Source organism: Hydra vulgaris, chromosome 11, assembly GCF_038396675.1.
Source record: "Hydra vulgaris chromosome 11, alternate assembly HydraT2T_AEP".
NCBI classification, from domain to species: Eukaryota; Metazoa; Cnidaria; class Hydrozoa; order Anthoathecata; family Hydridae; genus Hydra; species Hydra vulgaris.
In genome coordinates, this window is record NC_088930.1 from 39,651,853 (window position 1) to 39,796,031 (window position 144,179).

General features: G+C 27.9%; 6 protein-coding genes across 8 annotated transcripts in view; 3 read left to right on the forward strand and 3 right to left on the reverse strand.

Annotated features, from left to right (window-relative positions):
• Positions 1 to 1,507, forward strand: part of LOC100206823 (sorting nexin-13) — a 52,875-nt gene extending 51,368 nt beyond the window's left edge. Inside the window, exons 28-30 of the mRNA XM_065811048.1 lie at positions 827 to 939; positions 1,013 to 1,064; positions 1,195 to 1,507. Coding sequence (XP_065667120.1) covers positions 827 to 939; positions 1,013 to 1,064; positions 1,195 to 1,336 — 307 coding nt within the window. The 3' untranslated portion in view covers positions 1,337 to 1,507. The remainder of the gene's footprint in view (positions 1 to 826; positions 940 to 1,012; positions 1,065 to 1,194) is intronic.
• A 9,528-nt stretch (positions 1,508 to 11,035) lies between these two features.
• Positions 11,036 to 35,603, reverse strand: LOC100206348 (tripartite motif-containing protein 2). The gene is made up of 12 exons (XM_065811049.1): positions 35,534 to 35,603; positions 35,054 to 35,399; positions 17,091 to 17,300; positions 16,888 to 16,982; positions 13,772 to 14,166; positions 13,414 to 13,687; positions 13,155 to 13,239; positions 13,016 to 13,081; positions 12,128 to 12,877; positions 11,824 to 11,965; positions 11,598 to 11,719; positions 11,036 to 11,475 (listed from the first exon to the last, which is right to left on the reverse strand). The coding sequence occupies exons 2-12, from the start codon at positions 35,378 to 35,380 to the stop codon at positions 11,176 to 11,178; spliced, it is 2,766 nt and encodes a 921-aa protein (XP_065667121.1). The 5' UTR covers positions 35,381 to 35,399; positions 35,534 to 35,603; the 3' UTR covers positions 11,036 to 11,175.
• A 21,964-nt stretch (positions 35,604 to 57,567) lies between these two features.
• On the forward strand, positions 57,568 to 63,217 carry LOC100197388 (CDGSH iron-sulfur domain-containing protein 3, mitochondrial). Its single transcript, XM_065811050.1, has 3 exons — positions 57,568 to 57,653; positions 57,742 to 57,882; positions 62,989 to 63,217. Exons 1-3 carry the CDS (start codon positions 57,600 to 57,602, stop codon positions 63,163 to 63,165), a joined length of 372 nt encoding a protein of 123 aa, XP_065667122.1. The 5' UTR covers positions 57,568 to 57,599; the 3' UTR covers positions 63,166 to 63,217.
• A 14,560-nt stretch (positions 63,218 to 77,777) lies between these two features.
• On the reverse strand, positions 77,778 to 85,108 carry LOC100205793 (uncharacterized). The gene is made up of 7 exons (XM_065811051.1): positions 84,761 to 85,108; positions 83,544 to 84,439; positions 79,933 to 79,997; positions 79,714 to 79,798; positions 79,317 to 79,420; positions 78,792 to 79,103; positions 77,778 to 78,626 (listed from the first exon to the last, which is right to left on the reverse strand). The coding sequence occupies exons 1-7, from the start codon at positions 84,790 to 84,792 to the stop codon at positions 78,297 to 78,299; spliced, it is 1,824 nt and encodes a 607-aa protein (XP_065667123.1). The 5' UTR covers positions 84,793 to 85,108; the 3' UTR covers positions 77,778 to 78,296.
• Positions 85,109 to 90,502: 5,394 nt separating this feature from the next.
• Positions 90,503 to 111,284, reverse strand: LOC100201399 (ADP-ribosyl cyclase/cyclic ADP-ribose hydrolase). 3 transcript variants are annotated; one of them, XM_065811053.1, is made up of 9 exons: positions 111,009 to 111,284; positions 110,587 to 110,663; positions 109,233 to 109,669; positions 107,077 to 107,171; positions 103,995 to 104,112; positions 100,675 to 100,772; positions 94,784 to 94,879; positions 91,557 to 91,643; positions 90,503 to 90,787 (listed from the first exon to the last, which is right to left on the reverse strand). In XM_065811053.1, exons 2-9 carry the CDS (start codon positions 110,627 to 110,629, stop codon positions 90,709 to 90,711), a joined length of 1,053 nt encoding a protein of 350 aa, XP_065667125.1. In that variant the 5' UTR covers positions 110,630 to 110,663; positions 111,009 to 111,284; the 3' UTR covers positions 90,503 to 90,708. The 3 variants fall into 3 exon arrangements, with proteins under 3 accessions (XP_065667125.1, XP_065667124.1, XP_065667126.1); XM_065811052.1 differs by having other exon boundaries at positions 110,889 to 111,280; XM_065811054.1 differs by lacking the exon at positions 91,557 to 91,643 and having other exon boundaries at positions 110,889 to 111,157.
• A 26,553-nt stretch (positions 111,285 to 137,837) lies between these two features.
• On the forward strand, positions 137,838 to 139,001 carry LOC136087022 (uncharacterized). The gene has a single exon (XM_065809527.1). It carries the CDS (start codon positions 137,838 to 137,840, stop codon positions 138,999 to 139,001), a length of 1,164 nt encoding a protein of 387 aa, XP_065665599.1.
• The last annotated feature ends 5,178 nt before the right edge of the window (positions 139,002 to 144,179 follow it).

Below are 144,179 nucleotides of genomic sequence, written 5' to 3' on the forward strand. Positions count from 1 at the left end.
TATTTCTCAACAATTTTCCTGATGCCGCTTGCAGTAGAACCAAGAATTGTTGCAATTTTACTATAATTTTCACCATTTTCTGCCATGAAAACAGCACGGAGGCGCTCTTCCTGGGACAAGCGACGATATTTTTCTACAACAAAAAATACTGATATTAGATCATTAAATTAAACTAAAACAGACAAAAAAATATTAATACTGATAGTGAAGCTGTCAAAATGGAAGCAGATGCTAATAAAACACAAAAAAGTTGGCTAAAGTAAAAAAACTTGGTGGAGAATACCTTAAAACTCAATAGTTACCCTTGACTGCTGGTTCTCAGTAACCATATCGGGCTTTAGATGACCTTAAATGACCTTAAATGACCTTAAATGGTATATACTGACTCAATATGTGATTGGTAATACAATGAACACATATTTTCTACCAATTAATAATGATGACATTAATATCACAATGAAGGCACATCACTTACCTCTACTGTCTTGTTTCCTATGCTTAAAATATGATAAACAACTTTCCAATATGTTATATTAATTTATCTAAAAAAACATGTGCTTGCTGCTAAGGTAAACAGGAAGTGCAACGGTATTGACGTGTCAACACAACAGAGATCAATAAATGTAGCTATGACGCTTTCATCTGGTAATTATTTGGACAAAATTTGCAGTTGATTTAATTTTTGCTGTATTTGTCCTTACTTCGTGCCGCCACTGTATATATATATTATTATTATTATTATTAATATTATTATTATTGTTTCTTGGTATTACCTTTTTTTTTTTCTTAATTTTTTTTTTAATGTAAATCAATTTACATAATTTAGGGATGCTTACTGGCCAGGTGGCGTACTTGCCGAGGCTACGCCGGAAAGAGACATAGATACAAGGAGAAAAATGAGAATGGTAACAAAAGCTAAGATGCTTGGTAGCATACCAGGTGCGATATTTTATTAGAGTTTCGAGTTTTTTCAATATGAGTTATTTAAAATAATTATACATTTGCTTTTAAGATGAGCTCCGTAGATTTTTGGGATCTGAAGCAGTTCGTGAAGGTACCAGCAGGTGAAATCTTTTGTTTACAATTGCTTGTTTGATTTTTTGTCTGTTTTTATTCATTTATCTTATTTTTATTAAAGTAAAATTTTCATTCAGTTGTTTGACTGTTTAAGTATTCGAAATATTTCTATTTTAGAGTGTTCGAAATGTTTCAACATAGCAATCTAAATAAACGCTTATTTTACGTCTGCTTTGAAGCTTTGGTTGAAGAGATATTTGTTGATAACAAGTTCGGTGAAATCTTCAAAAGAATTCATAAAAAGAAAACAACCGAATAAATTCGATTTTTTTTAATACAAATCTTTAAAAAAAAACAACTGAACAAGTAAAACTTTTTATATGGATTCATGAAAAGAAAATTGCCAAATCATAGTCAACATTTTAAAAAACTATTTATTTTTTCAATTAATTTATTTTTTTATGTTAAATGTACATAATTATTTGTGTTAGACATTTTATTTTATGTTAAATTAGCCCAAAAACAATCCAGTTAAAACAAAGAATAAAACAAGCATAAAAAAATAAAGTATAAGACTACGAAATACGAGGTAGTAATCATATTGGTTATTTATTGAAGCCTTTTTTTTTTGAGAGGGCATATCCATAAAGTACTAGGGTGTTCTAAAAAAAACAGCATATCTAAAAGTCTTTATGTTTTCTCGTAACAACATTGTAACTCTTTAGTAACAATTTCCGTATGAGTCGTCACAAAATCACTGACCCCTTTCCCCCTCCTAAAGCGTGACGTAATTTATGAACCCCTAAGCAGTTTTTTGTATTAGTTACCACCTTTGTCACTCATTACAACATTAGAAAGTGTCGTGATTTCTGCAGGTGCATCATTAATGAGGCTTCCCCAAGAATCCCTAATTTAGGCAAAAACCATGCATTCTAGTCTCATCATTTTTAAACTACTGATACTAAGCATCTTTGATTATAAGCTCAGATACAGAGTCGCTTTTTGACTTTTTTCTTCCGATTCCCATATTTTACTTGCTAAAAAACATTCTTGGTTTGTGCTATTTTAGTTCCTGTAGGGTCATTATCTTTATCTACCAAAATACACTTAAAAGCTTTCACTTAGTGTAGTGCGGTGCCCTTAAAACTAGAACAACAACCTCATATTTTCTTATCCTTTTTTCCTCCGAATAAAAAGCAGCAAGATCAGGTTTTATAAAGTTTCACAATCTTAAAAACAGGCAAAATAAATGATAATAAAACCGATCTCAGCAACTTTACTTTTATTTATTCCAGTATGGAGCATAAGAAAGAGAAGATAAGGGAGCATAAGAAAGAGAAAGTAAGAAGCATAAGAAAGAGAAAACTGATCTCAATAACTTTACTTTTATTCGAGTCTGTATAAGTAAGCCCAAGTTGAAAGAACTAATCTGAAAAAAGTTTAGATATTTTTGAAAACAAACTAAATGTAAATGGCTTAGTTATTGAAAAACTATAAAATAAAACCGGAAATACTAGAAAATAAAACTCGATGAATTGCTATGAAACATCTGAACAATAAATATAAAGTAAAAATAATTAGTATTTTTATGTTATCTTTATTGTTATTTTTATACATGTTGAGTTTTTATTAATGAGGATTTTTCTCTTGACACCTTAATCATTTAAAAAAAAAATGAAAATTCATGACTGTTTATGATAAATTATTCCAAAAAGAGTTTAGAAAAATTACATAATAGCATTTAAAGATTATTTTATGTTTTAAATTATTGTTTGTTTTTTTTGTCGTTAATGTTAAAATAACGACTTAAAAATTGAGTAAAAAAAAAATAATGTTTTTGATGTGTGAACACACTGAATCTAATAGATGACGCTGATACAAAATTAACTTTTTTTGAAGACGTTTCTTTAGAAAAACAGTGCTTCAAAGTTTACGAGGTTACAAATTTTTTTAATTCTTTATCATCTTTTTCGTGGTTGTTGTTAAATTTATGTATCAGACGCATGAACAAAATCTTTGAAATTTAAAAATTTACCGTAAATAGTTTAAATGCGCTCGAACCACTGCGGCTGCACAGTGGGCCAGAATGCACTTTTACTGGACAAAATTCATAACTAATTTAATATTAGAGCTATATTCACTAAAATTAGTATGAGTACTAATATGATGTCTGCGCTTTTTATGAAGGTAACATTTTTTTATTTCGTTGCTATGGATACCTTTATTTTGCTTAGCAACAACCTACTTTTGTTATCTGCAGATATTTTATAAGTGCTATATTCACTAAATTTGGCATGAGTACCAATATGAGATCACACTTCTTACAAAAATGATAATTTTTTAAATTTAGTTGTTATGGATACTTATATTGCTTAGTTACCGGATACTTTCCTTAGTTACAAAGTGGTAAATTGATATTTGAATATCTTATCGGATTTTTGACCCACCTATATTGAATAAAAATTGAGTATTTAGGTAAATAATGTTTTAGGAATAATAAAAGCAAAAAATAGTGCAAGAAAACGTTATCAATTTTAAATTACATCAAAAAATTATAAAACAATAATATCGTTTGAAGATTGTTTAAGTAATTGTAAAACATCTGAAGGAAATGCTTTATGATTTGTTTGGTGTGATGTTGATTTACGCAATGATGAAATAACAGGATCACTGGAAACTAGGAGTCTATTGATAAGATCAGTATTTGTTGCTTTTCTGGATGTTTTTCGGCTGAAATTTTCGCGATAAGATTTAAAGTCTTTATTTCTAGCCTCTTGAGCTTCCTCTGACATAAGTCCGATGGGTAATGTAAGGCTTTTAATTATGTCATGTCCATGTATCAATACTTTGTGAACTGATTGAGCCATGTAATACCATGGATAAAGGGACACATATAGTCTAAAAGTGTCAAAACAATAATCCTTGAACTTTAGGCAGTCTATTTCATATCCTGAAGAGAGCGTTACCAAGATAATGTAAAATCTGAATATAAGGTTTTGGTCAATACGCAGAATTTCAGCTGTTTGTTCATATGCTGCAAAAGCACGCCTTGAGGTATTGCCATCATTACTTGTTCCAGAACCAGCACTTTTAGGGAAATCAACAACAAGTCCCATTTTGTTCATAAAATCAGTCTGAATCTTTTGTTTAGCTACAGATGCCTTTTCTTTGTGTTCTTTAGATCTTGCTTGCCACTTTCTTGTTTCTTTTTTATATGCAATGTGCAATAACATCTCAAAAAATCGAATCCATGCATGAAGACTGGAAAGACCATATTTGAACTCTCTGTTAGTATAATCTATATTAAGGATATCAAGGCTATTCATATTTTTTGGAGAGACACCACACACTGAACAGCATTGGTATGAGTTATTTTTTTCAGATAATATTGTTTGAACCTTCCCATCAATCATTGTAAGTTCAATAATACAATTCACTTCAATAGAAGATCCGCAAACCTCTAATAAAATCATACCCAAGCTTTCTATCTCACTTTTAATGTACTGATCTTCTTCAATCACAGATTCCTTGGATTCCATTTTGTATGCAAATCTTATGGGTCTACAATAGGCTGTGGAGGACGACTTTTGATTTCTCCAAATAGGCACCTTTTCGTTGCTGTTGTTAAATCCAGTCAAATCCAATGGGACAAGACAAGTAATAAATAATGATTCTTCACGCTTTAAATCTCTGTTAATGTCGGGTTCTGATAAAACTTGTTTATAAATGCTTTGGCCAGTAGCACCATCAAAACCAGCCTTACACGTTAGTGTCATTGTTTTTATTGCTTTGTCGTTCAATATCAAGTGCCTTAGCACAGGTTCCTGAACTGCACAGATTCTTTGCAAAGTATGAGTCATTAAATCTTTTAAAGGAACTGAAGCTGAATAGTCCTCCACTGTTATGTTTGCAGGATAACATTTCAATTTTGCATCTCTGACATCATTGTAAGCGGGGTAGATGTTATATTCTTTCTCCAAGGCTCCGCTTCTAATCAATTGATAGGAAGCTTTTGTCAGACTTGCATCAATTATTAAAGCCAGTGCTTCGTCTGCTGAATATTTAGTTGCTTTATCTGTATTTGATATATTTAAAACATTCTTGGCAGCAATAACAACAGATTCATCTCTAAATTTTTTATTAGCAGCAAAAAATAATTCATTGGGTGAATGAGATTCAATTAAACAAGATACACGCCGTTTTTTAGTTTTATTAGAACTATCATCAAATGCAACTGGTTTTCGACCACGTCTACTTGCAGTTGGTTCATTGTCTTTTTTTCTGACAATTAAATATTCATTAAGCCAGTTCACAAACTTCTTTTCAAAATTTTTCACAGTATTGTTTGCAGATTTCCAATTTTTTTTATACAAGTAAACAAATCGTTGAACAGCATGTCTAAAATCAACGTCTTTGAAATCAGCAAATTTTGGCTGAATAAATTTTAATATATCTTCAGTAATATTTTGTTTTGAAATACTAAGATTGTTTTTTTGGAAAAAATTATGAATGTCTAAGTTTAACAAAACCATATCTAAATAATTATTGTAACAAGTATTTTGTATTTAAAAGTAAAATGTTATAATATATATGCCGCCTGGACTACTAATACTTGTTAGTAATTAAGTTACTACAAGTGTTAGTAATTAAAATTAAAAGTAATTAAATTACTGTCAGTGTTAGTAATTAAATTACTAACAACTACCGAAAATATGTTGTTGCTATGTTATGCAAAGTAAGGCATCCATAGTAACCAAAAAAAGTTAACCTCATAAGAATTCTGAATCTCATTTTAATACATACCCCCAATATTGTGTATTTAGCGCAAGTAAAATACTGTTAAAACAACGTTAATGTAAAAATGAGTTGTTGCTATGCAAAATTTAGTACCATAGCAACCAAGTTAAAACATACATAAAATCTGAACGGGGATTTAAGGGGACGAGCAATCAATTAAAACTCGATTGAAGCATCATATAGCTCAAATAAATATAAGACAACACATGGCAAATTGTGGTAATTATTAGTTATTGTGCGGCAAAAAATAAGTTTCTTAAGAATTTTTTTTTTTTAATCTGTGATTTTCAAAGTATAACTGAGATAACATGCTATGACAAATTTATTTCACACATTGGTTTTTCTTATCTCTAATTACTCTAGAATAACATGTACTAATTTTTTGTTTCAAAAACGTAGATGTAATTGAAATATAACACAACGTTGATGTCACCGTTAATTACTTATTTATAATTTTTTTATTTTTTTATTTTATCTCAATATTCAAATGCTTAGAGTCCTGGTAACTAAGGGATTTAATATAAATAAATTATCAATAGATTTCTCCTAATATATGTAGATACTAAAATTAAATAGGTTTTCAAGATTAGACAACTAAAATTTTTCCCATTTTGTCCACCTACTGGCCCACTGTGGGCTGTAGCGCAGTGGTTAGAACGCTTGCTAAATAAGCAGGAGATCGAGGTTCGAAACGAGCTCTGAACAAATTTTCGCGCCGCGGTAAGGAAGGAGGCGTGAACTCCTGGTTAAATGTACTTCCGCGGTGTTCTGTGACGAGACCGTAAGGACCTCTTGGAGCACCTAAAAAAAAATAAAAATAAACAAGTTTAGTATAGTCTAACAAAAATTTAATGGCATAGGGACACGATAAGTTCAAATTTTTAGTTATCAGGGTACCTATATGGTTTTTTGGCGGCGTTACCGCCAAAAAAAAGGAAAATGAAAGTTTCGTGAATATTTAGTGTTCTTCTAAAGTTCTGGTTGTAGGGTATAGTTTTAGTTTAAGAAGAATGGTGTGCAATCATAATTGGGGATTGTAGGGCAATTTTCTTTCAAAAAAAACCTGGTAAAAGTTATAAATAATTATTGGCATTAAATTACCTTTATTGTCAACGCTTGTAAAATTTTTATAATTCTATAGAGAGTTTAGTTGTTGAAAATAATCCGTCTGCGGTTGATTGCATGTTTTCATAATTGGAAAAATGTCTGAAAAGTTCTTTTCTGAAAAAAGGCTAAAATGTATCAAGAATTATGAAGAACAAAAAATTTAAGTTTTTTTTGTGAACTGTTTTGTAAATATTTTGAGTAACAATTTTAATTTATACGTCACGTCAAAATTTAACTTTATAAAACTCAAATATCATATATTTTCTTAAATTTATGTAACTGCTTGCATTTGCACGTGCACATTTATGCATGACATAATTGTTTTTGTAGGATTTGCGAATGACATTTCGCACGTGCACATTTTTGAACGAAATAATTTTTTTTTTCGGTAGAATTTGTCTTCATAAGCCTTTTTTTTTCTTTCTATATTTGCATTACAATCTAGCACCTAATAATTCTGACGAGCAAACATCTAAATAATAAAAAAAAATTTGACCAACAACAAAGTTCTAAAAACAGAAACCTTTTGCTCTCTCATTTGCCGTGGTTGTTTAGACTCTTGTCTGGTATTTGCAAATGGCAACGTCATAGTTATCATGCAACAGAAGTTTCAATTTTTTTAAAGCTGCAAAAGCTACACATTTGCTATTCAATTGAAAAGGAGTCATCTGAACATCATCCAAGTAACTCCCTTTCGATTATAAAGAAAATGCATACGTTAAAAGTATTCTCTTCACATTTATTGAACGATGGTAAAGTGTTTCAAATCTAACTATATTAAGATTATGGCTATGATCACCATCACAAATGATGTGATCACCATCATAAATGATGTGATCACCATCACAAATAGTATAATCACCATTATAAGTATATGTTTACCATCACAAAAAGTGTTTTTGTCATACAACAAGCAAAAGGTTTCTCTCTTTGTAAAATTTGTAGTTACCTGAAAAGGTGTAGATGTGATTTTTAAAAATTTTCAAGTGATTGATGATTTCTTTAAAAAAAAGTTTTAAAACAGTATCATTTTTTATACTTCATTGACTGTTTCAGCCAGTGAATGAATAATTGACTAAAAGAGATTTGCTGCTTGTCTCACTGAGTTTGTATGATATCTTATTTAGATGCAGTTGTGCTGCTTTTGCAGCTTGGAAAAAAGTTCAAACTTCTGCTGCATGTTAACAATAACATTTCCATTTGGAAATTGTAAAAAAACAAGATGATATACGTCATAATCTGTCATACAATACTGATACATTTGCAAACAGTATAAAAGCACATATAAATAATCAAGATGTGTGGTATCATCATTTTAAAAGTTTTCTTTAAAGAGACTTTTGAGAAGAAAAAACTAATCCTTTTTCAATTCCATTTCTGATAATATTTTTGATGCAATTCTTAAAAAAAAAAAAAGAATTGTTTTTACATTTATACACTAAAAATAAAAACAATTCTTTATTATTTTCAGTATTTTCCAAAATTTTTAGGTTAGTCTCAAAATATTTGGCTGCTCTCCGGTAAATGAATTGACATTCAAACCATCTCTAACTGTTGGCGGAATACATCAGGCGGGAAAGTAGTAATTTTATCTACCTTGTTGCTTTTATGACATTAATAAAAAAATGTCTAGAGATCATACATTTTGTAAAAATTCAACTTTCTGTAGCTAAACCATGTGGGTAGGTAAGTTGACGATTCGTTGCAAAAATAACTTTTTTCAAAATCGCTCTTAGCTTTTCAGAAAAAAGAGCTTTTTACTAAACAGATTAATATGGTTTTTAAAATTTTTTTTAATATGGTTAATATAATATAATATATATATCTACGACAGATTAATAGATTAATATAGTTCTTAAAATCAAAACTAACAACTGCAATCTGAAAAACATCTTTTGTCATCTGGGTCATAAATTCTTGGCGAGTCCTTCAACTTTTTAACTCATGCGTTTTTTTGCTAGGAATTGAGAAAAGTGTCAATTGATTATGATAATAGTCCATTTTCTATTTTTGAATAATAAATAATCGTTGTACTGAAATATTTTTATAATTGAATTTGTCTACTTGATGTATGTTTACACAATATTTCATTCTTACCAAAATTACCAGATCTACAAACTGTTTCAAATCGTAAAAATTTAACAAATTTTACAAGAGCAGTAGCTTATTGGTTAAATTTTTTACCCATTTAAATCAAACCAAATCAAATCATATCAAATCAATATATATTTTCACTTTAATAATAACTGTATACATATACAATCGTGCGGGACATTTACAAACAGTTAATAAACTGATGACGTTTAAAGACCTATGATTGTATAAATTATAGCCTAATAATAATAATGATAATAATAATAAGTAATAATTATAACAATAATAGTAATAAATAGTAATAATAATATTAAATACAGTAATATAAAAAAGTACAATCTGTATATATATTTTACTATATAGATATATATTTTACTATATATTTATCTATATATATAATAGTGATAGTCATTAATAATAATGCAAAATAAAAAATATAAAAATTATAATAATATCAATAACAAAAAATATAACAGGTAAAAAAAAGGAAAGAAAATTGAAAGAAGTTTAACGACTTGGAAGGAAAAGTCAAAGAAGGAGAAGTCCGAGGAGAGTTTTGTTATGTACCAGAATTTTTTAAGCATAGTATTTTATAAGGAAATAGAATTATTGAATATGCATTAAAGTATAATAAAAAGAATTAAAAAAAAAATTGTTATAAAGAATTAAGCAAGGCGATTGCATAGAAAATAGTTTATTGTTTATTTATTACATGTTACATGGTTTAGTAACAATGCCACAAATTTTAGAGCCATATAAACTTTACAGGATGATAAAAATAAGGGTATTTGGTTGTGAATAGCTTGGGGGTGATTGCATAACTGATAGTTCATTGATCATTTTTATTGAGGATAAACTTTTTTACGTGGGTTATGAAGGCATTTCTATTTGTCATTTTGGAGAAGATTTTTTTAGTTTCAACAGAAAGAGAGTTCCAACAGTGAATTGATTGATACTTGATTGACTTTATGCCATACTTATGTGTTTGTTTTAAAGGCATAGAGAGACTACAATAAGATACAGACCTAAGTTTATAACTATGAATATCATTTGTGAATTCAAAGTAGCTAGTGAAGCAGCTGGGAGTACTATTGTGGACAATGTCCTATATTCTCCAGACCTATAAAACATTCTCCAGACCTACAAAACGTTACCATACAAGAAAATTTTAATATTAGAGATTTACCCTTGCTTGAAACTCCACTAAGGTTCGTACACTAAGGTTCGTACACTAAGGTTCGTACACTAAGGTTTGTGGCTAAACTACTTTTACAATTATTTTACCAATTGTTAGATACACCTTTTTTTTTTTACAATTATTTTACCAATTGTTAGATACACCTTTTAAAATTTCTTTTGACAAAACTTTGGAAAACAAGACTCTGATAAGCACCAGTGACAGTGTGCTTATTTCTAAAAAAGATTGTTACATTTTTATTAGAATTAAGAAAACAATATTATTTTTACGGGGCATGGTGGTAACTCAAAACCTTTGTATATTTGTACTACAGTCAAAACAATGTTTGTACCTCTGTCAAATAAATATTTTTAGCGCTGTCAAATAAAGATTGGGCAACATCTCCATGATCCACATCTCTATGATCAAGATATTAATTAAAAAAATTCTGCTAAATTAAAAAAAACTTGTAAAAATTACACGTAATAAAACAAATGAAGACTATTTTGACTATTTAAAATGTAACAATTTATCAATTGTTTATATAGATATATTATAAATATTGATATAAATATTTTTAAAAACATAAATATAAAAGGTTAGAAAAAGCTTGTAAAGACTAAAGCATGTCATTTTATATAATGCTTTGATAAGTTTATCAATGTCAAAATGTTATAGTTACAGATCGAAATGTTATAATTACAGATCGAAATGCCATAGTTACAGATCGAAACGTTGTAACTACAGATCGAAATGTCATAGTTACAGATCGAAATGTTATAATTACAGATCAAAATGAAACTTTAAATGAAACTTTAAAAAAAAACTATTGTTGTAACATTCTTTTTGTAGTTTTTTCAAATATTGATGCAGCTTTTTATCGTAATGGTAACATTTTTAAAAGACTAATTTTCGTGTGTTTGTGTGCGTATGCGCGTGGGTGTGCAAATGTGTTTTGATTAAATCTATTTTATAAAATTTTTTTAATCAAGAAAAAATATTTGCAGTTTGTTGTTCTTTAAATCAGCGGCAGCAACACTACCGTCGGATAGAACGCAGATACCGTGAATATCATTTAAATCTCCGTCGTTTCCACCATTTGATTCAAAAGATGAGTGAACTTCAGAGTCATTCTGGATTACCTGTATTCTATGATTGTCTCTATCTGCTACAATCAGTCTACTTTTTATATCCACGGCAATACCTGTTGGATGTAAAAACTCGCCTTCTTTTTTCCCTTTTGAACCAATGCTATTCAGAAATATTCCTTCTGAGTCATATTTCTAAAATTTAATACTTTTTAAATATTTTTAAAATTTAATTTAATAAAATAAAAGTATTCATGCTTCACTAATCTTTTCAATTTTATTTTTTTTGAATTTAAAAATGTTTTTTTTTTTCTAACCTGTATTTTGTTGCTGTTCATATCCGATACATAAATATTTCCTTTTACATCAGTGGTGACGTAGCAAGGGTATTGCAACTCTCCATCGTTTTGGCCAAATTGTCCAAACCTTGACCATCGTTCTTTTTAAATAACAGTATATGTAAAATAAATTAGTTTTGTATTTAACATAACATACAGTGAGAATTTATTTTTAAAATTCAAATGTTTAAAACTAAGCAGCTACCTAATATAGGATCTAAAACAAATATGCAACAATTAGTGTAGTCAGCAATTATGATGCGCCCTGAAATGTCGACGCACAGAGTTGACGCTTTCATTTCATTGAGTATAAAACGTCTTTGAAATACGCCTTCTTTAGTAAACACCTATTGTAAAAAATTTTAATTCCTTTAAAATGTTTTGTAAAAAATATTTTATAGGAAACGTGTGTTATTATATTTATAAAAAAAGTATTTCACTCAATAAAATACAACTTTGTAAAAATTATAACATTGTATTAGAAACTAAATTTTAAACATTTTGTATACCTGTATTTTATCTTTAAGTCTTTCGCAAACTACAATCTCACTGTTTGGACCAATACCAACACCGGTTGGGTTTAAAAATTCTCCATCTTCAGAACCTTTTTTTCCAAATGTAAACAAAAAGTTTAATTCTTCATCAAAAACTTGAACGCGGTGATTATGACAGTCGGTTGCTATAACTCTTTTGCTTGCATGATCACTGGCCACACCAAATAGTCCATGAAACTCTCCATTTAGCTTTCCCCGGCTACCGGTAGAATGAATAAGTTCGCCAATTTTTTTCTTTTTTATTTGGAAGTCATCTAAAGAACTTTGCGTGATAATAATTTTGTTTGATTCATAATTGTATCTTTTCTCCTCGTTGTCGCGTGCGATTGAATTTTCAGTTATGTTATATTCCATTGCTCTTTTTTCGCTCCTAACAAAGTGTGCCTTGCCATTAGTTTGTGAGTTTTGAGGTACTGTTAATATAGCAGGATTAACAGCAGGATTAGCAGGATTAACAGTAGGATTAGCAGAATTACCGTTTAATAATTTGTTTTGATAGTTGTTTTGTAAACTCGGGAAATATGTTTCTTCGTCAATATCTGACCTATTAAAGTTTAGTGATGAGTTATTAGTTGCAGAATATTCGTGAAACGACTCTTTGTTTAATATATCCGAAGCTGGATCATTTTTGCTGACAATCTTGTTGATACTTTGAATAGAAAATGGGCTACCTGAGACGTGCTTTTTTAAAAGCTTAATTGTGAGCTAAAATAAATTGTGAACTAATATTAAAATAACACTTTTTATAAGATATTTCCTTATGAAAGCCGAAATTGTAAATTTGACGTTTAAGCTTGTTTTAAGTTAAAATTAATTGACTTTTTGTATAAAATATTTATTTACCTTATGAAGGCCAACGTTGTAAGTTCGAAACGAAAGCAAAAATGAGCTTTTTGCTTTTTCACGAAGCTGAAAATAAAGTAAACTGTTTTATTTTCAGTTAATATAATCCGTCATTTTATAGATCAATAATGTTTTTCACCTCTGGTAAAATAACGCCAAGTGGACTTTGTAATTCACATTCAATATCATCTATCTTACAAGTGGTTTCAATGTCAAACTGATTTCTAAATGAAAAGTAACTATAACTTGTTCTAATTAACTTTAAGATAATTATATAATTATTTAATTATATAATTATTTTGTTTGATTCCATGCTTATATAATACTTTTTAATTTAAAAAAAAATGACGTAATAACAATAAACCGAGATAGAATAACAATACTTTATCAAAACATACTTAATCAGTAACGTTAGTTGTACAACTTGTCCTTTGATGACCGTGGATATGTCTCCAATGACAACACACTTCAAAAGTTCCTTTTCTTCAATTGAAAAATGTCCAAAATCATTTATTGCTGAAATAATAGCGTCGATATTGGTATCGCACTGGATTTTCTCACTTACATCAGAAAGAAGCGGGTATTGAAATTTAGCTAACTCGTCAAGTTTTTTGCATATATCTGACTTTAAAGAGAGTATCTCAGGATTCGTTCCTCTATTTAAAACGTGTTCTTCACAAAAAAGTTAAAAATATCTTATTAAAATATTTCAAATAATTATAATAATTTTTCTCTCGCAGAAACTATAAAATTTACCTGTAAAACTATGTGTGCTTTCTACTCGTTTTAATTCATTGTTTAATTGCTGCAATTCTTTGTCTAAAACGTTTTTTTTCTCTCTCACGATTTCCGATAATTCTTGAAACATTTGCATTTCTTTTTCCTTAATGGCTTTAATAATCTTTGGAATGACGGCATCTATTTCCGTTAAAATACTCTCTGATCTTGACTCCAAAAGTCTCTTTACTTCATTAAGGTTGCGCGTTTTCTCTTTTAAAACAGGAAGCTTTTTTTCAACTGTTTCTTTTAATATTATAATATCTTTTTTTTGCAATTCAATTGTTTGGTCGATAATTGTGAAGTCATGTTGGTGATGCGAAGATACGATGCATTCGCGACAAATAGTCTGCTGACACGTAATACAAAAATATCTGAAATATAAGAAACAAAGAATTTCATCCAACATAATTTTGTGATTAATTTAAAAAAAAAGCGTAACACCTATAATTTACATTTTTCATGATGTTTGACTTTGATCAAATTTGATAAATTTATTATTGTATCGTTGCCCCACGCCAAATTAATCGGCATTTTAAATAAGAATACAATTCCATCTATCGTGATTTTGTAATAAATAAAAAAACAGTGAGCTAAAACATACTTTAACTATGTTACATTTTTGAACTTGACTATGTTTTTAACCGCAAAATAAAGTAGTTTTAAAACTACTCAAAATAAAGTAGTTTTAAATTTTGCGGTTAAAAACATAGTCAAGTTCAAAAATATAACATAGTTAAAGTATGTTTTAGCTCACAGTTTTTTTATTTATTACAAAATCACGGTAGATGGAATTGTATTGTTATTTAAAATGTCTTTTTAAGTGGCGTGGGGCAACGATACAATAATAATTTAAGCAAGCAATAAATGAATTGGGTAGATTATGTATAATGAATTGGAATAATTTAAAAAATAATTTTGAAAAATTAGAATATTTTAAAAAATAATTTTGCTGGATTTAAAAGTTTTGCAAATAAAATTTTATTGGGGATTACTAATTGTGATATTTGTGATCCACTTAAGTTTTTTGAGCACCCAAAATTAAAAAAAACAAAAAAAAACACCATGGTTTTAAAAAAAAAACGTAGCGAAAGTGAAAATCCCAGATCACTTGATAATTTGAGCACTTTAATTTAGCCCAAAAAAAAACATTAAGTAAAGAAGCACCCAACTAACAATAATAACTAATTTGTGGAATATAATGATTCGTTATTAACAAAACTAATCATTAAATGATCACATTTTAGGGAAGTTTATATTGAAACAGTTTTACACAAAACAAACTCGTTGTTAATTCAATTTTATCAACTCTTTTAAACAAAACAAAACAAAACAAAAAAATACAAATTTTTTGAAATTGAATTACAGAAAGATAGCGCAAAGCTCAACGATAAACTTATGATCGATAAACATGTTCAACTTAACCAATTAGGAGTCACGTATATTAGTACAAAAATGCACAGATATAACTTTGATACAACTTTTTTTTTTCTTTATTATAAATTTGCCGTTTAAAATAATTACAACTCTTGTATTGGTAAAATATACACATGGCGGGGGCATGAAGAAAACAAAATAGTCTTATCGCCAAGCTCCTAATAATCCGTAAATAATATAGCCATCAAATCTTGTCATTAAAAATGTTACCAAATATAAAAAGAAAAAAAAAATATTTATTTTTATTTTTTATTTTTTAAATAAAGATAATAAATTCTAAAATTTATTTTCAAATATAATTGAACACAAAGCAAAAATAAAAAAATAAAAAACGAAAAAAAAAGTTTAAAACTATATATGACAGTTTTTAATTATTGCGATTAAGAATTCCTAATTAGGAATTATAATGAAAAGAATTTAAAATTTTAAGTTTTTCATAAAAAGAAAATAAAAAACAAAGAATAAGTTTTTAAAGAACTAAATTTTTAAACCTTTGCAAATAAAATGAAAATATACTATACAATATTTTAAAGGCCAACAATTAAATATAGCTCTAGAAGAAGTCCTTCATGTTTTGATTAAAATTATTTTATTTAGTTTTGATTTAAAAATATTTATGTTTGCAAGCGTTTTGATGCATTTCTAATTACAATACTCCGTAGTAGGGGGCATCTAGCTGTAATAGAAAACTTAGTGGCTTCAAAGTGAGTTTTAGCTTGAATATAATTATTGTTTGCATGTCGAGTAAGATATTTTAACTGTATTTTTTAAAATAGCGTTTTAACCTTATGAAATTAGAAATCATGAATAAGAAACCAGAAACAATCGTCTTGATAAAGCTACCAAAAGTCAAATTAAGATTTACAAGATATAAAGATGTTTAATATTCTTCCCATCAATATTTGAAAAGAAGTAAACTTGGTCAAGTTTAAATGTTTATTAAAATACCATCTTGGTTAAAACTCAATTTGATTTTATAAGGTGTATTTTGTTATATATTATTATCATTCAACATAAATTATTTATTTGTTTTTCAAACAAGACAAACATCGGTAGGAGCATTATTTTGCTTTTTCTATATTTTGTATAAATAAGTTTTAATCGGTAAATAAACATGTTTTTAGGCACTGTTGCAGCGCGTTTCTTTTTATTATTGATAAGTGAGTTTGTGACTCAATTTCTAATTGTTAAATTTTATTTACCTTATCACAATAATAAAAAAAAGAAGAAAAAATAAAAGCAACCTAATTTTATTTATTTAGATTAGTAAATATTATCTAGACAGCGCGCTGTCTAAATAAGTTAACATTATTTATCTTATTAAGTATTAGCTACTTGTAACTTAAAAGGTAAAAGAGGGATCTATATAGATCTTTATATCAACGTCTAGGCCTTAGTCCTATTTTTAAACTTTATTCTTATGCTTTGGTCTTAATTTTGTCTTTTTAAAAAAAAGGATTGTCTTTGTCTTGGTCTCGATTGTTTATTTCTGTTGTTTAGCCTTGGTTTTGTATCTTGGTTATATCGCTGAATTTTGGAGTTATAGTTACCGTTTGCCTTGTTTCAGTAATTTATGATGCAATTTGTATATTATTTTGTATATAGTTATCCGTTACCTAAGAGACATTATGTTATTGCACTAAATATTAAAAACTTACGTCACTTTTTCCCCAGTATGTATGCGGCAAAATACAGGACGATGAAGCAAAGATGAAATGTTTTCTGATCGTTTAAGCTGCTCTAATGTCATGATCTAAAGTTTTATGTGCAAATTGGCAAATGCTCAATAAAATAAAAAAAATAAAAAATTACAAGATATATTGTTGGCGAGTATTTATTTAGGCGAGTATTTATTTCTTACTTGATGATCTTTGGTGACTTTCACTCTGCTGTGGGCATTATGACATGCTGCGCAAAGAAAATCCATACAGTCTAAACATCGTGAAATGGCTGGCTGTTTTTCACTGCAGCTAATACAGACTACTGGAGTTATAGAACTGTTTCGTACAGCTTCAACATCGAGTAAGTTGTTAACGACAAAATTTGCGAAAAAGTTTGGCACCTCGTCTATCTAAGATAATTGAGAGAAATAAAAAGTTTGGCCATTAAGTTCTCTTATAAGCAACAAGGTTTGAATTATTAATAATAATAATAAAAATAATAAAACCACTTTTGTAAAGGTACAAATTTGCACCTTTACGAAATGTACCTTTTGTTAAAGTACAAATTTACAATCAAGTAAATAATAGTCAAAGTATTTTATTGAATAACTATTATAATAATATAATATTAACTTAACTATTGAAAATTTTTAATTTTTAAATCATAAAAATTTAAAATTTTGATTAGGAGCCTGGTTCGAGAGTGCAGTTTATTTTAACACAAACGTATAAGATCTATTTTAGTGCTTAAAAAACAGAAAATACATTTACTTAAGAGGTAGTGCTTTTTTTGAGTATTTATAGTAAACAAGACAGTTCTCAAAAGCTTAAGCTTTTGAGAACTGTCTTGTTTACTATAATCCAAAAAACAAAGCTTAAAAAACAGTATTTAAGAACAATGCATTCATTGATATTAACGTTACAAGTTGTAACGTTGATTTCAATGAATACTTTGTTTTTTGGATTTTTTCTTTCTTTGGATCTTTCTTGGATTCTTACTTTCTTTGGACCTTTGTTCCATGGATACTTGAAGAATTGCTAACTTATTTGTAATTTACAACTAAGTTAGTAATTCTTATTAAGTATCCATAGATCTAAACATTTTAATCTACAAATTTCTCTAAAAGCTGAAGGTATGCAAACTTCTATAACTTTTTTATCAGGAATTCAGAAAAATAAATACTTCAAAGTTTTTGTTATAGTTTTGACGATTTCTGAAATCTATTTTGAAAACAACTGCTGGGAGGCTAATACTAAAATTTTGTCTTTATTCTGAATTCGCTATAAAAACTGATATGCAATGCGAGTCAAATGGTTATGGATGTCTAAGTTGTATGATTTTATTTTTAAAATCAGGATAAAATCTTGAATAAGAAGCGCAGAGAGTTTTTAAAATGGTGACGGTATCAGTTTCTATGAAACTATTACTCTAATTCCAAACCTACTGTGTTCAAAAACACTTATAATATTTTGAAACTGAGTATACTCACTGCAATTATATATATAATATATAATTATAATATATATATATATATATACATATATTTATATACATATATATATATATATATATATATATATATGATATATATATATATATATATATATATATATATATATATATATATATATATATATATATATATATATCATATATCCACCGTTACAAAATGTAGAAAAAAATTCTACCCGCTTTTCCCAAAAAAACCCTTTAGGGGGATGAAAGTACTGTACCGGATTCCAAAAATGTAAAAACTGAAATCAACGAATTACGTCCAAGAAAAAATATTGCGATTGAAATTTTATTCTATAAGCGCATGACATAGAAATGACAGCACATATTTTTTTTGCATTTTTACAGCACATTTAATTTGAAAAACTCTATAAAAATAAAGAAGTAATGCTAAATCTTCTGATTTGACTAATAACTTATTCTGAAAACGTATTAAAGTAAATGAATTCTAGTCTTCGTTGGTTTTACATGTGTTTGCTATTGTAGTCCACAATGCACGTCTTCAATTTGCTACCATAGTTACGATTACATGCGTCTCTTTTGTATCTTTTCCAGTGTTCAGCAAACGAGTGGTGAAGAGCTTCTGTTGACTGCTCACTGTAAGGTCCAAGTGCAGTGTGCTTCATTTCAATGAATTCTTTGATATGAAAGAAGACCACATGTACCTTGGGCGTCACTGAAACATTTGACAAAGCTAGATATGAGGTTCGAAATGCATCAATTTTCACTGCATAGTGTGAATCAAGCTCTTGTCCCATGCAGGCAGTCACAACTGCTCCAAATTTTCGAAGGGCAATAATGATACCAATAGCTTGGAATGCACAGTCAGTTTCTGCTAGTTTTTGAAGACGATCAATATTCTTCAAAAGCTTGTGGCATTCATTGCCAGAAAATTGACACCCATGATGGTTGAATATTTATGAGTCTTGGCCAATCATCAGCTTTGGGCCAAATGTCTCCTAAGGCCTTAACAAGTGATTAACAACCCCAAGTATCAGGTGTTGCTCCATGGGAGGTATGAGATCAAAAACAAGCTTTTGGTCAGGAAGATTAGTCAAAGGCATATGAATGACATTTTTGTAAAACTTTGCCTTTTTTAAGTCCAATCCCGCAGATTCAAAGTTTCCAAACTCTTTTTCTGTTAGAGCCAAAAGTCCTAAGCTGCCCAGGAAATGAAAGATGTTGACAAACAGCCGTACACCATGTGCAGGCGTGAGTGCGAGACTTTCAGGAAGCCACCTCTACCATTTAATTTAATGTTATGTATTTGCCAGTTAGTAAAAAAATTTTACAATCGTAATTAATAAAAGAAAATTTACATGACTGGGGCTAGAAGAAGACAAAATTAGTCTTATCATTAAGCCATCTATTCCAAGCTTGACAATGTTGTCAGAGAACGATTGTCGAGACTGTTGAACTTCATTCAAAAGTGTTTTCAAGTCATTGCAATGAACAACAGTTTTTGACTTTTTGGTGTTTGAAGCTTTTTCAGTTGACACATCAATGCCAGTTTGTGTGAAATGATCTGATAAATGTCTTTCAAAGGCATCAAACTTTGCATGAAAATTCAATAACTTTTGTTCTGCTGACTTGATTGATTGTTGATGGAAGTTTTTTAACACCAGAGTTTGACAAATTAGTATTCACCTGAACAGTGACAAGGTCTTTCACTGTCATGATTGGAGGATTGTCAAAAAGTTTTTTGACACTGGAAGATCCTAAAATACAGAACAATTAGTTGAATAGTGTAACAAAGCTTAATAAGATCTAAATTTCACTAAACCAATTTGACAATAAATTTTAAATGATGTGGGGTTCTATTATTTTTATAGTAAATTTTATATCTTATAAAATTAAAATAATACTAACAATTTACCTTTTGTGATGGGAAGAGATCTTCCACTATGTTGTGCAACTCTGATTGTTCCATGTGGAGATGCATCTTTTGAAGAAATCACTGAAATGTAATCTGTTGTGCCAATGTTTAGTCTTTTTCACAAGGACTTGCATATTTTTTATAAATGTTGCCTGATTGCACTCATGGGGAAGACCTCTGCCTACAAGAGCAAGACACTCTGAGCATCTTCTGTCAGTTTTTGCTGCTAATGATGGCATCGCATTAGTACTGAGTGGATGCTTTTCATTCAATTTTAGCCTTCCAACTTTGCAAGTAAGACACAGTTTTGTTCTCGCGTCTCTGATCTGACTTGACTTTTTTTTCTCGCGTCTCTGATCTGACTTGACATTCAAGTCAGATCAGAGACGCGAGAACAAAACTTGTCACAGTTTTGTTCTCGCGTCTCTGATCTGACTTGAATGCTCTTGTTGTTGAAGATGACAAGAGGACAGGTTGGCCAGAATCCTTTTTCCTCAGTTTCACTCTGCAATTCTCACATATTCCCTTTGGGACTCAAGTATCAAAGAAATCAATTGGTTTATCAAGTAGAGAATAAAGTTTTTCAATGATGAATGTCTATCACACTTTTGAAAGCACAAGAAGCAGACAACTTTCCTGTTGTCTTCATGTGATCTTGCAGAATTTTGGCATTTTTAAAAATGTAAGTCTTTTTAAAATTACCCAAACTAAGTTTTTGAGCACTTTAACTTGAAGTAGCACTTTTCCAGAATTTTAGTTGGAGCACATTGTATGGTTGTGCTGTTAGTATTTGAGTCAAATACGTTTATGGTTTTAGATAGATATAATAAGTGAATTCGTTTACTTAATTTTTAACAGAAAAACATGCAAACTGGTTTTCCTAATATACTGTAAAATTATTGCCTATATTTTGTTATAATCAATTTGATGCAATGCTTTGCAATCTAATTAAGTGCTGTAATTAATTTAAAATTCATCTTTTAGTTTTAATAATACTGTAAAAATGCAAAAATATAGTTCTCCGTCATTTCAGTAAGATGTGCTAATAGAGCATATTTCAATCGCAAGTTTTTTTCTCGGACGTAATTTGTTGATTTCAGTTTTTACATTTTTGGAATCAGGAATGTGTGTACTTTCATCCCTCCAAAGGGTATTTTCGGGAAAAGCGGGTTGAATTTTTTTCTAAATTTTGTAACGGTGATATCATACGGTAGTGGTGTGGTGGTAGAGCGCTTGCCTCATAAGCGAGAAGTTCTGAGTTTGATCCTCACAACGTCCCTGGTAGTACCGCGCTTAACTTGTTTCTCTGCGCAGCGGCCTTGTTAGTCGAGGTTCATATATATGTTATTCTCGTTCATATATATATATATATATATATATATATATATATATATATATATATATATATATATATATATATATATATATATATATACATATATATATATATATATATATATATATATATATATATATATATATATATATATATATATATATATATATATATATATATATATATATATATATATGTATGTATATATATATGCATATATATATAAATATATATATATATGTATGTATATATATATATGCATATATATAAGGGTTGTTAGCAAAAATGGGCACACAAATTTTTTTTATTTTATTTGCAATTTCTTATAGCGGCCAAAAGTTGCCTTTTGTAATCATGAAAGAGTTTTAAACATTCATTGCTATACTACAACGTTTTGAGGTGCCGCAAAGAGTCTGAAAAATTGAAATTTATAAAAGTTAAATAAAAATTCAAAACTTGGTTGTTTATACTTTTTTGATATTTTGTACAAATACGCACCTCCTGTGAAATAATATAATCAGTAATAATACATGTTTAATATATATAAAAAAAAACGTTTCTCACCAAAAACAGTTTTTAGGGAATATTTTTGTATTTTTCACACTTTTTACCAATACATTATACTTTGTTATCACATGTTACAGGAATTTAAATTAAATAAAACGAATCATCGTAATTAATAAATATTTTATTATCTCGTTCATGTAAACTAAAAATTCATTTTAATGAGATCCATAAATTTCAAACACTTAAAATACTTGACAAAATTAAAAAATTCCCAACATTTGTAAATATTTATTTTTCACTGTATTGGCACATTTTTTTGAATCAAATTTTGGCATATTTTTCTGAGAATTTTTTGATTTAATAAAACCTTCTCTTGAAAATGGTCCACAGACAGGCAAAGATGACTCAGTAACTAGTTTTACAACTCTTTCCACTGCTTGTGTGTGACATGGAAATCAAGGAAAATCAATTAATGGGTTCTCCACAACAGTTAACTCTGATATTTCCCTAATGAATTGATTAAGGGAATCATTGGAAATATGCTTTATCATTGGGGGCATCTGTGAGTTTAATGTCGTACCATACAATCAAATAAATGTAATCATTAGCGTCAAAGTTTATTTTTGAAATGATAAATTTTCTAATACCACTTCTACTCTCTGCTCTTGCTTTTAGAAAGCTATGCAAACCAAGCTCTCTTATGTGTTTGCGGTCATCACATAGCATTGGTTAAAAAATATTTTCCGGAATATCCAAGTATCCGTTTCTTTGAATATCTGTACTTTTTTTTTTTTTTTAGATCAGTAATTAGATAAGGTGAGTAAGAAACAAGGCTATAGAGATGTTTAGAACCATTTGAACATGAAGGTTTCAACTTAATATTAAAACAGACAGATGCATAAACTTTTACAATAAACTCATCCAGAATTTCAATATTGTTAGTAGGATTTTCAGTTGCCGCAGTTACAATCGAAGTATTCGATTTGCTAATGTCAACCATCTAGAGTTAGATAGTTTTCCAGAGGTTTTCAATGACAAATCTAAACAATAGTTTCCATTAGATACAGCTATACAAATTTCCATTAAGCACTTCTGATCTGTATTTAAATCATTTTTTTAATAATTTTCTAATAAAGGAAGATTATTTTTAATTGGTAAAGAGGGAACTACAGGCAATTTATGACAGTTTTGCAGTTTTTTAACTTAATTCTCCTGTAAACTCATTATGACCCATAGTTATCCCATCTAAAGAATAAAAAAGGTGGCATAAAAGTAGTTCGTTACCATGGAATCAGCAAACTAACCATTGCAGTGATCTTCCTATTTTGTTTTCCTGCAACGAAATCACACCATTACTGACTCCAGCATTTACAACGATCCCATCACACCCTATCGCGGTCAAAGCGACAAGTTATTCTTCGTGATCTTGTAAAAATCAATTATGCTCTCTGCAATTTGTTTACCAGTACCAGATAATGGTGTTAGGTGGCCTAAAAACTTTGAGTTTGGTTCTTATATTAGCAAAATGTGCTCTTCTGTAGTAATAATTTTGTAAAACTTAGTTCCTTTCTAATTTCAGTAATTAGATCATGACTGTCTTGAATGAATTTTTTCCCGGTTCTTTGACTTTGCTTGTCTATTTTATTGTCTATTGTTTGCTTGTCTATTCTATTGTCTATTGTTTGCTTGTCTATTCTATTGTCTATTGTTTGCTTGTCTATTCTATTGTCTTTTGTTTGCTTGTCTATTCTATTGTCTATTGTTTGCTTTTTTATTCGGTCAATTACTTTACTTTTGTTATTTTTATTTATTAAACCCAAATCCTGCAACGCAGCGCATGCAATTGCTACAGCAGCTCTATCGGATACTCCTGTGCGATCACAGACGGAGGCAACTGATGGCAGTTTAATGCACATTTGAGTAATTTTTTTATCTTCTTATAATGCTGAAGAACCTGCTAAATTTCTCTCTTTTTGTCCTTTTTCCCTAGCAGTGAAGTTTTCTTTTACTTTCTCTTGTTCTTTGATGCTATCTTCACTATCAGCAAACGTTGATAACATTGTGATATTTATTGAATTTTTTTGAATAAATCTAAATTTTCTATGAGTTTCTTAATGTTTTCTGGCATCTTTCAATAACAAAGCGTTTGTTGTAGCTCTATTAACGTTACTCATAACCATTTTTCTGGACGAATGTTGATCATTTAAAAACTCTAAAAAAGTGACTTTCCTTTCTTTTGTAAAACTACATTGTTGAAAGTATAAACATTTACAGGCAGCAATATCAAATACGCATTTAGCATATTTTTTAAATGTAACAAGGTTGGAGGTATGTTTTTCCGATCCTTTTCTGCTCATAGATCTTAACGAAATTCTATACTTGTCATGATCACTTTTATCATTAGTAATATTTGGGTATTAGAAATATATTTTCCATTTTCTGAGCCAAAATATCAGATACTTTACTTACAGTTGGCTCCTTTGATAATGTATCTGGTTTGAGGTTATGCCTTATAAGAAAATAGTATTTCATCACAACTTTATATGTTAGCAACACTACTGCACTTAAATCATTAAAACTTCCAGATAAAGGGCAATCGACCATTTGTCTAGTCAAAGCTACATAAACTTAAACGATATCTATATCACTTAAGTTGACTCTGAGTTCAGTAAACAGCATTCTAGGACTGATTCGTGTCCTGACATGAAATCTACCTCTGCTTCCCTCTAACCTCACCATTAAACTCCCCTCCCGCCACGTTTATATATATATATAATATATATATATATATATATATATATATATATATATATATATATATATATATATGTATATATATATAAATATATAAATATATATATATAAATATATATATATATATATATATATATATACGTATATATTTATATATATATATATTTATATATATATATTTATATTTATATATATATATAAATATATATATATATATATATATATATATATATATATATATTTATATATATATATATATATATATATATATATATATATATATATATATATATATATATATATATATATATATATATATATATATAGAAGTATGGTATGTATGTATATATAAAAAAATATATATATATAATATATATATATATATATATATATATATATATATATTATATATATATATATATACATATATATACATGTATGGTATGTATGTATATATAAAAAAAATATATATATATATAATATATATATATATATATATATATATATATATATATATATATATATATTATAGTTAACGCACCGATTCTACGCTACATTATCATAAAAAAAATTGAACTCACCAGAACATAAAGAAGTCATTAAAAAATTGTATTGAACTCGTTTGTATGTAAGATGATTTTTTTTTTTAATTAACTTGTATTTTTCTTTTATGTCTCTTTGTTTTGTAGTTTATTTCGAGCCACTTTTAAGCTTAAAAAATCGTTCAAAAATTTAATATTTAAAGTTATAATATTAGATAAAATATATGTATCAGTTTGCATGAGAGCGATTGCGGGATTTTTTCTAAAATCGTTTGTACTCGTATTATTTAAAGCAATTTAAACGTTACTTATTATTTTCTTAGTTTCTAACAAGATTAAAAAGAGGTTTATCATAATTTTAGTTAAATTACATTACAACGTTTTCAATTATTTACTTCAGTGATGTCTCTACGAAACGGAAATTGACTGGTGCAGAAGGATAACGTCTTAAGCGACCATAGGAAATATTAGGAGTAGATTCAAATTGCACTATTACTTATTTCTATACAAAAATTGTTGTCTCATCAACTTTTCTCAGCACTACCTCTACTCTTAAAAATATATCTTTTGCTAGTACCGCAACTACCGCTACTACTGCATTTTTATTAGATACTATTGTAAGAGATGTACTTTCTAATAAAAATGATCAACTTAAGATCAATTTGTAGTGGTTTTGACTGAATTTTAACAAACTGCTAATCCTGTCACAAATGCTACTATTTTTTTTTCTGTTATTATCATTTAGGTGCCCCAAGAAGTCCTTACGGTCTTATCACAGAGCACCGCGGATGAGCGGTTCACGCCTCCTTCTTAACCAATGCAGCAAAACTTGCCCAGAGGTGGGGTTTGAACCATGGATCCCTTTACTATATCTTCTTCTGTTGGCTCTGTATCTAATGTTACTTTGGCAACATCTTAAAGGTCTCATGCTATATAAAACTTGTTTTTCAAAACCAAACCTTGTTTACCGTTTCTAATTTTTTTAAACTTTCCGCATCACATGTGCATTTGAAAATATTTATTTGAAGACTGTATTTTACTTCATACCGTAAAAAATATTAATTAATAAATTACAACAAAAACCATTCGTGAAATTACAAAAAATTATGTGAAAAATTGTAATTGGTACTGCAATTTACCGTAATTATAATATTTAAGCGATTTGCATCCCGTGTACAACGTACCCGTACATGGGGATATAGATACACAGATCTTAAATAAACCTATGAATTAAGATTAAATAATTAATACTTAATAATTTAATACTAAAACAATTTTCATTAAGCATCAAAGTTAGATCAACTACACATTCGGACAAAAATTGGTATCAAGGATCAGCTCCACGGAATTACGTTTTTATATATATTTTTTTATCGCCATCATTGTGGATAACTTTTTTTATTTTGCTTTTAAATAAGCTTTTTTTGTAGTAAAAATAGGTTAAACAGTATAGTTGCTTGTTGAATTTTTACTTGAGCATTTTTATTTAAATATTTTTCTAACAACTGTAGACAGAAAATCTTTTTTCTATATTCAAATGTTTCTACATCAAAATATTGTTTATAACATTTAAATATATAAGATAGCTTTTCCTAAAATAATCTCCTTAAATGATAATTATTACAAAACATTTTCATTACTTCATTACTTTCACAATGGTAGCATTTCTAACACATCTTTAATGAAGAGTTGGAGCACTTTTTATGTCTTTCAGCAAAGTAAATCCTAAAACTTTTTAATAAAACAGTAAGTTTTTCCGGTTCCACCCATCTAACCCAAAGTGAAAACTGTTCCTCATTAGATATAACTGTATAATCAGCCATCAGAGTATAAAACTTACTTTTAAAGATTTTAACACATCTTACTGTAATGTAGAAGTGTATTTCTTATAAATTTTTAGCTGGAATGAAATTTGATTTTTCAATAACTCTCAGCTTTTTTTCCACATAGTAGGAGTAGTTGTGTTAAGTAAGCATTGCTTAATTCACCTTGAATTCAAATTTTTATAATATGCGAACCTTACTTTTCTCCTCGAATTATTATTTTCATCCTTGCCCGTAGAATTCTATGACTTCATAGGATATGACAAATTAATGCGCTGGCGAGGTTTACCTCAGTCGCACTTAAGAAAATGATGCGCACGGAAGTCGACATTTTAAGTGCAAACACCAAGATATTCAACGAAAGACTAGAAAAAGTTGAACAAAAAGTTAATGATAATTTTAACGAAGTAAAGTTATTAGTTAATGATGTAGAAGATGTTAAGGTGAGCTTAAATTTCCACGAGAAGCCGTTCGATAAAAAAAATTGCCAGTATCAACGAACGAGAAAACGAAAAATCAAGAAAAGAAACACCATTTAGTGAAAATATCAAGGAAAAACAAAGAATATCTGAAGATAGATCCAGAAGAAAAAAATCTGAGAATTGATTGGTTGTTGAAAACTGAAAAAGAAAGCTGGAATGAAACAGAAGAAAAAATACAATCGCTTTTTGCAAATAAATTAGGGTTAACTGGAATAGATGTAGAGCGGGCTCATCGAACAGGATTAAAAAGAAATGGACGCTCCAGAACAATTGTTATTAATTTGTTGAGGTATAAATACAAGATAAAAATTCTGAAAGAATCATATAAGCCTAAAGAAACTAACTTGTATGTGAACGAAGACTTTTCCCGTGAAACTGTGGATATAAGAAAAAAGTTATTGGCGGCAGTAAAGAAAAGACGATCCAATGGTGAAAATGTTTATCTTAGGTATGATAAAGTTATTACTTCAAAAAACTCTTTATTTAAATTTAGTAATAATAAATCAAATCAAAATTAAAAAGTTAATTATATTTTAAATGAATATTTAAAGGTAACATATATATATATATATATATATATTTTTAAATGGCGGAAAATAATATTTTGAATGTTTGTGATATATCTGCCAGAGAAAACACGATCCTTTTAACAAATGACTTTGACCCTGGCGTGAATTATTTTAATAACTTTTCAATAGATACTATTAATTTAATATAATATTTTTAATAGTTTATTTTTATATAAATGATGCCTCAAGTTATTTAAACTCTTCATTACCCAATTTTTGATTATTAAATTTGAAAATCAGGAGTATGAATAAAAATTTTGAATCCCTAAAAATAACTTTAAAAAACTTAAACTACAATTTTAGTGTAATCTGTCTAACAGAAACTTGGTGTCAAAATGGCGATAAGTTAAATTCTAATTTTTTTCTACCAGGTTATAATTCAATACACCAATCCAGGAAAAACGGCATTGGTGGGGGTATATGTATTTTTATTCTTAATTCTTTTACTTTTAGAAAATTACTAAACCTCAGTGTCAATGACGCAAATTGTGAGTCGTTAAAAATTGAAATTCTTAATCAAAAAACCAAATATATTTTTATAACTTCTCTTTACAGACCACCTAATGGTAATTTTGAAGACCAGACCACCTAATTGTAATTTTGATGCGTTTGAAAGACACTTAAAAAATATATTGCCAAAAGTGATTAAAAAACATATTTACTTAATTGGTGATTTTAACATAGATATTCAAAAATGAATAATGATTCCTACGCTAAACGGTTTGTAAATACTCTAATTCAGAACAGTTTAATACCTGTAATTAACAAACCAACGCGCGTAACACGCAATACTTCTTCAATTATTGATAACATTATCACTAATACTGCCATGACTTGCCATATCAAAAGTGGAATATTAAAAAATTGATATCAGCGATCATTTTCCAAATTTTCTTATAAATTACTCTTTAATTGCTGAATCTAAAAATTTATTCGCAACATATCTAAGACAAATAAACAACTAATCTATTATAAAATTTCGAGAATTATTAACAGAAATTGTTTGGAATCTTTTAACTGAGTGCAATGATGCTAATGATGCATACAACTTATTTTTACGGTTGTTTTCTAAACAATACGAAAGATCCTTTCCAAAAATTAAAAAAACAACTAATTCCAAAAACTTTAATAATCCGTGGATGACAAATGGTCTTAGAAAATCATCCAGAAAAAAACAAAGGTTGTATGAAAACTTTTTAAAAAATAAAACTTATAACAATGAAATTATATACAAAAAGTACAAAAATTGTTTCGAAAGAATAAAAAAGCAAATAAAAAAAAATTACTATTCTAACCTCTTAGAACATTTAATTGGAAATAGTAAAAAGACATGGGAAGTAATTGAAGAAGTTACAGGGAAAACAATTACAAAAAACACCACTATTCCAAACAGATTAAAGCTAACCTTGAACAAACAAATATTTGCTAAGAAAGAAGTAGCTGAAAACTTCAACAAATTTTTTATAAACAAAGGAAAAAAATTAGCAGCAGATATAACTCCTGGAAATAAAACATTCCAATCCTATTTAAAAAAAACACACTATGTAATGGATGAGTACTGTCTCTAAATGAACTTCAGGCATCCTTTAATGCGCTTAAAATAAATAAAAGTGCCGGGTTTGATGATATTAATGTTAATGTTCTAAAAGCTGTTTTGATGTTATTAAATTACCTCTTTTGTTTATTTTCAATCTTTCAATAACAACTGGTATTTTTCCTTGTCAATTAAAAATAGAAAGAGTAGTCTCTGTATACAAAAATGCCGACAATTCTATACCATCTAACTACAGACCTATATCTATCCTTTCTTGTTTTTCAAAGTTGCTTGAGCATATTATGTATAACAGATTGTATAGTTATCTTGAAAAACATAATATCTTATACAGCAAACAGTTTGGTTTCCGAAAAGGGTATTCAACACATCATGCAGTAACTGATTTAGCCAGCCAAATTCTGGATGGGTTTGCTAAAAAAAGTTATACTCTCGGCTTGTTCATCGACTTGTCAAAAGCCTTTGACACTGTTGATCATAAAATTCTCTTGTACAAACTAGAAACATATGGAGTAATAAATAGCAACTTAAAATGGCTGCAAAGTTACCTTAAAAATAGAAAACAAGGAGAATCTTATGATTCAACGTGTACAAAGTTAGAAATAATAAGCTGCGGAGTTCCTCAAGGCTCTATTCTTTGACCCTTACTATTTCTGGTTTACGTAAATGATATTTACCTATCTTCAAACATGCTTAATTTTGTTCTTTTTGCTGATGACACTATTCTTTTTTATACCCATTCTAATATAAAAACAATTTTCTTTACAGTAAATCGTGAGCTGGAAAACCTAAATGACTGATTTAAATCAAACAAACTCATTTGAATATCAGTAAAACTAAGTACATTTTATTTCATCATTAATCTAAATCCGACAACTTGCCTTTGCAACTTCATCAGCTAATAATAAATAACAATATAGTAAATAGAGTTTCATCACTTAAAATTTTAGGAATAATATTTGATGAGCATCTTAATTGGAAAAATCATATTATGCTAGTTGAAAACAAAATTTCTAAAACTATAGGCCTACTAAGTAAAAAATGTTTAATAGATTTATACAACTGTTTTATCCATAGCTACATAAGCTATTGTAATATTACTTGGACAAGTACTTGCCGTTCAGCATTAAAAAATATATATATTAAGCAAAAACAAGCCAGTAGAATTATATGTAGTGTGCATAAATACGCCCACTCCAAGCCGTTACACCGGGAAATAAAAGCTCTTAATGTCTATGAGTTAAACGGGTTCCAAAACTTGTTATTCATCTTTAAATATCAAAATGACATGCTTCCAAAATCCTTTAATAACCGACTTCTAAAAATTAATTATAAATACTTAACGAGTTGCTCTATCCACAATTTTAATTTACCTAAGTCAATTCTTAAAACATCTGATAGCTCAATTTCATACAGAGGGCTTCTTCTGTGGAACATAGTTCTTAATGAAAATATGAAAAGTATAACTTCAATGAGTTCTTTTAAAAATATAGTTTAACAGTATTTGCTTGAATTAACAGACACAAACATATTTTTGAATTTTCAAATGGAAAAAAAAATCTTGTAATATTTCTTACTGTATGTATTTGTTTAAATTTTGCAATTTATCGCATTCTTGTTGAAATTATGTTTTAATTTGTTTTATATAACAAGTATTTGTAAATTTATATAATGAAAACTTTGTAAAAAATATTTTACGCTTACTATTGGGGCTTGGTGACAAGACTTCTGTCTTCTACTTGCTCCTGTCGTTAAAATTTTTTTATTTTATTTAAATTTTATTGATAAAATTTGTGCAACAAGATCGTTGTAAAATGTTTATAAATGACGAAATAAATGTTTCTATTGTAACTTATTTGTATATTTATTTGTATTTTTGTTAAATAAACGTTTTAGTACGTGATAAGGTCTTAAATGTTAGTATTTAATTACGTCTATTGTCTGGACAGTCATTTAAATAGACGGTATTTTGTAAGGTTGGAAAGTCAGATGAGAAAACTTTGTATTCCTCGCTTATATTTTTTTCTTCACTTTTCTTTGATCTTAAAAAAAACCAATGAAATATCGGACAATTTTAAAAGGTTTGTATTTATTGCTTAGTTATTTGAGAAAACTAAACACAGTTTAAGTCAAAATTTTATACTTCGCTGTTGTCATAAAAAAATGGTTTTATATTTATTTTCCAATAACTTTGTAGCTTTTTATATTCGAGTGTTTTGTAGCTTTGTAGATTCCATTGTTTCTCTGATAATTTAGAATTTGTAGCTCACGAGTGTATCAGGGTGTCAAAAACAACAAAGAATAATTCTTCTTTATGAAAAATTTGATGTTTGAGTTACCTTCTGTTGTCTATGTACAAAAAAAAGTTATTGTCGTCTACCGGCTGTTTTTAAAAAACAATTGCAGTAGTCTATCGGCTATTCATAAGTAACTGTCTCTACAGCTTTGTATAAAACCATTAATATTGATAAAGATTCTAAACTTTGATTTAATGTCATTAAAAATATTTGAAAGTCTCTTTACTAAACTTAAAGTTCAGTAGTTGAATTCTTTATCAATTGAAAATAACCATAAAATTGACGTAACCTAATAATATATAAAGTTGGATATTTTATTTAATTACTGAACAGCGCAAAAAGCGCTATTAAGTATTCATACAAATACACAAAACAGTTAAATTAACAACAAAATGTTCTGTTCTCTTACTTGCCTTACAGAGACTGTACGCAAATTAGCAGAGCAGGTTTTGGACTAGAACACCAATCAGATTTGATGAACAATTACTGGAGACTATTTTACTGATAAAGGTTATTAATTTTAATTAGCTACAACTTCTAAACGCTAAAACAGTTTCTAAAGAATTCTTAAATTTATTGTTAAATTTAATTGAAGACAATACAAAAGTATTTCTTAAAATTTATTCTACCACAAGTAAGCATAGGGTGTCTAAATTTTTGGCGTTTATTTGTCCACTGTTATGTGGCTCGTTAAATATTTTAACGCGCCGCATTCTGCACTCTTACAAAAGGAAAATCACGAAACCTTATATTTGTTAACATTGTTAACGCCTCTACGTGTGTAAAAATTTTTTTTAGAAGGCAAAGGAAAGCATTTTTAAAATTGATCAGAATCAAAAAATAGATAAAATAATTTTTATCTATTCCTTTATTCGGGAATAGTTTACTTTACACTTTAAATAAAAATTTACAAACTAATTTTTGTCCGATCCAACTTCTTTTATTATATTCTCTTTTTATTTTTTAGTGTTCCTTTAACAAGCTTTTAACATAACTCAAAACCATATATCAAGTATACATTCACCACTGTACCACAAGCAGAAAATTTTTATTATAGTGTTTTTTTAACTAATTTTTAACATAGCTCAAAACTATATCGTCAGGGATAGTACAAAATCGCGGAACTAGCATTGGATAATATTAACGTATCCGCATTACAGATTTTTTACTGGAGAACGTTAAAACTTTATATTTTTTTTATTTCAACAGATTTTGGGGTCATTTTAGTATAAAGAATATTACTCATGTTTTTTGTAATGTCTGCATTATTAATATCCAATTACATTAGCCAGTGCTAGTTACGCGGTTACTATCCCCGACGATATATCAAGAGCACATTCACCACTATACCACAAACAATATTTTTCAACTTTTTAATATAAAAAAGCATAATAACACTTTACATCTTCAAGTTTCTTAAGCACTAATCTAAGATTTGGACATTTTTCATGAAAATAATTGGCAATGGGTATTATAAATTGTTTTGAAACTACGCTATACTTTTAGTATTAATAAATACCAGTTTTTTTTTGTTTCAAAAACATTCATAACAATTTTAAGACAGCCTTCCCCACTCTTTAAAAAACCTCTAACAAAACCTACACATGGTTTATATCTAATTCTTTAGTAGTAAGCATTAACAAATTGGAGGGATTTTAATAAATACTAAATCTTTAAATTTTTAACTTCATTCTTAAAAAAAACAAGTTTAACTCATTATTTATATAGTTGTTCTTTAAAATTATTTAACTTTAAAAATATATAAATATTTTTTCTATTTAATCCTATTCTAATTAAAAAAGATTTATTTTTTTTTATCGCTGAAACTTTATTCCATGATTGTTTAAAGAGCCGTTTACTACTTTTATTACACATATTGATATCTATACCTTAATCTGGTATGTTTTTTAACTTTCAACTATAAAAACGGCATGCAAATCTATTGGTGTTTTTATTTGTTTTAAAATATTTTTCTTTGGTGGGGACACAATTTTCACTCCCAACTACAACACTGATTTATCTTGTAATCTATATTTTAAAATATATATTTTATATTAATTTATTTGTTTTAATAAAGATATAAAAATGTATAGGGTTTAAACATTGTTAGAATGTGTGCAAGCATTACCTCCACAATACTTCTCTTATTGTAGATAATTTAAGAAAAACAACAAAAACGCCAAAGAAAAAAATGTTTAGAAAGAGAAGACGGTTGTAACTTTAACTCTGGCTCGTAGATTATACTAAAGTCAAAAAAATCATACTACAATTTTATTTATAAACATTTTAAAACGTTTAAGGTAAGTTGAGCGAGGGTGGTGGTGCGTGCCTCAATTCCTGAGTCAATGAGTTCACAACTGATACACTTTATAATCTAGTAAATTATAGATTTTTTTTTTAATAATAGTATTTCATTTTAACAAAGACACAAATACTTATAAAGTTGAATTTTTTGGATTATGCGATGTGTGTTACAATTGCCAACACATCCGCCGCGACGATTATAATAACATTTTCAACTTTAAAACTATAAGATGATTCACCTTTAAAGTTATAATATTTTTATCATAGTCGTCACATAGAGGGAGAAAATATCTTTTATTTGGGTAATAATTTCTGTTAGCGACTTATACCTGGCGCTTTTTTCTAGTAAACAAAAATTAAAATAGTGTTGTCACTATTTTAATTTTCGCTTAACTGCAACAATCCCTATAACAATCAATCTTAACTGCAACAATCCCTATAACAATCAATCTTAACTGCAACAATCCTAATTACAATCGATCTTAACTGCAACAATCCTAATTACAATCAATCTTAACCAGAATATTATTATATTTTGTGCTCATGAGACTTTTCAGAAATATAATGTATAATTATTTCCAATGTTAAAAAGTGTATATCAAACTTACTTTTAAAGGTGTTTCTTTTCTACAAAGGTGACAAGTCAAGGTTGTTGATCGTGGATTTATAGTATACTCAATACATCTTCTACAAAATGAATGTAAACATGGTAAAATTCTAGGGTCATTAAATATTTCTCCACACAATGAGCAAGTTATATCTTCTTCGGGTATGTTCTGAATGCGGAGTTTGTCAGAACTTTCTTTCCGCGTTGTGTTTGCTTGATCGACGTGAAATTCGCTAGAGACCCCCAGGCTTTGTTTGTGTTGATCAGCTACTTGTGTTGTTTGGCTGCGTATGACATTGGGAACATTTCTGAACCAATCCATATGCATGAATTTGTTCAAAGTGTAACTAAACCAATATAAAAAGTATTCAATGTTGCATTAAAAAAACTTAGAATTCAATATATTTATTTAACGCATCTTCTAGTTAATATATAGTTCTAGTAATTACGTCTATAGTTTTTCAGATTCAAACAATACAACCTTTAGATCAAATAAACGACCTAAAGTTTAGACTGCTTTAGATTCTTATTTAAAAGTATTTTTAAATTATTTATGGGTGAATTACACATTGTTATTATTTTTTTAATCTATATATATTTGTGTTTAACCATCTGCTTTTTCTTTGACTTAAAAAAACTATTTGTTGTTAATTATGCAAAGAAAAGTCTGGCAGAAAGAAGTTTTCGTTGTTAATTATGCAAGAATGTTGATTAACTTTGCGTCTTTGTTAAAATTTCAAAGCCATTTATATATTTTTTTCTTTTCTATTTTATTACTTGCAATATGAAAGTTAGGCCGCATAAAAAAATAACGATGAATATAGCGTGCCTTAAAACTAAAAACTAAAAAAAATATATTTTTTTAAATTTAACAAAGATCTCATTTTTGCGCTAAATTTAAAAAAAATGTATATAAGATTAATATCAACAATGATCACAACATAAATTATAAATAATAATTAGTATAATTTATTAAGAAATATTTACTTTAATAATTACTTCATATAGACGCAATATTTTAATAATAAATTTTAATAATAAATTATATATTTTAATTTTAAATTTTAAATATTACTTTACACAGACGTTATAACGACCGTAACAAGCCTTTTTTAGTAATATAAAATTTCTATGCGTAAAATAAACTCTAACTTGCTGCACTCCAATTCTATGATTATATTATAATTTTTATTTAACTATACTACATTTTATAATAAAGTTATTTATAATAAAATCTTAAACAAAGTTGTTTTTCAATAATTGAGGAACAACAGGAAGAGAGAGAGAGAGAGAGAGAGAGAGAGAGAGAGAGAGAGAGAGAGAGAGAGAGAGAGAGAGAGAGAGAGAGAGAGAGTTTCTCAATAAGTGAGAAACAACTTTATTTAAGATTTTATTACAAATGCAGAATTTTGAAACAATCAAAATAAATTTCTAACTAATTTATATTTAAACCAAATATAAGTGGGTTGGTAGCTGGTGAATCTGAAGCCCCCCTGAAACCTGTATTTAAAAATGTATTAAATTATTTTCCACTAGTCATTATTAAAAAAAAAGGCTCCCTAAATTTCAGAAAGGGCCCCTAAATTTAAAATGGTCCCCTAAATTCCCTGCCTCTACCCCAATTAGGGGTAAAAAGTAGCCTAGCCCCAGCTCTGTTCATTGATTTAGTTTGCTTTATGCCCATATTTGTTAAAACTTTAAGTTTTCCACTTCATTATAAAACTATAAACAGATTTTAAAAAAAGGACTTAAAAATTGATTATTAGTATGGAACAATTTAAGCAGCAATGGTCGTTAGAATATATATATATATATATATATATATATATATATATATATATATATATATATATATATATATATATATATATATATATATATATATATATATATATATATATATATATATATATATATATATATATATATATATATATATATATATATATATGTATATATATATATATTATATTTAATTTAGCAATTGATTGCATATATGGTTTTTATGAGAGGCCAATAGTGAAAGATAATTCAAGAAGGCGTAAAGTAGAGTATTCAATGAGAGGGTAGCCATTCATCAATATAGGAATGTTGAAAGTATTGCAATTGTTGTTTGCAGTAAATAACTGAGTTTTGTTGAAGTCAAAATTTGCGAACCACTCCGAGCCCAAAACTGTTACAGAAGTGAGATCAGATGCAAAATCTAAGCAATCAAAAAGAGAAACATTAATGTCAAGGCAGGAGTATGAAGTTGAGTCATCAGCAAATAGAAAATAGTTATATGTAAGGTTGTCAGGAAGATTAATAATGTAGATAAAAACAAAACAGGACTATAAATAGAAAATTGAAGTAACACCAGAAGTTACTCGAAATGAAAAAGATTGTTGACGTTTGAGGATGAATTTAATAAAGCTGTTAGAAAGAAATAATTTGATTATCTCAAAAACTTTCCCAGATACACCATAAGAAACAAGCTAATGGAGAAGACCAGCATGCCAAACTTTGTCAAAAGCTTTATAAATGTCAAGAGCAATAGCTCTAGACATTTCAGTCACAGCAGTTAGGGGTTGTCCATAAAGTACAAAGGCTTTTATTTCAAACCTCCCCCCTCCCATCGCATTTTGCTTTACGCTTTTTTGAGTACCTTCTACCTTCCTAAAAGTACCTACGCTTTTAACATGACCATCCAACATTTTATGATTTACTTTTTTTAATTTAGTGTTCACTTTTTTTTATAATTGACTCACTGCTCTCCCACTCATATACGCCATTTGCAGACCCCCTCTTCCCCTCTGAACATGCGTAATTTATGGACAATCCCTTAGCAAGTCAACAGTAAAGCAAGAAAACCGTATTGATTATCCGACAGTAAAGTAATTGGACTCAAGATAGGGTGTTAAAAATTTGTTGATCAAAGACTCAAAGATCTGGCTAATAATATATAGAAGACTGATAGGACGATGGTTGGATGGATCAGAATGTTCTTCAGAGTTTTGAGAAATTGGAACCCCAGATGCCATTTTATAGCAGGTAGGAAAACAAGAATCAGTCAAGCAATTATTAAATAGTTTAAAGACAATTGAAGAGAGTTCTGGAGAACAACTTTGTAAGACTATGACAGCAATGTTGCCTGAACCACAAGCAGTAGAAGAGTTTAATCGAGATATGAGTTTAGCAACGGAAGCTGGAATAATTTAAATGTCTAATAATGGGTTAACTTGTTTAATTGAAATGAAAGAAAGAGTGTAGACATAATATTCAAGAGTTGAATAAAAAGAAAAGTTTTATGCAAATAGTTCTGTCTTACCCTTGGGAGTGGTAATAAAATCAGTCCCATGAATTTCCATGAGAAAATGTTAGACCTACCTTTGTTAATGATGCTGTTGAAGATTTTCCAAAAGTCTCTTGAGTCTAACTTCTGAAATAAAGATTTAGTGAAATGAGAATAATGGAGCTAAACATCAGACAGCATCTTTTTACATCAACTTTTTTGTAATATTAAATAGTCGTTTGTTCTCAAGAGAGTTGTCCTTTTAAAAAAGTTGAAAAAATGATTACAATTAGATAGCAGTTGCACAAAAAGGTGAAAACCATAGAGTAAAATGAGATTTGACTTGGTAATAATTAGAAAGAAAAAAGCTTATTTCCTGCCTGGATCCAGGAGGTTATGTAGAAGACGCATTTATTAGCGGAGAGAGAAAAATATCAGCACAAGGATCGTCACAAAGAAATTCACTGAAAGAATCCCAGTCAGCTTTAGGGTAGTAGTAAGTAGTGCGATGATAGGTTGAGTCTAAAGAAGAAGTACAAGATGAAAGATTTATATAGATTATTGAATGGCCGGAGCCACCTAAATGAAAAAAAGGAGAGACGAGGGTTAGGGACAAGACAAAAATCAAGAAGTGAAGGTAAGTGATAATGATTTTCTGAAAAAAGAGTCACAAACTTAACTATCTGAGTAAGTGATAAAGAAATGCAGAGGTTATAAGCTTTAGTTCCAGAAGAGTCATTGTTGTTTGAGCCGAGCCATTCAGTGTGATGAGCAAAAAAATTAAAAATAATAACAATATTGGAAAAGGGGTTAAGAGAAAGAGCATGGTCAACTCGATCAGAAATTTCATCTAAGAAAAAAAGTGATTAAAAACAAAGAGAAAGGTTACAGAGTAAAGAGGTGCTAAGCTGAAGCACACAAAATAATGGTCAAAGGATTCTAACCTAAGTTCTCAACAAATAGGTGAATTAATACGTAAGTTTACCCTTAAGCGAAGCATGAGACTATTATAGTCTTTGTGAATCAAAGGATAGTACTATCCTTTTATTCGCAAAGACTATAATAGTCTCATATCGGGTGATGCGGAAGTTATCGGACAAATCCTATTTTCATTATTTGAACATAATAATTAGTTTTGTGTGGTTTTATGCGTACGCATAAACGTTCTATAAAATATAAACTTTATTATTTGAAACACATTTATTTAAAATGAGGTTAAATGCAGCTGAACGAGAATCTTTTCGAAAGCGACTAAAAATGTTTTTTGTAAATAAACCTAATATATAAATAAAAAAAAATCGTAAATCATTTTGAAAAGGAAGGATTTGCTCGAAATACAATATATGATAACCTAAAAAGACTTGAAACTGTTCAATCGTTTTCTGATAGAAAGCACCCTGGACGTCCGACATCCTGGACTAGAGAAAAGAAAGCTGAATTAACGAGACTTGTCAATAATCGAAAAGGGGTCAGTCAGAGAAAAATAGGTATTAAATTCGGTGTAAATCAATCGACAATTGGTCGTCAGTTAAAAAAAATGAATTTTAAATATGAAAACGTGAAAAGACTCCAAAATACACTATAGAACAACAAATAAAGGCATAGAAAAGAAGCAGGAAACTAGTTAACCAACTCTATAACACAAAATCGCTTCTAGTCATCAATGACGAAAAATACTTTTGTTTTGCAGGGGACAACATGCCTGAAAATTCTGGATACAACACAAACAACAAAAAGACATGCCCAGAAAGTGTTCGTTTTATAGGAAAAGAGAAATTTCCAAAAAAATTATTAATGTGGATAGCCATATCTGACCATGTCCGATCCATGGTTTCGCACTTCCAAGGCTGTAGCGATCAATTCATCAATCTATTTTAATGAATGTTTAGAAAAACGACTTCTTCCATTTATTCAAAAGTGTCATGGAGACTTTAACTATTTATTTTGGCCAGATTTAGCCAGTTCTTATTATTCTAAAGATTCTCTAAATTGGATGGACCAATATGTCTATTACGTTGATAAAGAATCCAATCCCCCAAATGTGCCTCAAGCACAACCAATTGAAAATTTTTGGTGACATTTGGCACAGAAGGTTTACGAGGGAGATTGGCAAGCTTCAACAGAGCAAGTTTTGATTGATCGCATTAAACTAAAACTACAAGTAATTGATTTAAACTTTTTACAATCGCATATGTAAGGCGTCAGAGCAAAATTGAGATCAATTGCAGATGGTGGTGTTTTTTCATATAAAAAATAATATATTTTTATTAAATGATAAATGCTTTATTTAAAAAAAATATAATAGTAGTTTCTGTTTTTATAAAAAAGAAACTACTATTATATTTATTTTTAAATAATTATAATATATATTTTTAAATAAATATAATAAATATTATATTTTCACAAGTGTGAAACTACTATTATATTTTTTAAAAAAAAATATAATAGTAGTTTCACACTTGTGAAAGATATTTTGAAACAGTTAGGTTACTTTGGGCATGAATAAAGTTTAAAGAGAACTTGAATCATTCATAGATAGAGCACAGCATCTCAAGCAATTGAGATTTTAAGCCGAAGTTTGTTTCTCCTTGTCTTTGTTTTAAAAAAGAAAAGCCTACAAGGCAGCAAGGCATGTAGCAGATAGTGCCAGGTTATATGATACCAGTAGCAGGGTGATTGTGATGATCCTGAACATGACCTGACCTGGAGTAGTTAAAAGAAGTTACTTCCTATAAGTAGTACACTGAAACATTAATGAAAATTTTTTTTAAATTCATTTGCAAAAACATTACATTTAACAGAATACTAGAGATTAAAGTGAGCGTAGGTTTTTTAGTTGCAGTCACTAGTTGGTTACGGAGCTCACACTGCATCAAAAGTTTAAACAAAATACAAACATTCATAAAGTAACTTGCGGTTGAGTGAACATTGCGCTAGAAGTTCAAACAGAACACAACCACACATATAGCAATTTACGGGTAAACCAACACCGCGCCAGAATTTTAGACAAAGCACAAATATACATATAGTACCTTACGGGTGAATAAACGCCGCGTCGTATATATTATAAAATGGTCATTACGCGACAAAAAAAATCAACGTATAACATTAATTATTTAAAAAAATCCTTAAAAAGAAAATGCCGCTCTGCAAAGCTGGGTATGTTTAATACTGATGGAAATTTTTTTTTAAGCAAAACAGAACTTATCATATTAAAATAAGTTATGCGTAGCTGGAACATAATTGTTCAACAAAACTATACAGTAATAAAAACAACATCAACAAAATAATATTTATAAAAATCTGTAGTGAGCGTAAAATACGTACTTGTACTGGAAAACTCGAACGGCAGTAAAAGAACCGGTAACAATTTTTTCAAAATTGTTAAAGCATCCAAGGTATTTAGTTACTTAGTCTTTAAGGAATAACATAACTTTTGAATAATCATCAATTTCAGAACAATATCAACTTTTAATTAAAATTTGCTATTGTCAAAAGATTCTTGAGTAAGATCAGGGACGGCGCAAGCGCCATGCAAAGTATGCATAGGGCGCCAGAATTGCTGGGGCGCCGCAATGGCATAGCCAACGTTTTTTTTTCTTTCTTGTTTTTTTAAATCATAAAAAAAATAAACTTGAATATATTTTTTGGCGTCCATAATGTGTATAAGTACTAAGTTGTTTATATATTAGGGGCGCCAAATTTTATATGTTACACAACTGATTTTGTACATTTTTGTTCAGCACTTAAATAAAAAAATAGTTAGATCAAAGCGTTGTAGTGAGTTAATTGTTAAGAGAATAAGTTTGTAAGTTAATTGTTTATTCAAATCATTTTTTTTTTTGCATGTAAAATATTTATTGTAATCGTAAATATACATTTAGGGACGCCATAGTTTATTTTTTAAACTATTGGTTTTGTATGCATTTGCTCTGCACTTTAATGAAATCTTTGGGTTTTTTTTTTTAATTGAAAACACAAATCAGATATGGAAAGTGAAGTCAAAAAACAAGTAAAGACATTGAATAAATTGGTCCATAAGACATGTGCCAGAAAAAATCTGCGCGTGTTCTGATGTGGTGTTTACGGAAACCGTGCATCATTTTAAATAGCTAATTGTTTTAAAATGTCATGTATTTGTGTTGTTCAAAATTTAAACAACTCTGTTATCAAAACAATTAGTTTTAATTGAAATGTCATCAAGTCAAGATAAGAAGAGAGAAAAATTTTTGCATTTTCTCGTTGAAAGTCCTGGTGTATCAAACAAAACAATTTCTAAAGAGTTGCAGATCGTTTTGAGAACAGTGCATAGCGTTGTGAAACAGTTTAAGGACACTGGTACAATCAAAAGGAAATCAGAAAGTGGAAGAAAAAAATGTTTTGTTAGACGAGATCTTGGTAAAAAAGTGAAAGATGCCTTAGATAGAAAACCGGATATTTGTGTTCGAACTTTAGCGAATAAATTTAAGACAAGTTCTTCCACTATAGAGTAAAGATAAATTGTGGCTTTAAATCTTATAAAAAAAAAATAAAGAAAATGTTGCAATTTGTTTTTCACAGCTGCTCTATAAAAAATTATGTGCCAAAAAATCTTGTTTGATTATTGACGATGAAACTTATTGTGCTGCATATTTCCAATCTCTTCCAGGACACTCAGCAATTATTCAGCAATTAATCTCAAGAAACTGAATTCCAGTTATAATTGCATGGGAATGCAAAAAAGGGACTTGCTAAAAAGTTCTTAGTTTGGCAAGCAATTTGTGAATGTGGTGAAAAAAGCTCTTGTTTTGTGACTACGGGAACAATTAACACCAAAATATAAATAAAAGAATGCCTCAAGAAACGTCTTTTGCCGTTTTTAAGAACACACACGGGTAATCTGTTATTTTGGCTTGATTTAGCATCGTGTCACTACTATGGGACAACTTTAAATTGGCTTAGAGAGCATAAAGTAGATTTCGTTGAAAAACACTGCAACTCATCAAATTGTCCTAAACTACGTTTTATCGAAAGATATTGGGCTCTTCAAGCCAAAAACATTAAAGATATTGGGCTCTTCAAGCCAAAAACATTATAGACTTGAAAAATTAATAGATTAGAGCCACGAAAAAAGTCCTGCCGAAGACTGTGCAAAAGCTGATGTCGAGTGTAAAACGCAAAAAGCGTGCGTTCTCACGTACAAAACTTCACAAACTTGCTTATGTGAAGTTTAAGAATATTAATATAAGTACTTTCAAAATATATATAACATTCAATATCGAAATACAATAGTTAATCAAATACCCTTTAAAATGTCCGCGCAGATTTTTTCTGGTACATGTATTAAAAAAATCAGTATTAATTGCAGGTAAGATTTGATATAGGAGTGCATTTATTACTATCAAGTGAGTTAATAACCACAAAATAATAATAATTTAAAGAGCTAATAGATTACCGTTATTTATGCCTTAAAAACTATTGCGCTCTATTTTTATAATATATACTTTTATAGGTTGGATGTTGGGTTTATATTTAATCATTTTTATAAATCATTACAAACCAAAACTATAACAACTTGCACTCTAGGAGCAGAAGACGTCATGAGAAAATTTACAGTCTCAAGATTTAAAAGGCATTCCTGATGAAGCAGCTGGAGCTGAATCTTTTTCTGTATAAGAGAAAATCATTTACAAGTCAAGTTTACTATTTTTATTTAAGGTTTAGCCTTTCCTTGAAAAAAAAATTGTAATATACAGTACAAAGTCTTGTTTTAAAACAAAAACTTTTGCATTAAATCCTCTCTTTTTATTGTGCGATTCCTTGGTACTCAAGGACGATTCCTTGGTACTCAAGGATGAGCTTTTTGTGGAACAAGTGCAATAGTTTACAAAGAGAACAATGGAAACATTTAAAAAATTTTTAAAGACATTTAAAAATTTGACACTGTTCTTTTAAACATCTTCATCTCGTAACTGCTAAAGAAACTCATTACAATATTGGACGAAAAAATCAAAATAAGTTTATTAGTCTTTGTTCTTGTAAAGTTACTGAGTTTAACTTGTGTGACCTGCAGTAAGCTTTGTGTTATTCTATAATTCTTGACTGCACTGCTAAGGTAAGTTGTTAAGAATAATTATACTTGTTGTTCTGTTTGTTTATGCAGTTCCGAAGTAAACGTGAGGGAACATTTTCTTAGATTTTTTCACGTCTTAGATACATCTGGGTGCGGGTTGATAACTTGCTTGTTAGACAAGGTTTCAAAAAAAGAAATATCCTGACTAAATATGCGTGGCAATGTTTATGATAATAGATCAGACATGAAGGGAAAGAATGTGGACAAACATACAAGAACCCTTGACAAAAATCCACGAGCATTACTTGTTCCTATACTAAGCATATTAATCATGTAAAAAATTTGATTCTAAAACCTCTCAGTGAAATCTGTTGGGAGAGCAGGATAGACGCTTTTGAACTTTTGCGATACAATATTGTTTGAGCAGCAGTGACGTAATGGTAGCGCACTTGCCTTAGAAACAAAGGATCAGTGGTTCAAACCCCACTTCTGCGCAAGTTTTGAGATATTGGTTAGGATGGAGGCAAGGACTTCCTGTTAAATGCTTATCCAGGGTGCTATGTGATAAGACCGTTTGGACTTCCTGGGGCACCTAAATTAAATTTAAAAAAAGTTTTGATGTGGTTTATGACGCCTTCTATGAATCCACGTTAGATTTCAAAATTGATGCTTTTGAAAAATATATCGCTATGGGAATGGCTAAAAAAAACTACAGATTTCAAATTCCTCTGCTGTTTGTTCACTTGGTATAATGTCTCGTTCAAGTTTAATTTACTAAGTAAAACACTTCAGATGAAAACTGTTAATCTGCTGAGCGTTTCAAAACTAATTGAAAGTGTCAAGACTTTTTTGGAAAACATGAGGTAGAAAAATGGACTATATAGTGTTATTACAGATGAAATAGAACTGGAGGAAAACTGACCATCATCCAAAGTTTACTAAAGGAGTTAACTAATGAACCTCTAAAGTCGGTAAAAGAGTCTTTCAAAGTAAATTATTTTATACGCTGCAATTAATTCTTTGTCCAGAAAGATTTGAACAGATGGAAAATCAAAGCAAACATTTTGAATTTTTTTATAACATGAAAAAAATTAAAAAGCATGAAACAGATGCATTTGAAAAAAAGTGCAAAAACCTGCATTCTGTTTTGACAGCTAACGGAAAGAGTGACAAATGAGTGACAATGATGAGTTTTTCTAAATTAAATATTATCAAAAATTACGTTTTATTGACCCTTTTTCAGGACCGCCTTTGTGGATGGCTACATCAGCAATTAAACACCAGAATCTGAGTACAATTTCAACCACTTCATTTTTGAAACACTTTGCAAAACTTAAGACAAGAAAAGTTTGTTACTTAATGATTAGTTTTATTTTTTGTCAATAAAAACTGTACAATAAACTGTACGATAAACTGTACGATAAACTGTACGATAAACTGTACGATAAACTGTACGATAAACTGTACGATAAACTGTACAATATATCTCTATAGTCTTTATATGTCTATATATCTCTATAGCTTATATTAGTGATTATATAAATGATATATAATTTAACCTTTTAATTTATGTTATTTATTATACATTTACATAACTATCATTTTTTATCATTTGAAATTTATTTATTATTTGTACATTTATTTCTATTTATTCTTTCCTTTGTGCTTGTTTTAACATTTAATTTGTATATTTATTTTTATTTACTCTTTTCCTTGTGATTATTTTAACATTCTTCTCAAGTATATTGTTTCCATATTATATGGGCTAGTTAGTGTTTTTGTTAGTTGTCAACATCCACTTAATTTCTTCAACACTGTCTACTTAACTTTGTATAACCTACCTGTACTGTGTTATATATACTGTTCTTATGCAAATCCATTTTGCCTCGTAACTACTCTCTCATCATATTCTCATCTTATTCATTATATCCTTAACCATTCTTAAGTTGTTTCATTAGCTTCAATAATAAAACACCATAATAAAATTCTGCCTATCAAGTTATGAAAAATAAAACACTCTCCATCTTTTGTTTTAAAACTGTAACAGATAACCACAAAGCCATCTTCTGTGACTGTTGCAGTTCATGGGTTCATTCTAAGTGCAACCAAATAGATTTGCTCACTTATAATCTTCTCACAGAATGGTATTATTTCAACTGTATATCTAAAAACATGCCATTTGGTCTGCTTACTGATAATGAGCTCTTAACAACATTATCATGCAAAAATCCACAAAATGTATTATCAAATTTTCTTTTATCTTCAATTCACTCAAGAAACATACTTAAAGAACTTAATACAATCTCTGGTTCTGCTATAAATTGTAAATTCTATAATTTTATTGACTTTAATAAAGCTATTAAATCTAGTTCAGATCTATATCTTTACCTTAACATTGCATCACTTCCCTATCACATTGATGACCTGTGAAGTCTTATCAGCGCATTAAATATTATACCTATAGCAAGAGAGATTATTGAATCCAACTTATACCTTAATGATACCAATATTACAGACATAACTATTAATGGATTCAATATTGAGCATTCCCCCACTGAGGCCAAAAATGGTGGTGCTCTTTTATATCTATAGTCTAATTAAAATTATGTAGTTCGTCATGACTTAAGGATTTACTTACCAAAATTACTCAAGTCTGTTTTTGTTGAAACCATTAAGCCACACAAAACAAATGTCCAATTTGGTTGTATATATCGTCATCCATCAATGAATCAAAATGATTTCAATAAAACATTTTTAACTCCACTTTTTAAAAAGTTAAGCAAAGAACAAAATTCATCTTTTTAATGGGTGACTTCAATCGAGATCTACTGAGCTATAATGAATCTAATCCTATTTCCAATTACCTTGATACCTTGTGTTCTTACTCATTTAATCCTTCCATAATCCTATCTACTCTTATAACAGCTAAATCTCAAACACTCATTGATAACATCTTTATGAACTTCTACTCTTCTGATCATCTCTCAGGTAACCTAACTATTTCTCTCGGATCACATGGCACAATTTGTCTGTGTTCCTGGCACGTCCAACCAACCAAATAAAGTTAAAATTTCTTGACGATGTCTAAAAAAAGTTTGACTCTAAAAAATTTATTCTAGAAATTTCTAAAATCAGCTTATGATTAAAAAAGATGACAATATTAATGAATTCATAAGTCAATTTTTAAAATCGTTTAATGCAGTTTTAGACCAATGTGGCCCTTATAAAACTTTGACTAAAAATTAAATCAAACTTCAATCTAAACCCTGAATCTCTAAAGGCTTACTTAAATCTATTTCTGTAAAAAACAAGCTCTATAAAAAATTTGCAAGATGTAAAAACATTAATACTAAAAATGAACTTTTCACAAAATTTAAATTCTATAGAAATAAAATTAGCAACTTATTAAAAAGTAGTAAAAAATCATACTACATAACTTATTTTAATAACAACATGAACAACATAAAAAATACATGGAAATGCATAAAAGATATCATAAATATTAAAGCATCATTACATAAAATACCTACTCAGCTAAATCTGAATGAAAGTATCATCACAGACTATGCCACTGTTTCAAATATATTTAAAAACTACTTTGTCTCTATTTGTGAAAAACTACTCAATAAAATCATTCTTTATTGACCCTGTGAGTGAAGATGAGGTATCTAGTCTTATTAGTAATGCTCTTAAAAGTGATAAAAGTTATGGACCGAACAGCATACCTACATTTTTTTTTTAAACATACTTCTCACATAATCTCCAAACTTCTTAGCGTTATGATAAATTATTCTTTTAAAAGTGGCAAATTTCCTGAAGTTTTTAAAGTAGCTAAAGTCATTCCAATTTATAAAAAAGGCATCGTACTAGACTTTTCTAATTATCGACCCATTTCCCATCTTTCCAACCTCAGCAAGTTTCTAGAAAAATTTAAATTTAAACCAACATCAATATGGATTTCGAAGCAAACATTCCACAACCCTCGCACTTATTAAAATTACTGAGAAGATTAGAAGAGCTCTAGATAATAAACACTTTGCATGTGGGGTGTTTATAGATTTGCAAAAAGCTTTTGATACTGTGGATCACTCCATCCTTCTCACAAAATTGGAATACTATGGAATCAGAGGCATCCCACTAAAATGGTTTACTTCATATCTCCAAAACAGAACACAGTTTTTTTCCATTAATGGCACTAAATCTGATTTACAGAATTGCTCAAATGGTGTCCCACAAGGTTCAGTGTTAGGACCACTTCTTTTTCTTCTTTTTATTAATGACTGAAATACTTCTTTTAAATTTGCAACTGCTTACCATTTTGCTGATGATACTAACATGCTACTGGTTGACAAATCACTTAAAAAAATCAACAAATATATTAATCATTATCTTTTAGACCTTGTTCAGTGGCTTCGCTCTAATAAACTTTCTCTTAATTCTAACAAGACAGAGCTGATCATCTTTAAATCCAATTTGACACCAATTAATAAGCATTTAAATTTCAAACTGAGCGGACAAAAAACTTGATTATAATCTCTCTTTTCAAGGCCATCTGAATGACTTAGCAATGAAACTCAGCGGATCTAATGGAATGCTAGCCAAAGTCCGCCATTATGTAAATCTAGAAACTCTGCTAAATATATATCATGCTATTTTTGGGTCCCATCTAAGATATGCATGTCAAGTATGGGGAAAATACCATAGGAAAATCATTTTAAGGTTGTCCCATCTCCAAAATAAAGCTTTGAAAATAATATATTTTCAGTACAATAACTTTAAAGCTAATGTGCTATACCTAATTTCCAATATATTAAAATTAAGCGACCTTGAGATATTCCTTAACCGCTCCGTAGCTTAAACATAGTTGTTCCAAAACACCACTCTGCTAAATATGGAAATAAATCCATTAAATATCAATCTATTAGCTCATGGAACAAACTACCTCCTGATCTAAAATTTCTTAATTCAATCTCTGAATTCAAAATCAAGCTTTTTAATTATTTGTTAAAAAAATGCAATTAAATATTTCTACAAATATTAAATAATATTGGAATTCTTTATTATGTATATAAATATGTGATCCTTCAGTTTTTTATTTATATTTTTACCATTTTGAAATTTTTTTTTATCTGCTATTTTTAAACTTTTTTCATTCTAATATTATTAATATTAGTACCAATATTTTGGCATTCTTTATTTATCTATTTATTTATTTATCTCTTTTCATTCAACCATTCTCTACTTCATACTAAATGTTTGTTGTCACTGTCATTATTCACTAAATATTTGTTGTGCATTATTCACTAAATATTTCTGCTGTGTCCTTTTTAATGAAGTTCTCCTTTTATTATAATTGTTATCATTTTGTTACTATTATTATTATTATTGTTATTATTATTGTTGTTATTATTATCATTATTATTATAATTAGTCTACTTGTTATCAGTTATTATTACTATTTTCATCATTGACAATAAGGTTATGTTGTATATTCTGGTATTTACTTTATATTAGTACTTGTACTATTGTAAATTTCCTTGAAATGTTATAACTATTTCGAAATATATTTGATTTTTTTTTTTTTTTTTGTACGATATACTGTACGATAAACTGTACGATAAACTGTTCGATAAACTGTACGGTAAACTGTACAATAATTATTTTTTAATTTCTTAGATCAAAATGTATTTTATTACGCTTAAAATTTTAAAGTTAGTTTTTATGTACAGTGGATTAGTATTTAATAGGATATTATGTTTTTATTGTATTTTAAGGGTTATAATAAATATGCGCGATTTACTAAGACACATTATATGATAAGTTTATAATAAAAACACACATTTTTTATGTAGGGGGCGCCAAACCTAAATCTTGCATATGCCAAAAAAAATCCTTGAACCGGCCCTGAGTTAGATGAACTGGTTGAATAAATGATATGCGTGTTGGTAAAAAAAATCGTTTAATAGTTTGTTTTTAAGTAGATAGACATATGTTTATCTACTTAAAAAACAAACTGTTGAACGAATTTGTAGTGCATATGCACAACAAGGTCTGCTATTTAATAAACTTTACACAAATAATGTTGTATTTCCAAATATTTCTTATTTATAGCTTTCGATAAGTTTGTTTATATGTGTTAAATTCTTCTAATAAAAGTATTTAGTTTTTCCAGCTGAATCTTTCGCTTGACTTATTAAGCTTTTTTTTAATATATTGAAGTTAGAAGTTTATTAACTTGGTGAAATATTTTCACTTAAAGCTAGGATCGTTTAGGGGACATCCATATAGTACATTCATAATAAACCACTAATTTCGGACCCCCCTTTCTTTGTATGTTCGTGTATGCTTTTAACAACCCCCTCTGCTTCTGCGAAAGCACCTGTATTTATTACAAAATCACCCCATCCATTTTTCACCAACCTAAAGTTTTTCAAAACATTATAAACGTTAAAACACTTAGTAATTCGACATTTCGAAAACGAAATTAAATTTAAGGAGAGATAGCAAACAAGAGATAGTAAAACTACGTGCATACTCAATGTCTTTGACCCCACCCCCTCCTCCTTTTACGCATTTGCACGTTTTTGGATAACCCCCTCCTCTTATACATTCGTACTCGGTGTAGTTAAGGCAGTTTACAAATTATTCGAATTCTTTTATTTGAAGTTAACGTGATTTTATCAGCGTAATATGTCCAAACAAGAGCTTTAGATGTTATAACTTTTTTAGCTTCAGGTTTTTTTTATATTAAAAGAAACTTTTCTTTTTTATATATAATATTCAATACCTTTTTACTACCTCTAATAGTGAATCTAAAGAACACCATTTTGGAGTCTATAGATCACTTTTTCCCATGGCTTTAACATAAATCTAGTTAAAATCTTTTAAAAAAGTACCTTAACCCACTATAGATCCTAGTTCAAATTGGTTCTGACGTATATTAACTATAAATAGTTGTCAAAATTCAATATTACTATCAATTTTTACAAAAAATACTAGAATTCCGATCAAGAAAGAGCATATAATAAAGAAAAGTTGCTAATAAACAATCAGAACAAATCGTATTATAAAACTATGATGTTCATTTCACCTAAAAAGCGTTTTTATTTAAATCTGATCTTCGGTCTGGGTTTTTTCGTTACAAATATTTAAATTTTATGATATCGCAAAATTTATCGTTTTAATATTTTTTGTCTTTTTATAATTTACAGACCCGATCAATTAACGGATATATGGATGACTTAGCGCAAAACCTATACAACTGAGCTACCCAGTGCCGGATTAACCCTTAGGCAAATAAGGCACATGCCTTAAGTCCAGCAAAAAATCCAGGCCACAAAAAATTTAAACATAAATTTATATTTATGTCTTATCTTTATTGATGAAGTTATTATAATTATTCCAATTATTATACACATTTTGTTCATATATCAAGATGTCAAAAATTGTAACTAATTTATTCTTATAAGTGATAATTTTTTTATTCTAAAATATCGATTTAAAATATTTCGAATAAAATATTCGAAAAATATTGTGTTTTTTTATATTTTTGAAATTTGATAACATTTGTTTTAAACAGTGGAACTCTTTCGTAAACAAAAACAAAGCGTAATAATAAAATTAATGGTTTTAGCAAATGAATATACTTTTAGATATAACTATTGTTATAAAATTGTTCTCCTTTAAATTTATTAGTAGGTTTAAAGAAGAAAAAAGCATCACATTTACTGCAGAAAGAACTGGGTATAGCTTTTTTGTTCAACATGCCATGTTTTAAATGTTTCTATCAAAACATATTTGTCACATATTTTATTTATTTTGATGTTAATATAATAAAGCTCACTAATATAGTATGGATTAGATCCATGTATCTCAACTATACTGAGTGACTTTCATTTTGACTTTCACTATCATACATTATTATCTATATATATATATGTATGATTTTTTATCATATATATATAAATTAATATGTTTAATCATTATTATATCTCATATCCATTTTACATTTTCTAATTAATATTATTTTAATTTATAAATTAGTTCTTGCTATAACATAGAAAACGTATATACACTATACATGTAGAACTTCAGTTCTGTGACCTAGGGGTATAAGAAGCAGATCATTAATAAGTCAAACAATCAATCCTAGTGAGTAATTTGCATGAATTTTTGAATACCATGCTCCTGAAATAAACAAAAATAAAATCCTTCACTTATAGGAATCTATCATTTTTAATGAATTATGTTGACGCTGTCATCATTATTGTTAGATTTCTGTTGTAATTATAATTTTAACTGAACAAAATATAAATTCTGATCTTTCCAATTGAGTCTTTGTCTATTTATTGATGGATTACCTCTCTTTAACAGCACAGTGAAATGTTTTTGGGTTATATATGGGTGCATTCTAGAAATCCCATCATCTGAATTCATTATTGATGTTTATTCTGGTTGTTCAAAACCAAATTCATCAAATGATTTTCTTCTGGTATACTGGTAGTTTGATTTTAAATTGTTATTTCGAATATTAAAATCTATATTATATATAGGTTTTGTATGTTCTTATCATGCAGTTCACAAGAAATCAATTTTTAAAATTTTACATCATTTTATGATATGACTTTATGAATCAATTATTTTTAAATCGAATAATTATGCTATTGAATACATAAAAATACGTTTTTAAAGATCACTTTTACGTTTTACTTTTAGATTAATGTCGATACGTAAAGGTGGTCGGGAGCGAGCGAAGGAGTTAGAGAAGAAAATGCATGATGAAGATAAACTGTTAAAGAAAATACCCAAAATCAATTCATTTTTCACTGCCACGAACAAGGTTGATGCTACTGATAATATTACTCTCAATTCCCCACCATCCTCTCAACATCTCAGGTAGGTATTGATTACAAGGAAGAGGCTGCAAAAATTGCATTTGAACTTGGACATACTGAAAAATTTGAAGATAGAGTTGATACTGGTTCAGGAACCATTCTCAATGATGTTGGGAGTTTTGGTGACATAACAGATCATGTGCGTAACATGTCTGATGCACATGTTACGCACATGATCTGTTATGGAACAATCCATTTTCGAAACTCGGCAGACAGTTATCCAGAAACAAAGCGGGAATACAGTGGAGTGAATCGCTTCCTAAATTCTAGTGTTTTGCCAAATGATGATATCGTTGATTGTGACTGGCTTGTTTATTCTCCAGCCAAGACATGTGTCTCCTGCTTTCCCTGCATTCTGTTTTCAACTGACCGGTCACAGTTGTCTGGCTCAGGATTTAAGGATTGAAAGAATATGACATAATACTTAAAATCCCATAAAATCAGTGCAAAGCACATACAATCAGTTCTCACTTTATGTCAAAGAAGTGTTGCTGCTGGGAGAGTTGACGAGCAATTGGACAACAATATGTTGGAGCAGCGCAATTACTGGAGAAATGTCCTGTCACGCTGTGTTGCAACTATTACTTTTCTTTGTAAGAGAGGTCTCCCTATTCAAGGTTGCAATGAAGTTGTTGGCTCCAGAGAAAATGGGAATTATTTGGGCATCTTGGAGCTGATTGGTCAATTTGATCCATTTTTGTCCCAGCACATCTGTACTCATGGCAATCGCGGACGCGGTCACACATCATATTTATCAAAAACAATCTGTGAAGAATTAATTGCAATAATGGGTGAACAAGTCATGGGTTTCATAAAGGATGAGATTTCAAAGTGACGGTATTTTTCAGTTTCAGTAGATTCCACTCCTGATATTACCCATTGTGACCAGCTGACCATCATTCTTCGTTATACTAATATGGTGGATTACCAGCCTGTGGAGCGTTTTTTGACATTTATCAATATATCCAGTCACACAGGGCAGAATCTTGCTGATACACTGCTTCTGTACTTGTCAGATCAAGACATCGACTACAAAAATTGCCGTGGTCAGACATATGATAATGCCAGCAATATGTCTGGTAAATATATTGGCATGCAACAAATCCTGAAAAACAAAAAAAATTTAGTGGACTACATTCCTTGAGCTGCCCACTCGTTGAACCTAGTTGGCCAGTCACCTGTGGATTGTTGCGTTGAAGCAGTTTCATTTTTTAACATATTGAATCGCCTGTATACTTTCTTTGAAGCATCAACATATCGTTGGGATGTCATGATGACCCATGTTAAATACTAACCAGAATGCCTTGTTCCAAAATACCAATCAGATACCCGGTGGTCTGCTCGAGCTGATGCTGCAAAAGCAGTGTTCAAGGGGTACCACCAATTACAAAGTGCTCTTCAGGAGATCTCAGGGGATTGTAATCAGAATGGTAGCACAAGGAATGAAGCGGGTTCATTGGCCAAACACATGAATACTATTGAAGTTGCCCTATTGCGTGAACTTTGGAATGACATTCTGCTGAGGTTCAACATTAATAGCAAGTTATTGCAAAGTTCTACAATCGAATTAACTCCAGCTATTGGTCTGCTGAAGAGCTTGCATATATTTTTGGATGAATGCCGAGAGAAGTTTGATGATTATAATCAGAAGGCAGGTGATCGCTGTGGCAACAGCACATATGAATCTGAAAGTCGAAGACAACCAAAGCGTGAGACAAATCAATGATGGAGATGCCGCAGATGCTATGGAAGGGATGTCAAGACAGGAAAACTTCAAGGTCAATACTTTCTATGTCATCATCGATCAGCTGAAAAATGCATTAAAGAAACGCATTAAAGCTTACTCAATTGTGCTGCAGAGATTTGGAGTTCTGACTGAGTATGACTCCATGACCGATGAAAATATTGACATTGCTGTTAAAGGAGTACTCGAAAGACCTTTGTTTCGAGTACAGTGTACTCGAAAGACCTTTGTTCTGATTTTCCAACAGAATTTTGACAATTTATGTGCTGGTATAAAGAACATAGAAACTATGAAGAAGGATCAAGTGCACAAAATCAAGTTGATTCAAGTGCTCAGAAGATGTTTAAAATGCTGCACAATTCTGGTGTATATCAAGCATTTCCAAATACTGAAATAGCACCCGGATATACTTATGTCTGATGTCAACCAATTGTTCAGGAGAACGTTCGTTTTCTTAATCGAAAAGAATTAAAGATGCAAAAATATCAACAATGGCTCAACGGCGTCTTTCTGTACTTTTACTTCTGTGCATGTGATTTGCTCAACAAGGTCAACTTCAAAGAACTAATTGACAAATTTGCAGTTATAAAACGCGAAAATTTTAAATTATGTAGTTTTTGCCTAATAAATATTCTTTTTTAAATTTTACTTTTCTTCTTTTTGTGGGAAAGACCGTATTATCTGTATTTTTAGGCCACTTATTAAAATGTGCCTTAGGGCCAACAAAGCCTTAATCCGGCACTGGAGCTACCTAAACAAATTTGTCAATGTTGAAATGATATAATTTGACGCAAAGTTTAAAAGTCTTTAACTAAAGTCACTAAACCAAAAAAATTAAAAGTAATTGCAGTTCAGTGCACTTAAAAATTTTAATTATAGTATTTTGGTGTTTGCAAAAAAACACTACATGAATTATTTTTTAATTTAAAACTAATTTTTTTCAACTATCATACAGACGCTATAATATTTTAAAATGCCTCAACTATCCCGAGTTTGTTTTCTAATCCGAGTTTGTTTTCTAATCCGAGTTAGGTGGACCCGAGCTGGGCTTTGCGTAAAAGCCGTACGCGGTGGAACGCGGCCTAAAGTTTTGAAAATTTAAATGAAATAATAATTTACATTAAAAATGTCAAAAGAAGAGTTAAACACTAGGCAGAATATTCTTAACGATTTAAATCAAAGAAAGCAACAGCTTTTACAGCAAAATATTGCAAATAATCAAGTTTTACCCTCTAGAACGCTTAAATCAGATATACGTGTAGAAGGAAACTACCAATCGCCGTTATCTAGAAGATCTGCTTTAGAATATGCTTCTGCACATTCTGTAGGTTACTATATAGCACAGGACTCTCAATACGGAAATCATATTTTGCCTGTAATTCCAAGAATAGAGGATAATTGATAGACTTTTGTGAACATTTACACTTATATATAAAAATATATATAACTATTATATAACTAAGTTGTATTTTTCCACTGTATTTAAAAAAGAAAATATAAGTTATTTAATTATTCAGTTTCCTTTATTTAATTTTTATGCATTTTGCATTCGTTTGTTTATTTTGCATTTTATTTGTATACTAGGATGCAAAATTTGTGATATAGTTAAAATAAAATGTAAACATTTTACTTTTTAATAGTAAAGAACTAACTTATTTTGAGGTTTCACATCGTCATTTTAAATTATTTATGTAAAGTAAACTTTATTTTGCTAATTGTTTTTTTTTCATAAAACAATACTACATAGAGATTTTTATAAATGCAGGTTCAGAATGTAGTTATTTATTTTCAAAATTTTTGCAATTTTATGAAATAGAACTTTGATAATTCAATTCAAGGTATTTTTTTTGTATTACCACACATTTTTCAAGTTTTTTTTTACCAGTTAAATCATATGGAAATTCTTGTATTAAGTTTTTGTTTATCAGTTAATATTTTGTGGGCACTCCGATCAATGATATATTTGATTCAAATGTGCACTAATCTCAAGATAGCTTAACATTTCTTTTCTGTTAGAAACTCACAACATTTACTCTCCTCTCAAAGCTGTTGACTGTAGATCTAATAGCTAGTACATAATTTTATGTAGGACCTAATTTTGATTTTGAATATGAAGCGAGCAACGTTTTTAATTTAATTAACATATTTTGAATATTGTGTTATGAATTTTTTAATGTATCAAATTCATTTAAAATATGACAGATAATTGCTTCATGTAGAGTCTTTAAATCAATATTAATGATTGCATCATATTGTGTCCAAAAGTTGAAAATTATATGGCTACTTAGATTACATATAAGTTTTTCTGTTTTGAAGCATTTGTTAGTAAAGTTTCTAGGGCTAGTTTTTTGAGATTTAAGATTACTATTTAGCTTTCTTTTTTTTTAAATATATAGTATATTTAAAAGTTAAATTGTGTAAAGTTTGAAATTTTCTGCTTTTGAAAAAAAAGTTAATTTGACAAATGATGTTTATGAGTGCTGCAGTGAAAAACACTCAATGGTTGTTTTTTTTTTTTAATGCTCTAACATTTACAAAATATAAATAAATGACATTTTTACGTTTTTTAAGAAAAACAAAACATAAATGCTATTAATTTCAAAACTGAAATGTTTGTTAAAAGGAAAAGAACCAATTATGGTTTGTATTTATCATTTGAATTTATTTTTTTTCATAATTCAAAAAAAAAAATTATTAAAGGATTTTTTTTTATAGATTTTATTTTTAGAAATTATCTTATGTCTATTTAAAAACATCACCATTTACTTGTCAAAGCAAGTCAGTTGTTAGTGCTAAGGAACCTTTCATGATTATGGCAGAACCTGGTAAAAAGTATTCTTGGTGTTCATGCGGTCTTAGCCAGAAGCAGGTAAGTTACAAATACATATATGTGTATATATATGTATATATGTGTATATATACATATATACACATGTGTGTATATATATATATATATATATATATATATATATATATATATATATATATATATATATATATATATATATATAAATTAGTAAAAACACTTATCTAATTTTTGGTTACTTCAACACTCTGTTTCACCATCAGTAGGTTCATCAGGAAGAATCTATATCAGGAATATAAATCAGGAAGAATATATATATATATATATATATATATATATATATATATATATATATATATATATATATATATATATGTATATACGTATGTATATATGTATGTATATATATATTTATAGTAAAGGTCTAAAAATTAATGTTTACGGTAAAAAAAAATAATGGGTCTTCTCGACTTGTGTTTAAAAATGAAAATATCAAGTAAATTTCATCTAAAAATCATTACGCTTAAATGAGGAAACTTATTAATTTTTATCATTTTTAAAAAACCACAAATACACAACTTAATAGACTGGTATGTTTTTTATTTTTATTACATCCTTTGAAAAATAAATGGAACATACCAGGAGTGTACATACACTGACTGACATATAAGTAGAACATGCAAGGTGTGCTGCTACATCAACTGAAACAAAAAGTTAGAACATGCAAAGAATGCACCTACATCGACTGAGGTTAAATTAGCAGTAAAAGACAAACATAAAATATATCTTAAATACATCTATGCAGTCTGCCATACTCATGCAAATCTATGAAATGCACATAAAGTTGCGTGTGAAAATGTTAAAATGATACTCAAAGAACTATTTTATGCATCAAGAACTATTTTATGCATCTAGTCTAACTAAAAACTTAATTCACAGCCTAGAAGCTACAAGTGGTTTATGATATTTTGCTTAACAACTACAAAAAAAGAAGAAATATGCACAACTCTAAATAATTATTTCGTGACAATTCCCAATCACATTAATCTAAAAGAAATGTGAATCCACTGGTAATGCTCCAGTTTTTTGGAAAAAAACCTATAATTATTGGTAAAAGTTACTAATTAAAAAAAAAAGTAATAATTTTAACCATCAAAATACAGACCAATATAATTGACATTCATAGTCTGCAAAGTCACAAGAGTTGTATTATGATATTTTGAGCAACATAAAATCTAATAACCAAAGCTCAACATGGTTTTCCTAAGCAAGGATGTGTCACAAATCTTATCAAAACACTTTTTTTTTTAAAATTTGAGTTTTCATACTATATTTTTCTATACTCTTATAAATACTCTTATATCCAAAGATTATGTTGGCTTAGCATAGGAACAGCCATAAATAGTCATTAAGAATAATCCAAAGTAGCGTCTGTTATTGACCAACATAAACTTTAATGGTTAGTATTGCTTCCTGAATTTTTAATGACTTCAAATATGAGACTTGACATACTAGTTACAAGATATTGGATAGTTTCTATAGATATTTCATTCCGAGCTTCTCTGATACGAGTTTTCAGCTTCAATGCGTATTTATATTGCTTACCATTTTCATAAACCTTTCTAGAAAGTATTACCCATAGTAACCCTCAGAATTAGGGTCAGCATTCGGCATTGCCGACCTAACTGCCGACCTTAAAATATTTGAGACCGACAATTTTTTGCCGACCTCGTTTCTATGTTTTATGGTAAGACCTTTGTATCAAACTTTTTTTGCCGACCTGATAAAAGATTGAGGTTGGCAAACTTGGTCTTGGTTTACGCTTTTCCGAACTGTGTTTAGATCTTCATGTACAATTTATCTCACACGTTAAACAGTTACAGGTAATTGTAAATCAACCCAAATTTGAGATGTAGTCATGTGCTGAGCAGCAGCACGACGTACAATAACTTGTTTAGTACGATTATCAATTTTACTTTTGCCACCACTTTTCTTATAAGCTCCATAATTAACGCTAATCTTGAAGTAATTATTAACCACTTTTGTAGATCTTTTAATTTTCTTTGTAATTTCCCGATTAGATAAGTCTGTATCTTTACATGCTTTGATTACTGCTAATATTTCATTTGTTAAACGCTTACCACACCCCATTTTAAATTCAGGTATCAAAAACCAAGTGTTAAAAACTTTATGAGCCATGATTTCACAGTCTTTGTTTAACTTACAAATAATAATAAAAAACTAAGTCACAAATGCGTATCACCAGATCAAAATATACAAGTAAACCAAAAATAATTATTGATGAGGTTAATTCTATTTGCTACCGCAAATATTAAGTATTATACATTTTAAGGTTTTGTCAAATGTACCGCAATTTAATTGTGTCATTTTATAATCTAAAAAGTTGTTGTTTGTAACAATAATTATATGTGTGGATGCAAAAGATGCACCCCACAAGTTTGCTTAGAGATTTATAAAATATCGGATCAGTACATGATGAGGCTAATTCTATTTTCTCCACTGTAGCTTTATAGAAAACATTATATCTTGCATACATATGCAAACACCTAGAGTTATATTTTTATAGAAAACATTATACTTTGCATACATTTGCTCACACCTCGAGTTTGCAGTCTGGGTTTGACCTCATAACCTTAAAAAATATTGTAATGATTAAGTCCAAAAGCATGTGACTAAGACCATATCAGAGATAAGATATCTACTGTATAAGAAGAGATTGCAATAGCTGAAACTTAAATCTTTTGAGGATGACATTATAAAAGGTGACTTTTAAAAATAGAGTAGCTAAACACTCAAATGCTCTTTCACAGCAAGCAGTTAATTCACCTTCTGCAAATTTCTTTCAAGAGTTTTTATCATAACTTTTTTAACTTACTGCCTTGTTTGCAGTTTACCTGTGTCAAAAGCAAGAGTCTAATGCAGCTCTCCTTCATTAGTTTAAACTATATTTTTACAATTAATTGTTATTTATATTTATTCTTCAATATAAACTTGATCTGCAATGATTATATTATATACACTTGTATTTATACTACTTTTGAAATAAATTAGTAATATTAATGATAATATATGTGTGTATGAAATAAAAATGAAAAAGAGTTACAGTTGTTATTTTTCAGTTTTTTAAAAACAATAAAGTTTAATTGCACAATTCATATAATCATTTAAACATTAATGTGACATTTAAAAGATTGTTTAAAGTTAAATAACAAAGCTGTCATTGTATATATATATATATATATATATATATATATATATATATATATATATATATATATATATATATATATATATATATATATATATATATATATATATATATATATATATATATATATATATTATAAAGTATAAATCATCCCGCCACCTTTTTATAAATTTCTATCTATAACAATGATTAGGTGGGATATTTATAGAATACCATCCCGTTACTATTTTTTCTCCACTTCGAGCACTGTATATATATATGTATATGTTATGTATATATATATATATATATATATATATATATATATATATATATATATATATATATATATATATATATATATATATATATATATATATATATATATATATATGTATATGTATATGTATATGTATATATATTTATATATATATAATAATGATTTTATAAAAAAGTTATTATTTTAGATTAAAACTTTTATACATATATATATATATATATATATATATATATATATATATATATATATATATATATATATATATATATATATATATAATAATTTTATAATAAAGTTATTTTTTTAGATTTTACTGCATAGCAATTAAAAAACTTTTTAACTAAAAATGAAAAAAGTGTATTTTTGTAAGATTTTATGAATAAATTTTTTTTTCAATGTGTTTTTTTGTATATATATATATATATATATATATATATATATATATATATATATATATATATATATATATATATATATATAGATAGATATATATATATAGATATATATATATGTATATATATATATATATATATATATATATATATATATATATATATATATATATATATAGATATATATATATATATATATATATATATATATATATATATATATATATATATATATATATATATATATATATATATATATAGATAGATAGATAGATATAGATATATATTTACAAAAATATATATATTTATATATTTTTTTCATCATATATTATTAATCCTCGCAGTTTGTTTGCATGAGCAGGTGCAATTTATGTGCTTTAATGTAGATTTTTACATGGTAACATTCGTTTTTCAAATGAATAGAAATAATATCTTCAGATACATTTAAATTGTAATATTAAGAGTGTTCTGACACTTTTAGGTATTCCCGAATGCCGTTTCTAATTTCGAAAGCTGAGTGAGATATACTTTAAGAATAATGTTTTAATAACAATGTTTTAACAGTAGTGAATGAGAATCAAATTACATTAGAAGTGACGAGTTAATAGAGGACTGTAATAATCAGTAAAAGTTTTCCTGTATTTGATAAATATTTTATTATTCTGAATAAGGATGTTGGTTGACAATGACTCAGGATAAACTTTTATTAAAAGCAACTTATTTTTTTATTTTAATATTTCTGTCTGAAATAATAAAATAAATAAATAAGTTGCTTTTAAAAAAATTTTCTTTAAACCCTAATAGTTTTTTAATTTTTATTTTTTTTTGTTTGGTGACATATTTTTTGTATATTTTCGTTCATATTAGTGTTTATAAAATAATTTATTGTTTATTATTGTTAGTACTGTTTAGGTGCATTGTCTGTCTTATTCATTTTTAAATATTCCTCTATTAATATTTAATTTTGTCTTGACAACTGTCAAAATATGCTTTGCTCGAAAAACAATTCTCCTCTATTCTAATGTACTTCATTTCTTCCCTTTGGCGTTCACTGCTCGTGTGTGACCATTCGGCGAATTTTATATATGCCAGAATTATATATATGCCAAAGTTTTTAAATAATAAAATTTTCTTTAAGCCCTAGTAGTTTTACTTTTTTTTTCTTTCTAAAAACTAATAGTTTTGTTAGTTAAGTTGCGAATGGAAAACTCAAAAAAAAAATAAATAATAAAGTGATGTGTTTAATTTACAAATTATTATTTTATTTATTTTTCATGTTTTATATGCAGCCACTTTGTGATGGCAGCCACAAGAAAACAGAAATGCGTCCTTATAAAATAACATCAGAGAAGGAATGTGAATTATGGTTTTGTGGTTGTAAACAAACAAGAACTCCTCCTTTCTGTGATGGTTCCCATCTTGAAGAAAGCGTTCAGAAATGTTCGTTGGGCACAAGTATTCCCTAGACAGTTTTGTTTAAATAGTTTTATTTACTTCTAGATTACAATTTGTTTTGTACTTTTATTAAGTTTTTATAATAGTTATATGTGATTTCCGGAATATATTTTCCCTTATTTTCATTTTAGCTAAGTTGTTTTAATTTTTTTTCAAAATTTTCAAATATCTATAATATATATATTAGGGTGGAGTGAATTTTAGTTTTTTTTACAATTCGTTTAGCCTGGGTGTGCAAAAGTTGTCTATTCATTTCAGAAATACTCTGGAAAAATGTCAATGCTCTAGGAAATTATCTTGAGGTTCCTCAAGACCTTTAAAATTTTAATGGGTCCCCAATATTATGTAAAAAAAATTTTTTCAAAAGTATGTCATGTTGGGTCTCAAAAGAAGCAAAATTTTATAAAAATTTCAAAAATAACAATTATTTTTTAAAAAAATTGTTATTTTATAGTTTATTGCAGAAAAAATGACCTTTTAAACTAAAAATGAAAAAAGTTTAAAAGGTCATTTGAAATTATAATAAAAAAAGTATTTTTTTTTATTATAATTTCAAAAAAATCTTAAATAATATTTTTTTTATAAAATGATTGTTATTTTTGAAATTTTTATAAAATTTTGCTTCTTTTGAGACCCAACATGACATACTTTTGAAAAAATTTTTTTTACATAATATTAGGGACCCGTTAAAATTTTAAAGGTCTTGAGACACCTCAAGATAATTTCCTAGAGCATTGATATTTTTCCAGAGTATTTCTGAAATGAATAGACAACTTTTGCACACCCAGGCTAAACGAATTGTAAAAAAAACTAAAATTCACTCCACCCTAATATATATATATATATATATATATATATATATATATATATATATATATATATATATATATATATATATATATATATATATATATATATATATATATATATATATATATATATATATATATATATATATATTAAAGATATTGCCTTTAGTTTACCGAGCAGCTCAACCTCAAACCCCAACGGAGTAAGTTAAGCTACTGTGTGGGACAAGTTGAACAATCAATGGATAAATGAGTATGCATGATATGGTATTGAATAAATAAGTGATGCAATATAACCACAATCTTTTCATAGAACCCTTTAATATAATAATATATTGTCAAAAACTAATAAGAAACCACTAAAATATATCTATTAAAATGAATCTCTAGTATATTAAAAAAGTAAATTATTTTAACTAATAAAAAAGTGTATAAATGTCCCAATAACTATTTTGCGAGTTTAAGTAATCAAAGGATATAGAGATATATATCAAACATATACACAAAAATTTAATAATTTATAAATTTAAAAGTCCCTATGTGCACAAGACGTATTTAGACGTTTAAAATTAGTGTTAATCAGTTTAATACATGTTTTAGACGTCTTGACACACTGTGATAAATATATTATTTGTAAATACGAAGATTAAGAAAGTAAAGTTTAAATTGAAACTTAAATGAGTTTAATGGTTTTAACTAAATTGGCATTAACTTTTTAAAACAAATCATTAACTTAATACCTCGAAATGCTATTGAATATTCCGTATATTTACAAAGATTATCTTTTTCCGGAATTCCGGATATTTTTTTAAACTTTTAGTTTTTCCGGATATACAAAACATTTTCCATAAATACAAGTTTAGGTATATATTTTTGTAATATATTTGTTTTTTTAGCTTTTTCACTCATCAATTATAGAATAATTTTGAAAATTTTGAAAAAAAATTAAAACAACTTAGCTAAAATGAAAATAAGGGAAAATATATTCCGGATATTTTATCCAAGCAGTTTTCCGGATTTTAAAAATATGACCTTGACGATCTATGTATTTATCTAAATTAGCAGTTTAAAAGAAGTTCATTTGTTATTAGGAAAAACTTGCTATTTAAATTTTTGTCAAACTTAAAAGAAAGCTAAGAATAAAAAAAAGTAACTGGAATTAGTTTATTAATATATTTATTCGTTAAAATTTAGTGCTGATAAAATATTAATTTCATATACAGTCATCATTTTCGCATCTCTCATTAAGGGTTTAGTATACTTCCTTTTTTTTCCCGCCGTATATAGTTCCACAAGCATGTTTTTGTAAATTAAGTATTTTTTTAAGTTTTGTTGGTTGCGTACTACCCCATGCAATAGTTAATTGAACAATAGTAATTATTAATAGTAATACATTTAAATAAGTCTTTTTTAGATTACATGACAAATAATGAAAAAAACTAACGAAACCAATAAATTATACAAAAATTTATGGTTTGTAAAATATAAACTTTAATTAAAAAAAAGCATTTGTTATTTCATAGTTCATTTTCTCAGTTTTGATATCACAGTAAGTTGATATCAAAACTGAGAAAAAGAGAAAAAAGAATCCTTTCATTTAATTAAAGTTTAAAAAGCCAATATTTGTAGCTGCTAAAGCATGAGTTAGTTAATAAACGTGCAGCTCATCATCAGTAAAAGATGTACTGTTTGCAGCTGTAGCAAAAAATATTTGTCGATTCTACTCTTAAGTGCATTAACTAACAGAGCTTTTTCTGACGTCAAGTTATTCCAATCATTGACAATACGATTTGTAAAGAAATTATGACGAGCATTATAATATGTGAATTTATGCATTAAGAGGTTGGATGGTGATCTGCAAATTGGTGGATTATGCCAATTGATAATCTCAATATCGTTTTCTAGTTTAAACTCTTGGATCAAGTCACCTGTGAGTTTCCAAAGTGGTAAAATTGAGACGCCGACACATTTCAGCATAAAATAATCCTATTAAATCATGAGGTACTTTTGTTGCTTTGTGCTGAATTTTTTCAGTTTCTTTAATGTCACCTTTTAAGTAAGGATACCGTACCAGAACAGCAAATTCCAGATGCGGCCTAACATACGTAGTGTATAGTTTACTCCAAAGCTTCAAATCTCTTATATAAATGTTTTTTTAAGAAGCCGAGTATCATATCTGCTTTACGTGTTGCGGTCCGTATGTGTTGATTTCATTGTAGATCATTAGATATAAAGATACCCAGATCTCTCAATATCCGTTGACTCTAGAGTAAGTGATGTATTTCCATCATCATTACATATTCATGGTTACTATTTCCATAACTAAGGTACATAATTTTACACTTTGGAACATTCAATTCCATTAGCCATTTCTTTGACCATTCTGTGACAATGTTTAAATTGAATTGAAGAATTAGACAATCAGCATCGTGAAACTCAGGTCTTATTTCTTGTAACAGTTTAGTGTCGTCAGCATAAATTTTATGAACTGATTTTATCTTATCCGTTAAGTCTTTTATATAAATGATAAATAATGTTGGACCAAGTACAGACCCATGAGGAACTCCGCTTAGAACATTGGTCAAGTCGCTAGTGTTCACCTAAAACAGTTTGCTGTTTTCTACTAATTAAAAATGACTCCATATCCATATCCACGAATCAGTGTTGCTGACCGCCAGTTTGTCGCAGTTTAAGTAATTGCCCAGTTGTTTTTTTCTTACTTTATCATATATTTAGACTACTTTTTCATAGATAAGATTACTTCATTAATTAAAAGCATATGGGATTAATGGCAATGTTCTTAAATGAATTGAGTCATTTTTGATTAGTAGAAAACAGCGAACTGTTTTAGGTGAACACTCTAGTGAATGGACCGATGTTCTAAATGGAGCTCCACAACGGTCTTTCTCTTTTCTACGAAAACTATAATGGGCATTGCTCTAATTAGCTAGCATCTCTTGTGCCATCTACTAAAACTCATTCTCGTGTTACTCGTGATTCAATTAAGTCTCATCCTTTTACTGTGACTGTTCCTAAGTGCTCTAAAAACTCTTATTTGTCTAGTTTTTTTCCTCAAACATCAGATATTTGGAATGCGCTTCTTTCATCTTGCTTTCCTGATTCGTATAATCTGCAATCTTTTAAGTCGTCTGTCAATCGTTATCTTGCTCTATAAACTTCACCTTTTCTCTTCCAGTAACTTCAAACTCTAATAGTGGTTGCTTGCAGCCTTGTTGGAAGCTAAGATGTTTGAAAAAATATATATATATATATCTTCCTTATTCATCCACGGCGCATTACGGGTAGTATGGACTTTTTTAACGTGATGAAATGCTTGCTGAGTTTATCAAATTTATTGCAGAAAAGTACATGGACGCAGTAGTGTTCTTTGTTTCAAATAATTGCAGCCAGTTACTTTCCATAATCTTTTAACAAAAATTTATATAGTCACTTTTATTGAAGTCATATTTTTTGTTTGAGAAAGTAGTCTCATTTTTAGAAACGACCACATAATCCTCAATATGCGATGACCTTGCGACGAATCATTACTTATATTACCATTTCTTTCTATAAATAGGAAACAAATTAAAAAACAAGAATGTTTTACACAAGTACCTGGAGTCTATGTAGATGAAAACTTATCTTGGCTTTTCCTGATAAAATACATTCAAAAATTAAAAAAACTAGTGGTATAATGTATAGAGCTAGTCCTTTAATTAATACTCAAAGTCTTAAATTAATATACTTCAGCCTAATTCATAGCTATATTAATAATGGTAACATTGGGTGGGCAAGCACACTACCCTCTAAACTTAAAAGGATATTTAGTGTACAAAAAGATGCTTGCAAAATTATTTACGGAAAAAACAAATTTGAGCATGCAAAGCCATTAATGAGGAAAATGAAGATGATGAATATATACGAGATAAATACATTTCAACCCATGATCTTTTTTTTTTTTTTTTTTTTTTTACAACAATCATTATTATATATTTCAAAAACAAGTAATATTTACATGTCTTCAGTTTATATAAATGTCCACCACAAATATTTACAATGTCTAAAGAGCGTTAACGCATGCGCGCTTGACATTTTAACTTATGCGAGTTAAAATAATAAACTTAAAAATTCGTGGTTTATAATATAAAGTGCTGGCTATTAACCCATGCATTTAAAAAATATACGCAGTCCGTCGCACCACAGGCTACTTGGGACTTGCTTGTCGTTGTCGTTTAAAATATATTTTATTTGTTGAAAATATATATTAACATATATTAGTAGTACCATATAGTTGTAAGGAAACTTGCAGAAGACTAAGAAAAGTCTTTTCATCAAGAACCTTTAAAATACAAAATAAACTAAAAATTTAAAGAGTAAAGACACACATTAATTTTTTGAGGCCTACTGTTCAGTAATATTTTATTACGTATAGTTGCTAAAAAATTTTTTTTTAATTTTTATTTATTTATGTTTTATTTCTTTTTTATTTGTTTTTATAGCTTAAATTGTTCTTTTTATATTTTATTATATTAATTGTTCTTTTATATTTAATACATATCGATAAAATTGGTTTTGTTAATTATGAGATCTTTTAGTTTTTTCTTCAGGGCAATAAGATTATCCAGTTTAGTAACTTCTATATTTCGAGGTATTGTTTTGTTGTATAAATAGGGGCCACGGTATACAATTGAAAATCTCGAAAATTTTGTTTTTTTTATGGGCAATGTAAAGTTTCCGGTTCCTCGTGTGAAATATCTGTTGGCGTTGGTTTGAAAAAAGTTATTAGTAAAATGAGTTGGGACAAGTCCAAGCTTATATTTGAGCATAAATAAAACATTTTGGTAGATGTTAATTTGATAGATATTCAAAGCATTCAAGTTTTTAAGTAAAGGATCGGCATGTGTGAATTTATTTTTATTATAAATCAATCTTGATGCGTGTTTTTGGTGTGTATATAGAGAACTTAATTTAGATTTATTTGTACTTCCCCAGGCAATATTAGCATATGTTAGATAACTTTGTATATAAGAAAAGTAGAGAATTTTCAGATTCTCCTGGGAAAGTATAGTTTTGACTTTGTAAAGTATGCCGATACTTTTTGATATTTTTGTATTTAATGTTTTTATATGGGCTTTCCAAGAAATCGTTTCGTCAATAATTATCCCGAGAAATTTAATAGTTTCAGTTCTTTCGATGTTTATGTTATCAATTTTTAGTAATGGTAGCATGCTTGGTATTTTAGTTTTTTGCTGGTTGGAATGAAACAAGATCTATTTTGTTTTTTCTTGATTTAAAGATAATTTATTTACTTTAAACCAAATGTTTAGACTCTTAAGGTCATCATTTGCAGATTCAAAGAGATTTTCAATTGATGCTGATGAATAAAATAAATTTGTGTCATCAGCAAACATTATTGCATCGAGTTTTTTTTAATGATTGTGGGAGATCGTTAATATAAATTAAAAATAAAAGAGGACCAAGAATGGAACCTTGGGGAACTCCGCATTTTATTTTTAGTAATTTAGAATATTTATTATCGTTTGAAATAACACATTGTTGTCTGTTGCACAGATAACTTTTAAACCGATCTAGGCTAGTATTTTGTATTCCGCATTTTTCCATTTTTTTTAGTAAGATATCATGATTAATTGTGTCAAATGCTTTGGATAGGTCTATAAAAGCTCCTAATACAAATTGCATTTTATTAAAAGAATAACTTATGCTATTAACTAAATCTAAAATTGCATGTTCTGTTAAGTGCTGTGCTTGAAAGCCGAATTGTTTTTTATTTAAGAACTTGTTTTGAATTAGGTATTCATATAATCTATTGTAGACTATTCTTTCAAGTATTTTAGAAAAGGTAGGAAGTATTGAGATTGGTCTGTAATTGTTTATTAGAAATGTTTCACCGGTTTTAAAAATAGGTACAACTTTAGCTACTTTTAATTTATCTGGTACAGTTCCTGTTATAATTGATGATTTAAATATTTCGAAAATAGGTTTGCGTATCTCCAAAAAGACATTGACGACGATATTACTGCAAATGTCATCTATACCTGGAGACTTATTTGTTTTAAGAGAGTTTATTGCATTTTCGAGTTCATCAATTTTTAGTTCTTTAAATATTAATTCGTTGATGACACTAGTTAGATAAGTTTCAAATGAGTTGTTTGGACAATTGACTTTTGAAGCTAGATTTGGGCCTATGTTGACATAAAAACTATTAAATTTTTCTGAAATTGCATTATTATTGTCATACTCTTTATTATCTATGACAATTTGAGCAGGTAATCTATTTATTTTGCAGGTTTTTATCCCAATTATTTCTTTCATGATATCCCAAGTTTTCTTAATATAACCATTTGTGTTTTTTATTTTATTTGAGTAATAGTTTTTCTTTGAATTTTTTTTAATTTTTTCAAACAAGTTTTTATACTGTTTGTAAACATTTAGGTTTGCCTCATTTCTATTTTTTAAGTATTTAATATAAAGTTTTTGTGTTTTTTTTTGAAGATTTTTTAATACCTTTGGTGATCCATGGACATTTTAAGTGTTTTTCTTTTATTAATTTTACTTTAATTGGGAAGTGCATATTATAGTTTTTTAGGAAAATTTTTTCGAAGTTATTATAAGCAGAGTTAGTGTGCCCAAGATTGCATTCATAGTATACCTTATCCCACTCTTCTGCCGACAGTGAGTCTTTAAGTTGTTGAATAGCAAATTTGTTGATTCTTCTTTTATAAGTTTTAATTTTACAACTATTATTAGATTTTATATCTTTTATATTTTTTATTCCTTTATTATTTCTGCCTTTATTATTTCAGCTTTTATTATTCCTGCCTTTAGAGAAGTATCAAATAATGAATTAGTTAATATATTGTCTATTGCAGTGATTAAAGTTGGAGTTACTCGAGTTGGTTTGTTAATAATTGGGAAGATGTAATGTTGAAGCATTTCGTCAAAAAAAGTTTAGTATTGGCATGTTTATCATATTGTAAACAATCTATTTTGAAGTTCGAACTTATTATTGTAATGAAGTTTTTTTCATGATCTTTGAGTAATCTCTCCGTTTGTGCTAGTATACTTTTTTTTGTTCTTCTAGTTTGCTTGTGATAATCTTTTCTATATTTTTAATATTTATTTCCATTTTTATTGTAAATAAAGTTATTCTCAAAAAAAGAATACGTCTTACTCGTATCGTGCCGCAAACGCCTTCTTTCGATATAATCATTTAAAAAATCTCACACCGAAAAACTTTGAAACAAAATTTAAGATAAATTAAAACAATAACTATTCTCTGAGATCAAACGAGAGGCTTACATACACACTACCTCGTAGACTAACTAAATACAAAGAATATAGTATAACATATCGAGGGCCTAAGATATGGAACAGTTTTAAAAATAACCACATCAATATGGTGAAAACAGTAAACTCATTTAAGTTTTATATAAAAAAAGACATTTTGAAATCAAATAACAGCTTTGAAACTTAACATATACACTATCGTTTTTTTAATATACCCTATCGTTTTTTAACCTAATTTTTTGATATATTCAAAGGAATTTATTCCTCTTATTGTCTTTTTTTCATTCTTTATTTTTTTTGTTTACGGAGTTTTGCTATTTTTTTAAAGTTTGAACGGAGTTTTTTTTTTTTATTTTTTTATTTTATTATAAAAACTTTATTTTTTTTTTTGCACTTGTTAAAGCTCAAATCTATGAAAAGATTGTGATGACTCTGGTCATCCATATCTTCTTTGAGTTCCTGTCTCTTTATATAAATATATATATATTTTCTTTTTTTTAAGGAATAATTTTTTATATTATTGTATGGACAGCAAAATATATGAAAAAAAATAAAATAAAATCACCTAACTGCAAAGAGCTAGATAAGTTGATTACTCTAAATTAAAGATTGATTACTCATTATTTATAAGTTGATTACTCTAGTTAAAGAGTCTGTAATAATTAAATCTAAAATGTTTTTTGCTTTTCCATTAGGTGCTTCGAATGTTGAGACATCAACTAATTGTTTTAGGTTATGATTAGCTAAGAAATTTATCAAGAAAAACATTTGCCGTACTATTTTTACCGCTTAGTACTTCGATCCTGTCATCATCGTGCTTTTTGATATCCGTAAAGTTAAAACCACATGCCAGTAAAATACAACTATACGCTTTTCTATCAACAGCTTGCTTAGCCAAAATAATTTTTTATTTACATCATTCATATGCAATAAAAGTGGTCTATAGACACAACCAATTAGAACAATTTCGTTACCGATTTCATATTTGCTCGGAGTTGCTGTTGTTTAAGATCTCTCTTAGATGACTATCAGATACCTCATTCGCGAATAGATCACGCTTGATGACCTGTTCAATTTTTCTTTTTACTAGTGAGTAGTTATTCAATTGAGTAGTAGATATTTTAGTAAACCATGTCTCAGAAATAAAGATTAAATCATGCATGTTTATGTCACAGAGTGCAGATATTTTGTTCATATATCCGGATTAAGAGAAGATGCGTTAGTACGAAAACATTTAAAAAATGATTTTTAGTGTTAGATTAAGCAGATTTTATTTTTGTACTTAATGCATTTAAACAAGTATTTGCTGATAAACATTTTAATTCACTGTGTTTTTACAATTCTTACTGCTTCTGCATTTCTCCATTTGATGAAAGGGTGTTTTTTGCGTCCATTGATTTCAACTTCATGTGAGACATCAATGCATCGTATTTTTTCGCTGCAATAACAAACCTAAAGAGCTTGTCAAGTTTTCTAAGCTTGTCATTAGCTGCTTTTCTTTCTGATTTTAATTTATTGAATTCGCTTTGTTCTGCTGCTTTGCGGTCAGGGCGTATAAATATATCTTTAAAATTGCCCGTTTCCAATTGTTTAGCCGATGCTATAATGTCGTTTCTGATAAATACCGATTCAACTTCAATCATGAGAGGAGGAGCAGGTTTACCAGAATTAAAGTTCTTATTTTTTTTGAAATATTCAACTCTAACTATATTGACTGATTTACCTAAGGATACCATAACTTTCTTGAAATTCGCGGTGTCATCTTTAGCTATCATGCTTGGTTGAGTCCAATAAATTAGTATAGTAATATTTTTATTTGATGCCAAATAAAAAAATTTATGAACATATAGCTATAACTTTAAAATATAACAATAGGAATAATTTTTATTTTGCTTTTTTGGTCAAAAATAGGAAAAGTGCCCACAACACTTTTGTTGCGCAAGGTGTTACTATAAAGTAACAACCAGCGTATAGCTTTTTTTTCGGTCACTATTTTATATCGGTTACATTTACATAAATTTCGTTTGAAAAAAAAATTATAAAGAAATTTCATAATGTAAAAGCAATTCTACAGTTATGGCCGAAAAGGTCTAATTATAAAATATAATTACTTATAAATGCAAACCGTGCGTGCTAAAAACGCTCTAAACAAACGTGCTTGACGAGAATCGTTGCGTAGTTCTTAACCATTAGGAAAGTATCTTATATGCTTTATATACATTAAAACTATGGTAACTCAAATGGCACAAGCCCACTATACTATGTCATAAAAAATGGCACAAGCCCATTTTTTATGAAATAGTATTTAATTACTTAAGAATAAGTAACAAAACCTAAAAAAATTCGTAGTTTGCAAAAACTTGCACGTAATATGTACTGGAAATAAAATGAGAGAACCATTTTAAACATTTGATAAGAGATATAAAAAAATGAATGTATTTAAAATAAACGTTTTCCAGCATTTAGTTTTCATGTATAAATATAATAGTAACCTACCCAGTAAACATGCTATAGCGGGTTTTCAGTGGACCAATATAAGCATTTAGAGCGGACCGCTGTAGTTTTGCTCATGTTTACTTAATGGACCATTAGTGGCAGTCGTCAAATATGGCTAGCCGATGAATAGCCACTACTAAAATGTTGGAAATTTATCGGCTAGCCGTTTATAGCGGCTGTCACCAATGGTTTACTATATAATCAATGAGCAAAACTACAATGAACCGCTAGAAAATGTCTATATAGGTCCAATGCAAATCCACTAAAACAATATTTGCTGGGTAACTCCAGCTAGTTTTGTTTCTAAATTTGACAAAAATATAAATGAAAGGTATTTATTACCTGGTAATAGTGTTGCGAATGGAAAATTTACCGCCTGGTAAATTTTTCTTTACTTATTTTTATTATACTTGAAAAAAATTTTTTTTTAATGAAAATGAACCCTCTTTGAATTAAAATTTACCGGTAAATTTGAATCAAATTTTACTAAAAAATTTAAATCACTACCTGGTAAACACTAAGTCGTATAAAAGATGTCTAAAAGATATCTTTTAAGAGGTTTGAAATGCGCATTCTAGATCATATAGCCAAAATGTCTAGGTCATATAGCCAAAAGATGTCTTTGAAAGATATATTTAAATAACATCTTTTAGACGTTTTTGTATAGCCGGTTTTTATTGAGAGACGTAATATCTCCGGAAACACGCAATTTTTTAAAAATAGATTATCACTTTTTTTTATTTTCAAATACAGTTATAGTAAATTTGAAATTTTCAAAAGAGTTCGACTTAATAAATTAATAAAACTTCTTTTTATTTAAATCGATGTGCTAAAATTTTTTGTTTAACTCGATGTGCTAAAATTTTTTATTTAACTCGATGTGCTAAAATTTTTTAATTTTACGATATTTTCAAGTATTATTGGTACCCTCGTTATCATACATATTAAAATCGTTTAACGAAATTTACTTTTAATATACGATTTTAATTTACTAAAAACTCATTGAATGATTTTTTAATATAAATGATAACGAGGGTTCCAATAAAAAAAGTAAAATTTTTATATAAAATGCAAAATAACTTAATAGAGTCTTTTAAAGTTATTTTTAATAAAAGTTAACGAAGTAAATTAATCACAATAACATGAAGGTTAACTTACAGTCATGCAATGCTATATATATTCAAATTTCAAAGTTATTCATTAAAAGAAAATTTTAAAAATTAATTCAAGAAAACAAAAACCAACAACTACAAAAAAAAAAATCTGCTTTTCGCTTTTCATTTTTATATTTTTTTCAAAGATACTAAACGCTAGAAGAAAATCCATAACACAATTTCTTTTCAAAAGTATTTTATAAATTCAACTTCTTTGTGATACCAGCTCTGGATACTGACGGCAAGCAAATTCCATATTCCTAAGCTACTCCAAATTTTTTACTATTATTTGCATAACAGCTTTTGATGGTGGGGCGGGTCGTGTGTCAACTAGATGGTGATAGTAGCTACGAATGTGCTAAACTTCTGGAACAGTTTTCAAACTGGTCAACTTTTTTTTGGTAATCTATAAGTAGCAGCTGAAACCAGTTGTTTCCTAGATTCTTTTAAACATGGTGGTCTAAAGTTATCTGTCTTCCTCTTTGTTGCTCGCTTTGCACTTATGCGGGACATATTTATGGAAATATACTATAACTAAAATAGAAAATTAGTTAAAGTTATGTTATTTCTACCAACAATAGTAGGTAATTCTGAAGTTATCTACTATTAACTTCAGCTAAATTTAAAAATATCATACAAATTCTCCAATATATCTGATAAGTATTTTGTTTAGTCACAAAAAATTAACTTTTTTTTTGACCTTATAAAATTTTCAACTAAAAAATTATTTTTCATTAAATTGTTCTTAGAACACAATTATTCATGTTATATAAAAGGTTTAATGAGTAAAAGCTTTCATGAGATAATATAAGGTTTCATGAGATAATAAAAAATATCACACTAGTAGTAACTGTAAGTAACTTTTATTCCATAAAGTAATTCAAGTTACTTTATGTAATTTATTACATAAAGTAACTGTTGTAACATTTTTGTTAAATATTAAGTTTATTAATTTATAACTTTTTCATTAACCTGTACTTTAGTTATTGTTATATTTTTTTATATTAATATTTTAATGGATTCTTAAAACTTTTTTTGATAAAATTTTACATATTCTAATAAAAGATAGATATTGCATCGCCTGTCCCGGTTTTTTTTTATCCCGGTCATCTTTGAGTCCTGGTTTGTTTTTGAAATTTTTTATTTATTGATATTCATTACGTGAAACTCATCTGCAACTTTTTGTTGTTGTTTATAAACAACAAAAAACGTTTGAAGACGCCGAAGACAACTGTCTTTATTGTCTTAGGACAAATCTGTTGTTTTGTCAACAGACTTGGTTGACTTGATCCGCTGAATGATATCATGGGCAGTTGTCTGATGGACTGATTTTTGTGAACTGATGCCAAAAGATGGCATCCTCCTAATGTGAATGTTCGAGCTTGCAAAGTTCGTACCCAGTGGGCACGGGATATAAAAAAGACGTCTTTCAATCGTATCAAACGCCTTTTGAACGGTATGGACGTCTTTTGAACGTTCAAAGAATGTCTTTTTTTGGTCCGGTGCCCACTGGGTAGACGTTCTGCCCAGTGGGCACCGGAACTTTATTCTACGATTTATCGTGGTTTTCAACTTTTACAAAAGCTAAAACAGTCAATTTCAAAATTTATTTAGTAATTTCGAAGAACAGTTTGTCTATTTGGTTTAAATTAGAAAGTTTAATATTTTTTTGCACAACGGGGCAACTTGCTACTAAACAAAAATGATCATAACCAATTAAAATCCAAGAAAATGCGGTTAATGCTACGTGTTGTTTTACGTAAGAGTCGTATTGTAAAACGAGTTTCAATTTGTTAGTATTTTATATATTATAATAGTATTACTATGCAAATATGCGATAAACACAAAGAAGAGATCGTAGATCACAGCTAGTAGTAGAAGAGTTGCTCGAGTCCGTTATTGTTTGATAGGTTACTCCAAGAGAGCAAGACATCGATAGACACGTTATTTATACAAATTCCCAAGGGGGGCATTAATAGTTTTATACAATCAGCCAATCCAAACGATTTACGTTTATGACAATTTGATTAGAGCAACACTTTGGACAGCATTAAAACGCTTGTAATTCAGGAAGATCGGGGTTAGTCACAACGTTGTTTTTTATTAGGCCCAATTACAAATATTAAAAAAAAAAAATTTATTGCCTAAATACTACTTACTTAAACATATTATAATAATCACTAATAATGATTGAATTTAGTTATGAACTTTTTAATATATCTTCGATTAGAGAGCTGCTAAAAAGTGTTCCAACAAACCCCGCAATTTTGGTTGGAACAGGCAATCGGGTTAGTTGAAAAGCATAAAATATTGCATCTTTACTTATAACAAACGCACTTTTTACCCAGCAGGTACGGGATGTAAAAAAGATGTCTATTGAACGTCTTTTAAAAGTTTTGAAAACAACCCGCGGAAGAGCATTTTACAAATAAAAACCGCGGAAGAGCATTTTACTAGGAAGTTCACGCCTTCTTTCTTACCAATGTTGCTATGGCCAGAACCATTATTGAACCTCGAACCTCTTGATTCTGAACCAGAACTCAAACAACTTTTTACATTACGTTCCTTTTCTGCTCCTTAACTCAAATCGTTTTGATTTTTCTTTCTCTATCAAATCATGTACCCATATAGTTATTTTATTATGTGAGGCTTCATGTCCAAATTTTTAAAAAATATACTGGAAATATAATCTTTTTGAAATTGTGAAATAGACGGTTTGCAGAGTAAAGAAAAAATATCTTAAATAAACTTCAGTATAAAATACCTTTTAGATTCATTCTCAAATTAAATTTAACAATACGCTGTAAAATTTTTAGGCAAAAGTGTAAAATATACAGATAAACGAAAACAACAGTCTGCTATATAATAAGTTATTTAAAAAATTAAAACTGTTAAAGTCATGCAAGGTTCGTGAGTTTCAATAAAAATTGTTTGTCATAAATAAAAATAATGTACAAAATATTACAATAATTTTTTAAGGAATAAAATTAAAAACCTATCGACTTTTTAAATACAAAAGTCAATTATAAAACAACAACGAAATCGAACAATATTTTATTTAATAAATGTACGCATTTTCGAGTCAAAAACAGGAATAAGATTCTATATGATTTTAGACAAGACAGATTGACCAACATCAAAATAAAGATTGAAACAACATTAAAATAAAGTTACAACAAAAGTTTTAACAAAATGGTTAAAAAGAAAATTGATTTAAAAATAAGTTTCATTAAAAAACTAACCCATTTGTTTTAACTTGATGGCTGGTCTAGTAGGCCATTTTTTTCTAGTTCTAAATTCTGCAAAATCCTATAGGGAATTGTGTCTAAGTTACTTAACTTATTCTTGTTCTGATGTAAACATTTTTAATTTTGATTAATTGCTTATTAAAGAGCCAAATGAATCGTTTTGTGTTGTAAACTGATAAAGCTTCATAACTGGAGAAGGCATTCGATCAGCTTTTGCGACAGTTGACACCTTGTTACGGTTTTTTAGTGTGTTTAATTGTTCATTGTAATTAAGTAACAATGTTTTACTTTCGGTTGTTCTTCCTGGACTTCTGGCTGGAGATGCAGTTGGAGATTTTTCAGACCGTATTGCACTTGCTGGATGTTGTTTGTAAAGATTTGGCGTGTTAGGTATTGATCTAATACTAGATGAACGACTTAAAGAAGGCCGTGTTGGTTTGACAGGACTACCAAGTTGCTGTAATAGTTGTATAAAGAATTAATAAATTATTTAAAAACTTAATTAACAGTTCAATTAAATTTAATTAACAATGGCTCGGCCTAAACGTTTCTCTTTAATAACGTTTAAAACTCATATGGGGCTGTCTGTTAATGAAGTTATAAAGAGTAAATAAAAGTTTACCTTATTAGAATTAACTTTTGCAAAGATATCAGATATAGAATTTCCTGGCGTTAATTTACGACTTGTACGTCTAGTTCGTGATCGGCCTCTTTCAGGTGAAACACTCGACTGTCTACTTGAGACTGCAAAGGATGAGCTATGACTACGAGACGCAGATCGCCCGCGGTTTTGCTTTTTTAATTGAGAATCTTGACGCGCTAACCTTCTTGCAATTTCTTGAAATTCCTCTGGTAAATGAGCATACATTTCAATACCATGAGTATCAGTACGGGGTTCAGCCTTTTGACGGAATGTTAACCTTTCTGTAAAAACCTTAGCCCAACAATACAAAAAATTTATTATAAATATTATATAGATAACTACAAATGTGTGAAGTGTTTTTTGAAAAATATAAACTTTTGTTAGAGATCTGCGAATGTATAAATATGTATTTTACACGTATAGCTGACTTATTAGTGTGACTTTCACAAACTTTTATTTTTTCAGTTATTTTTCATTCAAACCATAATAAACAAATAATCAAACCTTCGATTCACCACCACCTGGCACATAATTTATATTGCTTAACGAATCAACCTTTGGCTTTATCTCGTTCAATTTTGGAGGTTTTTGAGTAGGTTTGCATAAAGCTGTAGAAATATATATATATATATATATATATATATATATATATATATATATATATATATATATATATATATATATATATATATATATATATAATTGTTATTAATTTATTGATATCTGAATTAGTTCACTTTTGATTGTAAGGTAATTTTTAAAATCCAAGAAAGTGCGGTTAATGCTACGTGTAATCATTTAATCGTAATAGTTATAATGTATAACAGCTAACTTATATCAAAATAAATAAATTTCTCATAATCTGAAAAATAAGTCACCAAATATAATTTAAACTAATTACCAGTTTTTATTGAAGGTGGCTTAGCTTGAGTAGGCGATTTTTTTCTTAAAGGGATACCAGGGGATACTGACCTTTCTTCTCGTCTCTGTAAAACAGATACAAATTGCTTATTCACCCATAAAATATTTTTTAAACTAAAAGTACATTTTATGTTTGCTGAGGTTATCAAAATTCGTTATTAAAATGTCTTTTTTAAATATAAATAAGAAAAAAACTTACGTGACACTGCACTTTTGCTTGTATGTGGCTATACTTATTACTGCTTCTTTTTCCAGAGTTCATTTCTAAATAAAATGTTGTTTTTCGATTTAGCAAACCTTAGACTTAGGTTTATTTCATAAATATCTAGGTATGTCTAGAATATATAGATACCTATGCTTTTAGACATCCAGAATATATTCAGGATATTTAGACATCCAGTCATCTAAACACTGACATAGGAACAGGGGAAGGAAGGGGCAATAGGCCCTAACTTTTGAAAAAATTTCTATTTTTTCCATTGAAATTCTGATTCTGGCTGCTTTAGCCTTCCTTAATTTCTATTTCAACCTCCCCCCCCCCCCACCAACTTTGTTGACCTTTCTACACCACTTCCTTTAAATTATACTTTTACTTTAAATACAATATTAATTTTATATGATGATCGTTTAAAAAAAAAGTTACAACATTTTTTTGACTAAAATGTGTTTTAAAAACTAAAATAATTTAAAAATTACTAAATTTATATTATATTTGTAGTAATTTAGAAGTTCATTTAGAAGTTAAGTTAAGGAGAAAAATAATATTTAAAAAAGAAGGCAGCGCACTTTTCTATTGACTTTTTTTTTTGTGCAAAATATGAATACTCGATATTAGTATAATGATATAGTATGAAATTAGAACTTAAAACATATACTTGATAAATAAATTCAGATAATAGTATAAATGCAAACTTTGTTTAAAAAACTGCAATGTAAAGTATTCTGTTGAGGCAAAAGGAAAAAAAAAACTGACACTAGTTACTAATATGGCATATGAATGATGTTTACATGTCAAGAAATCTTTATTAGAAAAAAAATAAATAAAAATAAAATTAAATTAATACAGTGGTATTTGACTTAAGAAAAAGGCTTCCAAAATAGTCAAAAACAATTACTTTACTAATATTTACTTTTTGCATTTCACACACACACACACACACACACACACACACACACACACACACACACACACACACGCGCGCGCGCGCGCGCGCGCGCACACACACAAAACAATAAATTTAGCGGTCTATGACTCGTTGTGTTAGACGCAGGCCAAACGTACTTTTAACTTTCAATACACTCTGTATTAAATATATTTTCTTGAAGAAATTTATAAGATTTTTGTTTGTTTTTTAATTGCAATGAAAATATTTTTCCTAACAAACGGATAGAAAAAAAAATTATTATTTAGAAAAAAAGTATTTTTATAGCTTTTTTTTTATGGAGTAAATGAGTAACTAAAAAAAGGTTTTTTTTAAAAATATAAACTATTAAAATTCAATATTAATTCAATAATAAACCAAAATGCTTTAAAAGTCTATGATATTTATAAAAACTTTGTGTCTAGGGATACATAATACCGATTAAAATTTCCTAATGTTGCTTTGTTATCTTTAATTTTTTGTTTATTTCATAGTAAGCAAAACGTCAACTGTGATTTCAACGGATAATTGTTTGGTAACTATAAATGTCTGCTATATGTTGTTATACATATATACATATTCAACGTGGTAAATTTTATATCATGATATAAATTTTAGCACATTGAATACGCATTAGGACAAATACATAGTGTTGAAACTAAGGTTCGGATTTGAAGTACCACTTATCTAGTGATGACAATTTTTTGGATTTGTTCGAAAAATCTATTGTTTTTGTTTTTATTTTTAAAAATCTAAAATTATTAATCATGTTTTTATGTTTTTTTTTAGTTACAAAATTTGAACGAAAAAAGATTCTTATAATAAACAAAATGTTTTTGTTACTCCAATGAACAAGTTTTAGCAATTTAGAAAATGGTATTAATACTATAGAATGAACGGTTTTTAGGGAATAAGTACTTTTTTAAGTTCCATTAGTATTAGTTTCGAGAGGCATTATTACCTCTTTCTTCTCTAAACCAGTTATAGTCAAACATTTTTTTTTTTTAAATCAAAAAAAGTTACTGCTGAATTTTTTTGTAATATAAAATAACGCAACACCTTCAAATATTCTCACCATGTAAATTTTCGTCGGATAAATCATTTTGATCTAACGTTTCTATGTTGCTACTAAATAATTTGGTATGAAGTAAATCTCTAGGCGTGTAATCAGGTAATCGTTTTTCGTCTTTTATAAATCGATATATACTTCTTTTTGGTCGATCCTTAATTTCAAAAGATCCAAGATAATTATTTAAAAAATCTGGCGAAGAAAAGTATGGATGAGTTTTTTCTTTGTCAACCATCCTGAATTTTATCTATGTTTTTTTTATTTAATATTTGCAACTTTACCGCTCTAAAAACATAGATTTGATTTGCAGTTATTTTTCACAGTATTGCGCATAAGTTTGAACGTTTATCAGCACGTTAGGTTCCAACCGTTTGTTCGATCAAATGGACAGTTTTGAGCGAATAATTGCTTATTTGTATTTTAAAAGGTTGTTTTTTTTGTGCAGCAAATAATTAAATAAGTTTAAAAAGACGAGTATTCTGCTGAAAAAAATTACATTAGTTTCTCTACTAAACTTTAGGTCGAATAGAATATAAGTATTTCTAATGCATATAATGCAAATGCGTTTATTTAATCGTTTTTTTACCATTAAATTTGCAGTTGATAGTTAATTTACGCGGTGATTACTTGCTAAAAATAATTGTTTTATAAATTTTTTTATAAATTGTTAAAAATAACTATTTTTATAAATTGTTAGGCATTTTCAGGTCGAGACAACCTAAAAATCTAAAATCTGACTTATAATAAAATAAATGCTCAATATAATCATGCTGACTTGTTAAAAGGTTTTAAAAACTAAATTTTCATTGTTTCATAAAATAAGTAAAACAAAAGATATTTGTTTCAAATTATGTTAAGGCAACGTTGCCTTGGTAAGCTCTTTGATCAAACTTCTATTCCGACGGTCTCCTTTAAGTCCGCAAACATGAAAAAGGTTAATCTTTCAGTTCAAGACAACCCGCCCAAACCCTCAGTCGATGTACGCACACTCACTGTGCCTATGGTTTTATAAATCAGTTGATGTATGTACACTGCGATGCGCCTATCTATATATATCCTAATTTGACTATGCCCTGAAATTCCCGGTTTTTGGATGTCAAGGATACTCATCGTCGGAATAGAGGTTCGAAAAGAGAGATAACCCGTTGCCTCAGCTTGTACTAATGAAGCAAAACTTTAAAAACTTACTAAACTGTTCTAAAAGGAGTTAGCTTTTTATTCTAAATAAACATGCTTTTAAATAAAACTTAATAGTTTGCTGTTTTAAAATATAAAGCTGAATTCAGAACAACTTTGAATGAACAAGGTTCAAACGTTGGTGTTGAAAAGAATATTTTTCTTTAGCTAAATCTAATATTTATCATTTACATATGCAAGATATTTACATTTTTAATGTATTTTTTGTAATATATATATATATATATATATATATATATATATATATATATATATATATATATATATATATATATATATATATATATATATAATGCATACTCCAAGTTTATCTTTTTGCTTTAAGTGTACCCTTACCACCAAACCTCTCTCAAACCCTCTTTGCATTTAAGTACTTTTTTAATCTGTTAAAACAAAACTTACCGGCAGGCTTTTTAAATGAAGGCATTTTTGGAGATTGCGGTGTTACTATCAGTTCCAGACTATTGTGTCTAGAGCTGTTAGGAGTTTTGAAGGCTGAAAATCTTTCCAGATCCATTCCTCTTTTTTTACTTTCGCTTATCCCATTCTCTCTAGCAAAAAGTTGCTCTGTTACACTTTCAAGTTCTTCGCTTGTCATTGGTTTTGGAGATTCTAAGAAAACATCATCATCATATATTCCTGAATCTTGATATGTCTTTACACTCTCTGATTCAGAGTTGTAACCTTTATTTCTAAAATCGCAATTATATAACAACTCATCTTCGTATAAATGTAACTCACTGTAGTCATCAACTAAGGATGGATCAGGTATCGAATTGCGATGATCAATACCTTTTAATGCGGAATGAAACTCAATTGCTTCTGTAAAGTCTTCTTCAAAAGAATTACAATAAATTCTATCAGATTCTAAATTTTCGGCACATAATACATTATTTCTATTAGAAAACTGTTTTTGGAATATTCCAGTTTCGCTTTTAACCGAAGGTGTGTTAGGAAGAGACTGGGTCGTGTCTAAGCTATCGTCGTACTCAGAAGAAACGGAATTTTCTTGGAGAGATTTATCTGCAACTTTACTAAGACGTTTTTCATCAATTGTATTGGTATTTTCAGGCCCTGGTATATATTGTTTATAGTCAAAGTTGTTAGTATAGGAGGCCGTTGATGTATACACAAAACCAGGTTTTTCGTTTGGATCAAAAAATATACTGGAAGGATCATCAATTAAACTGTCCGGTTCATTTTGTATCTTATGCTCTGAAATATTAGGTAAATATTGGTTTGGATTACTAGGAAACTCTGCATGGATGACAAACGAAGCAAATGGATTTGATCGAAGTCTAAACATATATAAATTTGAACATCTAGTGGAACTTATACAGTCTAGATACAAAATCATGCAAAGAATCGTTTTTTACCACCACCATCCCCCTTCTTCCACACACACACACACACACACACACACACACACACACACACACACACACACACACACACACACACACATACACACACACACACACACACACACACGCACATAAAAGTATATAAAAGTATAAGTAAACTATGCTGCGAGAAAAATAAAGTGGTTTCAAATAATGCCATAAACTATTTAAAACTAACAATCTTGTATTCTTATAAAAACAAACTTATTTTTTTACCTTTTTTGTGGACTAATTGGAAAGCAAAACATAATCTTTAAACACAAAGAATAAAGTTTTCTTTTTCTTTTTCTATTTCTTTTTCTTTCGCTTTTGACGTTTATTTAACAATGCACAAGTTTCATTCATGTAAACGTTGCGTAAAACACTAACGTATAATCTTTTTTTTAAGACTATTTAGTTTAAAAGAAATTAACTTAAAAATAAGACTTTCTATAAGTTTTGACATAAAATCTTTTGGCATAAAAATGTCACTTTAGTTGAACTTCTAAAAAGATTAAAACACTTTCCCGCCGCCTAACGAAACGTTCGGCTTGGTAATCTTTTGACCGAGATTTCTTGTTACTCGCGGGTAAATTTCTTTGCAACGATTTGCAAAAGCCGAATAGGAGTAAACCCATTGATTCGAGGTTGAAAACACATTAGTTAAGTGCGATTTCTCTGCTGGCCCGCAGATCTTTAAAAAGTAAACTGGAAAAGTATTTGTGTTTCAAGGGAGTTATAAGTTAATTAAAGACGGGTAAAAACCATTCCAGTTCGAAATTTCAACATCTTTTATTCTTTTTAGTGAATATATGAAACATTTATAAATACAAATGAATTTTTGGTTGTTTTATTAAATGTAAAAATTGTAATAAGTTTATCTCTAAAACACGTATTAAACACGTATGAAAACGGTATTAAACTTCACACATTTTCTTTTATTTATTGCAAACACATGTTAAAAAAAACTATTTGTAATTGTACTGCGTTATAATGAAGTCGAAAGAAGTCCGAGTTTGATTAGCAAGTAAGAAACTTCCATGTACTATGTTGGAAGTTTTAGAAAAGTATTTAAGTTGGAAGTTACAAGAAAGTAAAATAGAGATAAAATTGTATAAGTCAAGATAAACGTGCAAATGGGAGAGAATTCCAAAGCCTTGATATTTAAGGGAAAAAACGAGACAAAAAAAAACGTCTTTCGCGCACGGAGGATATAGTAAAAAAATTAAACATACTGAATGCATGTAAGATTTTATTTTAGTTTGTGGTACAAAAAATGATAGCTTGCTTGAGTAGCGACGATGGTGTTTGTAAAAAATTAAAAAAAGACGCAACATCACCACGATGAAATAAAAGCTCAAGGCTTTTTTTATAGCTATATTTAAATATAGATTTATTTAAATATGGTTTTATTTACAAGAAAAGATAAAAGATTCATAGATATAAAGAATTAAGTTGGAAGTTCGAAAACAGCAAGCACGATAAAAAAAGCATCCTTAGCATTTGGAAGTATCTTCGGTAATCGAGTGATGATTATGTGATTGTCACTCTATCATTACTTAACTACTCAGTAATAATAGCGTTAATTTGTCATGCATTTTTTGACCTTGTCTAAAACTAAAATAGACTCATTACAAGAACTTAGCGAGATTTGACAACAGTATTCAATATAAGGCCAAATAAGTGATTTATAGGGTAAGAACAAAAAGCAACAGCATTAGCAAATGTTTACTTGGGAATACATCGAATATATGACTTCCATTAAAAGCAGGTAAAGTAGAGTACTCAGTATGAGTATTGTCATTCATCAATGTAAAATGTTGCAATAATTAATAGTAGTGAGTTATATTTGGTTTAAAATATACCAGACACTACGAACTCCAAGCTGTTTTAAGAGACTGCATTCAAGATAATTAATAGAAATAAAACACAGCGCAAGGCTAAGGACGAAACTTTAAGATACCACAGAGTTTACTAGAAACGAAAGAGAATGGTTTCAATTAAGAAGAACTTTAATACTGCAGTTTCAAGTTAGTTAAATTGGGCAAATTTTAACTGCATCCTGCTACTGTCTTGGAAAAGGCCTATTAGACAAAGACTTGAGAGGTAAGTAGAAAGTGTTTGTTAACCAGCCTTGCATTCTTTCTTCATTTGATAGATTGACATAGATATAAATCTGTGTTACATTTTTTTAAGGGTATAAAGTTGCTCCCTGAAGTCTTTACGCTTTTATCACCGAGCACCGTGGAAGATCATTTAACTAGGAAGTTCACGTCTCCTTCCTAAAAAATGTTGCTTATTGGACTACAACCAGCATTTAACCTCGAACCTCTTGGAGCCAAAACTTTAACCAATTAAACAAAAAGGACCTATTAATTGTATTTACCTGTAATTGTACCTACCTGTATTTCTTTAGATGGTTTAAATTATTCTATGAACTTTCTAAATCTTTTAAGGTTTAACTTTTATAATACTTTTTTTTTTTATCAGATTATTACGTTTATCGTAATTTTTATCCTAACTGAGATTACTTTTATGGTTTTACTTTGTATCTGTTGTGTTTCTGTATGTTTCTAGGGCTGATGTCTTTCATCTTTAGGCGGCCGTGGCGCAGTGGTAAGAGCGCTTGCATTAAGCAGGAGATTCAGGTTCGAAACGAACTCTAGACATATTTTCGCGTCACTGTAAGGAAGGAGGCGTGAACTTCCCAGTTAAATGCACTTCCGCGGTGCTCTGTGACAAGACCGTTAGGTCTTCTTGGGGGCACCTAAATAACAAAATTGAAAAAAAAAAAAAAAAATCGGTCTACAAAAATTTTGTCTCCCTTATAATTTCTTGTATTAAGACAGGTGTTAAAATTTTTAATTCTTCATGTCATCTTTTCCACAAGAATGGATTTTAGGTGAATAAATTTTTCTTTATTATTACAAGAAATTGATTCAAAAATGTATTGTCTAGCGCCTAAAGCCTATTATTCGAATTTTATCTTAAATATTAGGTTCTAGAGATTTAATGCGAGAAAATTTTTAATAATGGTATTAAATGGTATTATTATTGATAGTCACATATCAAATATGTGAATATCAAAGTCTTACTGAGTCCACTATTTCACGTTTCTCGGATTATCATTCACTACTGACCTCTCATGAAAACTATATATATAATCTATCGCAATGTTATCATCTGTTCCCTATCTTGATTGATTTTGTCATTATTTTACTCCTGGTTCCACTTTCTATCTCTATAAATTTTTATTTGTCCTGGTATGGAAGACAGTGGTCACATTAGGAATGATTCTTCTAATAAAGTCTTCTTTTTATATATGTTTCTCTATCTCTCTCTCTCTCTCTCTCTCTCTCTCTCTCTCTCTCTCTCTCTCTCTCTGTATATATATATATATATATATATATATATGTATATATATATATATATATATATATATATATATATATATATATATATATATATATATATATATATATATATATATATATATATATATATATATATATATATATATGTATATTAGGGTGGCTCTTAAAACAACATTTTTGAAAAAAACCTGTTCTGACCCCTTTACTTTGTTCTATATAATACTAAAACACTAGGTTTAAAATTTTTTTGAACAAAAAATTATTTTAGGGGTAGCTCAAGACCCTTAAAAATTTGACTGGTCCCTAAAATTTTGAAAATAAAAGTTCTTCTAAAGTATGTCAACCTGGTACTCAAAAGAAGCGAAATTATATAAAAACTTTAAAAATAATAATCAATTTACAAAAAAATAACTTTTTTCTTAAATAAATTCATAAAAACTATTGTTTTTAAGCTGAAAATAAAAAAAGTCATTATTTTCAAGTTTTAAAAAAATAGTTTTTTTAAACATGCTTTTTTTGTAAAGTGATTACTGTTTTTGAAGTTTTTATATAATTTCGCTTCTTTTGAGTACCAGGTTGACATACTTTAGAAGAACTTTTATTTTCAAAATTTTAGGGATCAGTCAAATTTTTAAGGGTCTTGAGCTACCCCTAAAATAATTTTTTGTTCAAAAAAATTTTAAACCCAGTGTTTTAGTATTATATAGAACAAAGTAAAGGGGTCAGAACAGGTTTTTTTTAAAAATGTTGTTTTAAGAGCCACCCTAATGTATATATATATATATATATATATATATATATATATATATATATATATATATATATATATATATATATATATATATATATATATATATATATATATATATATATGTATATATATATCGGGCTATAACGTGAGCATATTTTTGACGTTTTTTCTTTGAATTAATATTACTACGACTAAACTTTGGAATTTTAAAAATATTTTTTATATATTCCTGTAGAGCTCGACGAGTTGAACAAAAAATTTAATTAAAAAAAAAATTGTCTGTGATTTTTATATCACAGACAATTTAGTACAAAACTATTTACAACATATACAAGTACAAGCATATACAAGACCCTTTAAATTATCTATTGATAATTTAAAGGGTCTTCTTAATGAATTTTACCACATTTACAAGACATGGGTAGAATAATTTATGTGGTTTAATGACAAAAAAAATAAGCAACTAGCATATTTTAAGCTCTATAAGCTCTTCTTATCATAAGCTCTTCGTTAAAACTGCTCTTTTAACAACCGTATTAGAATGTTTTCTATTCATACGGTTATTAAAAATGAATTTTGGTATGCCATATTTTTGAGCTGCATGTTTTTCGTTAAATGTTCTTTTTCTCCAATTTTGCTAAAACAGTCTTTTTCTGTTTCCGTCATTTTCGCCAAATTCTGCTAAGGCCGCCATGTTTTGTTCTTTAGTCATATTTCTAGTTTGTAAATTAGACTTTAACACATTGTCTAATAATATATACAATAACATATAGTTAAATATACATACATATGAATATATAGTTAAATATAGATACATATTTAATATATATAAAATCCGAACTTACCATAATTTCGAAAATTTCTGGTTTTAGCTTAGCGGTTAAGATTTAAAAAATATATTTACGTTTGGAATTAAAATATATAAAAAAATAAAATTTACTGTAGCCACTCCTGGCCAGTGACTGATCCAGGAATTTTTGGTAGGGCAAGATGTTGAAATTTTTTTAAATTTTGTATCACCTTTGCGCGTCCTTAAAAAAAAAAAGACCTTATTTTGTAGGACTTTCAGATTCTGGTGGAGTGGAGGTAGATGCATACCCCAACCCTCCCCCTGGATCCGTCACTGTTCCTGTTCACATTTTTGAGTTGAAAAATTTACAAAATTTGTTACAATTATACTTTAAATGCATGCTACTTCAAAAATGATAATAGATCATTTTTTCATATTAAGAAAGGTTATTGTCTTCTTAATATTAAAATAAAAAAATTCTTTTAAAATCTTAAATTTTATTCATGAAATTTGATTTTAGGCATAACAGAAGTTATCTGATAGATTATTGATGCTTATCTGTTAGGTAATATATTGAAATACATATACTTATGTATAAAAAACTTATCAATGGGTTATTTGTAATAAGTTAAAATAAGTTCACCGACTTCATAAGAAATTCATAAGTCCATATTGTTTATTTAATAAAAAAAGCTATAACAAAACTGTTAAAAGAAGCCCATTTGCAAAATGCGCTCCTTTTAACAGTTATTAAAGACTACAGTTTTGTCCGTTAAGTCCGGTTAAATTTAAGTTAAAACAGTTAAGTCCGAGTAAATTGATTTTGAGAAAACGATGAAAAACTGATCTACTCTTAATTGCACATCAACAAAAATTATTATTTTCTTTGTCTCTTTTTAGGACAAAAAGACTTTCAATTGGTCTAATATTTAAATAGATAATAGATTTCAGTAGATAGAATGTGGAAAAAGAGTTAACTCAAAATTTTTGTCATTTAAATAGTTCCAACTGTTTGTATTGTTATTATTGCAACTGTTTAATATTATAATAAAATTCATTTAAAATAAGTTTTACAAATAATATTCAATTTTTTTACATCTTTCAATTTTTTTTTTACATTTTTCATTGTGTTTAAAAATAATTACATTAATAGTTAGTGGAAAAAAACTTTTCCTACAAAAAATAAAAATATATATATATATATGTATATACACGCTTATACGAACACCTATACACACTATATTCAAAAAATTCGCGTAACAGATTGCAACTAGAGTCGAGCTCCATGTGAAATTTGCATACATTCCAGAGACATGGGATCATCTACACACAAGATATGTTTGACAACACTGTAAAAAAGTTTTTACGAATAAAGATTCAGCTTAAAATAAATAAAATTTAATTGACTACATTTTTTTACAAACTTGATCTCACATTATATGAACTAATCATGATGTGAGATTATATGAATTAATCATATGATGTAATCATGAAATTATATGATTACCAAACTAATCATATAATGCGAGATTATAAGGGATACCAGGTTACCAGGGGTCTCAACCTTGTGAATATTGGTTATAGGCAACCAATTAAAAAATAATAATAATAATGTAAATCTATTATCGGGTACTATAAAAAAGAAGAGTGGTGCCCACCACCACCTATAATAGATTTATGTAATTTTAATTATAGATATTTTATTTCGAAATTTTTAAATGTGTTCAAAATTACAAAAATATTTAAAAACCGGTTTTTTATAATCTTTATTGTAGTTGTTTATTATAGATCCAGTTTTTACTTCTTTCAAGTAAATTTTATATTGATTGCTATTAAAATATTTAGGGATTGCAAATCAAATTACACAGAATAATAATTTATGTTTAAGTATATATTTATATATTCTGTTCAGAAATATAGAATGTATGTATTATATATCAGTTCACGATGTAACAATACTTGCATGCGCTATGTATCAGGTCGACGTGTGTATTATAAACCAGTTCATGTATGTTCATGTATTATCATTATATTACATATTCATATGTATTAAATGTGTCTCAAGCACGGAGCTGAGTCAATCTTACATACCGGAATTGAGTCAATCTTTTTACATACCTTGGATCGTCATAACATACAACTGGAATATCTTTCGCTTTTATATCATCTGCAAGCATTTGCACTGTCTTTTGTCCACAACTTTCACTGTTTAAAAGACATTTTGTAAAATAACTAACTTCCTGTCATAAATCGATGAACCTTTGCTCAAGAGTAATGAAAATAGGTTTTATTCTGATTAATTTTCAAAAAAGATCACCCACAACACGAGATTTTTAAAATGATATATAAGTAAATGTTATATAAAATGATATATTTGCAGGCAATAGCATTATAACTTTCTAAAGCCTAGAATTTTCTTGAATCTTATGAAATTTTTTAGAATTTTCTGGATTGTTTTGAATGTTTTGAGAAATCTCTGAAACTTTCTAGAATATTCTGGAGTCTTTTAAAAGTTTATGGCAATTAGTAAGATTTAAACTACATAAGCTGCCTCATAGAGCAACACATAATAATATATGAATTGGTATTCGCTGAATGGCATTCAAATAATATAGAAGTACAATAGCATTTATATTTACTATTATTGATTTTCAGAAATATATTAAAGTATTATCTTCAATCATAATACCCTATAAGAAAAGTGCTTCCACTACTGAATGAAACAAGACAATCTGGATGAAGAATCTTGTATGATTTTACAAGTCACAAAAAAAAACTGTTCTACTAGAAAAATAATTACCGGAAGATAACAGCAAGATACCACTCAAAATCCAAATTGTTGGTCACAATCTGTTTCTGGAAGATTCCATCAAAGGGAGAAGAAAACGCTTAAAGCAAATTGAGAGAGAAGTAAATTTTCCACATTTATCAACTCAAGTCGTACAGGCAAAACTGGATCAATTGCTGAAGACGTATGATAAATGTGTAAATCAAAAAAAATATGATCGATTAAATAAAGTTTTTGACATCACAAAAAAAGATGGTAAATGGGTCTGAAGTGAGGACTAAAAAACTATGTCATCTTCAGATTGAAAGCAAAGAACAGAATGGGTATACAACTGGAATGGCTGCTAGTTCAAAAACTATCCATCCATCCAGAAAAAAAAATGTCCTTAAAGCCTACTTCAACAATTAAATTTAAAGAACTACAGCAAAACCAAAACATGGGATCGACATTCAGATGCCTTCACAGTTAGGATTTCTGAAAAACAGTTGTTTTTAAAAAACAGTTATTTTACTGTTTTAGAATTTTTGAATAAACTGTTAACAGCTGTTTTTTTAAAATTTAAAAAACAGCAAAACAACTGTTAACAGCAAAACAGCTGTTAACAGCTGTTTTGCTGTTTTTTAAATTTTGAATTTTTTTTTATTTATGAGTACTCACAAGTACTAAATACACGGGAGGGGACATTTTTTAGAAATTATCTTTATCAATTGCTTAAGCATTAATATTGTGTTCCAGAGAGTTTTTACAACAAAATGAAGTTTAATTTCTTTTCCAAGTAGAGCCTTGACTTTAGATCAAAAAACTTGATTTTGAATACTTGACAGTTTGATGTATTTTCATTATTATGAAAATGATTCTCTCATGAATATTAACAAAATGTCTTCATCTTCTTAAAGTAGTAACCCCATCGACAGTCATGCTAAACTTTACTGACTACTTTTAATTTTATGGTGTCAATCTTTTTTTTTGCTTTTCAACAAAGTCTTTGTGCAGAAGTTTCAATACAATGCTTTCGTTAGCTGTGAGTTTAAACACATCTCGTGCTATCGACTGGCAAATGCATTCATTTCTGGTTACAACTCGAACCAAAATGCCATCTGTAGACAAAACAGAGACAATATTTTGAAGCTTTTGCGCCAAGAAGTTTCCAATAGTTTTTTGTCTCTTCTCACTGTTAATATAATTAATTTTGTTCCTTGATCAAATTTGGTGACTTTTTGTGGTACTTTATGGTAGTTGTGGAGTTTCCCGAGCATTTTATTATTTTGTTACAACATTGATGTTGTCCTTGCAACTTTTTGTAATTTGATTTTTTTAATTAAAAAAAACTGGCATTTAAAAACAGCTGTTTGCTGTTTTTGATTTTTCTTAAAAAAAAACAGCTGTTTTACTGTTAGTGTTAAACAGTGTTCAGAAACCCTATTCCCAGCCTGATATATTCAGATCAACTATTAAAGAAGATAAACTTAAAGAAATGAAGAAAACACTACATTTAGAAAGCTGATTATTGCGTTTTGATGGTAAAAATATTAGTCACCAAGAATATCATGTGTTAGTGTTAAAGAATAAACAAAGAGTAGTTAAGTTACAAGCATTAGATTTACCAGACAAAAAAAGAGTGTGCTGTTGTTAAAGGTATAAAAGCTATTCTAAATGAATACAATTTATGGAAGAGTATAAAGATGATTGTAGCAGACACTAAAAATGTGAAACACTGGAAGAAAGAATGGAATTGATAGTCCATTACAAAGACTTTTTACTGAAAAGAAACAGGAAGAACCACAATTGATTGGTTATCATTTGAGAATCATGGAGAAAACAACATGTTGCTCAATATCAAATATCCATTTATCCCAAAACTTGTAAAGAACTAAAAACAGCCCAGGAAGAATTTCAAGAATGGTAAAGAATTAATTACTGAAACAGCAGGACGGCATGATGATATGAAATTTCTACTTCATTTAACTTGGGTACTCTGCTTTTTTAATGAATCTGGAGTAATTCCTTAAGTAAAGTTTCAGAAAATTAAATAATGCAAGATGAAATTCCTGAGCAACAGTAAAATTGTTATTTAAGTTTGTAATTTTATATTTATTTGTAACTTGGAAAGTTATGATGTAACAGTAAACTGTTAAATGTTTAAAAAGTACATAATAACTTTCCAATTAAAAAAATTAGAACTAAAAAACAATGATCATAAAATTGTTTGAAATTTTATCCATACGCATGTATGGTAAATTTAATCTTTTAGTTTGTGGGTGACCAATTTTCTTTTAGTTTGTGGGTGACCAAAAAATCGAATTTATGTTTTTTTAATTACTTTTGTACAAATGTTCATCGATTTATGACCCAGGCACAAAAAAGTCACAACTCTAATTTACATATACAATCATATATATTAACCCTAAGAAGACAAACTATGTAAATCAACCTTGGACATATATAAAAAACATATACAAGTTAAATACTTTAGAATCTGTAAAACATAGAAATACGAGTCATAAGACAAAGAAATATGCTAAAAAAATGTATACAGAATTATATATAACAAATTTACATTGGTTTTAAGTGTAGCGTATGCGCAACAATAATCACAACCATGGAAATATTTCTTTTGTTAAACTCTGGAATCATGTAAGGTCCTAAATAATACCTAAAAGATATAATTTTAACAATAAACAATACATAAATATGTAGTTTTTATTACATATTTAAACAATATATATATATATATATATATATATATATATATATATATATATATATATATATATATATATATATATATATATATATATATATATATATATATATATATATATATATATATAGCTAAACTACATTTTGATAAAAGCGTAGAATTGTCCCTGAAAGTAATGATAACTAATTTGATTTAATATAAATAAATAGCTAAAACAATCTTTTTGAATAATTTTATGCAGAATAATAACTACTTAATCTAATTTAAGAGTTAAACTTAGTCTAATTTAAGTTTATGTAGGTTAAATATTTGGTTTGAAATATTCAACTTAAAACAACAGGTTTAATGCAATGTTTTTTTGTGTCCCGTAAATAAATGATTTTGGGATGATTCATAAATATATATTACCATCTAATCTGTTAAAATAAAAAATTTAAATCTAAAAACGTGACATTACAAAAATCAAAATGTTCCGTAAGTAATGATGGAATTGCTAAAATGGAGTGTGCTGATCACATACTCTTGTTAAGAATAAGAAACATTAAAATTTTTTATACTACTTTACTGTATATTATATTTAATTTGTTTTACTATTATTATTAGTATTATATGTATGTATGCACGTATGTATGTATGTATGTATGTATGTATGTATGTATGTATGTATGTATGTATGTATGTATGTATGTATGTATGTATGCATGTATGTATGCACGTATGCATGTATATATGTATTTATGTATGTATACACACATAAATACTTTTTTCTGGGCCTGTGGCTCTAGTGAGCACAGAAAAAAAAGCGGCCTATTTTAAAGCTTGAAAAAAAATCAAGTTATCATGTCCAGTTATTATGTCCAGGTGATAAAATATCTGTATTGTATCAAAACTATCAGTTACCATTAAAAGGTCACTAAACTTAAATTTACAAAAAACTCTTCGCAATATTACAGGTCATGAATGCCTAAGTGGTTTAGCCATGTTTGGCATCTTGAGCCATCATAAGACATAAGTCTTGAGTGCACAACTATGGATGTTGATAATCTCATTAACCAATTTACAGAGAAAAAAAGTTAGACCTAGAACGTTTAATGTTTGACTGGAATGCAATAATATGTAAATACGATCATGTTTACATGACATTAATGATTGAATACAAAAAAAAATCATTTTCACTATAAATATTTAATCTACTTAAAAATTTAATTAAATACTAATTATTTATATGATCACTATAATATCCTAAAATCACTAAAAATTAATTCTAATAAATTTTAGTGGTTTTAGGATATTATAGTGATCTTATAATTTTTTCATATCTTCACTTCCAACAAGGCTGCAAGCAACCACTATTAGAGTTGGAAGTCACTGGAAGAAAAAATTTATAGAACAAGATAACGATTAACAGACAACTTAAAAGATTGCAAATTATATGAATCAAGAAAAAAAGATAAAGGAAGCGAATTCCAAAGAACCGATGTTTGAGGAAAAAAAACTAGACGAATAAGAACTTTTTAAGCACTTAGCAACAGTCACAGTAAAAGAATAGAACTTGATAAATAACACTTGAATGAATTTTAGTAGATAGCATAAGAGACACTAGTTCTTTAGAGCAGTGCCAATTACAGCATTTATAGAATAGAGAAAAAAAACCCACATTACAACAATGTGATAATGGTTGGAGGTTGGCTGCAAGAAAAAGTCCAACTATGTTTACAATGCATTTTTGCATTGTCAACATAGTTGGACCTGTCTAAAAGAGGAAGGGCATCATTTAAAGATCTGCCCCAGATATGGCAACAGTATTCCATACAAGAATGGATTTGAGGTTTATAAAGATAAGAAATAAAATCCTGAGTAAGAAAGTGGCGAGCACGACAAAAAGATGCAATCCTAGCAAATGCTAATTTTGAAATCAATGCAATGGAAGTAAGAGTAAATCCTAGAAGATGAAGGGTAGATGACTCATCCAGTACATTACCATTCATAAATATAGGAAGATCTAGATTATTGCAATAACAATTAGCTGAAATTTTTTTTTATCTGAGCCAAAGTTTACCAGCCACTGAGAGCCACTACATGCTGTAGAAGAAAGCGAAAAAACCCTATTTTTAAAATCTTGCAGAAGGAACCAGAATTTCAAGTTACACCGCTAATAATTTTTTTTTTGTTATTCACCTCCTCAAGACCTAGAAGGCCACTACCGATGAGGAGGCTACTTAATAGTGGTTATAACCCTCTCACAACTCTATAACTCTGAAACACAAACCTTGATGAACAAGGCCGCTGCGCGGAGAAACAATTTGAGCGTGGTACTACCAGGGACATGGTAGTATATATATTTATAAATGTGTATAATGTGACATGGTAGTATACACATTTATAAATATATATATAAATGTACATATATACATATATATATATATTTATAAATGTGTATGTATATATGTACATATGTATATATATATATATATATAATATATATATATATATATAATATATATATATATATATATATATATATATATATATATATTTATAAATGTGTATGTATATATGTACATATGTATATATATATATATATATATATAATATATATATATATATATATATATATATATATATATATATATATATATATATATATATATATATATATATATATATATATATATATATATATATATATATATATATATTAGGTATATGACAAAGGAACTTTTTTCAAAATTTTAATTTTCCTGATGTTGCATTTGATGAACTTTTACCAATAGATCACTGTTTTAAGGTTTATTTCATTGGATCACAAAAGACCTCCCGCACCTAGCACCTCACCACTTTTAACTTTTTCGATTTTTCACTTGATTTTGTTCCCAGTTCTTACTTCCTTATGCTTGACTTTGATTTTTAAAACTGTAAATATATAATATTGTATATTGTATAGTTGTTCATATCATTCAAGCAATTTTTGTTTATTTGCAGTATTAATTTGCAAGATCTGCTGTTTAGTGCTTCTTTTTGAAAATATGTCCTTTAAAAGTAAAAAGTCAAAATCAACAGTGGAAGCAGCTGGTGAAATGTGGACACAAAATTTGAAATCAAGCACGAAGCGTCATCCTAATATACCACAGGTAAAACAGGATATGAGTGACAAATTGTGTAAAATGCCTTCCAACAGAGATATCATTGGAAGATTCTTTGGACTCTTTGATGAATTGAAAGAACGACATGATCGACTAACAAAAATATCCGAGGAATAGATGAATCTTTGGCAGAAGTTTAATTTTCCTGTTCTTTCCAAACAACAAGTGTCTGCTAATGTTGACAAACTTATCACATCATTTGAGAAACACAGAAAGTGACCAAATGCAGTATTTAAAGAAAATCTTGCTCATCTGTTCGATATAACAAAACCAGATGGAAATAGGCTATGTAGTGAGGACAAACAACTGTACAAAGTACAAATTGAATTAGATGGCAGGGTGGGATATACAACTATGAAAGTGGCTCCTATGTCAACAATCCATCCATCAAAAAGGGCCAAAAGCACATCAGAACCCTCGAAAAACCAAGCGGTTATCTCCGTACCACTTTCCTGCGATAGTGGGGATTCTGAGGAAGGAAGCAGCAGTGGTGACTCGGAGGCAGTTCTAGGAGAATCTCCCAGAAAGCATGCAACACGCCAGTCAACTAAGTCTGCTGCCAAACTAGTGTCTAGTCACTCTTTGTCAACCAGAAAAACATCACAGGTGCTTCAAAGTCTAGCTGAGGATGGAGTTTGTGTCCCAACACCATCACAGTCTGGAGTCTGGCGTTAAACAATCAGAGATGCAGAACAAGTTAAGAACAGCCTCATGGAACTGATCTCTGAAGAGAAGCTTTCTTTGCATTTTGATGGTAAGAAAATTGACAAGACTGAGTGCCAAGTTGTGTGCTTGAAAAATAACAAAAGAAACTTGACATTTTGGTTTGTGACAGTGGATCCTTTGCAAACATATATAAAGCACTACAGGACCTACTTGATGATTACAATGCATGGAACAGTATTCAGATGATCATCTCTGACACAACAGCTGTAAATACTGGTGGCAAGAATGAAGTTGTAGCCAAGTTTCAGAAAACATTTCGAGACAAGGGATTCGATGAACCTCAATGCATCGGCTGCCAACACCACATTCTTGATCTTGTTCTACGACATGTGTTGGGTTTCTTTTTTCCTATACAGTCACAATCGCCTAACATTAACTACAAATTTATTGTTGAGATTATGGAGCATTATGATGATTTAAAAAATGCCTACAAGGGCACAGCAGTGGTAGCAGAGTATGAGAACCTTGGCTGGAGAGATGACTTTAAATTTCTTTTTCAGTTTTGTGAAGCATACAAGTTTTACAAAAATGAGGAAATATGGCCTCGTATCAAATGGCACAAGCTGCCATCAGTGCAATACACAGTGCCAGGTGGAACTCAAGAGGCATTTTTGCGCTTATTACATTTTTCATTCTTCCAAACTGGCGAGAACAGCTGAGGATAACTTGCAATTTCTTTGCAACTACATGGTCGCAGGCCTGCTTTTCAAACCAGCACTATGCAGAGGCGGCTTATGAAGACCTGCGTCAGCAATATCCCAACTTGAGTGTTCCAAAGCTGTGAAATGCTTCTCTACCCACTGGAAGAAGGAACCATCAGTGCTTGATGTGCCTCGATCCAACATAGTAGCCGAGAGAGCTGTAAAGTTGATGGAGGACATTCGTTCTTCTTGCAGAACAAACAAATATCTTAACTGTAAATTTATTAATACTTATACGCAAATCTGAAAGATTATTAACATCACTACAGTTTTTTCAAGGTATGGTGAAATCAATGTCATTTCTGTGATTTATAGGCAAAAGTTCATCATTTAGAACCCCAGGCTAATTGATTTAAAATTTATCATATACCTAATATATATATACATATATATATATATATATATATATATATATATATATATAATATATATATATATATATATATATGATCTTATTATAAAGCGGGAGCAGTTGCCCTGTACACATGAAACATGGTTGTAAACGAAATATTTGAGACTTTCAAGCAAGATAAATAACACTTGCTAACCAAGTAACAAGAGTATAAAATCGCGGTCGTCTTAAGTATTTAGAAGAAAACTATTAGTTATTACACTTGATTTTACATTTTATTTTTGTTGAAGACAAAACTTGTTTAATTACACAGTAAAACCCTTATGTTGTTAAAAAATTTTTTTATGTAATCACTACGCACATATTTTTAATCGAATTTGTAAAAATTCCTCAATTAAAAAAATTCTTTTTTTAAAATTAACTTTTGTCTTTCTGTTTAAATTAAAACGTGAGTTTCATTTTGTGCAAACAATGAATAAAAAGTTTTAATGTAATAATGGAGATTTAACGTCAAAACAGCTTGTATTGTATATTGACAATAAAAATATCAAATACTGATTTGCTTTTATAAAATAAATAAAAAATATGCATTCTCATTCTGTTTTCATTATGTTTTTTATTAATGCTCTACCAAAGAATGTATTTTTTTGTTTTTGTGTCTACAAATATTTAAGCCAAACAAAAAACAAAAAATTGTTTTAATTACTTTACATTCTTTACATCTGAATATTTTGAATTCTACAAAATTATTTTACATTCTGATGTTAAAAACTGGTAATGTACAAATAATATCATAACATAAGTATAACAATAAACAAAATTTACCTGTGTTTCATATATGCAGGATATAATTTCTTATCAGTATAATGCTGTCGAGTGCCATTGAGCACAATGTGTATGATTCCAGAAAGTTTTTGAGCAAACTAGAGTTGGAAAAAAAATTAAATGAACAAATTTTATGCTATACACAAAGTAGCGAAAAAAGTAACAGGATGACTCTAAACATCCTGTCTAATCATTGTTAACTTAAGATGAATCTAATATATACTTAATCTATCTATAAATATAATATATAAAGATCACAGGATGATTTATACTACATAAAAAAATGGCAGGACGATATCCCACTTTATTGCATCTCACTTCAAGCATTGGTTATACCTTAAAAAAGTTTTTTTTTTGTAAAAATTTTTTCATAAAACCAAATTTTAAAATGAATTAATTGCAAAAAATGTTGACAAACAACTTGTGTGGCATTATCCCTCTGCTTATTTCACCACCATCAACAACATTTTTTTAATGTTAATTTTAATGTTTAAATGACTAAAAAAAGTTTTATGATCCGTTTAAATTAAAAAAGCAAGTGAAAGAAAGCAAGAAGCAGTTAAATATAACAAACAATGTCAAGGAGGCCACTACAGAAAAAAATATACAACCAATATAACACCAAAGCATATTTACTTAACTTAAAAAATTAATTGAAAATCATGCTTATAAATAATAATTTTTATAATATTATAATTCCATAATAAACTAGGCCACCTTGCCAGTCTGAAGAATATGCATTGTACACTACTGTCAAGAAGGCTACTTTTTTCTCTTTCTCGATTAATACAACAACAGAGAAGACATTTATATATTAGATATATTAGCAAATATTTTGTGTAGATAATTAAAAACTCAACCCTCGGAATTAAGAAAAATGAGGTCGGCAATAATTTGCTGACCTCAATCTTTTTGAGGTCGGTATCAGGTCGGCAATTATTATTTGATACAAAGGTGTAACCATAAAACATAGAAAGGAGGTCGGCAATTATTTGCCGACCTCAAATACTTTCAGGTCGGCAGTTAGGTCGGCATTGCCGAATGCCGACCCTAATTCCGAGGTTTGAAAACTAAATATTCAACAGTTTTATTATATGGTTTTAAGTAAATATTCTAATGAAATAAAACAGTATCAAACCATTTTCTTTTCTTTTTTTCAATAAAAAAATTCAATGTAGGGATATCACAAGAAAAACCACTACTTTGTTGATGTTTTCTGCAAATTTTTATTTTAATAGTGAGATATTTTTAACTTTTAATAACCATTTATCTATACTTTGGTGCTGATTGTATCTTGATAACATTAGCAGTAATGGTATAGTGGTAGAACTTCCTGGTTGAGCGCAGTATTACCATCCCTGTTAATATTGTGCTTAACTAGTTTCTTTGTGCAGCAGCTTTGTTTGTTAAAGACCATGTTTCAAAAGATCATTTTTCTGATTTAAAGAGTTGAGAGTGGGGTGTAACAACATCTACAAAAAATATGTAACCTTGTCTCCCACAGCCTTGGGGAGGTAAATAAAGTAAAAAAAATTCTTAAAAAATTTGCTATTATTCATGTTCAGTAGTATATATATAGAAATAAAGCACCAATAATATATTTAAGAAATATTAAATGTTAATATAATAAGCTTACAACAAATATTTAAAAAATAATATTTTCTCTAAAGGGATGAAAGTGAAACAGTTTGTTGCTATATATGGTCTTTTTGTAAGACTTTACGAGAGAAAAAAAAGTGAATGAAAGTGAAAGCATTGCTACAAATGCATATTAAAGGCTTTTGATGCAAAGATCAAATTTAAAAAATCCTTTTCAGCAAGAAAAACTTCAGAAAGTCTTACGCAAAAGAAATAAAAGAGTTATTTAACTCATTAATAAAGTTTATAGTTAAACTTAAGTGGACACCTGAAATAAGCTCAAGGATGTTAACACATTAAGCATACTACCAGATGTATTATGATACACAAATGGCCTTTATAAAATTTTTTTTGAGAAATATTGTAGGAAACCAAAACAATTATGTCAATTGATAAAGTACAATATTTCTGGAAGAATTTAGCATAAAAAATAACAAATATCATCATTCCATTTAAATTTCACATTCACACTGACCACCAAAGATTGTTCATTATTCTTCAATTTGGTTTTTGGAACCATCAAGAAGCATAAAGTTTAGGTGCTGGCTAAAGGGTTTCAAAAATACTGCAGTTATACAATCAAAAAGACCGTTTTTGATTGTATAAAAAAAAACAAGTTTAGTGTATCAGCAATCCACTTTATGAGACCTGCAAAAATGTACATTTTGAATGTATATTCCTGCAGGTCCACACTGCCTGATGAAGATATCAAAGATCTGTCATATATAATTAATATTGGAGAAAAATAATCCATTCACCAAAAAAAACATCTAATATCAAAAGATTTTTGCTAAAGATTTAAATATATGTAAAAAGTAAAAAAAAAGGACTAAAACCACCTACAACTTACTCTACATGAAGCAACCCATGGAACCTACAGTGGCATACATCTGCTACATATATTATTTCTGCTCATCATTCTATTCATTCCTTCAGTCTTAAAAACACATATATACAAGGATCTTTACATTATTCCAAGCTGAAATTGATAAGCAAGTAGATATACTTTTTGAACTTGAATTTTTTGATTTCATATTCAACTTTTGGAAACTTTATGCTGGTAGGTACAAAACTTGAAACTGTTTAGGCTAACGTAAAGGAATTTCTTGATGATGACATTATAATAGCGGTAAACAGATATAGCAAGCAACTTTTAAAATACTATTACCAAAATTACTTATGTCAACAACTTGTTGACAACAAGTAACCACACGATTATTAAATTTTACAAGACTTTATGACAACCTAGATGAAACAGTGCAAAAACTACAGTACATCCATAAAGTAGTCCAACAGAAGCCTTAAATGCTGAAATATTGACAGTCAGGAACAATACTTGCATCACAGAAAGTAGATCTTGAGATTTCAAAAAAATACTGCTGAAGTTCTAATCATTTGGAATCCCAACCATTTACATTTAATAGAATAATGAATAATTTAGAATAATGAATAACTTTAAAAATCAAAGTGATCTTATTAATATTTATATCATAAATATTTGTAATAAGTTATTAACATTTATATCATAAACGTTTTTAATGTGTTGGAGAACACAAAAATTAGTTTCATAATTTGCTTATCGTTAAATGTGCAACAAAAACAAGCAATAATAATAATATTAAAAAAATAACTAAAAAAACACATTATAAAACATAAATATATATAATATATACATAAATTACCCTTTGATTTGCCAATGACCAATAAGGAGCTTGTATAGAACATTCCCAAGGGCATTGGTTAAAGTTGATACCAGGAGGTTGATCACTTCCACACCATGTTAAACCATTGAGAAGATAACTAACAAATATACAAATAAATAATTCTTATATAATAAATTTTTAAAAATATTTTAAGAAAATTGCTTTGAATTAAAATAGGTAAAGTAAAATATATTTAGTTCTTTTTTTTTTAAACATTACAAGTAACAAAATTTGATAAAAACTTTTCTTTTTTTTTTTGCACAACAGAAAAGTACACAATAAGCATGTCAATATCAAGTTCACTTTATATAATAATAGGTATGAAACATGGAGTCATGATTAGTAACAGAGAAATAGTAAGAAGATTGAAAATTTTAGAGTACTTGATAAGAAATACTCTAAAGTCATTTAAAACATCAGGTGGTATCAAACATCATGCAGCATTTGAAAGGTTAAAAAAAAACTATGGAGCACAAAAACAGTCTTATATTTTGTCAAGTAAGACCCAATCTTAAGATAATAATGAACCAATTCACGCTTAAGATAATTGTGAACTTACTAACACATTAAACGAAAACTTTAAGAAATGTTTTTTTACAGTTTGAAATATCTTACTAAAACATGTTTATGCAGCAGTTAGAAAAGCCATGCTGACAACCAGAGATTGGCTCACAAGAATAAGGTGATGTAAGGGAGAAGCAGGTGGTCTGAAAACTGGAAACAAGTAATTTTTAATAATGAAAATAGTAGTTTGAAGTAATAAATAAAAAAGGCAAACTATTAATTACAAGATTTTATATAAATTTTTCTTAATTTTTCTTTATACATCTTGATCTGAAAAGTATAGTAATCACTTTCTTGTACTAAGGTTACAAGGTGGTAGTAGGAGTGTTGCAAGGTGGTAGTGGGAGTGTTGCAAGGTGGCAGTAGGAGAGTTGGTATTATATTTATATTAAAAAAAATTTTTTTTAACTAAAAATTAATAACTTTTAATTTTATTTGAGCACTTTTTTGTAAGCCTTTTTAGACTTAAAAAGTCAAACTTTTTTTTAAATTTGTGAAATTTTGCTTAAAAATTTTTTAAATAGTTTAAAAACATTCTAACAGGTATTCAATTAAAATCTGTAAAAAGTTTAAAGGTCAAAAAATGATATACCCAAAAGTTTTATTGAATTCAAACCTAATTAGTCACACCACCTTATGGAAAATTACACATCGATCTTACAAAAAATTCTCACTTTGATTCGCTTTCAAAGAAAACCTAAACAAACATAATGAAATAATGCAGCAAGCTGAAAATTATAAAAGAATTAGAGAAGGTGGTACTGGTAATACTTTAAAATTTATAAATGTTTATGCAGCTCCGGTCACAAACCCGGTCCCAGCCCTTGTTAAATTTCAACCCTAATCGTTTCCTATCTGGTAGCTCTAAGAGAAGCTAATTCAACTGTATCAACTGTAAAATACCAGAGTAATAATAGTTCCGAAAGAATGGCCATAGAAAGTGCCTCTGTTAGTGCTATTGGTGTGCATAGTTAAAGCCACATAACGAGCCATTCATTACAACAACAACAAGCTTATTGTTTAGGGTCTCGTGCATTTATCTATGATTGAGTGAAGTTCTAAAACTATTAAAAATATGAATAAGGTACTTTAAAATATTAATTGAAAAAACCCATAATAACAATACCAAAAAATTGTTTCAATCTATTCTTTACAAATATTCATGATCTTCCAAGTAACTCTTCATCTATTGAATCTTATCTTTAGCAAAATTCAAAAGACCTCCTTGCCTTTAGTAAAACTAATTTAAGATGTTTAGCTTTTGCATCTTAGTATCGATGGCTATTATCCTTTGATTTACAAACACTATACGACTACTGCAAGTATAAGGTCAGACCATACTTGGTCTGACCTTATACTTGCAGTAGTCGTATAGTGGTAAAGGACTTGCTTCATATAGGAGAAGATCTATCCCCACCAAGTCTCTGGAAGTACTGTGCTCAACTTGTTTACTCAAGCAGCATTCAAGGTTTATGTTTCAGAGTGGTTTTTAAAACAACTTTTTTTTTTAATGTCTGCTCTCACCCTCTAAATGTATTCTATATAATAGAATAATACTAGAATTAAAAAATTTTCGAAAAAACAAAATTTTAAGGCAATTATAGGGATAATTATAGGGACCTGTTTAGTGTTCAAGGAACTTAACTGGTCCCTATGGTCTCTATAATTATCAAAAAAATAGTTCTTTAAAAGTATATCATAAAAAACATTAAGAAAAAAAATTATAATAAATTTTTTTTAGCAAAAATGGATATTTTTAGTTTAAAAAAGTCATTTTCTAGGCAGTGAAATCTAAAATAATAATCTTTTTATAAAATGATGATTATTTGTGAAGTTTTTGTATAATTTTGCTATGATATACTTTTGAAGAATTTTGCTATGATATACTTTTGAAGAACATGATATACTTTGAAGGTGCCTTGGGGCACCCCTTAAAATTTTTTTAATTCTAGTATTATTTCATTAAATAGAACACATTTTGAGGGTGAGAGCAGACATTTCAAAAAAAAGTAGTTTTAAGGATCATCCTTATATATATATATATATATATATATATATATATATATATATATATATATATATATATATATATATATATATATATATATATATATATATTCATATGCGGTAGTGGTGTAGTGGTAAAGCGCTTGCTTCATAAGCGAGAGGTTCCAAGTTCGAACCCCACCACATCCCTGGTAGTACCACGCTCAACTTGTTTCTCCGCGCAGCAGCCTTGTTCGTCAAGGTTCGTGTTTCGGAGTTATAGAGTTGGGAGAGGGTTATAAATCACTATTAAGTAGCCTCCTCATCTGTAGTGGCCTTCTCGGCCTTGAGGAGGTGAATAACAAAAAAAAAAAAAAAAAAGTTATAAATCAAGCATATAAAAAATTAAAACTGAAAGAACTTTTATTACTTATAACTATTATTTACAAAAACAAATTCATCAAGAATATATTAGGTTTATAATAAACATGCAGTTAAGGAAATGTATTACCCAGCTAAGGTATCTTCTAGCGTTGTAAACCTTTTTGTGTAAAGAAAGTCAGAGTACTTATGTGCTAATTCTCTTGTTCCAGACCAAAGTAAAGCCTAGAATTTAAAAATATTAAATTTTATTTAACATTAAATCATAAAAATAAGTTAACTTTTAAAGTTAATAATTGTGTTTAGTTTGTTTTTCATAAAATCATAACATAAAACAACATTCATAACAAATATTTTTTAAATTTAAAGAAAAAGTACTCTCACTACACTTTACAAATCAGATGTAGACCTAAATTTATATATGATATAAATTTGTGAATCAGATATAAACTTTTAATGAGAAAGTTTGCTAAATCTAAAAAATAAAAAAGCTATCACCGCATGATACCTTACCTTAAAAAACACATCAATGCAATTGAATGTATAAAACGTGTCACAAATATACTTTAAAAATTGAAGCACTTTGACTACAAAAAAAAGATGCTCTAAACATAGGCCTAGGCCTTTTGTGAAGTTAGGCCTATGGCCTAACTTCAAAAAAGTAACAAAAGTAAGCTTTGTGATTTTATCCAAAAGTTCAAATTTGTAAACTAAACTAAAATAGTCAACTGATATATTGACTCAATATATATTTCTCCCACCTATGTTCATTACAAATGCTTACAGGATTTATAGCAACTGTCTAGTTTATTTTTTTTTTAACAATTGGGATGCAAATATTAAAAAAACTTTACAAGATGAGGCTGTCAACACCTCTACTATTAACAGTTTAAAAAAAACAACTAGATCAGCATCTAATATAGGTACCACAGTACATCATTTTTCATGGCTGTATTGCTGAATAATACAAGCCAGTATGTTAGGTTATAATGAGCTAATGGTTCTGTGTAACTTACAATTCACATCTGTTCTATCCAGTGGCCTGACTCTAAAAAGCATATGCAGGAATTTTTTAAAAAGACCTATTTTTGCAGGATTTTACCATATATGTTTGATTTGCCCATAATAAAGGCCCATGAATAAATAAGTGCTATGTTTTATAACGACATTTAACTTAGAGTAAACTAAATAGCATTACAGTGCATTGAAAAAAGAGCTGGCTTTTATCAGATTTCAAACAAAGTTTGAAAAATTAATGGATAATTTTAAACATAGAAAAATTAATGTATAAATTTAAATGTAGAAAAATCCAGGAATTAAAAATAATTTATTGATACTATAATTGATATATACCAAGTTTTATTTAAAAATAAAGCTGATAACTTGTAAAACTAGAAAGTCTTTAAGTGTTAAATTTTTTTTTCGAAAAAAGAGCATGTTACAATTAAATAAATTTCGCTCATACAAAATATTTAAAATTGTATTTGTGTTTATATTAAACATTTAAAAGCATAAATTAGACTAATTTTCTTTTTCTTTCGTTGTTTAAAATAATTTTTTTGCTTTGAAATCATCTTTTTAAATAACTTTTTACGCGTTAACTTGAAATTTTGAAAACAAGACTTTAATTTAATAACAAGAAATTTCTTTTATTTCAAATAGTATAATTTTTTTTAATAATTAATTATTAATAGATTTTTTTTGTTATTACAAAGATAGATTTAGTAATGAAACTTTTTAGATAAGTAAACTTTTTAAATCATATTTTATCCATTGGAAAATATTTTGACCATATAAAAAGGTCAAATAACAAACTTGAGGTTTCAATTTAAGACAATACTTTGATTCTATGGTTACATAGCAATTAAATAATACAATTGTCAACAAAACAAGCAATAATTAAATTTAAAACTAAATAGTTTTAATGATAAAATGTTTTAATTGAAAAAAACTATTTAACTTTATGAGGAATTTTTTTTTAATACTTAAAATTCAGCATAATTTTAGGATCACAAATTCCCGTCTGATTGTTGCAATCTTAATTTAAAAAATGTATAAATTTTTTTCATAAGTCCTTTAGGGTCAATTTTTTTTGCGGCAAGTAACTATTATTTTATTTAGTAGCTGTGTTCATAGGATTTTTGAAAACCTTTAAAATATGATATGTTTTCACTAATTTCAACTATTGAAACCAGTTTTTCAAAATTTTAAATTTTCAATCTAATTTGCCTTAATTTGGTATTCAATTTTTTTCACACTTAAATGAAAGTAATTTTTATTGCTTACTTTGTCTCTAGGTATCCTTTCATCAATGTTATCCAAGAGCTCTTTATAATCTGCGGAAGTAACATCACATGGTTTTTTAAATCCAAATGCTTTAAAAAAAAGTTTCCACAAATTTTCACAGTTCCATTCATTTTCTTCTAAGACACCATTTTTGTATTGATATTCATAACATCTCCCTAAAAAAATCTCTTTTATATGCCGTGTTGTACCATATTTTTGGATTTCACTTATCTTATTTATACTGGCTTGAGTGCCTTTTTGATTAACATCACTTTTAAAAAAGTTAGCATAATTGTTTATTAACCAATCAGAATCTGAGTCTGAGTTTTGAAAATCAGGATCAATATTCCCTTTTGTAGAAATTTGTTTATTCAACTCAGCAGAGAAATACGATTTGAAATTATCAAATAGACTTGGTGGAGCGACCATAACCACATCTAGTAAATAAAATAAAGAACAAGTAAATATCTATTTAGACCTGGGCCTAATTCTATTTTATTTACCATGTACCTATAACTTTTAAGAAATTAAAAAAAAAAAAGTCTTTTAAAATATTATTTATTTATAACAAGTTCACATTAGAATTAATTAATTTAAAAATAAATCGTAATAGGGGTATTTTTTGGATAAAGGAAAAAAATTATTGGGTTAAAAAATTATTATTATCAGTTAAAAAAAATTATTATAAGGCACAAAAATTACAGGTAATTTTAAAAAATTATTAAGCATAAATAACAAAATTATTAAGACAATTTTAAATGAGAATTAATCAATTTTTTACAGTTTGCTTGTTCTAATAGTAAAAACATAAAAATACATCTGGTCCTAATGTTTAAAATACAGAAAGGTTTTAAAATATAAACAATAAAATTATGCAAAAAAAAAAAAGCAGAGGGTTTGGATTCAAGCAGCAATAAGCTCTTTTCCATTATGTTTGTTAATATTTGTTTGTGCTAATGTGTGTGTGTGTGTGTGTGTGTGTGTGTGTGTGTGTGTGTGTGCGCGTGTGTGTAAAAATGACATTTACAATCAAGTTCATTAAAATATCACTTATCTATTTATTATCTTTTTTTGTATTTTTATGCCTTTTGTTACATTTTTAAATGCTTTTTTATTGTATTATTAGTCAATTATATGGTCTTAATCGTTTTTTATAATACCTTTAACGTATTTTGAACAAATTTTATTCATACATTACATATACTTTAACTGAGGATATTGCAGTCAAAGTATATATTGAAAATTTTTAAATTAAATGTTTTGAATAAACTTTAATATACCATATAATATAAAATAAAAATATAAAAACTAAAAACATTGCTTACAAATTTTGTAATCTTTTAATTTGGCCTACCTTTCAACAAAATTCCTTGAAGTAAAAGTATTTGAAAAAACATTTAATTTCAAATTGCGTTCATCCATTTAATCAAACTAAAATAAAATTGATAGTAAAATTACAACCTTACAAAGTATTTAACTATAACCTTTCAAAGCAATAATAAATTAAAATAATTTTGGTACAAATTAATTTATATATAGATAGATAATGGATAGATAGATATCTAATAGATAAATATTAAAAATGTTTTTTGTTTGATTTTTTTCTTTAGTTTTTAAATTTTTTAAAATAATAATTGAGTAATGAAATTATCTTACTTTCTACTTTATTCTATTCAAATCTGTAATTGAATTTGTTTCAAGCCATCGCCTTTCAGCATGCTTTCATGCACCAAATTCAATTAGAGAGCAGTAAATACCGAGCGTTTGTTTGCTAACCTTTGTGTGTAGATGTTAGAATTATGCAACTAGTATTCCTTATAGTTGAATAAGTACGAACATGTTTATCAACTCTGGTCTTATAGAATCTATACTATATATATTTTTTTGGCTAACCAACACATTTAGTAATACTTTTTTAAAAAAAACCTGTTTCAAAAAACGGGATGTTTAAAAAAATTTAATTATTCAGTACATAACTTATATTTGTTATCTATATTTGTATTTTTCATTTATATGTATATCATATTTTTTTATATTCGTATTTTTTCATTTATAAATATCATTTACGTAATACAGATCACGTGGTCGGCCTTTTCGATTGACTTTTTATCACAGTTTAAATCGCGTTTTAGTTTCGACTATTTGATTTTAGGCAATTTTATTTTCAGTCATAGTTATATTTTTCACAAAAACTTAAATTAAATATTTATTATTATAATTTTATTAATCACCCTCTGTAAATATGTTTATAAGATAAAAACAGAAACTAACAAATATAATTTAAAATCAAGCAAGAATAAAGGAAGGTAGAAATTAAATAAAAAAGAATCATTTCCCAGCGGTCACAGGACCTAAAAAAAGACGTTTTTGAACGTTCAAAAGACGTTCAAAACGTTCAAAAGAAGTTTTAAATACGTTTTTTTAACGCCCCGTGCCAACTGGGTCAGAAATATTTTTTTCAAGAGTATTTTTTAAAAATTGTTCGCTGTTGCTTTGCATTCCAACAACGAACTGCTTGTACCGAAATTTGAAGAGTATCTTCAGGGATTACATTTTTTGAATCTCTAATTTTAACTTTCTTCTTAACCAGCATTAAGTTTTTCATATTCAATCTACGAATGTTACATAATTCTTTTATACCATTTATAAAAGGTGTGTTTTACTGAATAATAATTAAGGTGGCTACCCACTATTAAAAATCTGAAAAATACAAAAAAAAATTTCTTTTTATTTATGGAAGGTTTAACCTTTGTAAACAATAAAAAATGTACAACAACGGAATAAAAGTTTTTAAATATGCCTTAATTTCATTTCTTAAATAGGAAAAGTCAGTTTTTTTTTTATGTTATTTATTTGTTTTTGTGTTTTTCTCCGTTTAAAAAAATTCCACCTTCTAACAAAGATATTTTCGGTTTGGTTAATTATTTTTCTTTTACAGAGATAAAAGTTAGTTAGATTAATGTACTAAGTCAATAAATTCTTTACGAAGGTATCCTATTCAAATTAAAACTTACAAAACTTGGGCAATTTTGGCACATTATGCAAGTTCGACATTCCTGAACTTTAAATAGAGAGTGAATATTATTTTTAATATATATATATATATATATATATATATATATATATATATATATATATATATATATATATATATATATATCCACTGAGGTCTATATATATATATTCCACCTCAGTGGAATTCCTCAGTGGATATATATATATCCACTGAGGAATATATATATATATTCCACCTCAGTGGAATATATATATATATATTCCACTGAGGTCTTCATATTTATATATATATATATATATATATATATATATATATATATATATATATATATATATATATATATATATATATATATATATATATATTTATATATTTTATATTTATATATATATATATATATTTATATATATATTCATATTTATATATTTATATATATATAAATATAAAATATATAAATATATATATATATATATATATATATATATATATATATATATATATATATATATATATATATATATATATATATATATATATATAGATACATATATATATATATATATATATATATATATATATATATATACATATATATATATATATATATATATATATATATATATATATATATATATATATATATATATATATATATATATATATAAATATATATATACATTTTATTTTCTTGAATTTATATGCTATATTTTTCCATACAATGTTCTAATATCCGAAGATGTTGTTGGCTTAGCATAGGAACAGCCACAAATAGTCATTAAGACTAATCCAAAGAAGCGTCCGTTATTGACCAACATTTTTGCGTGCCGAAGTACTGCTCAAGCGCTGAGTTGACGGAGGCAAGATTTGGACTCGTATCGTACAACAGTCTGGGTTTAAACTTTTTTTTGTTTGACGCTCTAACCAACTGAGCTATCCAGCCACTAATATTCTAAGACTAAACTGTATTTAACTATATTCCCTCCAAGTTTGTCAAGTATTGATTTATAAAGATTTTATTTCTTAAGATTTAGAGTTTGGTAATAGTTTCCTATATATATATGTATATATATATATATATATATAAAATTTAAAAACATGCTTGCTTTTAGGAGTGCCTAATTGCTAATATGCCCCGGGCATCATGAAAGCTCTCGGCGGCCCTGTATATATATATATATGTATATATATATATATATATATATATATATATATATATATATATATATATATATATATATATATATATATATATATATATATATATATATATATATATATATATATATATATATACAGTCGTCCCCCGGTTAACGAACCCCCCTGTTAGCGAACTTTCGGTTAACGAACCGAAAGTTTGCCCAAAATCCTCCCCCGGTTAACGAACCGGGACCGCCAAATGGCGTGCACACGCCCGTGAAGGTCGGGCGCGCCGTCCAGCATTTCCCCCTCAGTTTTGTGAGTGTCATGGAAGCCTGGGAGGTGAATGGTTGTGCTGGGTGTGCTTTTGTTGTTTCATTTTTTTCTTTTCTTGTTTCACTAATATTTTTCATACATTTTTGTGCTTTTTTCTAGGTTTTTTTCCCACTTGCGATTTTTTCGATTTTGCGATTTTTCAAAATGTCGAACCCTGCGAAAAAAAGCAGAAAAGTTTTCACTCTTGAAGAGAAAAAGACAATCATTCAAAGAGTGCAAAAAGGTGAAAAGCAAAGTGACCTGGCTAAGGAGTTTGGTGTGAATAAATCAACCATTTTTTGATAAGCAATGTTCATGTTCAATTTTTAGTTTTTTCTAAAACTTTGACAAGCAATTTTCATGCACAATTTCAATTTGTTTTAATTTTTAAAAGTGCATAAATCTCAGGTTTCAATCATTTCACCTTTGCCTATTTTATTTATCAAGTTGGACAATTTTTTGAATTTTTTCCCCCATTATTTCGGCAAAATCCACCAATTAAAAATTTTTTAATGGGGGCCTATGGGAAAACGTGTTTCGGTTAACGAACTTTTCGGATAACGAACTAGTTCGTACTCCGAATTAAGTTCGTTAACCGAGGGACGACTGTATATATATATATATATATATATATATATATATATATATATATATATATATATATATATATATATATATATATATATACATATATATATATATATATATATATATATATATATATATATATATATATATATATATATATATATATATATATATATATTCATATATATATATATATATATATATATATATATACAGGGCCGCCGAGAGCTTTCATGATGCCCGGGGCATATTAGCAATTAGGCACTCCTAAAAGCAAGCATGTTTTTAAATTAAAAGCATTTACAATTATACAAGTTAATTACTATGTTTTTATCTCTAATACCCCATTCAAACTAACAAAACCAAGTTTTAATAACACTTGCTATTAAAACAGTGTTTAGTTGAAACTTATTTAAAAAATATTTTGTCACACCAGAATAAATCAGATTTATTTTTACGAAACCGAATAGAACATAAATTTGATAACTCAAGTAAAAATTATTTTAGGTAATACTTTGGTCATGTCAACTTTTAAGTATTTTTTAAAAACAACAACAAAATGGAAAATTTACGAAATGAAGATTTTTGGAAATTTTCTAAACTAGATTAGTTTGCTAAAGTATTATAGAAGACGACGCCAGCAAATTAATTTTCATTTGCAATTAATAAATCAAATTATCTTCAGCTATGTCTCAAGACTTCGGTTAGTTTGGAAAAAATTGAGATCTCAAAACTTTTATTTTGATAATATGAATAAGTATTGGACATATAAGATGTCCAATACTTATTCATGTAAGAATTAAAGCACCGAAAGAAAATCCAGAAGATTACATTAACCGCAAAGATTATCATTCAATTATTCTTCAAGGTTTTGTTGACAGCAGATATCTTTTCCGAGATATACTTGTTGGTTGGACAGGTTGGAGTTTCAAAACTCTCGTGTGTTTAAAAACTCTCCTTTATACTTAGAATGCCAGCAAAAAAGTTTTCTACCAAATGATTTCTCAAGAAGCATAGCAGATTCCAATGCATATCTAAACGAATTGACACATCTGTTGAAAATTCTGTTAAAATAGTAAGTGCATTCTTCATAACTTTTGTGAAATCAGTAATCAAAGTTTCTCAGAAGAGTGGTTGCAAGGTATCGATGTTAATATGGTTAATATGAGCAATGGAAGAAATGATTCTGTTCGAATTGAAGCAGAAGAAACTCGGTCTGCAATAAAACAATATATTTCAAGTTGTATAAACCTTATTAATAATAACTGCAACACATAATTTTTCATAAAATAAAGATCTCTTTATTCGAAAAGGTATTAAGAGGTGACTAATTTAACTAAATTTAAAACTTTTCTCACTACGTTAAAATATAATTATAAAAACAAATACAAACTTAATTTTAAAAACATAAATCTTTAATGATCTTAGACTATCTAGCTAGACAGCAATGTATATTTGAATTGTGTAAAACTTAATTGTAAAAAAAAATTACGAAAGTAACACAAAATAGAAGAAGCTCAATGCTAGGTCTCAAACCTTATCTGATAAATCTTGCACTAATTTTATAGAACCACTGGGAGAATGCGCAACTATTAAGTTGTAAGTTATTTTTACTCATTAATTTTTCAAACTATTATTCAAGCATTTTTTTTTTTTTAATTATTAGCCGCACAAACATTCAATCCATTTATATTTGTACTTATCTTTTACAGCTTTTCATTTGGACGCGACGACTTGGTCATTAAATAGTCATTGAAACTTTCTTACCTTCTCCTTTGTTAACTCCATCAACATCGCTTCCTAAACAAACAGCTATAAGCAAAGCCTTACTGTATCATAGATGGTTTCGTTTGCTAAAGTTTCTAAGTTTACTGTTTCTAAAGTTAGGACAGTTGCTCAAGAATTCCGTGCAATATCTGTCTTGACAACATCTTAAATAGTTTTCATGTTAGGGATATCGGACAAAGAAAAAAAATAACTATTTCCGCCAAATAAATTTGGCAGAAAAATGTTTCCAATTTTAGTTTAAACTATAAGTTTTTATCTTACGCTTTAAAGTATAAAAAATAGACTTTTAAATGTTTTCTTCGAGGCGTGTTTTTTGTAGTTTAAACTATAAAAAATATATTTTTTTGTTTTGCTTAGTATCATGTAAATTCATGTGTTGAAAGAAGTGCCTAATTTTAAACATTTTATAAGTGTCGAATACTGGAGAACAACAACGTTGATCTTAAGATGTTGTCCTGTGTTCGACATTTTGACATTTCAGGAGCTATAACTCCTTTATTTCTTTTCAGACACCATTTACTCTAAGTGTATTGTAAAGAGCAACTATCCATTTACACAATAAAACTTTGAAATCAATCATTTATGAAATAATGAGTGAGAAATTATTTGTATAAGACTAGGTAAAAAAACATCAATCACTGAGTGGTTTACTCTCTTTCTCACTTTCTCTTTCTCTTTCTCTTTCTCCTTCTCTCTCTACATGTGTATATACATTATTATATACACTATTTGATAATTAATGATCAAAATATTTAAAAACAAGCAATAGAAAAAAAAAGCTAACTAATTTTTCCATACTCATTTTGAGCAATTCCGTTTCGATAAAAAAATTTGCCTCCTTTTTCTTTTATTTTTGGCAATGCCGTACTTCTTCTTTTATCAGTTGAATTATTTTTAGGTGTACTTTCAAGTGATGTTGAAAAAAACTCTTTATCCGTCTCACCTTGTGCTTTTATAAAACTTTTCATGTTTGTATCAAGTCTTTCAAATAAAAGTTGTCAATCTTGTTAAATGTGATGGAAATGTAGTTGGTCTTTCTCTTACAACTCCATCAATTTCATTAAAACAACAAGGTACTTTATGTGCTGATGCTCCAGTAGCATTTCTTTTATTGTCCATATAATTTCTATATGTACAGAGCAGAGTGTGTATTCTTGTTTTACAAGAACCTCCATCTCGATCTAAGTATCCAGCTGCTTTGACATATATAGTCACATCATCCCATATTTTGTTCTTTCTCATACATGACTTTAACTGTACCTGAATGTTTTCTTCTGACCATTTCTATATAAGTATTTTGTTTCGGTCTCATCCCAATGTCGTGACCTTTTGACAACTTTTTTTTCTAGTGTATCCATTAAAGTATTTTATTTAAGCTAATAGAAGAAAATTTAATTATTCAAACACAAGTCATACTATAATACACATAAATATATGCTTAAATGTATCATATATGGCATAATAGAAATAAAAAGAGAAAACATTTATAAATATATAATACCAATATAAATATATGTAAATATATATATATATATATATATATATATATATATATATATATATATATATATATATATATATATATATAAAAATTCATATATACATATATATATATATATATATATATATATATATATATATATATATATATAAATATAAATTCATATATACATATACATATATATATATATATATATATATATATGTAAATTATGTTAGTGTATTTTACAAATAGAGTGCTCAATGTTCTTAAAGAACAGAGCAATAATAAATTAGTAAAAAACACTTATCTAACTTTTATCTTCGACTTGAAGTTTCACCATTGCTGGATCATCAGGAAGAGTTACTAAATCTCAAAAAATACAATTTATAGAAAAAAATATTTTACAGGAAGTTATAAATTATTATAAAAATTTTTTAATTTCTATATTTTTTTGTTAACGGGAAGTTACAGAAAGTAATTATGAAATAATTTTCTTTGGAATGGGGATAGTTTAATTTGGTCATTTGTTTTTATAATTTTTTAAGAGGTATTTATCTTCGTGCCTACATTTAGAAATTAATTCAGATTTTTTATTTAATAAATTTTCTTGATTTAAATGAGTAATTATTTCAAATTTTTCTTGCAAACATAGCATACATTTTTTAGAAATGTTATCATAGGCAGGGGCAGATTTTAGAATAGACCATTGTAAATTAAAATTTTTTATTTTTTTCTTTTAAATCCCAAATATATTTTGACAGCATAGTCTCTTTTGAATATTTTTTGTGTTTAAACGATTGTTTGTGGTTGGCATAACGTTTTTTCCATTCCCGTCGGTTAAGCCAATATATTGTTTATCAGGGTTGTTTTGTGAGGAAACAATGCACTTGTAAATTAAATTTTTCGAAAGGCATTTTCTATTTAAAGGGCAATCTATTTTTTGTTTACAATTACAATAATCAGTGTTTTTTTCTTTTATATGTTCATTTTTATTAATTAACGAGTAGTTGTGGCCTTTTATAATTCTTTCTAAATTTTTTGTACAACTATAACTTACTTTAATGGTATTTCTGTTAAAAATCTTATGTAATTTATTAGAGGGAGGAAAATGTTTGTCTACTAATTTTAGAAAAATTTTACCTATATTTGTTGAAACATTTTTGCTGTACGGGGGGTTGAACCAAATTATGTTTCTATTTCTATTACGCTTTTTTGCAATTTTCTTTTCAAATTTTAGCTCGAAATTTTGAAAGCCACTTTTTTTAAGGGCATCTTCATAAACGCGTTTAGAGGAGTTAAAAATATTTTCATTAGAAGAGTTTTGGTTTAGCCTATTGTTATTTGAAATTGGAATTTGTTTTAGAATTTGAGGGGGATGGTTCGAATTTACATTAATATACAATAATTCGTCATTAGGTTTTTTGTAGGGCTTATAGGAACTTTCTGAGAGGTTAAATGTGACATCAAGAAAATTCACTATTTTTAAATTTATATTTATTTCAATTAGGAAGCCAATATTTTTAAAAACTTTAATAATATCTTTTCTAATTTTATCGAGTTGTGGCCCTGATTTTTTATGCATTATTATTAAACCGTCGTCGCGATAAAGACCTAATTGATTAATTGATTTATATATATATATATATATATATATATATATATATATATATGTATATATCTATATATACATATATAGATATATATATATATATATCTAGATATATATCTATATATATCTAGATATATATCTATATATATCTAGATATATATCTATATATATCTAGATATAATATATATATATATACATATATATATATATATATATATGTGAATTTATATATGCATATATATATATATATATATATATGTGAATTTATATATGCATATATATATATATATATATATATATATATATATATATATATATTATATATATATATATATATATATATATATATATATATATATATATATATATAAACATTAAATGTTTATATTTTTTCAATTTAAATGTATATATATAATTATTGTTTTCAATTTTTCATTGCAACTTTTTTTCATGGTGATTTAAAACAACTTTTCGGTTTCAAAATAATAAAAGTTTTTTAATAAGATGTTGTTTAATTTAGCAACTGTTTTTAAACTCGTTTATTTCAAACAAGGTTTTAAAAAGTAGCGTGAACGGAAAAACGCGTCACTAGTTTAAATAACTACGATAAAACCAGGTTTTAATTTTGATGTGAATGGGGTATAATAACATTACTTTATATCTATATTTTCATGAACCGCATCTGGATTAAAAAACACTTATGCAACACATTTAACATTTACTGATTAGGATTAATAAACAGACTCTCTGAAATTATTATTGAAAACAATCTTTTTTTGCTTTTTTATTAGCGAAAACTATAATTATTATTATCCCTTCTTACGACTGAGTTGTATCCGGAGTGGTATAAAGAATTGTATTTATTCTCAACATGTTTGTCTGATAGACGCACCTGTTCTAAAGTGTCTCTATAATCATTTTTTTAAATCAATTTTAGTTTACTTAAGGGTCATTTACCTTCTGCGATAGGGGTTGGCATTGCGTTAAATTAGAACTAGAATACATTTAGTTAGGAAAATAGGCTTTAGCTCTTTTGAGTATTTTTGGTTAAGAAAACTTAAAATTTTTCCAGAAGTGAAAAATGAAGACTCCCTATTAAGATACAAAATATCTTTTATAAAGTTGTCTTATATTTCGTAATTTTAGTTTTTACCAATTCTTGATTTTGTAACTAGATGAATGAGAATTTAAACAAACAGTTTTCACAATCCTACTTTTAAATTGAATTTGTTGAATGAAATGACAAAGCGCAATGTTAAAGATATTAACTTCAAGCTTATGTTCGTGGAATTTTTAGTAAAAAACTGCATTTCCAGAGGCTTGTAAAGCATGATCTTTTATCTACAGGGGCTGCTGCTGAAAAAAATATCTTAAATTTTTATTTATTACAATAAACAACAAAACTTATTCATAAAAAGTTTAATATTGATGAAGGAAAGCGACACCTGGCTTTAATATGCTGAAGATTGACAATGCTGCAGCCAAAATAACATCAAAAACATACTTTTTAAAAGAGTTTATTGTCGGTGCATCAGTTATATCGCGCGTTAGTTTATTTCAATAGCTGGAGATCTGCGACACCGAATTGATTTTTTGAGACAACCAAGAATATTATTGCCTACCCAAGCTGCTGCTTCTACATGTACATGGCTTGCATTTTTTCACAATCAGAGGAAAATCAATTGATAACTCATGTGATGTTGCCATCATTGTCTTATAATTTGTCATGGTTATAAATGCAGTCTAGTAAGTCATTAATAAAGAACACGAACAGCAATGATGTAAAAACTGATCCTTGAGAGACAACATTTTCATTATAATTAATTATTTCCTATTTTTAAGACAGGAGATCCGACTAATATAACAAATTACAGACCTATTTCTGTTCTTCCAGTTTTTTCAAAAATATTAGAAAAAATAATGTATATCAGAGTGTACACATACGTAATTACCAATAAACTCCTTTACGAAAATCAGTTCGGTTTAAAAAAAAAAAAACTCAACCAACCATGCTATTCTTCAATTAACACGTTGTATTAACGAATTTTTCAATAGCCTAAAATTTACACTTGGTGTTTTCATTGACTTGTCAAAAGCTTTGACACGGTCGATCATAATATTTTGCTTAAAAAACTTGAATTTTATGGCATAGAAGGTAAAACTCTAAATTGGTTCAAATCTCTTCAACCAAAAGCAATTTGTTTTTAACAAAGATTCCCAACCTCAAACATTAATAAACATAACACACGGTGTTCCACAATGATCCATACTAGAATCACTTCTTTTCATTATATATGTAAATGATCTTAACAAAGCATCCAATTTAGAGAATATATTTTTTGCAGACGACACAAACTTGTTTCAGTTACATGAAAACATAAACATACTCTTTAATAATATGAACTGAGAACTTGAAAAAATTTCATTTTGGTTTAAAATAAATAGATTACCCTTAAATTTGGAAAAACAAAATGGATACTTTTCTATCCAAACTATAAAAAACAGATACTGCCTGTAAATATGACTGATCTTTTTATCAACAATGTCATTCTAAAAAGAGAAATGAGAAAATTTTTAGAAGTTTTTATTGAAGAAAATCTGTCTTGGAAATCACACATCAATGATATTTCTGATAAAGTTGCGAAAAACATTAGAATTCTATACAAATCTAGAGATATTTTAAACAAAAAGCAACTAACACAATTATATTACTCCTTTATTCACTGTCATATCAATTATGTTTATTTTTCATTTAACTACTTTCTTTTAATTTTAGTTTTACTATAAATTATTTGTTTAATATTGTTTATAATACAATTTATGCACCTTTTAGTTCTTAACTACCCAATGCTGTGTGCTAGAAGGTTAATAACATAACTGCATGGTAGGCAGCTAAATATCTTTTTAAAATAAACTATTATGAAATTAGTTTTTCAAATAGATATCACAAATTTACAAATGCTGCATGAACTATTAGCTAAGCTCTGTGAGTACACACAACTCAGGGGTTCCTTCTAGAATTTTTTTATATAGTTATTTGTATATATATATATATATATATATATATATATATATATATATATATATATATATATATATATATATATATATATATATATATAAATATATACATATTTATTTTTCTAGTTAATTTGGCAGCCAAACTGCCAAATGAGCTAAAACAAGGAAAATATATTGTTATCACTTATAGTTGAGTCAAACATGAGGAGCTAGATCAATTATTATTTTCAAGAAATCGACTGATCTCAAAGCAGCACTTGCTAATGCATTTTGAATTCCAATTTCATTTGGAAAGAGGCAATCTATTAAAACAACTAATTAATTTGGAAACACCTTTCTGTTTCTTTGCATATAACACTTATGGTTGGTTTAATCAAACCTCCTATCTTTGAATTTTAAAAAGCTCTTTTGTTTTAAATGAAAAGGGAGTACTAGTGCATTCTGACATTTAATGAGGATATTTTTTTAAGTCATTTTATCTAAGTATCCAGCAATATATGGGATCAAAGTTTTTTTGTATTCAAATAGATTGTTGGAATTTGGAATATCTGCATTATGGTGATCACTAACTGTTGGTTCTCTCTCCAACAAATTATATTTTCTTATTAATTCAATTCCAGTAAAAGATATTTTAGTACTAAAATCACCAAAAGAATCGTCTAAAACATATATATGAGTTTTATCTCTGATGCTGCAGTTTTCATTTGAAAATTGAACGGTACTTTGCATAAAAAGTTATTTATATGTGAATTGTTGGCAATTGATATTGCTGCTAAACATTTCTGCAGATCTCACAGCACCAAAAAAGAGCTCTAGATGGTTTTGACTGAGCTTATATGATAATAAATAATTTAATGGTGAACCTTCTTTTTCAACCCAGTCAAGAAATACCTTTAGCAGATTTAATTGCTGCCAAATATCCAATGAAATCAGTTTTTCGATTATACAAGATCATTTGTGTAGCAGTAATCTCTTTAAGACTAATGATATTCTTCAGCAAATCATTTTCTTGAATTTAATGTCATATAATCAATCTATTATGCAAATAAACTCAACAACATATTTATAAAATTATTTAATAGCTATTTACAGTTCATTAACATAAAAAAAAGTCAGCAATCTGTAATATATAACCATAATACTTAACAGCAGGTAAGCAGGATATTTAATTAAAGTTAAGGAGATATTCCAAAGAGGAGGAAATGTTTTGAACATTTCTATATAAAGATATAAATAAATTTTTTTTAAACAAATGTATTTTTATATACATTTGTTTCTTCATTTGTATTGAGTGATTATCCTTCAAACTATAAGAAACTATTATTTACTTTTTATTTGTTTTAAAAGTTGTTATAAATAACTATAATTCAGACCTGGTTTTTTTTTTACCAGTATAAGTGACACCTAATAATATTTTATTCAAATAATTTATGCAATAATAGAATTCAAGTATAATATAATTCTAGAAGGAACCCCTAAGTTTTTGTATACTCACAGCACTCAATTAACAATTCATGTAGAATTTGTACAAAATGGCATCTTACTACAAAAAATAAAGAATATAGTAGTAGAGAATATAAAGGGTAGAAATGATTGCCGTTTATCATACCGTTATGTTATTAACCTTTTAGCATACAGCATTGGGAACTAAAAACTATAAGACTTATAGTTTTTAGTTCCCAATACTTATACATAAGACTTAACTAAATTTGTAAATGCCATTTAATAATAAATTCAATTATACAAAAAAATAATTTATTTTTTTCTCCAATATTTATAAAATTCATTTGTTTTTTTTTATTTTTAACAAATTTATAAGCTTATTTTTTTTTTTTTTTTAGTAATTTGATATAGCCATTTAAATTGTATATCGGTTTCACCGCTAGGAACTAAAATCGCTGCCATCTTGGGAGGCCAATGTTAGCTTCAACTTTTTTTGGAAAAAACAATAGAACCAGCTATCCAGTTATATTTTGAGATCAGTGGTACCAACCAAGTAGTTTGTAATGTCCATAACAACGCCATAGCAACCAATACATAGCAAACAAAAATATTTCCAATGTATAACTGCAAAAATCTATATATTTTAATAATTAAAAAATATTTGAGTATTATAGCCTATCATGTTTATTTTTTTGGTCATAAGTTGAATGATCATTCGGATTCTTAATATAGGTGGCCGGTTCTAGACAAGAATTCAGGAAAGCCTTTCTAGGAAAGAAACATGAAAATTCTTGCTATGATAGAAAAAAACATGATTACTTTTTAGGATAGAATAATTCAAGGATAGAAAAGAAGAAAGAAATACATATATCCTTTCTGGCAAAGAAAAATGAAAAACTTGAAATAGAAATCGCACAAGTAAAAGTCATTTTCTTTCTAGCAAAGAAAATTGGAAAAACGTACTAGCAAAGAAATTTTAGAAAAGAAATTTTAAAAACGTGCTAGCAAAGAAATTTTAAGAAAGAATTTGCGCGCAATTTGGTAATTACAGTTATGATTTTTAATTGAATAAATGTTAAATAATTATAATCGCATTAATTTTTTTGGATTAATGAAATAAAATTCTGTCGTAGCAAGTTTTTTAGATTTATTAAATAAAATTCTTTCCTAGCAAGTTTTTCGCATTTATTAAATAAAATTCTTTCCAAGCAAGTTGTTTACGTTTATTAAAAAATATTCTTTCTTAGAAAGTATTTCAAGTTTCTTTTCAAAATTTCTGCCAAAAAATATTCTTTTGTAAAAATTCTTTTCTAGTAAGGTTTCTTTATTTCTATCATAAAACATTCTATTCTGAAATTATTCTTTCCTAGTTTTCTATCCTCATTTTATTCTTGTCTAGCATGGCACACCTTAATTATATAGGTTGTTTGCTATTTAAATTTTTACAAAGGTTGTTTGAAGCAGTATTTCTAGTGTTTTAGAATTTTTTAAGTTATACTATTTACTGTTTGTACTATTTTAAAAGCATAATGCCTAAAGGTAACAAGTAGAGTTTTGTTTAAAAAAAGAAAAGAACTAATGTTCACCTTTTTAATCATTGTAAAAATGATCAGCAAACAAACTTTTATCTAACACAACATCAACAACCACAAAAGCAGAGTACCGTCCAACAACAATTTTCTTTCGAAAAAAATAATCTCGAAGATACTGAATACTACTTCATTTTGATTGATATGACTATTTTGAAGAAAATGTTTGAAATTGTTGTAAATTATGCAACTCATCACTGAAAATAACTGATATATTAGATCTGAGAATGGGGTTTTCACATTGCATTGAGTTATATTGTAAGAACTGTGAAAAAACAAACCAGTTTTTTTAGCTCAAAAACTATTTTTACTTTAAATAATGTAGGCAGAGAGCTATATAAAGTGAATATATGTTCAGTTGCTGCATTTCCGTGAGATTGGATTAGGCTTTAAGGCTATTGAAATTTTTGCAATGAGTATGAACACATGTATTATTTCTGAAAATGCTTTTAATAATTTAAACCAAAAAAATGGTCTAGTATATACTATTATATGAATGCTGCAACTAAAAGTATGAACAAGGCAGCCCAAGAATGCATAACAAATGATCTCTAAGGTCCCTACTATCATTGTATTACAATTGATGGCATGTGGCAAAAGCACAGGTATTTGTCTCTCAATGGAGTCACAACAGCATTGATTGAATGAAAACTTTCAAAACATTGTAGTGCTTGTCAATAGTGGGAAAATAAAACTAATAGCCCTGAGTATGATGAATAACCATGTATGCAATATCAACCATAAAGGCTCTTCTGGTTCAATGGAATCAGCTGGTGCTATCTCAATATTTAGGCGCTCCATAGCAAAGTATAATTTTATATATTAAGAATATCATCATTCATCATTCAATGATGACACTTCATCATTCAATGATGTTATGCAAAGTGACTTATATAAGGAGTATAGTATCACTCCTGTAAAGTTAGAATGCATCAGTTATGTGCAAAAATGTCTTGGCAATTGCCTCAGGAATCTGGTTAAAACAAATAAAAAGACACAGACCTGTCTGCAGGGTAAAGGTAAACTTATAGAATCAGTAAAAACTCTCTCCAAAACTGTTATGGTTTAGCAATTAAAAACAATGTTGATAGTTTATATGCTATGAAAAAAGCAGTTTAGACAGTACTTTTTCACTGCACTAAATTTGATTATCAAGAATACCAACATAGAATGTGCCCGCGAGATGAAAATAGTCGGTGCAAAAATGACTACAAAAGTTTTATGGTACAACCTCATACAAAGAACATATATCATTATCAATAGAAATTTTTGATTTATTAAAATCAATTTTTCAGAATTTATCATCAGATGAATTGCTTTCAAAATGTCTTCATAGTTGAACGCAGAATGCAAACGAGGTGCTCAATTCAATAATCTGGAAATGCTGTCCCAAAATAATTTTTGTGAACCGACCAACACTGGAAATTGGAGTAGATACTGCTATATTAAATTTTAACGATGGTCCGAGTGGTGTTTTGCCTGTATTATCAGAGTTTAGTCTTTTTAGTTATGCAACGTCAACCATAGCAAAGCAAAAAAGTTCTACTCACTTACGATTGTCAGTAAAAAAATCAATTCCCCAAGAAATAAAGAGACATAGTTAAAAAGTGTTAAAAAAAGGATACTCAAAATTAAAAAACTGAATAAATATCATATGAACCTGGAGGTTTTTAATTTATTATATTTATTCCAAAAATTATATATTTTTATCCTTTTTGAGTAATTTTAATTTTTATATCGCAAAATCTTAATATATACTTTTTCAGTAGTTTTCAAAGTTTGCGAAATGATAACTTTTTAAATAATTATGTCAAAGTGCTAAAACTTTCCCAGATTGTTCTTCATATTATTAAATTTGAAAAAAAAAATTTTTCAATGAATCTTAGATCTTGAAATTTTGTTATATTAGTATTGTTTAGCTCGCTTACTTTTTAGTGTTTCATGCATAATTTCTAAAATATTCATTTGTTTTCATTTATTTTCTCTCAAATGTTACCATGATTAAAAAATGTTCCAAATTTCATGCTATAATGACTGGTAGATTTTGAGTAATTACTTCACAAAAATTCGATCATTTTCATTTTTTGGGTGGTAGTCGAGGCAAAGAATTTCAAGTTTGATAGCATTTTTGAAAATTATTTTAAATTATGTATTTATGTTGTAAAAATAAAAGTGTGCTCTAGTTCCAATTAGGTTTTGATATATTTCTTGGGGTACCACCTTTAATGTTTATCAACTAAGTGCATTTAATGTTTTGTGTTTTATGTACAAATGTAAAAAACTTATGTCTCCCAATGTTTTTGTAAACCTTTACAAAATTAAACCCCAAAACAAATATAATCTACGTAATAGTAGCATTTTAGAAAAACCTTTTTGCAATAATAAAAAAGCTCAATTTTGCATATCTTATCCTTTTCTCTGAGATGAAATAGTACGGCCTAATTTTGCTTTTTTATCTGAACTGGACTATTTTTTTTTCAAATAATCTATTAAAATAATCATTTTTTCAACTAAAAGTAAGTATTTTTGATTTTTTTCAATTAAAAAAAAAACATTTTCCATTTCTATACTACATTTTGATTTGTTATGTTTTATTTTGAGTTTCACTTCTGAAATATGTAGAGTATTAAATTTATGATACATTTAGTGATTATATATTTTTGGTATATATTTATTTTGTATAATATATAAATGTTTTTATTGTAGAAGAAAAATAGAGTTTTGTTAAGAGCTTCGTGATAAGGTCATTACGATCCAGAGCCGACGACACGGGTTTCTAAGTTGGGGAGGGGGGAGGGGGAGCGCACAATAGTCAATTTCTAAAAAAAGTTCTCTATATCTAGAACTTTCTTTAAAAAAAATTCAGTCCTTTAGATAAAAAGTTAGGTGGGGTGGGGGTGGGGGAAACACGTGCCCCCTAGCCCCCCGTGTTGTCGACCCTGCAATCTTCTTGGAGTCCTGCCCGTATAATATTATAAATTTTAGTGTAAATAATATTATACGGCAAATAAAATAAATAAACAAAAAAAATTATAATATATATATATATATATATATATATATATATATATATATATATATATATATATATACATATATATATATTTTTTTGCTCGTTTACATTTGTCGTATTTTACAAACAAACAAACAAGGCATCTGAAAGAAGATCATAATGATCTTATCATCAGAACCTTTTACAGCTTTAGACATTTTACAGCAAAACAAAAGAAATAAAATTATTTCTTAGTGTACATTTATTTATTGGTTTTTCACAAAAGAGATCTTTAAAGACAGATAAGGATAAGTCATTTTTCCACAAATACTTAAAGCATAAGACATTTAACACATTAAGCTCATATATATTGAGAATTTTCATTTCAATAAAAAAAGGTTTGGAATGAGTGTATCGATCCGCCATATTAATTAAACGGATCGCGTGCTTCTGACGGCGGTAAAAACATTTTAACTTACTTTTTTCTGTGCTTCCCCATACAATGTTTGCATAATTTAAATAACTATGTATAAATGAGTAGAGTTTGGTTAAACTTTTTTTACTTAAATATATTCTGAATTTATATAAAACTCCAATGCTTTTGGAAATTTTTGTGCTAATATAGTCAATATGTGATATTTTCATCAAGAAAAACACCCAAAAACTTTGTGACAAAGTGTCTTTTTATCTCAGTATCATCAATAATAATTTTGAGCAAATTTGGGGGTAAATAAGCTTTTTTTGAGATAGGATGGAACAGACTCCATTTTGTTTTGTTACTGTTTAGAGTTAGTTTATTGCATTTGAACCACTTGGATATATTTTTGAGTTGCTCGTTCATGCTAGAGAAGAGTTTGTAAATATCATTATTGAAAAGAAATAAGTTGGTATCATCAGCAAACATGATACTCATTAAATTTGAGGCTTTATTTAGGTCGTTTATATAAATCAAGAACAACAGTGGTCCCAAAATGGAGCCTTGGGGAACGCCACATGAAATATTTAGAAACTCATTAGAATAATTATTATTACTAAAAACAAACTGTTTACGGTTTGATAAATAACTTCTGAACCATTTAATAACTTTGTAATTTACTCCATAGTATTTCAGTTTTTGTATTAAAATTTGATGATCGTCAGTATCGAATGCTTTCGATAGGTCGATAAAAACACCTAAAGTATATTTAGATTTTTCAAAAGAATTTGAAATTTCACGTACAAATTGGATAATTGTATGTTCCGTAGAATTGTTTATTTTAAAACCAAATTGGTTGACGTATAACAAATTATTAGAAAGAAAATAATTGTATAGTCTATTGTACATAATGGGTTCTAGTATTTTTGAAAATGTGCAGAGGACGGAAATAGGACGATAATTACTGATACTTTTTTGATCTCCCTCTTTTAAAATAGGGGTAACTTTTGCAATTTTTAATCGGTTAGGAAATACTCCTTGATGGATAGACGCTCCATATACTTTAAAAAGAATATCTTTTAATTGTTCGAAACATTCTATAACTATATTACCGTTTATGTCATCTGCTCCGCTTGCTTTGTTTTTTTTAAGTGATTTGAATGCTCTTTAAAATCTTGAAAAGATAATTTTGAATATAATTCGTTGGAACCATTGCAATTATCCATCTGTACTAGAAAATCGTTAAATTTTGCTTTGGTAAAAGGAATTTTATTTTTCTAGTTTAGGACCGATGTCAATAAAAAATTTGTTAAACTCATAAGCTATATCTCTTGGATCACATATACGTGTGTTATCAACAATAATCATCTGGGGGAGAGAACCTGAGCATTTCTTTTGTCTACCACTAAATTTGTTCATTACTTGCCAAATGCGTCTTTAATTATTTTTGAATTTATCTAGGAGTTTTGAGTGGTAATTTTTTTTCAAGTTTTTACGAACTTTTTCAAATAGATATTTGTAATCTTTATATATTTTCCATTTGAAGATTTGTTTTGAGATATTTTATATACAGCTTATGTTTTATCTTGGATGATTTTTTAACTCCTTTTGTTACCCAAGGATTGTTTATATTTTTTTGGAGTTATTGTTCTTTCAATAATAGGGAAGTTTGCATCATATACGGAGTAAAAGGTTTCATAAAAATTATCGTAAATTTTGTCTGCATTGTCATTGAAGTTAATTTGAATTAACATTGAAGCCTATTTATTAAAGAAATTGCACTCGTTTCAAAAAAGGAGTCATAAAAGTTTTTAATTTTGTTATCTTCATTATACAGAAGAAAACTCATATTTAGGTCCCCAATAATGAAACTCTTTTTTTTTCTTTAATACCTTTTCTAAAAATACTTTACAAATGAAAATACTTTTCAAAAAAATGCTCAAGTTCTCGCTCACGCCCTCAGGTGGTCGACAACAACAGCTTAATAAAATGTTTTGTGATCGATTGTTTATAATTTCTATAGTTGAAATTTCTTTATCGCCATCAGACACGGTGGTTTAGAAATGGACATTTATTATGCGCATGCGTTATACTCTGCTCAAATGTTGGTAAACAGTTATGTCCGCAAGTAAACAAAGAATTACTAATAAAGTTGCTAAACTTCAAATTAGATTTATTTGTAGATATTTCTAAATAGTCTATAAGAAATGATATCAAAACAATACTTTAGGTATGGTATGTGTCATCAAAGCTATCATTTAAATAATTTTACCAAGAGAATAGAAGTGGGACTAATGTGAAACTAAGCTGTTTTTTAGGCGAAGTTTAACTTGTGCTTACATTGTAGTCTATATTCTAAAGTTTTAAATTTTTTAGTGGCTACCTTGATTTTTTTTTTTTAATATAAAAGTTTGTGAATTGTTTAAAGCAAAAATCAAAAACCGGTTACTTTTTTTTGTGATAATATAATGCTTTTAAAGATAGGTAAGTTTTCTTTTTATTTGAAAGGTTAAAAATACTGACAGAAATATTATATAGGCTTTAATACTGCCATTTATTTTCTTTAAATCATTTTGCAGTATTTTATCGTATTATTTTTAGTATCTATAATTTTTCTTTTTCTTGGCTGAGCTTTTTTTTGATATTTTTTTACAGTTGGGTTGTTTTTTATGAAATGCTTGTTCATTATGCTTTTTAATCTACGCACTCCTTTCATATGGCAGTAGGTACTCTTCATGCGGTTGATTTCAGCATGAAGACTTTCTCCACCTTGCTCTCCATAAGTACCTAGTCCTACTCCCCATTTTCTAATGAAAGGTAATGCATGGTACTCCAGCAAATGAAGCTTGGGTGTGATTGAAGGGTTTGGCCAGTTTTCACGGAAGTACTTCATGAAATCTTTGATTCGATTTTCTGTAACCAATAATATGTGTATATATATATATATATATATATATATATATATATATATATATATATATATATATATATATATATATATATATATATATATATATATATATATATATATATATATATATATATATATATATATATATATATATATATATATATATATATATATATATATATATATATATATATATATATAAGAGTCCTACTCTTCCTGATGATCAAGTAATGGTGAAACTTTTTGTTTAAGAAAAAAGTTAGATAAGTGTTTTTTACTAATTTATTGCTCTGTTCTTTAAGAACATTGAGCACTCTATTTGTAAAATACACTAACATTATTTACACACACATACACACACACACATACACATATATATATATATATATATATATATATATATATATATATATATATATATATATATATATATATATATATATATATATATATATATAACACAATGATTTAAAAAAACAAAGATAAAGATCAATTAACAAAAATAATTTTCTCTATTTATTGTGTTCTGTCAAATTATAACATATGACATACCAAGGTCCTGTTTGTTATCTTCATTAAACTGATTGCAGGAGTTATTAAGCTTGTGACATATTCCAAATTTAGAGAAGAGTACCTTAAAGTTTTTACAAACTTTAATTTAAGTTTCTCTGTGTATATCAGTGTCGTTGAACCCAAGTTTGACTACAAGGTTTGGTATAGAGTTGCAAAGTTCAAGGATACTTTTCTCCTAATTTCTCCTAATTTTCTCCTAATTTTCAAGGATACTTTGATTACTAACGAAAACTTTTCCCGTGATATGCTTGTCTTTGTACTCCTAATGAGTTAAGTACCTTATCAAGTTTGTTTACAAGTGGCCCAAATGATTTCTTTATATGGTCTGCTTCAAGCAGTATTTTTAGTTCTGAGATCTATGATTAAATATGTTCTTGAGATAAATTCAAAAAAATATAACCAATGAAACAAAACTTAGATATTCCAATGTATAAGATTCTCAACTGTATTATTCTGGGTTTAATTACCAATCTAAATTAAATATTTTTAGTAAATAATAAAAATAAAAGTTGTTACCTGTTCTTTCTTTTTCTTTTCAAAGTGAATCAGGTAATGTTCAAATACTAATTTAATTTTTTCTTCATTTTCAGGGTTAAAAATTATTTGCATTTCAAGTGCTTCTGTTATAACACGTGTTTTATCTTCAAGTGCTTGAATACTTATTTGAAGTTGATTTATTTGGCGCTGGTGCTCTATATATGCATTAAATTCCTCACAGTCAAGTGTTTGGTTGGTTACTGCCATTCGACCTGCAATTTTTATGTCAATTGTGTGATAAGAAACTTCTAACATGTTGAAAAACTTTAAGTATATACCAAGTGAGATATGTAAAGCAGGAACTCCTATCTAATAGTGCAAGAAAGTTTATATTATTATTTACAATTGCATACACCACCATTTACGTTTACCCCACCAATAACTTGTATTGTATTCTATTGAATAAACGATTATGTGAATTTGCAAAGAATGCCTAATAAAAAAATCAAAATAATGTAAATAATAAATAAAAGCAAGGCACCTGATCAAGTGGCACATTGAACAACGGTTGGTCAATAACATTGTCACATAACTTGGCAAACTTGGGATCTGCACCATGGTTGTTAAATTTTGCTAGAGACAAATCTAGTGTCTTTAGTGATTGCATTTCAATGTTATCGTTAATTGGATTTGACAGTCCTTGACTTGTTATGTTGCAAAACAGGCATGAGTGTCTACCTAAAGTAATTGAACAAGTTTGTGTTAAGAAAGCAAAATAAATCATGTTGCATGTATCTGGCCCAGATGAGTTTTTTTAAAGAAACCTGTATTAAATATATGTACTTACCATTTGCACCAGTTATTTCATAAATTGCACACAAGAATTCATAATCACCGAATACAAATACACGAATCTGTTTTTCTATAAAATTGAACAGAATTAAATTATTATACATTTCTTTAAAAAGAAACTGTAATCTATCATAATCCTGACAATTGTGGTAAGAAACCAATAGTTGATGATTTTGTTTATGTCAAATATTGGTTGGATGTTTTTGAATTTCAGTGTGCTTGGATAATTGAATTATTTTGTTGTTTGTAATCTTGTTGTATAATAAGAGGTTGTTGCTAAAATTATTACAAGAAAATTGATTTCTGTTTTTATAGTATTGCATTTAATTAATTGTAGTATGTTAAAGTATTTTTTTAAAAAGATTTGTTTGTACCTATCTAGTCTATCTAGTACATTTGTTATATGTCCTTGTAGATTTTCGATATGAAATATATTGAAATATTTGATTTGAATATACGATATTGAAATATTTGATTTGCTCAGAATATTTTCTTTTTCATTTTCATTAAAAGATTTCAAAAGAGTACCAGTTTGCTTGATTGTAGAACTGGTGCTTTCTCCACATGTTTTGCTCATATTATGTTTTAGATGTAATTGTCGTCTGCGAATTGTGCGTAAACATACATCTGAGTTTTCTTTTTAGGCTCTTGGTGTTGATGTGAAGCATTAGGGTTAAAATGTTGTGTAATTTATTTAAAATATTCAAAAAATCATACTATAGTTTCCTATTATAAAATTAAAAGCATTTTTGTTTTGTTATAGTAATTTTACAGTCTCTTTTTTTGTAAAGATAGTCTTACCCTTGGTCCACCTGTCGGAAATTCAATTATATTGGATTTTGTTTGAGATATTTTTTGTTTTATTACATGCAGAGCAGCATCTTCAATATTTCTTGGTATAACACTTGTTGAATCCAATGCAAATATATCTGAAATTTTTTTTTTGTGAAGTTGATGACGATGATATTGATAATGTTGTTGAACTTGATATCGGAGTTGTCTGACAAGTTTTTTGATGTTTCTTTCGTTCTGACAGTTGTTTGACTTTAAACAATCTACCACAACCTTGCTTGCATACTTCTTGCAAATTTTCTATCATTTCAATGACATTGGTTGATGAAATTAACCCATCACTTGGAATTGAAAAGGAACATTTAGGGCATTTCGTTTTTGATATTAGTTTTCCAATGATAAGTGGTAATAGACATGGTGCACAGAATGAAGACAGTTTTTTTATAATAATTGGTTTATGCATAATTTTGTTGCAAATAGTACACACACAAAGATGCACATGAGGGTTTAAAGTGAAGTTAATATCTTGCAGTTTAAGATTAAATTTTGTTTGAGGTAAAAGTTTAGATTGCATGTTATTTATTTTGTGTCTAGTCCAAATATTTTCACTATAACTAATACTTAAAGGTCTTCCACTTATCTTTTTCTTTTTTTTTCTTCCTTTGCTGGCTTTAAAGCAAACACATTCAGTAACATTGCAATTATCAGGCCAAGATTGTAATTTTTGTTCAGTGTTTGAACCTTTTTCAATATTTCTTAATATTGAAAAGCATCTATAACACATTTTTTGAGGATGCTTATTTGGGTGGTCCTTATCGATTCGGATAAAAAACAAAATTCTATTCTAACAATATGTTTTGTTAAAAGAACACCATCATTATCTAGACTTTCTCCACATATTTTGCATAATGTTTTTAGTTTTGTTTCATGTGACTCAGTCATTTTTACGTGTTTTTTTATTGCTAAAATGTAAGATTTAATGTACAAAATTTTTAAACTTAAAAAAGTAACCGGAATTCGATTTTTTTTTTATTATAAAGTTAAACCCATCTTTTTTTTTAATATATATAGCTTTATAGCATAAAAATTCTAATAAATGCTTAATTATTATGTTTTAGTAGTTAGGATGACCATAAAATAATTTTCAACTTTCCTGCGTATTTTATCACATAAAAATTAATAAATTAAGTATTTCAAATAAAATATGTTTTCCTTGGCCACACGTTTTATCAGTTTATAGTTTATATCTGATTTATACATCTTTAAAGCAATGATATGACCTTTTTTATTACGTTACGGTAAGAGACAATTACAAAAAAAATCAAAATTACGATGTTGTTGTTTTTAAAGTAACGCATGCGCATAATAAATGTCCGCAAATGCTTAAAATTAAACCACCGTGCAGAAGCACTTAAATCATTCCTAACGTAATAAAAAATATTTTCATTCACATAAATAAGAACTCCTCCGCCGCGTTTATTTACTTGTCTTTTAAGCGAAATTAATTTAAAATGTGGAATATTAGAATTACTATCTAAGTCATTCGAAATCCACGTTTCAGTTAAACAAACTATATTAAAACGATTTTTTGTTTCATCTAACAAGTTAAGAAGTTTTTTAAAATTGTTATTAAGACTTCGAATATTTACGTGTAGAATTCTAATTTTATTTAAATTTTTGTCATAAACATTTTAAAAAAGAAACCCTTCTAATTCGCGTGGATATAAGCGATCCGAGCAATTTTTTATATTAGGGTTTATATTTTCATCAGAATTCAATTCAGTAAATATATATATATATATATATATATATATATATATATATATATATATATATATATATATATATATATATATATATGTATATATATATATATATATATATATTTATATGCGAATGGCTTTTTATGCATAAGGCAAAACAAATTTCGCCTAATCTGAAGCTTAAAAAGTCTGGAAATTATAAAAATTAGCCTGATTGGGTTAAAATTTGGCCGGTTGGGTTTTAGTTTAGGCTTAAATAGTCTGGAAATAAAGAAAATATGGTTGCTTAAATTAAAATTTGGTCGATTGGGTAATAATTTAGGCATAAATAGTCAGGAAATAAAAATAAATGTCAGATTAGGTTAGGGTTTTTGCTCTTGGAATTTCTAAATTAAAATGTCTAATATTTTTGATAATGTACGAATTGCTTTAGAGAGAAGCGATATAGTAACTCTTGAGGAGATTAACAAGAAGTTGTCCCTTGAAGTTGATTCCCTGTGTTTTTTAACTGAAGAAAACTTGCATTTATTAATTAATAAAGTTCATCTTGCATTTGCATCTTGCATTTATTAATTAATAAAGTTCATCTAAAGCGAAGTATCTGCGCAGAAGCATACTTAAGCAAAAATGCAAAATTGAATAAATTTGTACCTATTCTGTAAGTTATTATTTGCTTATACTAGAGATTAAATAACTTAATGTAAATAAAGCAATACTGCTTTTTTTTACATTAAGTTAATCAGAGGTTTTAATATGCACAGCATGTTGTTGATATTTTGCTAACAAACTTTGTTACAAAGCATAAGTTAATTTTACAAATTATAAATTAATGTTTCAATCTTAACTATAAATCAATTGCAAAAGCTACTTTGTGGCTTTATTATTACCGATTTCCTGATATATATATATATATATATATATATATATATATATATATATATATATATATATATATATATATATATATATATATATATATATATATATATATATATATATATATATATATATATATATATATATATATATATATATATATATATATCAGGAAATCCGTAATAATAAAGCCACAAAGTAGCTTTTGCAATTGATTTATAGTTCAGATATATATATATATATATATATATATATATATATATATATATATATATATATATATATATATATATATATATATATATCAAGAAATCTGTAATATTAAAGCCACATATATATATGTAAGTATTGTAATTTTTAATTGTAAAAGTAAGTTTTTAAATTCATTTTAGATCAACTTCATCTGGTAACTGTCTCTACAGCTCAGTATCATTAGTTATTGTAGGAAATAATTCATTAGTTGATATTTTAAGGGTTCTCACCTCAATGGAATTGTTTGTTAATGCTGATGTTTATTCAAAACATCCGATATTTAATGATTTAATTAACAGTGGTAAATATAATTTTTTCTGTTATGATAACATTTTAAAGATGACGTTGTCTAAAACTGTTGTTGATCAAGATATCACTAAAAATAAACAATGTGTTCGGTCCAAAGCAGTTAATAACTGTTTTGAAAACAATGGTCATCTTTTATGTGTATCTTAGGCCTTTCATCTGTTGTCAATTCACAAACTTTTTGTCATTATCCTGAATTTGGACTTGATCGGTTTTTTTTTGCATTTAAAAGATTAATAAAATCAAGGGTTAACGAGTTGAAGCCAACAAGAAACAAAGTAATAAATATAATGTTCTGTCGGATAGGTAAGTTACCATCAGGGTTTGCTTTTACACCCGATCATTTTGTACCGCTTGTTGTTTATGATTTTTAAGAGTTATGTAAAAGAATTTTTTTTTCTGTTACGATGCCAGCCAAATTAATAAAATTTGATGAAACTCCAACAAAGGAAAAAAAGCAATTGTTTTTGAATTTTGAAAGCTCAATTGACTTTGTTAATAAATCTTTTGAGGAGTTTGATGTTGCAAATTTTCGAGAACAACAAAGAGAGTTACAATGTAACAAAATGCTGTTTCGTCAAAAAATTCTTCATTTAGTAAAGAATGTGTTTATCCCAGATAATTCTTTCAATTTTGCACAAGGCAAAAACAATAGAAAGTTTCCAATGAAATGGCTAGAGACATTTTCTTGGCTTTGTTATTCTAAAAAATTAAATAGTGGATTTTGCTTGCCATGTGTATTATTTGGAGATGATTTTCCAACAAAGAGTTACAAGGTTTCAGTGTTGTTTAAAGAACCACTGAAAAATTTTTATGATGTTTTCCCAGCCTTAAAACGCCATTGTGATCCGAACATAAATGGTTTGCATTCTCAAACGCAGAGCCTTTTTAATGATGTTATGAGGCAAGCTGCTGGTGATACAAAACCTTTTTATGATATCATAGATCAAAACACCCTTGCAGAGATATCTGAAAATAAAAAAAAACTTGGGCCGATAATTGATACTATTATTTTTTGTGGCCGTCAAGGACTTGCTCTAAGAGGTCATAATGATGACTCTCAGTATCACTCAGAAGTTGGGCAATATAGTACCTCTTGTAATGTTGGAAACTTCATGGAGATTCTTAATTATCGTGTTAGAGGCGGTGATACTGAATTAGAAAATCATCTTAAAAACCACAAGAAAAATGCATCATATCTTTCAAAAACTATGCAGAATGAAATAATATTCTGTTGTGGTGAGATAATTTCTGATAAAATTGTTTCCAATATAAAGACTGCCAAATTTTTTTCTATTTTATCAGATGAAGCCATTGATGTTTCAAACAAATCACAAATGTCTTTAGTGCTGCGTTATGTTGACAGTGGTAATAACATTGTTGAAGACTTTGTTAAATTTATACACAACGACAATGGTTTAGATGGGGAAAGTTTATCTGTTAACATTTTAAACACCATTGCATCCCTAGGTTTAGATATTAATTGTCGAGGCCAAGGTTATGATGGTGCTGGAGCTGAAACAAAAAAGGGAGTTGCTGCACGAATTTTAAAGTTAAACAACAAGGCTTAATACACTCATTGTTTTAGCCATCGATTGAATCTAGTTGTGTGTAATTCTTGCGAAGTTGAATTTCTCTGTAATGCAATGAACCACATAAAAGAGTTTTCTTATTATTTTAATCTTTCTATTAAAAGAAATTCTATCCTCGAGACAATGGTTTCAGAACACTGTCCTGATAAAAAAAAAAAAAACTAAGAGATGTTTGTTGAACTAGGTGGCTTGAAAGAATAGATGGATTAGACACATTTCAGGAGTTGTATGTTCCAATAGTTTATTCCCTTGAAGCCCTAAGCAACGACAGAAATAAGTTTGTATATATATATATATATATATATATATATATATATATATATATATATATATATATATATATATATATATATATATATATATATATAATATAATATAATATAAAAGCGCAGTACACTTCAAAAGTGATGAGTGGAAACTGCGTAGAGTTTGTACTTTAATAGCTGTAATACACAAAAATAATAAAAATTAGTATTCAAAATATTCATCCAATTTGTTTTTAAATTGGTTGATACTAACTGCATCTATTGTTTTTTGTTTAAGTTTTTTCCAGTCATTTACCACTCAATTGGTATGTCGTTTAATATTTCCCGTATATTGTCTTCTTAGTTTACTACTGTGGCCTCTAGTTTTATGGTCTTTGTCTAGCATTTTGGGTTTTATGTGAAAGTTTATGATATCGTATCCTTTCAAATGTTTAAACATTTGCATCATATCACCTCTTCTTCTTCTATTCTCCAGCGATTGTAAACCCAACTTTTTTAATCTCTCTTCATAGCTATATCCTCTCAAACTTTCTATTCTAGTAGCTCTCTGTTGAACACTCTCTAGTTTATCTTTATCATACTGCCAATAAGGATTCCAGATGGGAGCTGCATATTCTAAATGTGGATGAACTAAGACTATAAACAAGAGTTTCGTTGTTTTTTCATTTAAGAATTTAAAAGCGTGTTTGATCTGACCTAGCTTTTAATTTGCTTTATTTACTGCTTTATTTACATAGTGTTTCCATCCTAAATTGTCAGAAACGTACACACCTAAATCTTTTTCCATACTTGAGTACACTAAAGCTGTATTTTTCATTAAAAATTTGTGTTGGTTATTTCCTATTACCATAATCTTACATTTTTGCTGGTGGAACTTCATCAACCATATATATAATATATATATATATATATATATATATATATATATATATATATATATATATATATATATATATATATATATATATATATATATATATATATATAACTTTAATTAAATACATTGATAAAGCATCGATAATTTTGTTCCTTTATCTTCTTAAATAAAAATTTAAGTTACTTGGTTACCCAATTACCCCACTACTCTGCACTGCCATGACAGAAGGAAGCATGCCCACGAAGCATGTTTTTATAAAAAGCTGAAAAACTGTTTTTAACAACTCTATATGTTTGTATACGCTACATATATACGCTGATTTGTTTATACCATTATTTGGCTTACTGTTTATACCAGTATTGGACTTGTTTCTTAGATTTAAAACAGATTATCTCTAACTTTATATTCCATTCACACCAAACCTGCTCTTAAATAAACTGTATCTTAATCTTGTCTTATAAATATAAATTGTGTTAATGTATTTATCAAAATAATACTCAGTATGGTTAAAGTTCATTGCATACTTGAGATTATAAAGTGTATTGCATGATTGAGAGCTCAATATAGAATCTCATAATTCTATATTGAGCTCTCTTTTTAACAAAAGAGTTTCAATAAAGTTATTGATTGGTCACAATTTTTTGACTACGTGGAAAACAAAAACTGTTGAGTTTCAAGAAAAAAGATTTTGGCGCTCTATGCAGCAAAAACACAGCAAAATAGGACAGCAAATGTGAAAAAAATATAAATGTTAACTCGATGAATGTAGTATAAAAGCTACAAAAAATGGAGACGGGAATAGGCCAACAACTAACACATCGTTTACTACAAATTACCCTCTGACGAAATATTTCGCAATTTGGGATAAGATAAATTGAGATTGGTTTGTTAGGAGAGCAACTTGAAAATTATTTTAATTATTTGGAGGAAGCCCTGTTCAGTGGAAAATTTTGGGAAGATTTGTTTGTCTTTGCATCAAAGTATTGAGGCTGCGACGCTAATGGTTTGCTATTCAAGGAAAACCTTATTCGTTGAAGAAGCTTTGTGATCAAGATCAATTGCTGATCTATTAAATGAAGTAAAATCTCGTAAGAAATGGATTCAATTATTTGAATTCATTATCATGAAGAGCTTTTGATTCAAAGCTCTTCAAGCAATAAACCATGTCAGTGTCTCACTTCAATAAGGAATTTCCTTAGATGATAAAAAAAACTTGCAAAGACTCATTGAGAACCTTATCAGACTTAGATCTTCATGGCCCAATTTCAATAACGTAGCACATTTCATTGTCTCCTGTTAAGCAAGTTATGGTTTTCAATCATACTTTACTTTAAAAGAGGACAAAGAAGAAAATGACCTTTTTTTAGAGAAAAAAAAAGTATATTATTTTTGTTCCTACGGACCTGATTAAGTAAATAATTTAATTAACTAATTTAGGCAGAATAATGCCTTGTAGTAAATTTAATATAGTAAAATGTAAATTGCATACGCCGTAGTTGAACACGTTCATTAAACTCTCATTTAAATGCTTTAAGAACTTTTCCACTTTGTATTTAAATGAAAAGGTTATTCACCATTCCTAGGTTGACGTCACGAAATAAATAAGAGTTCTTTTGATTTAAAGTCTGACATTATGGAGGACAATTAAGCCAACGGAACTAATTCGCCTATAATTATATTCATAGTATAGTATAGTATAGTATAGTATATAGTATATAGTATATAGTATAGTTTAGTGTATATATATATATATATATATATATATATATATATATATATATATATATATATATATATATATATATATATATATATAATTTTTGATTTTAAATTTTTTTGTATTTTTATATTTTTTATTTTTTTATTTATTTATTTTAAGCTATTTTGCGGAAAGAAATCAAGAATTAACATAGGGTTTAAAAGAAGATATTTAAGATTAGTTTAGATTATTTGATGAAGAAAGATTTTATTTAAAAAAAAATTTAAAGTTGTTTTACAAACAAAAGACCAAGTTATGAACGCCACAGAAAACGATTATATGATGAAATTATATATCATAAAATAAGGGCTGGCCGTGATTCATAAATAATTATATCTTTGTTGTAAAAATTATTTGCAGAGAACAGGTAATCTTTACTAAACATGCAGATCTTACTTCGAGCCGTTGTTTTAAAATAGCTCATATGTTTGGTTTTAGATTCCCATTTTCAACTTGACAAAAAACATTTTTAATACAAAAAAGTTGACAGAAAATATCCGCAGTGTTTCTACGGACATGATTATTAAATTTTAAAATAATAATATTTCTGTGGTCTCTGATTATTATCATAATCAGTACCATTGGGACAATTTTTGTATTACTAAACATATGGTGGCATCTGCTGTTCCATATTGTACTCGTGATGTTTTGAGTGAGTGACAACAGTAGCTGCCAAAAGGGTTTTTCTCCGGTAGATTCGCTGTTTCAATCGAGAAAATTAAATTTATTGGAGAAAAATTGTTTTGGGATGTCAAGGAGTTATATGCATATTTAAAATACTCCCATATTTTAACAGAAGAGGACAGTAGACAAAGACGTGAATGTTGTCGTCAAATTTACCGAAAGTTTTGCATTTGTTATTTTTAACGATCTTTTGCCTTGCACTTTTGGCTACCAAGGCCGTAGAAGGTAGACTGTTGTGTAAAAAATGGTAGAGGATATTTTGTGTCAGTCCACATGCGTGGGAGGTAAAGTTTCTTTTCCAAATTTAGGACCACGGCATTGTTATTTTTGTTAAACTTTTCCAGAAAAGTTCTCCTGAAACGACTTTTTATTTTTTGCCACTTCTAATGAAACTTTTCAAATGAAACTCTTCTAATGAAACTGTTCAATCTGGTGTGAAAGGTAACACCTAATATTTCGAAACCGGTGTTTTTGTTTTACTCTATGCCATCCAATTCCGGTAAAACTTGATATCAAAACCCCGAAGAGCTAAACCCAAAGCAAGAGCTTTGACAAGAAAAAACGTACAGCAGAAGAGAGATAGGGTCAACTTGGTTTACTCCTCTTTCCGTTGGAAAGAAGAACGACAAAAAACCGCAATTCAGATGTCAATAGATGCCAAAACTTCTGAATATAGAGTGTTAATGAGTAATACAAAATTTTCTCCGAGATTGAATTTTTGGAAAACTTGAAGCAGAAATGCACAATCAACTTTGTCAAACGCCTTCTCTTGGTCTATTAATAAAATATAACTAGGTAGGTTTTTAAATTATTTTCTCTACAAAAAATATTTCGTAAGCAAGTTCTTCAAAGTCATTTTCTAAAACATGTCAAAAAATTTTGTAAAATTTAGCTGAAAGTCTGTCGTTGCCCGGAGATTTTCCGTTTTCAAATTTAAAAAGGGCATTTTTTTGTTTCACGTCATTTAGGCGGATTTTTAAAAATTGGTTTTCATTATCACGTAAACGTTTAGTGACGTGTGACAATAAATAGTTTTAACTGTCTTTCCATAACTTCGTTTTAATGTAAATTTTTTTCATAATATGTTGCCAGGAAGTTGAGTATTTCACCAGGTTCACTCATAAATATCCCGTCATTCTTGTGAATTTCGGTAATTTACTTGTTCCGCTGTTAAGTTTTTTCCAAATTATACAAAAATTTTGAAGGTTTTTCTCCTTCTTTGATTAGTTTTTATTTCGTGCAAATAATCGCTCCTGGAAACTGGAGCAAAAAAAGAGCATTGCGTTTTTATTTGATGCTTTCTAAATTTTTTTTTTTTTCTTGCCTTATAAATCTATTCAAGTCGTAAATCATAATATAAATATAAATAGCAGGGGCAAGAAGAAGATATAATTGGTTTTATCACCAAGCCCCTGAGTTATTTTTTTGTCGCTCCCATTGGATTTCGTTTTCAATTCTTTTGATGTGTTTTTTATTTTTCGCGCTATCCTGTATGGATATGTGCTGTAATTCACCCCAAACAAAAAGTTTGCAGTTGTCTCACCATTTTAAAATTGAGTTTTTTTTTGTTT

What these genes read in the sequence shown, in the direction of transcription:
- LOC100206348 (XM_065811049.1), bottom strand. Translation starts at nt 35,380, where the DNA reads ATGCATATGGATTGGTTCAGAAATGTTCCCAATGTCATACGCAGCCAA. An exon ending in AAGCACACATAGTTTTACAG is followed by an intron (nt 13,688 to 13,771) that starts GTAAATTTTATA and finishes TTTTTTGTGAAG; the next exon opens with AACACGTTTTAAATAGAGGA. An exon ending in TGTTTTAGATCCTATATTAG is followed by an intron (nt 11,720 to 11,823) that starts GTAGCTGCTTAG and finishes TTATTTAAAAAG; the next exon opens with AACGATGGTCAAGGTTTGGA.
- LOC100197388 (XM_065811050.1), top strand. Translation starts at nt 57,600, where the DNA reads ATGCTATTAATTTCAAAACTGAAATGTTTGTTAAAAGGAAAAGAACCA. An exon ending in AAGGAAAAGAACCAATTATG is followed by an intron (nt 57,654 to 57,741) that starts GTTTGTATTTAT and finishes TTTTATTTTTAG; the next exon opens with AAATTATCTTATGTCTATTT. An exon ending in GCGGTCTTAGCCAGAAGCAG is followed by an intron (nt 57,883 to 62,988) that starts GTAAGTTACAAA and finishes TTTTATATGCAG; the next exon opens with CCACTTTGTGATGGCAGCCA.
- LOC100205793 (XM_065811051.1), bottom strand. Translation starts at nt 84,792, where the DNA reads ATGTTTTGCTTTCCAATTAGTCCACAAAAAAG. An exon ending in CAGGTGGTGGTGAATCGAAG is followed by an intron (nt 79,104 to 79,316) that starts GTTTGATTATTT and finishes TGTTGGGCTAAG; the next exon opens with GTTTTTACAGAAAGGTTAAC. An exon ending in CAAAAGTTAATTCTAATAAG is followed by an intron (nt 78,627 to 78,791) that starts GTAAACTTTTAT and finishes CAACTATTACAG; the next exon opens with CAACTTGGTAGTCCTGTCAA.
- LOC100201399 (XM_065811053.1), bottom strand. Translation starts at nt 110,629, where the DNA reads ATGTTTTTTCAAATACTTTTACTTCAAGGAATTTTGTTGAAAG. An exon ending in TCAAGGAATTTTGTTGAAAG is followed by an intron (nt 109,670 to 110,586) that starts GTAGGCCAAATT and finishes TTTATTTACTAG; the next exon opens with ATGTGGTTATGGTCGCTCCA. An exon ending in GGTCATTGGCAAATCAAAGG is followed by an intron (nt 100,773 to 103,994) that starts GTAATTTATGTA and finishes TTCCAACTCTAG; the next exon opens with TTTGCTCAAAAACTTTCTGG.
- LOC136087022 (XM_065809527.1), top strand. Translation starts at nt 137,838, where the DNA reads ATGCCAGCCAAATTAATAAAATTTGATGAAACTCCAACAAAGGAAAAA.